The sequence below is a fragment of the Oryctolagus cuniculus genome, chromosome 11 (assembly GCF_964237555.1).
Source record: "Oryctolagus cuniculus chromosome 11, mOryCun1.1, whole genome shotgun sequence".
NCBI lineage: Eukaryota > Metazoa > Chordata > Mammalia > Lagomorpha > Leporidae > Oryctolagus > Oryctolagus cuniculus.
The window spans coordinates 66,564,272-66,707,904 of NC_091442.1; the positions used below are offsets into that span (position 1 = coordinate 66,564,272).

The 143,633-nt window shown below is 42.8% G+C and overlaps 2 protein-coding genes across 7 annotated transcripts; both read left to right on the forward strand.

Annotated features, from left to right (window-relative positions):
* Nucleotides 1-952: 952 nt before the first annotated feature.
* Nucleotides 953-43,036, forward strand: XPOT (exportin for tRNA). 2 transcript variants are annotated; one of them, XM_051845640.2, is made up of 25 exons: nucleotides 953-1,092; nucleotides 4,240-4,373; nucleotides 7,183-7,265; nucleotides 11,435-11,491; nucleotides 12,142-12,211; nucleotides 12,919-13,137; nucleotides 15,093-15,277; nucleotides 15,376-15,544; nucleotides 17,891-18,127; nucleotides 19,121-19,159; nucleotides 19,288-19,350; nucleotides 20,297-20,421; nucleotides 21,053-21,197; nucleotides 21,358-21,477; nucleotides 22,127-22,221; nucleotides 22,683-22,752; nucleotides 25,205-25,443; nucleotides 26,369-26,654; nucleotides 27,476-27,665; nucleotides 28,593-28,709; nucleotides 28,875-28,990; nucleotides 29,626-29,673; nucleotides 34,043-34,114; nucleotides 38,607-38,663; nucleotides 42,448-43,036. In XM_051845640.2, the coding sequence occupies exons 2-25, from the start codon at nucleotides 4,314-4,316 to the stop codon at nucleotides 42,472-42,474; spliced, it is 2,889 nt and encodes a 962-aa protein (XP_051701600.1). In that variant the 5' UTR covers nucleotides 953-1,092; nucleotides 4,240-4,313; the 3' UTR covers nucleotides 42,475-43,036. The 2 variants fall into 2 exon arrangements, with proteins under 2 accessions (XP_051701600.1, XP_051701599.1); XM_051845639.2 differs by lacking the exon at nucleotides 953-1,092 and adding an exon at nucleotides 1,143-1,277.
* Nucleotides 43,037-45,483: 2,447 nt separating this feature from the next.
* TBK1 (TANK binding kinase 1) lies at nucleotides 45,484-95,107 on the forward strand. Of its 5 annotated transcripts, none has more exons than XM_008256737.4 (21): nucleotides 45,484-45,616; nucleotides 48,305-48,422; nucleotides 53,208-53,348; nucleotides 56,623-56,752; nucleotides 59,879-60,060; nucleotides 65,994-66,154; nucleotides 72,064-72,174; nucleotides 76,338-76,517; nucleotides 78,127-78,323; nucleotides 79,342-79,400; nucleotides 79,791-79,882; nucleotides 83,227-83,328; nucleotides 85,087-85,165; nucleotides 88,669-88,790; nucleotides 88,885-88,961; nucleotides 89,836-89,875; nucleotides 90,692-90,793; nucleotides 90,899-90,995; nucleotides 91,369-91,475; nucleotides 92,029-92,100; nucleotides 94,319-95,107. In XM_008256737.4, exons 2-21 carry the CDS (start codon nucleotides 48,336-48,338, stop codon nucleotides 94,368-94,370), a joined length of 2,190 nt encoding a protein of 729 aa, XP_008254959.1. In that variant the 5' UTR covers nucleotides 45,484-45,616; nucleotides 48,305-48,335; the 3' UTR covers nucleotides 94,371-95,107. The 5 variants fall into 5 exon arrangements, with proteins under 5 accessions (XP_008254959.1, XP_069908674.1, XP_017197440.2 ...); XM_070052573.1 differs by lacking the exon at nucleotides 59,879-60,060 and adding an exon at nucleotides 64,311-64,375; XM_017341951.3 differs by lacking the exons at nucleotides 45,484-45,616; nucleotides 59,879-60,060 and adding exons at nucleotides 46,056-46,258; nucleotides 64,311-64,375.
* Nucleotides 95,108-143,633: the final 48,526 nt, after the last annotated feature.

A 143,633-nucleotide genomic window follows, 5' to 3' on the forward strand; every position in this document is an offset into this window, starting at 1 on the left:
CCAACATTTTAAACAGTAAGTTAGACATGTGATGCAAAAGTGATTAAAAATATTTTATATATGAGTTGCCTAATGCAGTATCATGCACACGGGATGACTAAATAAATGTAGTTGTAACATTAGTTTTATTCCATTTCTCTCCCTTCCAATTCATACTGTATAGTCAACAATGAGACCTAGAGACTGAGCATTACAGTGTGCCAAACACGTGCATTAGCTCAATTCTCACAGCTCTTGGAACCTGGAACTGAGAAGACCTCAAAAGGTTTGTGTAAAACAGAAGGTTTATTTTGGTGCAAAAGTTTTTTGAAATCCACGCATACTCCCTTCACTAGTACCCCCATTTTAGATATGCAAGTTAAGGAATGCGCCTAAGGGCAACTATGAGGCGGGGCCTGGGACTCAATTCCGTGGAGCTGGAGACTCAGTACCTCTGCGCTGCACTAACATATTAAAAAACTGGACATTTGGTGCCACCAAGAGAACTTAGGAGTCGGGCTTCCTAGGAGTACTCTGCTCCCTTCCCCGTACAATTTAAAACGACGTGCAAAACTTGTCAGCACTCAGCGGATGCTCACACCCCTGAACTCGGGTCACGTGGGACCACACGAAAGGAATTAAACTTCTGCCTCACACGTGATTTGAACCACGTCGCCGACGTTTCCGAAACTCTGTTCTCTAACCTACCAACTGCTGCACGAAGCCTTCACCGAACGCTCGGAGACAACCGGACCGCACGGCTCAAAGGCCTGCCAGGACCCGGGAAGAGCCCTGAGCGTCTCGGGGCCAGATGCTTCGTCCCGGCATGCACCACACAGGCCCGGGCGACCACGCCGCCCGGAAGCGCCGCCTGCCCGTTGCATGCTGGGAGTTGTAGGCCCCCGGCCGCAGCCCGCGGGCGGCCGTCTGTACTCTCCATGAGGCTGCTGGCGCTAGCCCGCGCGGCACCGACGCGGGGAGCGCGCCTCGCGCTGACTCAGCGGCAGCGGCGGCGTTAGCCGGCCCTCGCGCTCTTTCCTTTCCTGGGGCGCCGACCCCGCCCGCCTGCTCGCTGGCTTGCCTGCCCCGCGCCACGCAGGAGAAGGCGACAGGGTACGCGACGCGGTGAGAGGCGCGCGGCCGGCTCGGTCCCCGGCGTTGGCTCTGCTGTCGTGGCGGAGGACTACGGCGACAAGGACGAGGGCCGCTTTCCCTGCGCCCTGCGTGCAGCGCCGCTCCGCTCGGCTCACCGGCCCTGGGCAGTGCAGGCGGACTGGCGAGATGGAGTGATAGGGAAGGTGACTTGGGGCTCGGGGGGCAGTGGGACATGGCTCCGACTGGGTCCGCGCGTGGCTGCGAGGAAGTTGGCCAGGGCGGCCCGGCCCGGGGGAGCCCCGACGCCTGGGAGGGGTGCAGGCCGGGGACCCTCCATGGCGGTGCTGCTTGGGGCCGGGCGGACCAGGTGGGGGCGGGTACGAGCCGTGGCCGCCCGAGGCCGGCTGTTTCATCACCCGAGTTGCCACGAGGCTTCCTTTTGGGGAGAGATCCAGGGAACGGATGAAGACCAGGCCTGCCGACGAGGGTCGGCATCGCCTGTGGCCCCCACCCCAATCATGGTAGTTGGAGCCTGTCCCGCCCATTTCAACGCAAAGACCTCAAACTTGATAAGGTCCTCCCGCCCGCTCTGGGGGAAAGGAGGTAAAGGGTTTTTTCTGCGTAGTAATTTGCCAGCAGGACGCTCCATATCTTCTGCTCCCTTCCTCCCAGTCCTGCAAGAGGAGAGAAGCGTGATGCTTCCCCGTAACCAGAAAAACGAGTACTTTTTGAGAGCGCTAATTAGTGGTTACTGGGGGAAGTTGCGTTTTATGAAAGCGACTTGGCATGGTGTTAAAAGGCTGGAACGATGAACGCCTGGCTTTTGAACCGGTCTTCGGTGGGTGTGGAGGAATTTTCCCGAACTGTTGGATGCCCAGTAGCCGTCCAGAAAAAAAAAAAAAAAAAGTTAGGGTTTAGTAGTTGTGTTGCTGGCCTGCACCTCGGAGAGGTGCCCGATTGAGACCACGCTGTTAACCGGTGTTAGCGGCTGCACAGCCAGGTGTGGCGGTCGAGGGTAGGTGCTCCTGCATAGCCTTGTCTGGGAAGCTTGTCGCTCCTTCTCGCCAAGTGCAGCTTGGCGGTTGTTGGCGCACATGTAGGTGATTGACCACGTTCCGTTGCCTGTGGTTATCCAGGTGCCTTTCCTGTGGCGATTGCTGTGGAACGGACAACTGTAACGAGTTTGTTTCCTTACTTTGTTTATTGGCTGAGTTTTCCTTAGCACCACTGTTAAGTTTCGGGGTGCTTGGATCAAGTCCAGCAGTTTTCCCTAAAGCCTTGGCAAATGCAAGGAAGCTCTTCCAGGAATTTTCAATCTGGTGCTCATGGAAGCTCTGAAATTGTCGTCTTGTCGTTTTTGGACAAGAGAACTTGCCTTTTCCCCTCCTACGTCCCCCCCCCCCCCCAATCAAAATGCTCATCTAGAATGTCTGAGTACTTCCTGTCCCCCTTGTGCCTACCTTGGGTTATAAATCACCTACTGAGGTTCCACTGTGTACTAGGCCTGCTGTGCATACCTTATCTCATTGAAGCATTTACCAGATGACCAGATGGTCTGTTTCCCATTTCATAGTAAGGGCTGTCTCTCTCACATTTTGTTAAGTTGTCCACATGGCCTCAGTTTAAACATGACAAGACTGGAATACAAGCCCGGGTCTTTCCAAGTCCAAAACTAGTGTTCTGCTTCCCAGGGACAGTGATGAATATTCAAGGCAGTCATTGTCCTTAAAGTTAATGAGAGAAAACTGGTAAACCGGCAGTGACCACGCAGAGGTGCTTAGGAGGGGGTATCTAATCCAATTAGGGAGGCTTGGACAATACGGGTCAAAGTAGTATTCTTGAAAGTGGTGACCTTTAAGTTGAATTTTGAAGGACAAGCAGGGGTTAACCAAGTAACAAAAAGAGCAGTGAGTGTGTGCAAAGATGAAAGGCAGAATACCCCTGGAGAAGGGCCATGTGGTTGGGCATCACTGGCCGTCCTGATTTGGGCTGCAGAATGTCGAGTTTCTCTGAAGTGTCCCGAGGTCAGTGGGGAGTTACACTGCCTTGCTGTGGTCTGCAGGTATGCTGTAAACCCTAAGGGGCTGAGCTTCCTGATCCAAGGGGCTCAGCCCACACCCTGATTTACCATTTTTCTAGCAGGCTCAGGGGAAGCAAGAAGAGCACATTGTGAGACAGGCCATGTTGTGTAGATCTAATCCTGGCCTCACCATTCCTAAAAGACCCTCTCCCCACTACCTCCCACTCAGGCTCTTGGCTTCTTGAGGTTCTCTTTGGGTAATTTACAGAACCGCCCCCCAGCCTTATTGGGAATAGTAAGGCCTGGTCTCTTGTACCTTATAGGAATTAATGCAATTTTCACATCATTTAGGGTTTTCTCAAATTAATATACATTCTTTGAAACCATAAACTGCCTTTGGGGGCCTTATCATGTTCTGTTAGACCCTATATTGTGAAGAAGTAAATTATTTCTCAGAGTTTAAAAAAAGTTTTTAAAAGTAGTAACAAGTCATTTTTGAATTTTTGCATCTACTATTAAAAAAGAATGTTTAAAAGGCATTTCTAGAATTGCTGGCAAGAGCAGAGATCTGTAAAAGGCAGAACTAGTCCATTGTTCATAAGCCAAATGACTGATTTTTCACTCTCCTACTCCTTTTATTTGACTTCTGTTGTATTTTGTAAACACTCCAGTACAGATATTGAACTCTGAGGTCAGTCATTCTCATTTAAAAAAAAAAAAAAGATTTGTGATGTTGGCATCTGGAAATAACTACAATAAGATAATCTGGGCTTGTCATTTCTCTACTTAATACAGTTGCACTTAAGAAGTAACAACAGTGCATAAATTAGATGCCTCTGTTATTTAAAGTAGAAAATAGTTACTTTCTGTACTTTATTGAAGATTTTGAAGAAAAAGAAAACTTGAACACCTGAATTGCACACCACTTTAGATTTTTATAACTTTCTTTTTTGTGGAGTACTTAACAGGACCCATTCTTCTGAGACTTAAAGTGTCTTTCAGTTGTTATTTGGATAAGTTTCCAAAGAAGTCTTTTAAACACTTAAGCCTTGTTATACAATTTCATCCACTTGTTACAGTATTCTAGATAAGCACTTATTTTTTTATCAAGTATTGTTTACTGTCAACTTTGTTTTCGTGTGCAGATGTTTATGGATTCTTCTCTGGGATCAGAGGGCACGCCTGTTGTAATCAGGAAACTCCAAGTATAGCAGCAGGGATGGATGAACAGGCTCTGTTAGGGCTAAATCCAAATGCTGATTCAGACTTCAGACAAAGGGTAAGTCGCTTTGCTTAATGATTTTTGAAAGCATGCTTCTACCGATTTGCGCTAGGGGACTTGAATAAAAACTACATCTGATGACGAAGATCTAATTTAGGGAGAAGTGGCTTGAAACAAATTAGAGGTGAGTATAACCTGAAAGTTTGTGATTTTCTATTTAGTTGGTTGAACAGAAGTATTAAAATCTCATGTGCTTAAAGGTAGATCTTTATGCAACATTAATCGTTATTTCTAATTATTTAAAAGTAGTAATGCAGAGGATTGTTCAAAGGAATTTCCATCTGGTACACATGCATATTTATTTTCATGTTGCTTGACTTGCTCTGTAGAAGTTGTTTAACCCCTGTGTTAGTGTTAATTAACATCTGTGTTGTTTAGTCCAGACAGACATACAGATAAGCAGTTAGGACGAGGCATGTCTTAAACTATACAGAATGATTATGTGACAGGGATTCTATTATGTGGTACTAGGATATGTGGGTAAATGTAAACAATTAACTATAATGTATCCTACAACTATTATCATAACTATAGCTGAACTATAAAAAGAATCTAAAGAACAAACCTATAATTAATTTTCTGAAAGACATGGATGTTCTGAAGTGTGGAAGTGGAAAAAGAGGCATTTTCTATTTCTCATAGCAAAAATTTTTTTTAAATGAGCTAAACAAGGTTAACAATCTAACTTCATACAGAATCACAAGTCCAGAACCTTTCATATTCCTGATGGCTATAAAATTAAGGGCTCTTGGTACTCCTTCCTCATGGTTGATAATTTGCTAGTATGGCCAACAGAACTCAGGAGAAGTTTACTTACTATTTCCAGTTTGTTATGAAGGATACAACTCTGGAACAGCTGATTGGAAAAGGCACAAGGTAGGGCAGTATAGGAAGGGACACAGAGCTTTTCTTGCCCACTCCTTTTTTTTAAAGATTTATTTATTTATTTGAAAGGCAAAGAGAGAGATCTTCCATCTGCTGGTTTACTTCCCAAATGACTACAACGGCCAGGGTTGGTCTGAAGCCAGGAGCTTCGAGCTTCTTTCAGGTCTACAACATGGGTTTAGGGGCCCAAACACTTGGATCATCCTCAGCTGCTTTCCCAGGCATGTTAGCAGGAAGCTGGATTGGAAGTGGAGCAGCCAGGACTCAAACTGGCACCCATCTGTGATTCTAGCATCTCAGGCTGTGGCTTTTTACCCAGTATACCACAGTGCTGGCCCCCCTGCCAGCTCTGAGACACCACCTTCCCAGCAACCAGAAAGTTGAAGAGTTCTTATAGAGCTCAGTCTCCAGGCCCCTCTTGCTAGAGGTTGGTGGTTGGGACTGGAAGTTCAGCCCTCTTGATTACTTGGTCCTTGTAATAAATGGCTTTCTAAAAGCCCCATAAGTTATCACATTTACTTATTAAGCTTTGGTGTAATCCAAAGGGCTCATTGTAAATAACAAAAGACAGTCCTGTCACTCAGAGGATTCTGTACTTGATGGGACTGTGCAAACCTTAAATATATTTCTTATGCCACATTTATACTTAAAATAATGTTTGATGATCTTCATACATAAGATCCCCTTTATTTACCTAGTTCTCTATCAGTGGGAACAACCATTGAGAAAACATTTCAAAACGCATTCCCTCATTCATACAACTGCATGATACAAGAAACTATCACCCAAGTATAAAATGTGGTGACTGTTACCTCAAAGAGAAGAATAATTTTACACCTTGACCTGATTTATACGTCTTTATATACATACATAACTACAGCATGTTAAATAAGTTATTATTGCTAGATGAATTTTGCTCTGATACCCTCTATTCTGTTCATTGGTTAAATTACCGATTAAGACCACTAAATGGATTACATCACTCACTAATGGGACCCACCACAGTTTAAGAATATTCACTCTTTGAAATTAGGTTCTTCTACCTTGTGTCGAGATTTATATAAGCACATGATGGTTTTAAGTAATCTAGTAGTGTTTCTAACGGTTGTATAGTTTTCTTGGCTGTTTGTGATGCTTCTCACAAGTTGTTGAGGTCGTTTTGCCATTTGTACATTGTCACATGTGAAGCTTGCATGTGGTGTAACATGCTGGTGGAAAAGGGTGGCAGAAGCAACTCCCTTCATCACAACAGTGTGGTGGAGGGTGTGTGGACTCCTGCAGCATCCTTTTGAGAGTACACTTGCTGTTTGTTGGCATATAGTCTTCTGATTACAAGGCCCTGAATTCATGAACAGGGGGTGAGAAATGTTTCCTAAACTTTTATCGCTCTTTGATAACTTTCCCAGAACTCATATTGTGGAATTTACTCCAATGTTAATTTGTTTTTTTCAGGGAACTAATATGATACACTTTAAGAATTGAAATACTCTTTTATGTATTAGTAGATCGCATAATGTGCACAATGTTTATCTCTTATAATGATCCTCTTTAATAGCAAATTTGCAATTGGAGAAGCATTCTTCATAATATAATTTTATAATGCATATATCTCAGTAGTGAGGCACTTGACACAGCACTTGTACATTTTCTCTGTCTTCATAACCCAGTGAAGTCTGCAGGGTATTTTTGTGTTTTTTCCTTTGCAGTAAGGAAATGGAAGTTTGAGTTATGATATAATTTGCCTTTCATACCTGTTTTTTGGAGTGATCCCTAAATTGCACATTTTTAGAAGCCTGAATTTTGTGTTTTAACTATTTTTCTGTTAAACTCACTGATTTGCTACTCCCAGAATATTTTGTTTAGTATTAGCCGGGTATTGCAGTTGACTGTTCAAGTAATTTTTTTTCCTTAATTCTTTCAGGCTCTGGCCTATTTTGAGCAGTTAAAGATTTCCCCAGATGCCTGGCAGGCGTGTGCAGAAGCTCTAGCCCAGAGGACCTACAGGTAATTGAAATAAAATTTGTATGATTGTTAGAAGAATTTAAATTTCTGTGAACATGGCAGGACTATTAAGTTTACCTGTATTTGGGAAGTGTTTTCATAAAAAAATTTTTATGACTTGCCTTTTGGAAAGTTATTCACTCAGTATAGAAATGAGGAAAGTAGTGAACCAATAATTTTACCATTCTGGAATTGACTTTAAAACCAGCTGTTGCCAGCGTTCTTTAGTTGTCAGCAGATTGGAATAGAGTATAGTAAAAACTCCTCCTCCTGCTAAGGAGCAAGATGTGTATCCATTTTTAGTTTTAACTTAAAAGAGCATTCAGTTATGTCTGTCAAGATTGGACCAATGCTTTTTCTCTATCTGTACCACAAGCATTCTCTAACTTCTTGTGCTGATCACATTCATGATCCGTCCCCTACAGTTTCCAACTGGATCATTATAGTAGGAAGAATGAGGAAGAATGAGTAGTCTTAGATTTTTTTAGATACTTGTCCCTGTCTGTAAAGTCTTACACTCATATCATGTGTATCAGATATGTATAAGTTTTTTCCTCTACAGTGTAGCTTTCTGTGAATTCTTTCTAAAATATTTGGTTTAGACATAAATAGGAACTATTTTATAGTCATTTAATATCAGGTTTATATAATATAACACGGTTTTCTTTTTTAAAGATTTTATTTATTTGAGAGGTAGAGTTACAGAGAATGAGAGGTAGAGATAGAAATGTCTTCTATCTGCTGGTTCACTCCCCAGATGGTCAATTCAAAGCCAGGAGCCAGGTGCTTCTTCCTGGTCTCCTGTGCGGGTGCAGGGGCTCAAGCACTTGGGCCATCTTCCACTGCTTTCCCAGGCCATAGCAGAGAACTGGAAGAGGGGAAGAGGGGAAGCCAGGTCTAGACCCAGCGTCCGTATAGGATGCTGGTGCCACAGGAGGAGGATTAACCTACTGTGCCACAGAGCGGGCCCCATAACATGGTTTTTTTTAAAGATTTATTTATTCATTTTTGAAAGGAAGAAATAGGAGAGAGAGAGAGATCTTCCACCCGCTGGTTCACTCCCCAAATGACCACAATGACCAGGGCTGGGTCAAGCCAAAGCCAGAAGCCAGGAGCCTATTCCTAGTCTCCAACATGGGTGCAGGGACCCAAGTGCTTGGGCCATCTTCCGCCACTTCTCAAGGTGCATTAACAGGAAGATGGATTGGAAGTGGAGCAGCCAGGACTTGAACTGCTGCCCATATGCGATGCCTATACTGCAGGCAGAGACTTAGCCTTCTAACCACAGCACAGGTCCAATATAATATTTCTTTCTTCTTTTTTTTTTAAGATTTACTTATTTATTTGAGAAGCAGAGGCAGAGAGAATGAGAGGTCTTCCATCTGCTGGTTAACTCCCCAGATGGTCACAATGGCCAGAGCTGCACCAATTCAAAGCCAGGAGTCTGAAACTTCTTCCGGGTCTCCCACACAGGTGCAGAGGCCCAAGGACTTGGGCCATCTTCTGCTGCTTTCCCCAGCCAAAGCAGAGAGCTGGATCACAACAGGACTCAAACCAGTGCCCACATGGATGCTGGCACTGCAGGCGGCAGCCCTACCCTCTAAGCCACAGCACCAGTCCCCCAACATAGTATTTCTAAGTAACACGAATGGCTTAGTCTTCTATACCACAGTGCTGGCCCAACATAGTATTTATAAATAACACATATTTATAAGTAATGATATATTTCTTTTTTTTTTTTTTTTTTTTTTTTTGACAGGCAGAGTGGACAGTGAGAGAGAGAGACAGAGAGAAAGGTCTTCCTTTGCCGTTGGTTCACCCTCCAATGGCCGCCGCGGTCGGCGCACTGCGGCCGGCGCACCGCGCTGATCCGATGGCAGGAGCCAGGAGCCAGGTGCTTTTCCTGGTCTCCCATGGGGTGCAGGGCCCAAGCACCTGGGCCATCCTCCACTGCACTCCCTGGCCACAGCAGAGGGCTGGCCTGGAAGAGGGGCAACCGGGACAGAATCCGGCGCCCCGACCGGGACTAGAACCCGGTGTGCCGGCGCCGCTAGGCGGAGGATTAGCCTAGTGAGCCGCGGCGCCGGCCAGTAATAATATATTTCTACATAATATTAAATTGTTTTCTTATAAAGTAGAAGTGTCAAAGTGAGGGTTGGGGAAAACCGACATGCAGTAAACAACATGGGGTTAGCCATGCCCTCCTGACTGGAATTCTCCATGCACATATTATTGGTCAGTGTTTTATACATGAAACAGCTGCTGGAGTTTAGTGAGAGTTGGTTTTGAGAACATCTGCTGTATGTTGTTAGAGTAAATAAGAGCTGGCTTTTAATTAAAGCATCCTATAGTCATTTTTTTTATGTTTATTTTCATCTACTTAAGAGGCAGAGCAACAGAGAGGGAGACAGAGATTGTCACCAACTGGTTCACTCTTCAGATGCCCACAATAGCCAGGGATGAGCCAAAGCCAAGAGCCAGGACTCATCTCAGTCTCCCACATGGGTGACAGGGGCCTGAGCACTTGAGCCATCATCTGCTGCCTCCCAGGATGCATTAGCATCAACCTGCAACGGAAGCTAGGTAGCCCAAACTCAAACCAGCACTCCAAAGAGGGATGCAGACCTCTGAAGTAATAGCTAACTTGCCATACCATAGCACCTGCCCCTACTTTATTTTTTGAGTTGAAAATCGAAGTCAGGATGGCCCAAGGGTCCCTGCACCCTCATGGGAGACCAGGAGGAAGTGCCTGGCTCCTGACTTCAGATCGGTGCAACACTGGCCGTAGTGGCCATTAGGGGAGTGAACCAACAGAAGGAAGACCTTTCTCTCTGTCTCTCTCTCACTGTCTAACTCTGCGTGGCAAAAAAAAAAAAAAAAAAAAAAAAAAAAAAAAAAAAACGAAGTCATGTTAAGCCTTTGGTGTCAACCATAATAAAAATGGAAATCCTTATGTTTCTGAAGATATGCTAATTAAACCTAACTTTAGAAGTTCTAAAAATTAATATCCATATTATGTATGAAATTGTTTGTTTAATTTATCTAAATTAAGATGAGGTCCCCAAGGCTGGTGCTGTGGGACAGTGGGTTAAAGCCTCGGCCTGCATCACTGGCATCTCGTGTGGGTGCCTATTTGAGTCCTGGCTGCTCCACTTCACATACAGCTCTCTGCTATGGCCTGGGAAAGCAGTAGAAGATGGCCCCCAAGTCCTTGCACCTATGCACCCACATGGGCAGACCCAGAGGAAGCTCCTGGCTCTTGACTTCAGATCTGCGCAGCCAGCTGGGGAGTGAGCCAGAGGATGGAAGACCTCTCTCTCTCTCTCTCTCTCTCTGCCTCTGCCTCTGCCTCTCCTATTCTCTCTGTATAACTCTGACTTTCAAATAAATCTTTAAAAAAAAAATAAAAGATGAGGTCTCCATTCTTATATGGACCAGTTACCTCTGCATTGGAAAATATGTTCCATGACTGAGCCTGGCCCTATCCGGTTGTCTTGGATGAGCAGATTATCGGCCTGTGAAGGGACTTTGTCATTTATAGCTAGTTAACTGCAAGCCTTCACCGCCTCTCTGGAGACAGCTGGAAGTAGATAATTGGTAGCCTTTAATTTTTGCTCCTGTTCTATATAAAGTCAATGTCATTGTAATTTAGTTTTTTTATATGAGCTGATGTCCTCAGGGTGGGAGTGGCAGTCCATGTAGCTCTGCTTAATTTTTTATTTGACTGCCATAGAATTGACTAGGGTTGAATTTTAAGTAGAACTGGGATGACCATCTCTAATTTGACTTCAGCTGACTCTTCTACCGTTTGTCATTTTATACGTAACCTTTCTGTTGTGAAATACAGGCATTGGCCTAGGAATCCTAACATCTAGGTTTTAGGGGCAGTGCCTTCTGTTTACAAAGCTCTGTATTTAAGGTGCATACTAATTTATTTATTTTTTTGGTTATTTTGCTTGGCATATTTCATGGAAATATTGCATATTCAATAATATATTTTTCTTAGCTTTTTAAACAAGAATTTTAATATTATAAAATGAGATTGCTTAGCAGAAAGCAAGACAGACTCTAATTTGTGAAACTTCAGTTATATTATTCATTAATATTTTGCCTTTGATATGTTTCCCCAAATTCATATTCTACCTACCTAATTTTCTTGTTTTGTTTTTTAGTGATGATCACATAAAGTTTTTCTGCTTCCAAGTACTAGAACATCAAGTTAAATACAAGTAAGGCTTTCTCATTATTTTGACTCAGATTTGTGGGGAGAAGCTTTTCTTTAATTTTTCATTCTTTGAAGAAACCATAACACCAAGGTATAAATTCACCTTGCACATGTCAGTTCCATCCAGGTTGCACGGATGTGTTTTGATTGATCCCAAAGTGTGTAAAAAACAATGAGTTAGTTGATTACATATTAAAAATCCAGACATTTCTGTTTTTGAAAAATCAGAAGGTCCAGCAACACCAGGCCTAAAACTCTACCTACCAGCTTCTAACAGAGCTGAGCGGAGCATGGGCACTTGTTTTCAGACGACTGCTTTAATCAAGGACAAACAGTGAAATGCTGCTGTGAGGACCCTCGGTTTTTCACTATTCTGTAGACCACAGACCTTAGGACGTGGATCTATCCCTGTTGGAAACATTATGTAGCTGTCGTTTCAACATGAACTGAACCATGAAACAAGGGAAGCTTGGTGTTGATTCCCTTCCTGCTGCTCCTGTCCCTGATGAGAGGCACTAGCAGTTTATTTTAGGAAACTATAGATAATTGATTGCTATACAAATTTTTCCTTTCAAATCTGTAAAAAAGCTGTTAATTTTCAAAATACAGATACCACTTATAGCCATTATTATTTTTCTTCTCTATTTTGAACAGATATTCAGAACTAACCACTGTTCAACAACAACTAATTAGGGAGACGCTCATATCTTGGCTTCAAACTCAGGTAAAATAGTAATTTTATGCAGTACATCAAATTACCAGATACTTACACTTTTATATTTGCACTAGAGTTTACAACATTACCTCAGAGATTTTTGTCATTTTTTCTCAATTTGATCCTATAGCTTTTTTTTTTCTGAAGTGCTAATTTTGAAGATAGGTGGAAACAGTAGTTTAAAATTATATTGATAACCAAAGCTGTCATAGTTTCCATAACACATTGTGGAAAAACTGGTTTTAAAATATAATTTTCTTTTTCACTCCTTGACAAAAGCTCATTTGCTGTTCACCTCTCTAAGGTGAGCTCTGTTAGCATCACGGGAGCCTTTTTGAAAGGACAGTAGAATTCTTTATTTCACAGTACGTTCTTTTAGAAAATTTTAACTAATATAAACCTATAAAACAATTGCTAGAAATTTTATTTTCCTTGAAGATCAAACTTACAATTTTTCTTCTTAGAAGAAATTATAAAAACTATCAAAATGCTACACAACTTTAAGAATGAGAAGTAACCATCAGAACCTTAGTTCCTTTGATTGTTCCTAGGCAGTCACTTAAATACTTAGATAGTTTTGAAATAATCTACTGCATAGTAATCTGGACCATACTGAAGTTTGGTGGGGTTTTGCCTATCAATGATAAATAGGAAAATAAAATGTGTTTCGAGTCTTTGCAATTTACATTTAATTTCATGGAATATTTCTTTGTCAGATGCTGAATCCCCAACCAGAGAAGACCTTTATACGAAATAAAGCAGCCCAAGTCTTCGCCTTGCTTTTCGTTACAGAGTATCTTACTAAATGGCCCAAGTTTTTTTTTGACATTCTCTCTGTTGTGGACCTAAATCCAAGAGGAGTCGATCTGTACCTCCGAATCCTCATGGCTATTGACTCAGAGTTGGTGGATCGTGACGTGGTACATACATCTGAGGCAAGTAGTCTCCCATTAATGTTCAGTTTTTAGTATAGATTTTGTAGGAAATACAATGAAAGAAGGAAAGAATTTTTTGCCTTTGGAGACAGACTTTTTTTTTTTAGATTTATTTATTTAGTTGAAAGGCAGAATTACTTAGAGAGTCAGAGACAGAGATCTTCCATCCGCTGGTTCACTCCCCAAATGGTCACAATGGCTGAAGCCAGGCCATTCCAAAGCCAGGAGAAGAAGTTTCTTCCAGGTCTCCAGTGCAGATGCAGGGGCCCAAGTACTTGGACCATACTCTGCTGCTTTCTCAGGCACATTAGCAGGGAGCTGAATCGGAAGTGGAGTGGCTGGAACTCAAACCAGTGTCCAAATGGAATGCCAGCATTGCAGACATGGGCTTTACTTGCTGTGCCACAGCACCAGGCCCTGGAGACAGACTTTGTTAAAAAATAATTATGGGGGCTAATGCTGTGGTGTAGTGGGTAAAGCCGGCACCTGCAGTGCTGGCATTCCATAAGTGCTCCGGTTCGAGTCCCGGCTGCTCCACTTCCAATCCAGTTCTCTGCTATGTCCTGGGAAAACAACAGAAGATGGCCCAAGTTCTTGGGCCCCTGCACCCATGTGGGAGACCCAGAAAAAGGTCCTGGCTCCTGGCTTTGAATCATCACATCTCTGGCCATTGTAGCCATTAGAGGAGTGAACCAGCGGTTGGAAGACCTTTATCTCTGTCTCTACCCTGCCTTTCAAATAAATAAACAAATCTTAAAAAAAATAAAAAAGAATAATTATGGGCTGTGTTGTATGTGAGGCTATTGCCTGCAGTACTGGCATCCCATATGGGTGCTGGTTTGAGTCCTGGCTGCTCTGTCTACTTCCAATCCAGCTCCCTACTAATGTGCCTGGAAAAGCATCAGAAAGATGGCCCAAGTCCCTGAGCCTCTGCACTCACAGAGGAGACTAAGATGCTCCTGGTTTCTGGCTTCAGTCTAGCCCAGCCCTGGCCATTGCTGCCATCTGGGGAGTGAACCAGTGGATGAAAGGAAGGTTGTTTTCTCGGTCTCTCCCCCTCTCTCTGTCACTCGTAACTCTGCCTTTCAAATCTTTTTTTTTTTTTTTAAGGAATAATTATGAATATACCCAGTGTTCTGATTTTTGTTTTACAAAGGGACTTGTATTTCATTTTTTTTAAAGTAGGTAAATTTTTTTCAGTGAAGTACAGATTAATTTTCTCCTATGAATTTGTTGGAAAATATGGCCTGTGTAATTAATACTCCTGGCTACACAGTCTTAAAGAAGTTCATAGAAAATGAATATTATGAAAACACTAAACATGGATTTCAGCATTTTCGCCCCCAAATACAAACATCTTCAAGCTTTCCACTGACTTTCAGAAGTGTCCTCATATTGTTCCTAAGCAAGGAAGAAGCATTTCTTCTGTCAAACAGTAACCACTGCTGTCTGCTTCTGAATTCTCAGCCCTGTAGTCCGTCACCCTGGGATTTTTCTAGTTGTTCATTAATGTGTATACCTTTCTCCTTATTCTTAAAGGATACAATAGGAAAGGCTTCAAATGTGTATAATAATTTCAAGTTGTTATAATGAAGCTGTATCTGTAATATTTAGTATATTTATAAATGTAACTTTAAAGGGTACTATGCATTTAAGTTATTGCCATTTTCTAAATTGTTTGGGTACCATGTTTATATAATATTGAGAAATAATTTATACATGCTTAAGATTTCTAAGCAATGCTTACTTATGGTTTGTATTTAGTAAGAAATTAAGTCTGGCACCAAAGTAGAAACTGAAAGAGGAAGCACAAAGAATCACAGGATGTGATTTTAGAGCTGATAAATAGGAAATAGTGGCAAGGAATGTGTTAACAATCTGGGAGTTTTAATGTCAAGGAAATTACTGTGTGCAACTCTATTCAGATGACATTTATTTGGTATTTTGTTTTTTAGGAGGCTCGTAGGAATACTCTAATAAAAGATACCATGAGGGAACAGTGCATTCCAAACCTAGTGGAATCATGGTACCAAATCTTACAAAATTATCAGTATACTAATTCAGAAGTGACATGTCAGTGCCTTGAAGTAGTTGGGGCTTATGTCTCTTGGATAGACTTATCCCTTATAGCCAATGATAGGTAAGTGTGTCTATAATGTGTTTCAGTATAAACCTCTATAACATAGTATCTAAAACTTCATGAATTTAAAAATAACAGTTGTATTTGCCCATTACCAGGTTTATAAATATGCTGCTAGGTCATATGTCAATAGAAGTTCTACGGGAAGAAGCATGTGACTGTTTATTTGAAATTGTAAATAAAGGAATGGACCCTGTTGATAAAATGAAACTAGTAGAATCTTTGTGTCAAGTATTACAGTCTGCTGGGTTTTTCAGCATTGACCAGGTTAGTAAATTGTTACATAAAGTTTTTAAAGTTTTAGGAAACATTAGGTTAGGTAGTAAGTTAAATATAGTCACTTTTGATTTTTCTTCTACATGTTGGAAACTCTCAAGATTATAATAACAAGCCACTGTTCCCAGAAAACTGTAATGTTATCTGTAATATTTGCCTTAAACAATAGATTATGCCAGTTCTTAACTTGCAGGTCTGGAACTTTGCTTATAATTCTGCATTTCCTACAAACTTCTAGGTGAGACTGACACTACTAATCCCTGACAGTAAATTTAGTAGCAAAGGACTGTACTATTTACATGATCGTGCATTTTGACCAACATTAGACTTGGTAATAGTTTAATATTGCAATTGCATCATTCTTTAGAATGTGAATTTGTTTGTGCTGCTAGAGTTTAGCTAACCCCAATAGAGTACTGCCTTTAACTGTGGTTAAGTTAGTAATTTAGAAAGATAATTTGAAGATTTTTATTTTACTTCCAGCCATGACAGATGAAGAATTCCTAAGATATCTTTGTATTGCTGATGTGTCAATAATACGGCTTTAGTGTTTGTCTTGTTCACAGACCAATAGTGTCTTCTTACATTCCTATTTACTCCAAAAAAGGGGGACATTGGGGCCGGCGCCTTGGCTCACTTGGTTAATCCTCCGCCTGCCGTGCTGGCATCCCATGTGGGCGCCGGTTGTAGTCCCGGTTGCTCCTCTTCCAGTCCAGTTCTCTGCTGTGGCCCAGGAGGGCAGTGGAGGATGGCCCAAGTGCTTGGGCCCCTGCACCCGCGTGGGAGATGAGGAGAGGCACCTGGCTCCTGGCTTCAGATCAGCGCAGTTTGCCGGCCGTGGTAGCCATTTGGGGATTCAGCCAGCGGAGGGAAGACCTTTTTTTCTCTCTCTCTCTCTCTCTCTCACTCACTCACTGTCTATAACTCTGCCTGTCAAATAAAAAAAAAAAAAAAGGTGGGGGGAACATGCATTTGACACAGTTGGTTAAAACACCACTTGGGTCACCCGAATCCCAAATTGGAGTGCCTGCAATTGAGTTCCAGCTCCACTTCTAATTCCAGCTTCCTAATAATACACAACCTGAAAGGCAGCAGGTGATGGCTCAAGTATTGGGTCTCTACCACCAATGTGGTAGTTGAAAAGTCAAATTCTTAAACTTCGCCAGTCAGATTCAGATTGAGTTGCAGGTTCCTGGCTTCAGCCTGGCCCAGCTCCAGTTGTTGTAGGCATTCGGATATTGAACCAGGTGGATGGAAGATCCTGTCTTTCAAATAAAATAATAATAAAAACAACAAAATTTGTCCAGTTAAAATGGTAGAATTGTTAAATATCTAATGTCATTGTAAAGTTGAACCTTTTTTTTTTAATTAACTTATTTATTTGAAAGAGTTACACAGAATGAGAGGCAGAGAGAGAGAGAGGTCTTCCATCTGCCAGTTCTCTCCCCAATTGGCCGCAATGGCCAGAGCTGAGCTGATCCGAGTGCCAGGAGTGTCTTCCGGGTCTCCCATGCAGGTGCAGGGGCCCAAGGACTTGGATAATCTTCCACTGCTTTCTCAGGCCATATCAGAGAGCTGGATTGGAAGTGGAGCATCTGGGACTCGAACCAGCGCCCATATGGGATGCCTGCACTGCAGGTGGCAGCTTTACCTGCTATGCTACAGTGCTAGCCCTGTAAAATTAAATCTTAAAGTTGGCACTGAATTCATACTAAAGTTTAAGTGATTTCCCTCTTACTTTTAGGGTAGGTGTTTTTTTTTTGTTTGTTTGTTTTTTTTAATGTTCTTCTGAACAAGCATGATTATTTTAACACATTTGAGAATAGGTAGCTACCTTTTAGTATTTGATGCTTAGTCATTATTATGAATTGTCATTAGAATAGGAATAGCTAATAATGGTTGTTGAGTGTTTGTCCAAGTGCCACCTACTATCCTTTTTTTTTTTTTTTTTTTTATTTTTTATTTTTGACAGGCAGAGTGGACAGTGAGAGAGAGAGACAGAGAGAGAAAGGTCTTCCTTTGCCGTTGGTTCACCCTCCAATGGCCGCCGCTGCAGCCGGCGCACCGCGCTGATCCGATGGCAGGAGCCAGGAGCCAGGTGCTTTTCCTGGTCTCCCATGGGGTGCAGGGCCCAAGCACCTGGGCCATCCTCCACTGCACTCCCTGGCCATAGCAGAGAGCTGGCCTGGAAGAGGGGCAACCGGGACAGAATCCGGCGCCCCAACCGGGACTAGAACCCGGTGTGCCGGCGCCGCAAGGTGGAGGATTAGCCTATTGAGCCACGGCGCCGGCTAGGGTAGGTGTTTTTAATTTGACATCTGTCTTGACTGCTTATAGGAAGAAGATGTTGATTTCCTGGCCAGGTTTTCTAAGCTGGTGAATGGAATGGGACAGTCATTGATCGTTAGCTGGACTAAATTAATTAAGAGTGGGGATATCAAGAATGCTCAGGAGGCACTGCAAGCTATTGAAACGAAAGTGGCGCTGATGTTACAACTGCTAATTCATGAGGATGATGACATCTCCTCCAATATTATTGGGTTTTGTTATGATTATCTTCATATTTTGAAACAGGTAAATCTTTGTTTTCTTCTTTTTATCCAGTAGATATAAAGGAGTCATGCAGAATTGGAAAATGCAGGAAAAGTAAAAATAAGAGAACACCCAAAGTTCTGTTAACTATAAAGTTATTTATAGTTGAATATTAATGTATTTGTGTCTCTTTAATAAAAGAAGTTCTTAGGCAAAAAATGGGAGTGGCTAAGTTTGGAAATTTGCTAAACTAGCAATTATTAATTAGTTATTATCCAAGCTTTAGTTATTAGTCTACAGATTGAGGTTAGTAAGTTATTTTTTCATTTTGGACCTGTATTCTGAATACAGTATAAATTTTTCTAAGCACGGTTTGTTTCAATTGCATATGTATAATTTCTTAAAAATAATATAGTACAGCTAAAATTTTCCCTAGGAATTTATTTTCCAAAAATAATTTGAAATGTAGGTGGTATTAGTCTGCATATTATAGCATGTAGTACTTTAAACAATTAGTAACTTTTCATTGTGGCATTAGACAAGAGAGCCATTTCTATCCTGTTTGCATTTGATTAATTGAATCAAGTTAGATTTGCTATTTTTCCAAAATGAAGTTAGCTTCTATTTTATTGTTACAAATAACATATCCCTTTGTGATTACTTTATGAAATTTTAGGCAATGTGGGAAGGTATGATTACTATTGGTAATCCCACTATGTATGTGTTAATTGATTTCTAGACTTTAAAAACATCTTGTTTAAAAACAAGATGAACTCATCCTTTTACTGCCCTGTAACCTGCTTTGCTGAATGCAATATGGGTATCTTTGCAAATCAAATTCATCTCTGTGTCAGGTTATTTACTACAAGTGAAATTTCTAGATCTTAGGTACATTTTAGAAAGAGGTGTTTTTAGAACTATTTTTGGAAAGTAACTATGTATGTTTTAGATGATATTTTAATTGCTTAGAGAAATATCTTTAAAACGAAGTGTAACTTTAGGAAACCTATTAAATTATTGCTTATTTCTTAACAGCTTACAGTGCTCTCGGATCAGCAAAAAGCAAATGTAGAGGTAATGATCATCTTTATGCTTCTTTCAAACCAGTGACAGATTCTTTGTAAGGAATCTACCTTGAAGTGTAGCTTAATGTGAAATTAAAGGAGATTGATTGACAAGAACTATTTTATTCTTAACCTTAGGCAATCATGTTGGCGGTTGTGAAAAAATTGACTTATGATGAAGAATATAACTTTGAAAATGAGGTAAGAATTTTTGCATTGAAGAGAAATGTTTCAATTTTTTTGATTACTTAGATCAATTAATATTATAAGTTTTTATTGTTTGGGGGCCCTTGAAAGCAAGAACTAGAATTCAAAAAATTAGTCGTTTTTCTATTGACATGAACTTTGGGTAAAATTAATGAAAGCCCCATAATCCTTCATTTTTGTTATTTTGTTCATTAGCAACCTTTTTAAAAATACTGTAGCATGGCAGTTAGTAAAATTACTGTTGACAGTATTATTGGAAATAATATCCGACTTTGTATTTAATAAAAGGGATGAGTTGAGGCCTAGTCAGTGGGTCTCAGGTCCTAAGTCTTTATGGGAGAGTGAGCATTTAGCAGATGTCTGGACATGTTCTAGTTAAACGAGTGGTCCACAATCGTGAGTGGGTTGTCTTCTAAAGCACAGGAGCCACCAGGAGCTGTCTAGGGATTCCAGATGCGTGTGCTGTTCAGTTGTATGCTCAGGTATTCTGTTCCCCACTTCAGGTCCTCAGAAACTTTGGACTGTAAGGGAATAATGGTGGGGATGGACCAGCATGCTGCACTCAGGATATACCAGGCTCCTAATTAATATCTCCAGTCATACAATATGACCATTTTTTACAGTGGACACTGAGATGCAAGGAAAATGAGGGGCTGAAGGTTCCAAAACTGTGTGAACCCATTCTGGGTCTCCTCTCTTGCCCTTAAACTCCTTCTTACACTGCTTCTGGCTCTATGCTTTTGAGCTTTAAGGCTGTTATTCAAAAAGTATTCATTGTGAGCAGGAAGGGAAAAGCTACTAAGCATAGTAAATTTTCTGTATAAATAATATTGGTGAAAAAAGTATACAAGCTGTAAATGCAGAAAACCAAAGTGCTAAAAATGTATATGAATTTTAAGGTATTTAAGGTTTTTAAAGAGGATTTTGACTTGTATAACAGGGTGAAGATGAAGCCATGTTTGTAGAGTATAGGAAGCAGCTGAAGTTATTGTTGGACAGGCTTGCTCAAGTTTCACCAGAGTTACTGCTGGCTTCTGTTCGCAGAGTTTTTAGTTCTACACTGCAGTAAGTTTCTTACTATTTTTGTAATAAGCCCACCCTTCCTTTGTCCCTGCTGATAGTCTGAATTAAGTGATTCATATGAGTTATCCTATCCGTGTTACTTGTTAAGATCTTATGTGTGGGGTGGGCTTTTGGCACAGCAGTTAAGCTGCTAATCAGAATATCCACTCTCCTGGGTTCTAGTCCCACCTCTGCTCTCAATTCCAGCTTCCAGTCAGTATATACCAGGAGAGACAGCAGACTCTGGCTCAAATAGTCATCCACATGGGAGACCTGGATTGAGTTCCTGGCTCTTGGCTTTGACCTCACTCAGCCCCAGCTGTTGTGGGCATTTGGGGAGTGAACCATGGAATGGGAGATCTGTTTTCCGTCTCCATTTGTGTGCCTTTCAGATAAATAAAATTAAAAAAAAGATCTTATGAAGAATCTTTGGAAACAGTGCACTTTTCTTGTCTCTGGTTTATCTTGATCCTTTCTGCTTTGGTGTTATAAATTATGTTGCCTGACAGCATTAACAATTGCTGTGGCTTTTCAGTAATTGCAGAGACTTTTGTTGGTGTCTTGTTACCCTGTGTATCACCAGTTGTGTAGAAAGTTTATGTTCAGATCTCACTGATATATTATACCTTGGTAGGAATTGGCAGACTACACGGTTTATGGAAGTTGAAGTAGCAATAAGATTGCTGTATATGTTGGCAGAAGCTCTCCCAGTATCTCATGGTGCTCACTTCTCAGGTGATGTTTCAAAAGCTAGTGCTTTGCAGGATATGATGCGAACTGTAAGTATACTGAAGATAATTTATTTTGAACACAATTTTCTGTTTTCAGTATAAGCTATTAGGAGTTCCTTAATTGTTAGAGTTTAGTATATATTAATAATGGGGCATTTTGATACTGCAATTAAGTAAGAATGAATTTTTTAACTTTTTCTTGTTCCAGTTGGTAACATCAGGAGTCAGTTCCTATCAGCATACATCTGTAACATTGGAGTTCTTCGAAACTGTTGTTAGATATGAAAAGTTTTTCACAGTTGAACCTCAACACATTCCATGTGTACTGGTAAGTATATGTCTTACAGTGGATTTTTGTTATTCAGAAACTCTTGAAGTACACTGAAACTAGCCCCTCCTCCATTTCTTTTAAATGGACAACCTGGTTTCTAATCAGTCATTTACAGCAAAGTCCTCGAGGGCCCATTTGTATGTAGTATGGAATTATTTGTATAGTCCTTATCCTGCCTCTGAGGAACCTAAGAAGTAAAAAATTTTTTTTTTATTTTTTTATTTGTTGACAGGCAGAGTGGACAGTGAGAGAGAGAGACAGAGAGAAAGGTCTTCCTTTTTACTATTGGTTCACCCTCCAATGGCCGCCGTGGCTGGCACACCGCGCTGATCCAAAGCCAGGAGCCAGGTGCTTCTCCTGGTCTCCCATGCGGGTGCAGGGCCCAAGCACTTGGGCCATCCTCCACTGCACTCCCGGGCCATAGCAGAGAGCTGGCCTGGAAAAGGGGCAACCAGGACAGAATCTGGCACCCCGACCAGGACTAGAACCTGGTGTGCCGGCGCCGCAAGGCGGAGGATTAGCCTATTGAGCCGCGGCGCTTGCTAAAGAAGTAAAATTTTATGTGAAGAAAATGTAGCATGACAGTAGCAATAAAAACCTTGAAGCAATGCAGAAATCATTAAAAGTATCTTTTTTTTCTTTTCAGATGGCTTTCTTAGATCACAGAGGTCTGCGGCATTCTAGTGCAAAAGTACGGAGCAGAACTGCTTACCTGTTTTCCAGATTTGTCAAATCTCTCAAGTAAGTATAAAATTTTAGCTATTAACTAGCTTTTTAAAAGGCACAGGACATACTTTCCAAGAGCCTAACACGTCATCACTAATGACATTGGTTAGTTATTTACCCAACAGTTTTACTGCCTGGATCATGCATGTGGAAGAACTTAAAATATTGTACACTAAAACATCTTTCAGTTCCATTTTTCCATGAAACTTTTTGAAGTACCCTATGCCTTCCTTGAAATTCTAGAATCTATTGTACCATTTTTTGGCATGAAAACTTAGTGTTAAACTTGTAAGATTCTTAAGTCTAGCCTTGGCAGTCTGTCACTATGGAGCATACAGATAATTTTGAAAAACTAGTAGTCTGAATGAGAGGTGACTAGCTTAGAACTGAACATTTTTAGTTGTCTGGAAGGGAGATTTCGTATTCTAGTAATTTTTGAGCATTGTTTAATTTTTACTTTCTCTCTTTTTATTTAGTAAACAAATGAATCCTTTCATTGAGGATATTTTGAATAGAATACAAGATTTACTAGAACTTTCTCCACCTGTAAGTATCCTTCCAAAGTATTTTCCCCAAATTGCATTGAGGCCACATATACCATTAGCCTTTACCTTTGTGAGCAACTTAAAAAAAAAAAAAAAAAAAAACCTTGTTGAGGGGGGAGGCATGTGTGCTAGTTAGTTCTATTTGCCAAACTTCTGTTGATACAGTAAATGAAAATAGTAATAGGCATAAAGAGCTTTCTGATTAATTTGGCAGCATGAGTTATGGTCTGCTGTCTGTACGTTAAATGTTAGGTATTTTATGGAGGAGAAATTCAGTGTTTAAATTATTCTTAATTAGTACTACAAGGGTAGTCACCATTTTTGGGAACAGCTACTATTAGACTGAAGTTTTTCTGTGTAACTTTAGACTGAAGGTAAAAAAACTTTACTGCTGGTTGATTTGAATAGTCTGCTATCCATTTCACAAGGAAGATTTACGTTATAAGTACATTTTTGATGTAGACATGTTTTGTTTCACTCATTTAGTGAAAGTTACTACTATAGTGGCCAGTTTAAAATGCTAAACATAAAATGATACTTTGATTTTTAAAATACTGGTGACTACTGGGTTTAAAGAAGCCATATTTTACAGATAGAAAGCTTTCATGTTTTTCATACAGTGCATAAAAATAAGGATTTGTCCTTGTAATCCTTTTTCAATATATAAAAAGATTGTTTCAAATTGTTTTCTTGAAAGCTTACCACTTACTTGGGTTATGATTACACGTTTTTTTTAAAAAGATTTATTTATCTGAAAGCAGAATTAAGATTTTCCATCTATGGATTCCTCCCCAAATACCTATAACAGTCAGGGCTGGGCCAAGCCAAGGTCAGGAGCTTCTTCCAGGTCTTCCACATGGGTGGCAGGGGCCCAAGCAGTAGGGCCATCTGCTGCTGCTTTCCCAGGCACATTAGTAAGGAGCTTGATTGGAAGTGGAGCAGTTGCTACACGAACCAGTGCCCATATGGTATGCCTGCAACACAGGTGACAGCTTAACCGACCTTGCCATGACACCAGCCACTTGACAGCACATTTTTAGAGTGTCTTATAATTAGGCAATTACTTCATCTTTGTATTTTCAACTTCTAGAGCAGTGAAAACTTCTAGCAGGTATTTAATAAATGCTTTAGTTATTTTTAAATAGGAACATTACTTTTCAGGGGTAGAGAATTCTTTTATAATAAAACTGTCACATAATATAACTTTTTTTTTTTTTTTTTTTTTTTTTTTTTGACAGGCAGAGTGGACAGTGAGAGAGAGAGACAGAGAAAAAGGTCTTCCTTTGCCGTTGGTTCACCCTCCAATGGCTGCCGTGGCCGGTGCGCTGTGGCTGGCGCACCGCGCTGATCCGATGGCAGGAGCCAGGAGCCAGGTGCTTTTCCTGGTCTCCCATGGGGTGCAGGGCCCAAGCACCTGGGCCATCCTCCACTGCACTCCCTGGCCACAGCAGAGAGCTGGCCTGGAAGAGGGGCAACCGGGACAGAATCCGGTGCTCCGACCAGGACTAGAACCCGGTGTGCCGGCGCCGCAAGGCGGAGGATTAGCCTAGTGAGCCGCGGCGCCGGCCACATAATATAACTTTTAAGACTAGGTTTTTATATATAATTTCTATTTTTTTATTTTTTTTTTTTTTATTTTTGACAGCCAGAGTGGACAGTGAGAGAGAGACAGAGAGAAAGGTCTTCCTTTACCATTGGTTCACCCTCCAATGGCCGCTGCGGCCGGCACACTGCGCTGATCCGAAGGCAGGAGCCAGGTGCTTCTCCTGGTCTCCCATGCGGGTGCAGGGCTCAAGGACTTGGGCCATCCTCCACTGCACTCCCGGTCCATAGCAAGAGGGGCAACCGGGACAGAATCTGGCGCCCCGAGCAGGACTAGAACCCGGTGTGCTGGCGCCACAAGGCGGAGGATTAGCCTATTGAGCTGCGGCGCCGGCCTATATGTAATTTCTTAATAGGGATTTTTAGTGTTGAAAACTTGATGGCTAATGATTTTTTTCTCCTTTTGGCCTGAGTGCATAAAGGTAAAAATAACAATAGCTGTTAATAAAAATTGACCTGTATATGGAATATTTGTGTGAACGACATTTCATTTTCATTCACAATCTTTAAAGTGTCGAAAATGCTAATTCTTGTAGCCTTTGTACTAATAAGCAATTTTTTGTACCCTTCATGTTTACCCTCATAAGTTTTATAAATAAGACTTTTCCAAAAAATATTAGAAAGCCAATATTTATCATAAGTAAACATTTGCAAAGTGTTGTAGGACTAGACTTCAAACCATGATCTTTTGACCGTTAATTCAGTTTTCATTGTATAGTTGTGAGAAAAAAAATTACATTAATTATAAATTAATGTAATAGATGACTTATCCTATCCCTCTTGCACTTATTCTGCCTAAGTGAGAGGAAGTCAAAAAGGAGAAACTTCACTAAGACCAAATTTTCTTCTAGGAGAATGGTTACCAGTCCTTGTTGAGCAGCGACGATCAGCTGTTTATTTATGAGACAGCTGGAGTGCTGGTTGTGAATAGTGAATACCCAGCAGAAAGGAAGCAAGCGCTGATGAGGAACCTGTTGACTCCACTGATGGAGAAGTTTAAAATTCTGTTAGAAAAACTGATGCTGGCACAGGATGAAGAAAGGCAGGCATGTCTAGCAGATTGTCTTAACCATGCTGTTGGATTTGCCAGGTAAGTGTGATTACAGTTAGAATTCTCAGGTTTGTAACTCTGCTCAGACAGAACCACTTATTAGGATCATTTAGGATGGGAGCACTTGTCTGTGTTTTCAAAAGCTGAACAGTCCAGAGAATTGTCTAAACCTTTTTCTTCTAAATCCAGTGATTTAGAAGATTTAGCTGAAGAAAGGAGTAGATTGCATACCAGTCTGCATTTTTGCTTTGACAACTGTCTGAATCCTTAATTGCTCAGAATTCTTTAGTATAAGCTAATTGTGTATTTGGGGGGGGGGGGGGTAACTAAAGTGTTTGTACCACAATGGTGTATTGGAACATTTTTGGCTAGGCTTGGTACCTTAAAGAGTAGGTGATGAGGCTTCTCTTGCCATTGCAATGTGTCCTGAACACCACTGAAGCAGCCATTTTTCCCTTTCTACCCATACTTTCCTTGGTAAACAGTGACAGCATGAAAGTTGTAGTGACTGGTAATTAGGAGTTACATAGAGAATTTGTACTACAGAATCCTTCAGAGCAAGAGCTAAGTATTAGAGGTTGCATAACTAACTCGATTCTAAAGATTGTTTTCTGAATTGAATTTTAGTTTGAAGTTTTAGTATAGCCTTGTCATAGTAAATGAATTTGTTTTTCTCTGTTTATATACGTTCTCAGCGGGAGCAGTAAAACAAACATTCAGGTAGACATGCATTAGAGGAATTAGATTAATTGTATCTGTTTCATTGAATCTAACTGTAGCCCTTTGTTATGGAACAGTAACTGGAGGCAGTTACAGATTATCGTGTTAGCTAAAAATGGAAGTAATTGTGACATAAAAAACAAGCAGTTCATTTCTTTTATGAATTTTATAATTTGTTGTACATTATTTTTGAATACTTCATTTAAAGAATAAAGTTAACATTAGCTGCCTATTTTGCTTATAGCCGAACTAGCAAGGCTTTCAGCAACAAGCAGACTGTGAAACAATGTGGCTGTTCTGAAGTTTATCTGGACTGTTTACAAACATTCTTGCCAGCCCTCAGTTGCCCCTTACAAAAGGATATTCTTAGAAGTGGAGTTCGCACTTTCCTTCATCGAATGATTATTTGTTTAGAGGAAGAAGTTCTTCCATTCATCCCATCTGCCTCGGAACATATGCTCAAAGACTGTGAAGCAAAAGACTTGCAGGAGTTCATTCCTCTCATCAACCAGATCACAGCCAAGTTTAAGGTAGCACAAATCTTCAGAGCTCCGAGAGTCTCCTGACTTAAAGATCATCAAAATTCATGACATGTTTTGGTTTTTGTCCTTGGTTTTTTTAAAGAAACATGAGTTATTTGAGTGCCTGGGTCATTGCATTTTTATTGTCCTCAATGTCTTGCACACTGCCTGACACAAAGGTTGTACCTTCTGGATGGTTTAATAAAATAGGCCTCACCTGCTCTGTGTAGCAGATGACTAGTCTGCTTTTTCAGAAAAGCAAATAAGAATAGTACTGAGTACCAAATAGCTAAGAGGTGAATAAGAAGCACTTAATTTGGGTGCACAGCAGGAGTTAAAAGATTTAGCATATGCAGTTAAGTTTTATGTTCAAGGAAATTTATGCCAAGTGTAAGCTGGGTAATAAAAATGGCCAACACATACACAGTGCTTTCTAAGTTAAGAATCTCAGCATTTTTTAATACATTTATTTGATCCTTAAATAATCCTAGGGTCCTAGGTGGATGTCATAGATGAAGAAATTGAGGTAAAGAGAAGGACACATAAAACCTGAGAGTTGATATAAAAATTTAAAGGAGAAAATATTCTGTGGCAATATTTATTAGTGAAATGTATCACCACCTGTTACCATAAGCTATAGGCAATGGGTTGAATAATGATTTTAAGACTTTCGGTGGTTTACATATGTTACATATAATATGGCTGGCTGAATTAGGTAAATATATATCCTAAATAAACTTAGAGGAAAGACTTTATGTAAAATTTCTTTTCTGAGTTTCATAGTAATTTTCTTGCTCGTTTCTGAAGAAGTGTTTGCTTCTTGTCTTCAGATACAGGTGTCCCCATTCTTACAGCAGATGTTCATGCCCCTGCTCCATGCGATTTTTGAAGTGCTGCTCCGACCAGCAGAAGAGAACGACCAGTCTGCTGCTTTAGAGAAGCAGATGTTGCGGAGGAGTTACTTTGCTTTCCTGCAAACAGTCACAGGCAGTGGAATGAGCGAAGTTATAGCCAATCAAGGTGGGGATGCATGCATATCTAGGTTGCCTGTGTAAGTCCCAGTCACAGTGGTACCTGTGAATGAACAAGAGTGAACTGATGTGAACGGGAAACTTGAAAATCATTGTTACGCTGACCCTTAGGGTAATAGCTCATTATTTTGGAATAAGAGTCACTTCCATGTAGAACACCTTAAAATTAATTTGGATTTAGATCCTTTTTGTCCTAAGACAGTATTCTTTCATTAGTTCTTAGTAGTATTAGTAGTAGTTTTAAGAACTTTGATGAGGCGGCGCCGCGGCTCACTAGGCTAATCCTCCACCTTGCGGCGCCGGCACACCGGGTTCTAGTCCCGGTCGGGGTGCCGGATTCTGTCCCGGTTGCCCCTCTTCCAGACCAGCTCTCTGCTGTGGCTCGGGAGTGCAGTGGAGGATGGCCCAGGTCCTTGGGCCCTGCACCCCATGGGAGACCAGGAAAAGCACCTGGCTCCTGCCATCGGATCAGTGCGGTGCGCCAGCCACAGCGCGCCGGCTGCGGTGGCCATTGGAGGGTGAACCAACGGCAAAGGAAGACCTTTCTCTCTGTCTCTCTCTCTCACTGTCCACTCTGCCTGTTAAAAAATAAAAAAAAATAAATAAAAAATAAATAAATAAAAAAAAGAACTTTGATGAGTCTTACTAGCTAGTTTACCATTTTGAGATTAAAAATAAGTGGGACTTTGTAAATCAGTATCCAGGATTCTGGTGTATAAGAAATCCAATGAGTAAGATATCAAGGGAATACTGATTTTTCAATGTTTCTTGGAATTTTAGGTGCCCAGTTAAGAAAAATGGAGAGGGACCATATCAAGTCTGTAAATGCTTTTTGACTTGTTACTGTGTGTAAAACAAGAACTTCAGGTTGTTTTTCTGGTTCTGTTAGAAAATAAACACAAGATTTTCTCTTCAGGTGCAGAAAATGTAGAACGAGTGTTAATAACTGTTATCCAAGGAGCAGTTGAATATCCAGATCCAATTGCCCAGAAAACCTGTTTTATCATCCTTTCAAAGTTGGTAGAACTCTGGGGTAAGATCATTTTTTTTTTAAACTGTAATTCTTAAGATTCGTAGAGATGAAATGGAACCCTATCCCTACATAGAACATAGACAGGAACTGGGAATTGATTTTTCCCAAGTGATGAATTAATTGACTTTCTTTTTATAAAGATGAAAATTTGAATTCTCTTGACAGGAGGTAAAGATGGACCAGTGGGATTTGCTGATTTTGTTTATAAGCACATTGTCCCTGCATGTTTCCTAGCACCTTTAAAACAAACCTTTGACCTGGCAGATGCACAAACAGTGTTGGTAAGCACCTAGGAATCTTTGTTTACCTTGTGTAGCTCTCTTACACTCACCGTCTCTTCTTTAATGCCAGGTTATGTTTTAGTTTTTACTATTTTTTTAATTTAATGATTTCAAATTAGGATTCACTTTTTTAAAGTTTGGTGATACCTTGTGACCTTTTGTGGATTCTTAAATTCTGATACTAAATTTTATGTGTAAAACTCCAGTTCTTTCAGCTGCAACAACCAAAGTTTTTTCTAGGGCCACATGATACAGTCTTTGAAGCTTAACTGAGTTATTAATTTATTCCTACTATTTGAGTTCTAAAACTTGTGCTTAGTGGTTTTATCTGACCTTTAACAGCATAAAATGGCAACTTTGTCCTCTTTGTATGAATTGTTTCCCCAAACCTAGTCTCCTGGACACTTTACTATCAGTTGTCCTCTTCTCACTTTCACACAGCACAGTAAACGCCAGGCTTCATAACTGTAACTTGCTACCTGAAGATAGCATATTCTGCTTTTGTTATTTTTCTATTCAACCTACTTCCTCCACTCTCCTATTACCTTTCCTTTCTCTGTCCCTTCTTTGGAGGTAAATTTGGATCAGTAACCAAGAACTGGCCATACTAAAATTCTTAAACTTGTTTTTTGCAGGCCTTATCTGAATGTGCAGTGACACTGAAAACCATTCATCTCAAACGGGTAAGCCTTGTGCATCCCTCACCTGCAGTGTTGTCTCATGTGGAAGACTGGTGATAGTTTTAATCATGTTTGATTCATCTCATTCTTGAGAGCAGTACCTTTTATCAAAGGCAGTTAACTTCAATTCTGACTTCCCCTGGTGAGGGGCTGAATGACAGCAGTAGTACCTGCTATTATCTCATATTTTGGGCAACAGGTTTAAAATACATGTTTTTTGACAAAGGGTATGAAAAATCTTAACCAGAATTACGAGGTCCAGATTTCACAATCTGGCAGGCTTCATCAGTTTGAGTCCTCCAGCTTCTGAGTATTTGGACTGTGTGAAGCACTTAACTATCTTACAGTACCCTCCTCTTTGTCAGCCTCATCATGTGTATTAGTCATAAGTGACACTGGGATATTTTTTTCTTTTAAGATTTATGTATTTATTTGAGAGGCAGAGTTAGAGAGAGAGGTATTCCACCTGCTGATTCTCTCCCCAAATGACCACAACAGCTGGAGCTGGGCCCATCCAGAGACAGGATCCAGGAGCTTTTTCCAAGTCTCCCACGTGGGTGCAGGGGCCCAAGCACTTGGGCCATCTTCCATTGAATTCCCAGGTCATTAGCAGAGAGCTGGACCAAAAGAGGAGCAGTTGGTACATGAACCAGAACTCATATGGGATGCTGGCGCTGCAGGCAGAGGCTTAACCTAAACAACAGTGCCAGCCCCAACACTGGGATATTTTTAAATAACTTGAATTGGTTGTCAGCAATTCAGGTACTCCTTTTCTTTTTCATTTTTGTGAACAACAATTCTTGATCTCTACCTCCTTTCAAAGCCACAATCCCACCACAGAACCTGCATTTCCACATAGCTGCAGGTGGCTGAGGAGCAGCAGTTCCTCCAACCCTAAAAAACCATGAGTCTGTCACCACTCTCTTTTCTGCCCACTCACTTATTTGAACTTGAGTTTTTGGTTCTGATACAGATTTGAGGGTTTTCCTCTCAGCAGCACTTTCTCTATACCTGCTGTTTGCTAGGGTAAAGAGTGTATATTTAGAGGCAGTAGGGATGCTGTGTAAGGATGAATAAAAAGTCCCTCAATATTTATGGAGCTCAGGATTCAGGGAGACCAGCACATAAATAATTCCCAGTGGGCTAAATCAGTACTTCAATAGACGCTTAAAATTATAAAGCGCAGAGCTGGTGCTGTGGCATAGTAGGCTAAGCTTCCACCTGTAGCACCGGTATCCCATATTGGCACCAGTTCGAGTCCTAGCTGCTCTACTTCTGATTCAGCTCTCTGCTAATTGCCTGGGAAAGCAGTAGAAGATGGCCCAAGTGCTTGGGCCCCTGCACCCACATGGGAGACCTGGAAGAAGCTTTCAGCTCCTGGCTTCAGATCAGCCCAGCTCAGGCCATTGCAGCCATTTGGGGAGTGAACCAGCAGATGAAATATTCTCTCTCTCTGCCTCTCAAATAAATAAGTTTATTTTATTTTATTTTATTTTTGACAGGCAGAGTTAAGACAGTGAGAGAGAGAGAGAGAAAGGTCTTCCTTTTCTGTTGTTTCACCCCCCAAATGGCCGCTATGGCTGGCGCACTGCACTGATCCAAAGCAAGGAGCCAGGTGCTTCCTCCTGGTCTCCCATGCGGGTGCAGGGCCCAAGCACTTGGGTCATCCTCCACTGCCTTCCCAGGCCACAGAAGAGAGCTGGACTGGAAGAGGAGCAACTGGGACAGAATCCGGCGCCCCAACCGTTACTAGAACCCGGGGTACTAGTGCTGCAGGCGTAGGATTATCCAAGTGAGCCGTGGCATCGGCCACAAATAAGTTTTAAAAAATAAAGTAAAATAAAATCATAAGGTGCTAAAGTGTAATGTACCATTTTGCCTAAGGGACAGTCTAAAGAAGCTGTAGGAAAGAGGTTTTTTTGTTTATCTTTTAAGAATTTACATTTTTTTAAGATTTATTTCTCTTTTTTTAAGATTTATTTATTTTATTTGAAAGAGTTACACAGAGAGAGGAGAGGCAGAGAGAGACAAAGAGAGAGAGAGAGAGGTCTTCCATCCTTTGGTTCACTCCCCAATTGGCCGCAACAGCCAGAGCTGCACCGATCTGACCAGGAGCCAGGAGCTTCTTCTGGATCTCCCACGCGGGTGCAGGGACCCAAGGACTTGGGCCATATTCCATTGCTTTCCCAGGCCATAGCAGAGAGCTGGATCGGAAGAGGAGCAGCTGGGACTAGAACCGGCGCCCATATGGGATGCCAGCGCCTCAGGCCAAGGCGTTAACCCGCTTCGCCACAATGCTGGCCCCTGTTTATCTTTTAAATAGGCCAAGATAGGTCACATGTTATCTGGTGGGATTGGTGAGAACAGATTTTCCTGTAAATTACACAGGTAGAAGTAACTGCTAAAAAGTACAGTGGAACTAGTTGGTTGAATAGCATTACATATGAAGAGTTAGGGAGTCATTAGGCAGTAGCGTTGTAATTGAGGATAGTGGGGTGAGAAAAACTGTTTAGAGAGCAGGTTGGAGTAAGAATCTGAAGCAGAACTAAAAAATTGATGGGAATTGGAGCATATTTGGTATAGCAGTTAAAACACTGCTTGGGACTCCCACTCACAGAACACGATGCCTGGATTTGAGTCCTCTACTTCCCATTCCTTCTTCCTGCTAGTGTACCCTGGGAGGCAGCAGGTGATGGCTCAAGTATTTGGGTTTCTGCCACCCACAAGGGAGAACCAGAATGAGTTCCAGAATCCTGGTTTCTTCTTGTCTCAGCCTAGCTAATGAGGGCATTTGGGGAGTGAAATCAGCAGATGGAAAATCTCTGTTCTGCACTCTTTCTCAGCTTTTTAAATAAATAAAAATAAATCACTAAAAATTTTACAAATGTATTGATTGGAAAGTCTTCACTATATACAGTTAAGCAAAATGATACAAGTAAATTAAACTTAGTAAGACAGGATGGAGAGAACCTTGGCCAATGCAGGTATCGAGAAAGCTAGGAGTAGAACCAAAGGTAAGAGTATTATGAAAACTAAAGGAAGAGAGAGTCTCAATAGAGAAGATTGGGTGACACAGTTACTACAGAGACAAGGAAGGTGAGGAATGAAAAGGGACAGTAAGAATGGTATTTATAGTTCACAAGTATTTGTTTTGTCCATGGAAACCCTAATTTCAGGGCACTCAGAATTGAGCTAAACGATACTAAATTAGAGGCCAGCGTTCAGCTTTCTATACCAGCATCTCATATCAGAGCACCAGTTCTAGTCCCAGCTGCTCTGCTTTCAATCCAGCTAATGCTCCTGGGAAAGCAGCAGAAGATGGCCCATTTGTTTTGGCCTCTGACACCCACATGGGAGACTTGGATGTAGTTCCAGGCTCCTGGGTAGGTCATTGTATTGCAGCCATTTGAGGAGTGAACAAACAGATGGAAGATCTCAATCCCTCTCTCAACACTGCCTTTCAAATAAGTACTTTTTTTTTTTTTTTTTTTTTTTTTTTTTGACAGGCAGAGTGGACAGAGACAGAGAGAATGGTCTTCCTTTTGCCGTTGGTTCACCCTCCAATGGCCGCCGCGGCTGGTGCGCTGCGGCCAGCGCACTGCGCTGATCCAATGGCAGGAGCCAGGTACTTCTCCTGGTCTCCCATGGGGTGCAGGGCCCAAGCACTTGGGCCATCCTCCACTGCACTCCCGGGCCACAGCAGAGAGCTGGCCTGGAAGAGGGGCAACCGGGACAGAATCCGGCGCCCCGACTGGACTAGAACCCGGGGTGCTGGCGCCGCAAGGTGGAGGATTAGCCTAGTGAGCCGCGGCGCCGGCCATAAGTACACCTTTTTAAAAAATACTAAATTTGAAAATGTTTTGCTTCATTTTTCTATTTACTCACTTTTAACTGACTTGAGATGCAAATTTACTTCTCTTGATTTCAAAAAAAAATTTTCTATTAAGTAATATCAGTGGGGTTTCAAAACAGTGATGAGCTGTGCATAGAAAGTAAGCATAGAGGGGACAGCTTAAAGACATGATGAGAAGGAAAGCAGAAGGGATGTAGAAAACTTCCAAAGACACCATAGTGTTATCTCCTCTCACTTAGGAGCAAGTTTTCTTTGAAGGGTTGTTAAATTGTGATCTAGCTCTATTGGTTTAGAGGGATGGGAGTCAGTTGTTCTGATTTAGGAACAATTATAAGTCATTGGGAAATCCAGCTGTTAATGCAGGGACAGCACTCTGAAGAGAGTATGGCCCTGAAGTCTGTGTTCGTAATCACAATACTGTATTGCTGTTAAAGTATCCATGTGTTGTTCACGTTTCTTTTTAAGCAATATAAATGTCAAGAAAGAAAACAATTAATTTTTTAATCTTTTAATCTTCAGGGCCCAGAATGTGTTCAGTATCTTCAACAAGAATACCTGCCCTCTTTGCAGGTAGCTCCAGAAATAATTCAGGTAAGAGCTGCCCAGCAGATTCTGCTTTTAGAGAAATGTGGCTATGGTATGTATCATTCAGTGTAAATTTTTATTTAAGAAAGTCCGACCACATTCAGCTTGGTGTTTTGCTGTGTATAGGATAGCAAGAATTCTTAGCCTGGAGTCCAGACTTCTAAGGATGCAGGAAATTGAATGGGGAAAAATTTAGATTTCTGTTTTTACTAACTTCTAACAGAAATTTACTTTCCTGCCATTGTGTAGGCAACACAATGGTCATAGCAATAGCTTTGCCTGTGACTTGGTCCAGTTGAATTCACAGATAATTTCATATCACATAAGTTGTTGCAAGTATCTTAAAATATTTTCATGCTTGTCCCTTTTGAAATTAGGAGTTACTAGGTAATGCCTCTCTACCTTGTTCCCTAGTAAGTTGTTTTATTCTGTTTCACTTTTTTAATTACAATAATTATAATTTCCTTTGTAACTCAATGGGTTACTTTTCTAAAAAAAACATTCTAAAAGTCTAATCCTAATTGCTTCCCCAGACTAAGGGGACCAGCACATAAAGAAACAATGTTCTGAAGGTAGTTCATTATACATTTGCCATGCTTATCAGTGCTTAATATGTAAAGTTGAAACTGTATGTAAGGTAAATGGCTGGAAAGTTACCTTATATTTTGTGTTTTTACAACGGTATTTGTACAGTGGCATTCAGGTATTTTCTTGGCATGTAACTTTCCAGACTTCCGTCCAATGGCATACGGAGCTAATGAGGTATCAAACCTTTGATTAGAAGTAGAATTACACTCTCTTGTATAGATTCTAAGATTTGTTTCTTCATTACTTTTTTTTAATATGGTAGGAAGAGTTAACATGAAATATACCTTCTCAATGAATTTTTTGTGTACAGGTACAGTGTTGTACCTATACAACATTAGAAAGTGTATACAATAGAGTTGTATACCTTTATAATGTTCATCTCACATAATTGAGGCTTTGTGCCTATTGATTAGCAACTCCCTGGCAACCACTATTCTATGATGCTGAGTTTGCCCATTTTTGTTATCTCATAGATATAAATCATATAGTGTTTATCTTTTGTGATATTATGTTTTACTTAGCATAATGTCCTCTAGGTTCGTTCATATTGTTGCATCTAGCAGGATTTCCCTTTCTTAAGGCTAATACTCCATTTTATTTATATACCATAGTTTCCTTATCTTAACTATAATGAATAGGACTGCAATGACATGAGAGTGCTAATGTCTGCTTGAGATCTGATTTTAATCCTTTTGGATAAATACCCAGAAGTAGGATTGCTGAACCTTATAGAAGTTCTCTTTTTAATTTTTTGAAGAATTTTTATACCACTTTCCATAGCAACTGCACCATTTTGCATTCTCACAATGTATATCAATAGTTCTCCATTTCTCAGCAACACTTGCTGCCTTTTGTTTTTTTCAGTAGTGGCCATCTTAGTAGGTATAAGGTAAATCACCCTGTGGTTTTGATTTGTATTTCCCTGGTGATTGATCATCTTTTCATATACCTGTTGGCCATTTGTATGTCTGCGGACAAAAGTCTATTTTTTTTTTTTTTTTAACAGACAGAGTGAGACCATGAGAGAGAGAGAGAGACAGAGAGAGACAGAGAGAAAGGTCTTCCTTCTGTTGGTTCACCTCCCAAATGACTGCGACGGCCGGCGAGCTGTGCCGATCCAGGAGCCAGGTGCTTCCTCCTGGTCTCCCATGCAGGTGCAGGGCCCAAGCACTTGGGCCATCCTCCACTGCACTCTCGGGCCACAGTAGAGAGCTGGACTGGAAAAGGAGCAACTGGGACTAGAACCTGGGGTGCCGACACCGCAGGCGGAGGATTAGCCAAGTGAGCCGCGGCGTCGGCCTTTAAGCCTATTTTCTAATTAGGTTATTTAAAAGGCAGAGTTACAGAGAGAGGGAGGGAGAGCATAATTTATGATTGCACTTGTTTTAAAGATTTATTTATGTGAAGTCTATGTTATTTCTCAATTTTCAGTGCCTCTTAAAAACACTGCTAAAGGCCGGTGCCGCAGCTCACTTGGCTAATCCTCCACCTGCGGCACCGGCACCCCGGGTTCTAGTCCCAGTTGGGGCACCAGATTCTGTCCCAGTTGCTCCTCTTCCAGTCCAGCTCTCTGCTGTGGCCCGGGAAGGCAGTGGAGGATGGCCCAAGTGCTTGGGCCCTGCACCCACATGGGAGACCAGGAGGAAGCACCTGGCTCCTGGCTTCAAATCGGCACAGCTCCCCAGCTGTAGCAGCCATTTGGGAGGTGAACCAACAGAAGGAAGTCCTTTCTCTGTGTCTCCCTCTCTCTCACTGTCTAAAAAAAAAAAGACTGCTAAAAGACATCTGGTGTTTGTGAATATTGTCAAAAATGTCCATACTATTCAAAGTGATTCAAAAATGGAAGCCAGTGTTGAAGAAAAGTGGCGTGAGGGCTGCTCAGGGAGGTGGTGGTACCTGATGCTCTTTTTAAAAATTTTTTTAAAGATTCTTTTATTTATTTGAAAGTCAGTTACAGGGAGAAATCTTCCATCTGCTGGTTCACTCCCCAAATGGCCCCAACGGTCAGGGGTTGAGCCATTCTGAGGCCACGAGCTTCTTCTGGGTCTCCCATGTGGATGCCTGGGCCCAAGCACTTGGGCCAACTTCCACTTCTTTCCCAGGTACATTAGCAGAGAGCTGGATCAGAAGTGCAGCAGCTGGGGCTTGAACTAATGCCCATATGGTATGCCAGCATCACAGAGGTGGCACTTTACTTGCTATGCCACAATGCCAGCCCAATTACTGTGTTAAAATGATTTTAACTCACTTTTACTGATTCATGAATCTTTTTATGTTATGACCTACCTCTAACCACTGAGATATTAATGACTTTCTAGGTTATCAGTTGTAACATAAATAAGCTTATTTTAATGGAACCGTTGTTAATTACTCATGTGGTCTCAGTACCTATCCTAAAAATATACCATTCCATTTGCAGCTATTAGTGTTCCAGGCTGCTAAATGATCTAATTATAAAAGACGCTCTAAGGAACCTCAGTTTTCGCTTTTTCATATGCTTATGTTCTGACAACACTTTTTGTGGAATTCTTTTTTTTTTTTCAACTTTTTACTTATTTTTAATTGACAAAAAATACATTTTTATGGCATGCAATATTATATTTTTTTGTAGAATTCTAGAGAACTGCCTCTCTTTTTTGTCTAGCTCTGTTCAGTGACACTTTTACTAGATGAGAACAGCTAGTGCAGAGTACTTTTTGTCCCACTCACTCTTCTTAGGCACAAGTTCACCTTGTCCAGCAGGGCCATGTTCTCAAAACTGAAGGTAGCCTCACATGCATTATATTTGAAAATGCCATATAGTCTTTTGTGGTAAGGATCTGTTTGGGTTGATTTTGATAAGTTATAATAAGAATACTATGGATTTAAAGCAACTTGAATGGGCACTGGCAGATGAGTAGTAAATAAACAAAATATGGTACATCTGAGAATACTATAAAAAGTGGAATTAAAATTAATTTAAATTAAAAGAAATACAAAAAGTGTAAAAATTTTCGAACTATGCACAGTTCTTTCATAGCATACATCTTCCATGAACTTTTTAAGACCATGTGTGTGCAAAGATCTCAAGTTTTTGCACCAAAATAAAATTAAACTTTGAATTTCCTTTTCCATGAACTTTTTAAAAGTACATTATTGGGCCAGTGCCGTGGCTCAACAGGCTAATCCTCCGCCTTGTGGTGCCGGCACACCAGGTTCTAGTCCCGGTCGGGGTGCAGGATTCTGTCCCGGTTGCCCCTCTTCCAGGCCAGCCCTCTGCTGTGGCCCGGGAGTGCAGTGGAGGATGGCCCAAGTCCTTGAGCCCTGCACCCACACATGGGAGACCAGGATAAGCACTTGGCTCCTGGCTTCGGATCAGCGCGGTGCACCGGCCGCGGCGGCCACTGGAGGGTGAACTAACGGCAAAAAGGACGACCTTTCTCTCTCTCTCTCTCTCTCTCTCTCTCTCTCTCACTCTCTCACTCTCTCTCACTATCCACTCTGCCTGTCCAAAAAAAAAAAAAAAAAAGTACATTATCAGTCTTCAGTAAAGAAGAAAATGTCATCTTATGCAACAATAGGGATGAACCTTGGACATTACACTAAGCGAAAAAAGTCACAAAGAGACAAATACCACATGATTCCACTTGTAAGGGATATCTAAAGTAGTCAGACTCATTGGAGCTGAAAGTATGCACCTTTGGTGATTGCTGGGCAGGAGTGTAGGGGGTGTTCAATAGACAGAGTTTCGGTTTTGCGAGATCAGTTTCAGACTACTGTGAAGCAGTGTGCATGTAGTTGACATTACATGTAGAAGTGGTTAAGATGATAAATGTTCTGTGTTTTAGAGATTTTTTAAAAAATACTGTTGATTTGAATTAAGATGGATTTAAAAACATTGGTTCTCTTTCTCCTTGCCCTCACCCCGCAGGAGTTTTGTCAAGCACTTCAGCAGCCTGATGCTAAAGTTTTTAAAAATTACCTAAAGGTAGGTATTTGGGAAACTTACATATCTTCATATAAATAGGACCAAGAGAGAATACATATACTATCTCTTTGCTCTAAAATCTGCTTCTAAAAATCTTCCAATACAGAAGTTTCCATGAAGCCCCATTCAACTGAGCTCTCAGAAAAGACATGAAAAATTTGGACAGAGACATGCATTTGGCACAGTGGTTAAAATGTCACATCCTGTTTCAAGGGTGCCTGGGTTATATTCCCACTCTGGCTCCTGATTCCAGCTCCCTGCCCCCCACATGAAAGACCTAGATTACCCAGTTCCCACCTTCAGCCTGGCCAAGTCCTGGCCATTGTGGACATTTTGGGAGTGAACCAACAGGTGTGACCTCTGTCTCCCTCCCTCTCTCCCTCCCCCTCCCCCTCTGAATGTAACTAAATGTACCTCTTGAGTGTATTGGTATGAAAATGCCAATTTTCTTTTACAAAACTGTTTCTGATTTTTACTTTCTTCATTTTCACAAATTTCAGGGCATAGCACTACACTGCATTTCTTAGTAGCAAATAACTTAGTGAATGGCTACCTGATTCTCTTGCCCAAGACATATGCTGGAATGCATGAGTCAAAGGGCTTTGCTGGAAAAGGGCATTTAGTCTAATAAGTAAGACACATCCCACGTTGAAGTGCCTAGATTCAGTTTGTGGCTCTGGCTGACTCCAGCTCCTAACTGTGGCTTCCTGTTCCATCACAACTGTGATGGCTCAAGTAGATTTCTGCCACTCATAAGGAAGACCTGGATTGAGTCCCTATTTCTTAGCTCCACTGCCAGCTTTTGGGGAGTAACCAGTACATGGAAGCGGGGGTGCTGTTTTTCTCTGTCTCTCCTTCCCAAATAAATCACATTTTAAAAGGCAGGGGCTTTGCTGAGTAATAATTCAGAGTGCCATCCTGTGACTGTATTTCTGATACCTTCTCTTGTCAGTTACTTTCCTAGTTGGGGTTCATCAACTTAAACATCTCTCAGTTTATGTAGAAGAATATTGAGAATTATTTTGTATCATTGGGAACCTTCCCCTTCTCTGTTTCCCCATAAAAAAGTAAAGTGCGTATGGAGGTAATTTCTGTTAAATAACTAATCAAACTGCATTAAAGAAGTAAAAAAAAAAATCTTTGCTCTGTAACACAGGTCAAGGTACACTGTAGAAGGCTAGAGCTCCTTATATGTTCATTTATGCTCTTACATTTATAAAAAGCGTTCCTAAGCCCAACTTCTCTGTTGATGGGATTATTTTATTTTTTAAGGATGTATTTATTTATTCGAAAGAGTTACAGAAAGGCAGAGGCAGAGAGAAGTTTTCCATATGCTGGTTCACTCCCCAAGTTGCTGCAACAGCTGGAGCTGGGCCAGTCAGGAGCCAGGAGCTTCTTCTGGGTCTCCTACGTGGGTACAGGGGCCCAAGAACTTGGGCCATCTTTTAGTGCTTTCCCAGGCCATAGCAGAAAGCTGGATCAGAAGCAGAGCAGCTGGGATTTGAACCAGCACCCATAAAGGATGCCAGCACTGTAGGCGGCAGGTTTACCTGCTACACACAGCACCAGCCCCAGGATTATTTTAGGAGTAGCATTATCCAGGGTTAGCATCATTCTTCTAGTTATAATAAGTGAAGTTCATTCCTTCTGCCCCTTCCTCCCTCTGTACCTAGTTGATTCTTAGATCTTGCTTATTCTTTCCTCCTCATCTGGGCAGGCTTATTAGTCTCCTTTGATTATTCTAGCAAAGCTGATCCTGTTGAAGACTTTAAACAGTCATTTTACATTCATTCTCCTTTCTCATAATTTCTCAAACCTATTGTTTACTAAAAGCAAGTTCATGTTTCTTAGTTTGGCATTTAATTTTATTTTCATAGGCTTTCAGACTACCTTTTTGGTTTCTCTTGCAGTAACAGTCTTTGCTGTTCAAAATTCCTGCTTTATTAGCAGCCCTCCTTTATGAAGTCTATATCTATTATTATGCTGGGCTTTTAAAAAAGTTCTTATTTGTTTTTATTTTTATTTGAAAGGCAGAGAGCTGGAGCAAGGCCACATCAGAGCTCAGAGCTGAAACCAATCCAGGTTTCCCAGATAGGTGACAGGAACCCAAGCTCTTGAACCATTATCTGCTGCCCTCCCAAGGTGCATTAGCAGGAACCTAGAATCAGAAGTGGAGCTAGGACACAAACCCAGGCACTCTGACATGGATGCAGACATTCCAAGTAATGTGTCCCTTTTTTTGTTTTTAAGATTGATTTATTTTACTGGAAAGATGAAGTTAGAGGGAGAGATCTTCCCATCTGCTGGTTCACTCTTCAAATGGCCACAATGGCCAGGGCTAGGCTAGCCTAAAGCCAGTAGCTTCACATGGTGGCAGAGGCCCAAGGACTTGGGCTATCCTATGTTGCTTTCCCAGACCATTAACAGGGAGCCTGATCAGAAGTGGAACAGCTGGGATTGGCACCCATACAGGATGCCAGCATCACAGGTAGCAGCTTAACCTACACTGCCTGCCCCTTCAACAGTGTCTTAACCACACCACTGCACCAAACGCCTGCCCCCTAGGTTTGCTTTAAACATAGCCTGCTGGTAATGCTCTCTTCAGTTCATGAAGTGATTAATTTTTTTCTCTGTACATAATCAAGAGATCGTTAGGTGAATCAGATCCGTTAGATTCCACAGACAGAATGATAAATACAGGGGCCTACCATTTCCTGTTTCTAGAGCTCACTTAATATCTACCTAATTGTGGATTGTTAAGTGTACAACAGTATGGCCAGCGCCGCGGCTCACTAGGCTAATCCTCTGCCTGCCGGGCCGGCACCCCGGGTTCTAGTCCCAGTCTGGGCGCCAGATTCTGTCCTGGTTGACCCTCTTCCAGGCCAGCTCTCTGCTGTGGCCCGGGAGTGCAGTGGAGGATGGCCCAGGTCCTTGGGCCCTGCACCCGCATGGGAGACCAGGAGGAAGCACCTGGCTCCTGGCTTTGGATCGGCGCAGTGTGCCAGCCGCGGCAGCCATTGGAGGGTGAACCAACAGTAAAGGAAGACCTTTCTCTCTGTCTCTCTCACTGTCCACTCTGCCTGACAAAAAAAAAAAAAAAAAAAGTACAACAGTAGATCAGTCACTTGCCTGATTTATAGGCTGAAATATTGAATTGGAAATTTTTTTTTTTTAGATTTTATATTTTATTTGAGAGAGCGAGTTACAGGTGGAGGCAGGTGGAGGGAGAGACAAAAAGGTCTTCTATCCATGTGTTCATTCCCCAAATGGCCGCAACTGCCAGAGCTGAGCTGAACCAAAGCCAGGAGCCTCCTCCAGGCTCAATCACTTGGGTCATCTCCCACTGATTCCCAGGCCACAAGTAGAAAACTGGAATGGAAGAAAAGCAGCCAGGACCTGAACCAGCTCACCTGTGGGATGCCCGCGCCACAGGCAGAAGCTTAACCTACTATGCCACAGCACTGGTTCCCTAGAAATACTTTTATTCATGAAATTCCTTAAGGGATTAGAACTGCTGTCTTTAAATGTTACAGCATTAGAAGTTATACCATATTTTCACTATTTTCCCAGGTAGGTGATGTCAGTATAAGTTTTATCTATACTAACAAATTCCCCTGAAGAGAAGAAAGTTCTTAGATTATGGATTTATGAAATACGTGAAATGTGTTTCATACCTGTTGAACGTTGTAAAAGAATGGCATTCAGAAACTTGGGGCAGTTCTTCATGTGAAAGAGGTTATATCTTCTGACATTGGTATTAACTTTACTAAAACTATATTTACAGGTGTTCTTCCAGAGAGCAAAGCCCTAAGGATTGGATTTCCCTGTGCCTACTTCCTGATAAGAAATTCCAGTTATTTATAAAAAAGCAGTTTTTGTGTGCCATTCATACTCATCTTTTTAACATTGTTTTGAGCTAATTGCAGTATATGTATTGGGATTTTTCTGTAAAATGGGTGTAATTTTCCCTAAATAACAGGTATGTGACAACAAGAAGTTGCATGCCAGCTGAAGATGTTAAATGTAAAATGCTGTTAAAAGACAAAACACTTATCCTAGTACCTTAATTTTTTTATTTGAAACTTTATGTCAAGACCTTTATAAAAACCATAGCAGTGGAAAACAGTACTTTTTAAAAATTGCTGAATATAAAATGTTCAAAATATTTAGTTTCTTTTTTGTGAGAAGACACTTAAAGTATGGAGGAAATATAACAATCAGAACTAATTTGTAGATAGCCATTACATTTAAACTGTTTCAATGCCAATGTGTATTCTACAAGAGAATGGTTTCATAAATTAATCAATTAAAAGTAGGTGATGGTATACACTTTTTTAATAAAATAGTAAATAAATTTTATGTAGTGAAATCTACGAAGTCTTTTCTGGAATTATTATACATACTTCAGCCTTAATTTCTCATCTTGATCTCTCCCTGATTTCCCACTTAAAGATATGTAAATCTGAGTGTGAATGTCTTCATTTAATTATGTGTCTAAAAAGTTACAGGCAGCTTAGTTCTGTCAAATAGGAGTCTTAAAAGTGGACTAGAAAAAGCCAATGTGAATTTGATGATAAAATTCCCAATTTTGTCTTCTAGCACTTTCATTGGATGTGCATTAAAGTACAGTACACTTGTGTGTTTATGATATTTGTGAACAGTAGCTGGCCATTTAAGTACTAGAAGTGCTTTCCCCAACTTTTCCCCATTTTTATTCATTTATACCTCAGAAAGCAAGAGAAAATATAATACTAGTGGTAGTAGCATTGGGTAATTGAGAGGTGAAGCAACAGAGTACCTACAGATGTTGAAGTCCTCTGATTAAGGTTTCCAGGGAGAGTCGGTTTGTACCTTTGGCCAGTGTGTCCCCCAGGGGTTTCATGGATGGGCTTCTGTGGCCTACAAACTCCTTAAAATTGTGTTCTACAATGTGCACAGGAATCTCTTTCTGGTTTTAATTCCAGAAGAGATATGAAACATATTCTTTATATCATGAAATAGAGTAAACTGAGTTAATTGTAAAAATAGATCAGTGAAATAAATGTGTACTATACCTCAATAAAAATGTTTTTAAAAATAGATAAGTGAAAGCTGGGTGTTTCTTTGCTAGGTTCCTGTATACTGAGGGAGAGTTGGTTGGTTCTACTGCAGTCACAATAATTGTTCGAAGTATACTAACAAGTGCCCTCTCAACACTTGTTAGCATAGGCTCCAAACCCAGACTAGTTAAGTAGATTCAAGTACCAGTTCTGCTAGTAACAGTTTAGAACACTGAGCAGGTTAAATAACTTCTTTCTGCCTCTGTAAAATGGGGGAAATAATACTAGCTACCTCGTAAGTCATCAATCAGTAACATGAACTCATTTCAGTAGCTAGCGCAGAAAGGCTTATAGTACTGTACTGTCGATTTCTAACATGGAAAGGTGGCACCCCTAATTTTCCCTTAGCTCTTTAAAGCCCTTTTGGAAGAATCACGTGTGTTTAGAGATCATCCGGACATGGAAATTAGAGTGTGTTAACAAATAAAACTTTGTGTTATATAATCCTGTATATGAATTCCCATCTTCATTCCTTGAAGTTGCCAAGAGCACCATCACAATCATTAATTACCTTACTAATAAAAGCAAGCTGCGCTCAAGGGTGACTCTTAACCCGTCACCGGCGAGATAATTGAGGTGAGAGGGATCTGTGTGACTTGGCATGAATACCACCAAGTTTTATGACGCCTGATCTAGTCCTGTACCCAGCAGTTCATTTAAACCTTAACGCTGACATGAACTGGTTCCCACGTGGCTTTTAGGGAAACACTGTGTGCTGTTTTAGTGTGTGTCACTTACGTGGTAATCATGTAACCAAGACCTTTGGCCTAGTTAGTCCCATTTCTCTCCCACAACCTTGAACAGTGGGTTTCACTGTTGTCATCAGACTATCAGAGAACGGAAATCGATTGTAATTGTAAGCAGTGGACAGTTTTTATTAGAATGACTTCATCACTTAAACGCTGTTTTAAAATCTAATAAAATAACCTGCTAAGAAAACAGGCTTAGGTAAGAAACTCGCTTCAAGTCAGCGACTGGCGGGGAGAGCTGGGACTGCAGCCACAGGACTATTCCATTAAAGCCTCTGCTGACCACTCCGCCCGGTTTCCCATTCGTTGGTGTTTGCTGCAGCTCTCCCGTGGGAAGCACACCCTCCTCTTGCGTCCACTCGGAAACAGTCCTGCATTCACGGATCTGCCCCACACCGTGTGTTGGGGAGGGCCGCGGTGCTGTGGGCGGGCAGAGCGACCCCTTTCTGGAGGAACAGCAGCTGGAGACCATGGCTGCACAAGCACTGCAGGGCCTGGCTTCAGTGCCTGAGTTCTGAAATTCTTCATACTTTAAGTTCTCTAGTACTGCCACTTCCAAAGAGGGAGTTCAGGGAACATGTTTACACTAAGGATGGCGTCTAAGACGATAACGTGGCTTCGCCACCGCCAGAGTGGGCTTTCACCAGGGAACTCAATCCCGCATTCCCGCACTACGCCCGCCTCGGGTTACTTGCGTGGTCGCGATCACCAGTTCAGCCCTTGGCTTCCCCGTCAATGCTGCACGCACACTCTGCAGGCGCTCGGGCAGGGGGCGGGATCGCAGCTGCGGGAACCCGAGTTACCGCGTTCACTGCGCAGCGCTGCTCGTCTGCGACCCTGAGCCAGGGAGGCGGAGAGGAACGGCCAGACGGTGTAGACCGCGTTCCGGTCCAGGGTACCGCGGCTCGGGAGCACGCGGCAGCAGCGGCGGCGGCGACCGGACGGACCAGCAAGCGTGCGCACGCGCACCCGCTCCCGCACCCGCGCGCGCGCGCCGGCCGTCGGTCACGTGCCCCGCGGCCAGGGCTCGCGAAGCCGGAAGTGGCCCGGGGCGCGAGAAGGCCTCGGGAGCCCGCTGGCGGTGGCGTGGTGGAGACCCGGCTGGGTAAGCTGGGCGGGCGCGGGCGGAGGGGGCTGAGGCGGCGCGGGGCACGGGTGGCCGGACCTGGCGCGGCGCGGCGCCGAGCGCTCCCGCCCCCCGGGGGAGGGGGTGGCTGGGATGCTGAGTCAGAGCGGGGGCGGGGCGGGCGAACTGAGGAGCCCCGCACGACCCGAGGCCGCGCCCTCTCCGAACCCGCATCGCGCGGACGCTGCCTCCCGGTGTGCGGGGCGTCGGAAGCCGGGTAGAATGGGCGCGCGTGGGCCCTGTTCCTTCCGCCTGGACCCCTTGCCCCGCAGCTGGCCCTGGGACCCGCAGCCCGGGCCCTGCGCGGTCTGGCGGCGTTGGGCGCGCAGAGGGCGAGTCTGTTGGGTTCGGGTCCGGGCCCCGGTCGCCGGGGGACAAAAGAGGGTACCGCGTTCCACCCGCTCCCGAGCGTCGCCACGATCAGCAGTTTGAACATGGATTAGTGTTTCAGATGATTACAGACAGACGTGTCGTTGGGGCTTCAAGCGGTGTTAGCCGGGCTTGACTCACACCGGAAGCCCGAAGCGGGAGACGTTTTTTAATATAAGCGGGTGAAATGCAGGTTCCCAGTGACTCCTCGCTGACATGGAGTGTGGGTTTGTTATCCAGCCCCGTTCCCAGGTATTTGTCATAAAGGGCCTTAAAACAGCTCCGCTCCAGGAATTGCCAAGCGAATAACCAAAGCTGCTGCGGCTTCTGCTTAGAACCCGAACAGCGTTATCTGTTGAATAAAAGTGTTTCACAGCCAGGTAGAGCGTGAAGATCCTGGAACTCTGTCCACAGGCTGTGTCGCCAAACCTGTTTGCGTTCTTGGGCAGATGGTAACTTTCCTTTTGGACAGTGTAAAGAAGCAGGCTTAAGACAGCAGCGCGGGTGACTTGGATCTACTTGTTGAGTTAACCTCAGTGTTGCCAGCAGCCTGGGATTTATATATAGCAAGCACCTTGTGGCTGTGCTGAGTCATGTTTCAGCATGAGTTGTTGTGGGGTTCGTGGAAGATCATTTCAAAAGACATTTCCCCCGACCACTGTGGTGAAACGATTTTTCTAACTGCCTATGGAGAGCAGGTGCCTTAGCTGACAAACCTGTTTTGTGTGATCCACCAGGTACATAGAGGTTCCGGAGGATTTCTGAAAAGTTACATTGATTAGGGAAGCTTTTTCATTAGGTACTGGGGAAGCTTGTTACCTCTTGAATAAAATTCCTGACAAATGTGTATTCCCTGTATGTGAAAAGGGAATCTTTTTATCACTTATTTCCAGTAAATTGCTGTTTGTATAAATCCTTATCTGAATTAGGTGGTTGGTAAAATTATATAACTATGTAGCCAGGATGCCAGAGGCCCATTCGTTACTTCATCACTGGAATGCCTAGGGCAGCATACTCCTGCTGCTCTTTGTTCTAACTTACTGTGAAGAGGTGGTAATCCAAGTTCCCAAACTTTTTTGTTGTGACGTTTCTGCAGGTTTAAGGGGGTATGTTGAGACTAGTGTTTATGCTGTGTTGGCATTCTTCACTTTTATTCTAACGTAGAACTGAAATATTTATAATATCTTCATAGTTCCATAGCTTTTCAGTATTGAAGTACAAAGCTAGAGATGACGCCTGTTTTTTTAAGACCTTGTAATGCATACTTGATTTATATGCTTTTATATACTTATAAGTTGGAAAAACCATCCTTAGTTTCAAGAGAGTTAGAAAGTTTTCAGGAATAGTTATTTTTGCACCTTGGCGTTATGATTGTCAGGTTGGGTGTAGATAGAAATTTGGGGTTATGTTGTGTAGTGGAAACAGTTGTTTTCATCAATGTTGCCTTGCCCTTGAGGGAAACAAAGTAATTTTCCTATATGAGTTATATTTTTACATTATTACTTAAAACTTAAAATGTAATTTATCATTAATTAACCTTTCAAAACATTTGAAAGAGGTAAGTAGCCAGTATCACTTTCATAACTAAAAACAAAATTAGAAAGGAAATAAATACGTGCTTACATTGAATATGTAAGATGCCATTGGGTAATGGTTTTTCTAAGAGGACACTTAGCGTATTAGCCTTTAATTTGCTAGAAACTCAGATTTTTACTTTGTCCTGTTTATATATTTAGCAATAAGTGACAGTGGTCTTACTTGAGACTGAAAAGCAGCTAGGGGCCGGTGTCATGGTGTAGCAGGTAAACCCACCACCAGCATGCCATAAGGGTACGGTTCATGTCCCGGCTGCTCCACTTCCAGTCCAGCTCCCTGCTATTGTGGCTTTCTGGAGAGTGAAGCAGCTAGCTTTTGTTTCCTAACTGTATTTTTTTTTAAATATTTGTTTATTTGAAAGGCAGATTTACAGAGAGGCATAGGCAGAGAGAGAGAGAGGTCTTCCTTCTTCTAGTTCACTCCCCAAATAGCCGCAACAGCCAAAGCTCCGCACATCAGGAGCCAGGAGCTTCCTCCAGGTCTCCCACAGGAGTGCAGTGGCCCAAGGACTTGGGCCATCTTCTGCTTTCCCAGACCACAGCCGAGAGCTGGATCGGAAGTCAAGCAGCTGGGACTCAAACCGGTGCCCATATGGGATGCCGGCACTGCAGGTGGCGGCTTCACCCGCTATGCCACAGCGCCAGCCCCTTAATTGTGTTATTAATATGAAAACATGCTGACAGATATTTTCTTATCTCTTAGTGTAACAAGAGAATCACCTGACCAAGCCGAGATGCAGAGCACTTCTAATCATCTGTGGCTCTTATCTGATATTTTAGGCCAAGGAGCAACTGCAAATGTCTTTCGTGGAAGACATAAGGTTGGTACAGAGAAAGCTTTGCAGGCTTTTGTGATTCCCGCTGTACATACTCTTTTCTGAGAAGCACACTTACACTAAAATGTGTGACTTAATGATTTAGATTCTTTTATCTAAGTGTGGTTTATGGTTTGATTCCTGTTTCTAAAGAAATGCTTTGTGTGTGATTTTTGTGGTTTTTGAAAGTAGCCTGTGTTAGAGGCAGTGAACATGTCTATCCATTGGAGGTGGAGATTATATGTCACAGAGTAGAAAAAAACAGGAAGTTGTTTGAAAAGAGACAGGGGAAGATAAATATAACGTTCCTTTAGATCCTTTAGATTAATGGACGAAAAATCCTTTTATAATTTTCCAGCATTATCAATTTACTTTTTTTTTTTTTTTAACTTTATTGGTTGGTTGGTTGATTGCTTTGAAAGGTAGAGCAACAAAGAGAGAGGATGATCTTCCATCAGCAGGTCTACTCCCCAGATGCCACAACAGCCAATTCTAGGCCAGGCCAAAGCCAGGAACCAGATACTCCATCCAGGTCTCCCATGTGGGTGGCAGGGACCCAAGTACTTGGGCCATCTTCTGCTGCCTTCCCAGGCACGTTAAGCTGGTAGGTGGATAGGAAGTAGAACAGGTGGGAAAGCCAGGACTTGTTAAGGGCACTCCCATATGGGATGCCAGCATTGCGTACAGTGATTTAAATCACTGCCAGCTCCCCAGCAGTGTTAGTTTTTCTGAGATAAATGATGTTTGGAGTCTCCTAAATCCTACAAATCTTAGTAGAGAGGAATTTCTTCCTATTTTCCTGTAACCTTGAGAGTACTGGTCAGTTTTGCCTGTGATAATGAAGGTAAGCATACAATGGGGCTGTTTTCTCTAGGGAGAAAATATGAGTATAAAGAGCCTCTGTGGCTCATAGAGTATGATTCAGGAGTGACATACAGACAGCTTTTAAATTTTTTCCTGCTCTTACAGCATCAGAGGCCAGTTCACAGGGTCCGGATCCTTGTTCAAGTTCCTTGTGTTTAACCTGGGGCATTCCTGTCCTCAAACGTGTTTATGTTTTGTGTCAAGAAGAAAATGGGTAGATGACACAGGATTTAGCACTGAAAACACATCTGACCATCTGTCTTCTTGTGCTCCAAACTGACCTAATAAACATTAATAGTCACTTGATATGTGCTCGGCACTGGCAGCTGATGTGTGGTCTTTCTACACAAAGAATTTGGAGTTTTATAGCAAGGTGACATTCAGAAGGACATAATTTAGAAACTGATGGGATGACAGTCAACAGTGACAGAGCTTGGATGAGATATATATGAAGTGCCTAGCATTAGTAGAAACTTCATGTGTTCCTTACTTAGTGTCCTTCATATGAGTGCCTGTACAGTTGGTAGTCTGCATTTGTCAAATGATAGACTAAATGAATGTATAGGACAGATTAGACTAACAGTAAGCCAACCTGAAGTTCTTTAAAGGAAACAAAGATATATTTTAGCCTATGTAGTATGGAATTCTTTTTTTTTTTTTTTAAGATTTATTTATTTATTTGAAAGAATTACAGAGAGAAGTAGAGCCAGAGAGAGGGGTCTTCCATTCCACTGGTTTACTCCCTAATTGACCGCAATGGTCCAGTTGAGCTGATCCAAAGCCAGGAGCCTGGAGCTTCTTCCAGGTCTCCCATGTGGGTGCAGGGGCCCAAGGAGTTGGGCCATCTTCAGCTGCTTTCCCAGGCCATAGCAAAGAATTGGATCAGAAGTGGAGCAGCTGGAATTCGAAGTGGTGCCCATGTGGGATGCCAGCACTGCAGGCGGCAGCTTTAACCACTACACCACAGCACCAATCCCAGTATGGAATTCTAAAATAAGAATTGACTTAGAGGATTGCTAAGATCCAGTTTAGTATTTGGTCCCTAATAGTCTTCCCGTGGTTGTGTTTTGAGAAACCATGTTTGTTCTTAGTGACTTCACCTTCAAGTGTTTCAGACTTTATCAGTAATATCCTGCTTCCCCTTAACTATATGAAGGATTTTAAACCATGATATTAGTCTTTTGATATTTTGCTTAGAATGATCACATTCTGGATGTATATGTACATGGTAACCACAATGAAACTGAAGGCAAGAGAGTTGTCAGGAGGCTGTTGCTGTGTACGTATGTGTATACATGTGAAAGCAGTCCTCTAGATATTCTTGGATGCTTTGACTTAGTGACAGGGAATGGTAGATGACACTGCAGGTGGATAAAGGGAAAGTGGTCCATGTTCACAAGTATCCTAGTGGTCTCAGATGATGTAGACTATAAAAACTTGGAAAATTCTGGCCTTGACCACAGTGGGCACATTCCAACATTATATTATTTTTCCCTACTTGCTGTCCTTTAAGGATTCTCCTAATTTTAGACTGAGTTTCAGACAAGTGTTCTTGAGAAAAATTCCTGTTGAGCGATTATATGGACTTGACAGTGTCTTTATCGTGAACAAATAGAAAAAATGTAATTGAACTGTGCTTATGTTGTTCTCTTTTCATATTACCTGAAAATGATAAGTGGTCCTTTTGCTATGGAAAGGATCATATTTGTGTGCTTAGCATGACCAGGATCAAGGGGGAACCCCGTAAACAGTGGCCTTCACATAATGTTCTTAAGCAGTGAGGTTATGGAGCAGTTAATTTTTGTCTTAAGAAAAGGATCATGCAGTTCTGGGGTAAGAGGAGCATGGTGGCCCTAAGTGGTGAATCAGTGTAAAGCTGTGGAGATGGTCCCAGGGCAGGAAGAGTGCAGAGATCCTGGTAGAACCATGAAGTACGTGTTCAGATCCCAGGCACAAAGAGAAGATAATCTCTGCGTGGCTCCGGGAGGTTCAGCCTTAGACAAACGGGGGGAAAAGTCAGTCTGAACTCCAAAGGGAGAGGCTTGCTGGTCAGAACAATTGGAAGGAAGAGGAGGGTCTGGTAGAGAGCCTAAAGGAAGAGTAATTCAGACTGTGTGAGTGTGCTGAATACCCAGAACGTGAGCATGTGTTCTGTACTATTGAGATTCCCTCCCAGCTACAGCTGTGAGTTCTAATTCTGTGTCTGATCAAATTCATTCGACCAGGAGACAGGGGAGTGGGTGCTGCAGGTACACAGTAATCAGTGGGGAACAGGAGGAAATGCCTTTGAAGCTTCAGAGATAGTCTGTGAAGGAGCAGCCTACCCTGGTTGCCTAGGTGGACCTGTGGAAATTCTCCTTTAACCTCACTGCAGCTCCTGCTCAATACACACACGTTGTTGTAGTTAGGAAGTATTTCTGAAAAGTTAATGATGTTTCTTTGGTACTATTAATAAAAATCTCATAGGTTGAATATAGTTTTCTAGGCTGGTGCTGTGGCACAGTGGGTTAAAGCCCTGGCCTGAAGCGCCACCATCCCATAAGGGTGCTGGTTCTAGTCCTGGCTGCTCCTCTTCTGATCCAGCTCTCTGCTATGGCCTGGGATAGCAGTAGAAGATGGCCCAAGTCCTTGGGTCCCTGGGAGACTCAGAGGAAGCTCCTGGCTGCTGGCTTTGTATCGGCACAGCTCCAGCCATTGTGGCCAATTGCAGAGTGAACCAACAGATGGAGGACCTCTCTTTCTGTCTCTACCTCTCTCTGTCTGTAACTCTTTTTTTTTTTTTTTTTTTTTTTTGACAGGCAAAGTGGACAGTGAGAGAGAGAGAGACAGAGAGAAACGTCTTCCTTTGCAGTTGGTTCACCCTCCAATGGCTGCCACAGCCGGTGCACTGCGGCCAGCACACCGCGCTGATCCGATGGCAGGAGCCAGGTGCTTCTCCTGGTCTCCCATGGGGTGTAGGGCCCAAGCACTTGGGCCATCCTCCACTGCACTCCCTGGCCACAGCAGAGAGCTGGCCTGGAAGAGGGGCAACCGGGACAGAATCTGGCGCCCCAACCGGGACTAGAACCTGGTGTGCCGGCGCCGCAAGGTGGAGGATTAGCCTAGTGAGCCATGGCACTGGCCCAAATCTTTCTTTCAAATAAGTAAAATAAATCTTTAAAATACACATACACACACACACATACACACATATATATAGTTTTCCATCACTCTGATGCAATTATTCAGCCCTGGAGTAACTCTCATGAGTTTCACTTTCTATTTCTTATCCAAAAGATCGTTTCCGTTTTATTGCTATTATACCTTTTATCTACTGAAGTGTAGATAAGTGTTTAATAATGAAAGCTTTAGGGGCCGGCACTGTGGTGCAACAGGTTAACACCCTGGCCTGAAGTGCTGGCATCCCATATGGACGCCAGTTCAAGACCCGGCTGCTCCACTTCCAATCCAGCTCTACTATGGCCTGGGAAAGCAGTAGAAGATGGCCCAAGTCCTTGGGCCCCTGCACCCGTGCAGGAGACCCGGAAGAAGCTCCTGGCTCCTGGCTTCGGATTGGCGCAGCTACGGCCACTGCAGCCAATTAGGGAGTGAACCGTCAGATGGAGGACCTCTCTCTCTATCTCTTTTCTCTCTGTGTCACTCTTTCAAATAAATAAAAATAAAAAATATTTAAAAAAATAATGAAAGCTTTATAATTTGAAAGAAAATAGCTTTTCTTTACTTTAAAAAGTACCATATTAAGGAAATATTGAGCAATTGATTGATTTTAACTTTTAGAAAAAGTCAAGGGTCTTCATATAAATTACCTATGCCTAGAAGATGCTTGATGTTCTATAAAAAATTGCTATCATGAGTTTAAATGGTACCTTTTTATCTTCTTTACAATATTATAAATAATATATTTGCCTCTTTTTTTTTTTTTTTTAGAAAACTGGTGATTTATTTGCTATCAAAGTATTTAATAACATAAGCTTTCTTCGCCCAGTGGATGTTCAGATGCGAGAATTTGAAGTGTTAAAAAAGCTCAATCACAAAAATATCGTCAAATTATTTGCTATTGAAGAGGAGGTAAGTCATCAACCTTTAGTTAATCATGTCATCATGTAGCCGTTGTGGTTCAGGAGACAGAACCTAATATAAAAATGGGTTAAAATGGTGAAAATTAGGGTTCATACAACCAAATAGTCTATCCCAAGTATACTTAAATAGGTATAGTAGTGAGAATAATGTATCATAAAAATGGAATCAGAGGGGCTGACCCTGTAGTGTAGTAAGTTAAGTATCTGCCTGCTGTGCTAGTATCCCATATGGGTGCTAGTTCAAGTCCCAGCCACTACACTTCTGATCTAGCTGATGGCCTGGGAACGCAGTAGAAGATGTCCAAAGTCCTTGTGCCCCTGCACCCATGTGGGAGACCTGGAAGAAGCTCCTGGCTTAGGATCAGCCCAGCTCCAGCTGTTGCAGCCATTTGGGGAGTAAACCAGTGGATGGAAGACCTTTCTCTGTAACTCTGCTTCTCAAGTAAATAAATACATCTTAAAAATAAAAAAAAGAATGGAGTCAGAAAAAAGTATAGATTGTGACTACCGGTCTAGGAATCCAGAGATTAATACATGAAGTTCATTCCTAAAAGATAGAATTGATTTTAGAGGGAAATAGCAAAAGTAAGTATGTCATCAGGAAAAGTAATCTAAAAATAATGGAAAAAGAAATCTACTTAAAAATGAGTAATCAGTGAAATAATCTTTAGAAAAATACTTTAGAAATTTTTACCCCTTGTCCTAGTGATTTCATTTTTAATGCTTATTTCTTAGGAAGTAATCAGAAATGTAAATTGCATGCATAAATATGTTAATTGGTACCTTGTTTATAATAAGGAATAGTTAAGTAAGTCAAATAAATTAGAATGTGTTATAGTTGCCCAAAGTTAGTCAGACTCAAGGTTGTAAAGCACAGCCTTTCAGAGCGCCAACTCTGCCCAAGACTTCCCACACCAGCTACAAAGGATTTGGGAAACTGCAGTCAGGACAGTACCCACAAAACTGTCCTCACTTCAGACACCAGCCTCAAGTTTAGGAGAACCCAAGACTACTCTACTTCAGACTTGCCAGCTACAGATTTGTGGGTTCCCTGACACTCAGTTTTGATGACTTGCTAGAATGTAAAATGACTCACAGAACGCAGGGAAGTGTTACCATTGTATTATAGCAAAAGTGTACATGTTAGAACTAGCCAAAGGAAGAAACACTTAGAGTAAAATATGAGAGGGCTCCAGCTGTGAAGCTTGCTGGTCCTCAGTGACACGGTACCCTTTTGGCATGTATCTGACAATATGAATAGGGTATTGGCAGCCTGGGCAGCCTTCTGGGGCTTGATCTTTTATGAAGCACATGGTTGACCATTCGTCTTCAGGCCCTTCCTGAGGTTCAGGCCAGTTCCTTTAGTTCCTGTTTCCTTTGGAGATCGGAACTGATAGGATGTGTCCTAAAGCCCACGTCATAAATCGCATTGTTATAGACTGTCCAGCAAACAAAAACACTCCTCTCCAGAGATTACTTCCCCGTGTCCAAGGGCAAACCCCAGGCTTCTCTATGGATAAAGTGAATTCTTCATGACACAATAGTGAAATATTAATAGATACTTATCAAACTTTTATTCACTGGAAATATGGTTGTATTTACTGTTATGTAAGAAAATCAGGATTAAAACTGTATGTGCAGGGGCAAATACTAATATAGCAGTAAAGATGCTTTGGAATGCTTGTATCTTGTATCATAATGCCTGGGTTCAGTTTGTTGCTCCACTCCTGATTCCAGCTTCTTTCTAAAGTACATTCTGCCTCAAATGGTTGGATTCCTGCCACCTGCATGGGAATCCCAGATTGGGTTCCTGACAGCAGGTGTCAGCCTGCCCAACCCAGGCTTTTGGGGGCATAGCATTTGGGGAGTAAACTAGCAGATGGGAGATCTCTGCCTTTATGTGTTTGTGTGTGTGTGTGTGTGTGTGTGTGTGTGTGTCTGCTTATCAAATAATCGTATTTCAAAAATATGCAGTGTGATCCTGATATATAGTATAATACAAACAGTGTTAGATATATATAATATGATTTGACCCATAGGGAGGAAACTGAAAGGAAATACACCTAAACAGTAACATGATTATCTTTGTGATGGAATTGTGGGTATTTTTTAAAGGTCAACATATTTGATCATTTTAAAACAACTTCTTTTTTCTTTTACAGTTACTTCCTTTTTTATAAATGCTGAACAGCAGAAAATTCAAAGTATTTTGTGAAAGTATTTTGGGGCTGTGTAGGAAAAAAATAGAGAAGCAAGAGAAGATATAGATGTGGAGATGAATACTGGATTTTAAGACTCATTCAAATTTTCAAATTTCTAAAATAGGCATACACCTGCTAATCATTGTGTATATGTAATTTGATAGTATTTCTTCTTCTCTGTAAAACTATTGTTATATTGACAATGTATCTTACAGTAGATGGTACATTAAAATCAAAGTTTAAAATAAATCAGCAGCTCAGATGCAAATGAACAGACCAGAACTTGGCTGCTACTCTGCCACCCTTTGTTTTTGAGAATGAGGCTCCATTCCTGGAAGTGAAAGTACTCATGAGAAGAATCTCAAATGTTTTAAGAGATTTGTTAGAAGAGCTTTTGGCCTAAGTGTACTGTTATGCATAGGAAATTAAAAATAATTTTAACAAGAATGATATAACATGGTAGCAGCGATTTTGTAGGTCAAATTTAGCCACTTTTCACTGGTTTGTCCTCAAAAGTAAATCTCAACTTAAAAAAAAAAAAAGATTTATTTATTTATTTGAAAAGCAGAGTTGCAGAGAGGCAGAGGCAAAGAGAGCAGGACATCTTCCATCTGCTGGTTCACTCCCCAAAATGACCGTGGAGCAGGGCCGATCCAAAGCCAGGAGCCAGGAGTTTCTTCGAGGTCTCCTACGGGAGTGCAGGGGCCCAAGGACTTGGACCATCTTCTGCTGCTTTCTCAGGCACATTAGCAGGGTGCTGGTCCGGAAGGGGAGCAACCAAGACTCAAGCTGGCACCTATATGTGATGCTGGTGCTGCAAGTGGTAGCTTTACCTGCTACGCCACAGCACAGGCCCCAGATCCAACTTTCTTAATAGGAATTTCAAAGATGTTAAGTGTTATATTTGTACAGTCAGTAGGATTTAATGAATCCCAGGTGAAGTAGTTCCAAGTGCCTTCGCCATTATAGCAGATTTAACATTTAAATAAAATTAGATAAGTACTTGCATATGATCAAAACATAGTTTTGTATGGATTCCTAATCAGTGATTTTTTTTTTCAGACAACAACAAGACATAAAGTGCTTATTATGGAGTTTTGTCCCTGTGGGAGTTTATATACTGTTTTAGAAGAGCCATCTAATGCCTATGGACTACCAGAATCTGAATTTTTAATTGTTTTGCGAGATGTGGGTATGTTTGTTTGTTTACCTAATTATAGATATATATGATTTAGTCACTTAGAATTAAAAAGTAAATTTCTTACATTTAAAACTGAAGACCTTAATATAATGCTTTCTTAGATATGACACCAAAAACACAAGTGATAAAAAAATAGATAAATTGAACTTTGTCAACCTTAAAAACTTATGTAGTTCAAAGGATAACATGAAGGAAATGAAAAGACAACTCACAGAATGAGAGAAAATGTTTGCAAATCTTATGTCTAATAGTGAATTTTTATCTGGTAAAAAGACAAATAGGCAATGCAATTTTTATAAAATTTATTTATTTATTTTAAAGTCAGAGTTACACAGAGAAGGAAGAGAGAGAGTGAGAGAGGTCTTCTATCCACTGATTCACTCCTCAATTGGCTGCAACAGCCAGTGCTGCACCAAACCGAAGCCAGGAGCCAGGTGCTTCTTCCGGGTCTTCCACGTGCTCGTGCAGGGGCCCAAGGACTTGGGCCATCTTTAACTGCTTTCCCAGGCCAAGGAGAGAGCTGGATCAGAAGAGGAGTATCTGGGACTCGAACCAGCGCCCATATGGAATGCTGGCACTGCGGGCAGCAGCTTTACCCGCTACACCACAGTGCCAGACCCGACAATGCAATTTAAAGATGGGCTGAGGGTTTGAACAGACATTTTTACAAAGAAGATACTGTGCATAAAAAGATATTGTGCATAAAAAGTACATAAAAAGATATTCAACATCTTGACTATACTAAAAAACTTGTACACTAAAAAACATGAATGCCATATGTGAATCGCATTTTGGTAATCCTGTTGTTTTTCAATGCAAATCAAACCACAGTAAAATATACCACTTCATATCCACCAGAATGGTTAAAATAAAAAAAGACAAACAAAAATAAGCATTGGCAAGGATTTGGAGAAACTGGAACTCTCCAGCGTTACTGGTAGGATTGTAAAGTGATAGTCACTTTGGAAAACAGAATGACAGTATCTTGAAAGTTACATTGGGGCAGGTGTTTGCAGTAGTTAAGGTGTCAGCTGGGATGCCTACATCCCATATCAGACTGCCAGTTTAAGTCCTGCCTCCACTTTCAATTTCAGATACCTGCTAATGCATACCCTAAGGGATAGCTCAAATACTTGGTTCCGACCACCCTTATGAGAAACCTGGCATAGGTTGCCAGCTCCTGGCATAGCCTTACATGTTGTGGACATTTGGGGAATGAGTCAGCAAATATAAAGTCTCAATATCTCCCCCTCTGTCTCCCCCCGTCAAATAAAATGAAAATAATATGTTGAAAAAAAATTTAAATACAGGGACCTGCACTGTGGTACAGCAGGTCAAACTGCTGCCTGCCAGCATCCCAGTGCTGGTTTGAGTCCTTGCTGCTTCACTTCTGATCCAGCTCCCTGATTTTGTACCTGGGAAAGTAGCTGAAGGTGGCCCACGTGCTTGGACCCCTGTCACCGAGGTGGCAGACCTGGATGGAGTTCCAGGCTCTTGGGTTTAGCCTGGCTCATCCCCAGTGGTTGTGGACATTTGGGAAGGATACTAGCAGATGAAAGATCTCTCTGTCTCTTCCTGTCTATCTAACTCTGACTTTCAAATAAACAAACCTTTTGGGAAAAAATTACAGTGTCAGAAACCAGACCCAAGAGGCCACAGTAATACTATATCATTCCATTTATATGAAATAACCAGAACAAACCTATAGAAACAGAAAGGTTCTTGGTTGTTGAGGGCTTATGCGAGGAGCAGTTCGAGGAGTGACTGCTAATGTATACAGGTTTTTTAAAGGCATGATGAAAATGCTCTGAAGTTAGTTGTGATAGTTTTACGATTCTGTGACTATACTAAAAAACTTGTACACTAAAAAACATGAATGCCATATGTGAATCACATTTTGGTAATCCTGTTGTTTTTCAAAAAGTGTGTCAGCTAAAGAAATAATGCTGTCTGAGAAGTATTTGGGCCGTGAGAAAAGCCCAATGATAAGGTCTAAGGTTAACGGGAATTCTTGAGATTGACGCCGGAAGCTTAATGGAAACTGTTTAACCAAGGATAAAGTGAAAGAGAAACACAATAGTATGCTACACTTTATTTAATCAAATAGAAATTATAGACAATTGGTTTTAGTATTTATACAGCGATACTCTTCAATTTATCTTCATATCTTGAATGTGTACATTCACCTATCAGCTGTCAGACACGTATTTCAGGTTCTCAGTCAGTGACACTGCGTGTTAGCTAAAGCAGTGTAATTTCACCTTGCCCTTTGTAAAGAAAACACTTTATGGCATAGTAATAAGCATATGAGAAATTTATCTTTATGGAAACAAGTCTGATACTTTGCCCTTTCTTATGCTTTTTTACTATTTTATGTATTGAATCCAGTTTATCTTTTTATGGAAATTTTTTCCCAAGGTAAAGAAATGTGAAACTGGTGAGAGATTGGTGTCTTTCTTAGGACTCATAGTTCTTGGATTTAGAGATATATATCTAGAACTAATTCAGAAAATCATGTGCTTTACACCATTTTGTTACATTTTCTTAGTATTTAAGAACAATCTCTTTCTTAGACCAGATTGATTTTTACCATTCTAAAACCCATTATAACTGAAACATGAGGTATAAAATATATACTGGGGCCAGCACTGTGGCATAGCAGGTTAAGCCACTGCCTGTAACTCTGGCATTCCTTATGGGTGCCAGTTCAAGTCCCTGGCTGCTCCTCTTCCAATCTAGCTCCCTGCTAATGTGCCTGGGGAAGCAGCAGCAGATGGTCCAGGTTCTTGGAACCCTGCATCCATGTGGGAGACCCTGAAGAAGCTCTTGGCTTTTGGTTTTGGCCTGGCCCAGCCCTGACTATTGCAGCCATCTGGGAGTGAACTAGCAGATGGAAACTGTCTGTTTCTCCCTCTGTCTCTGTAACTCAGCCTTTCAAGTAAATAAATCTTTTTTTTTTTAAAGATACATGTATATAAATATACCATCTGTTACTTCTTTGAATAAAATAACTTTGAACCAACTTACAGGAAAACTTAGACCAATTTTGAGTGAGGATGAATTTGAGACAATAGATACCTATTTATGGTTCCCTTTGTTTTGCACTTACTGTTGAAGTGGGTGGAATGAATCATCTCCGAGAGAATGGCATCGTGCACCGTGATATCAAACCAGGAAATATCATGCGAGTTATAGGGGAGGATGGACAGTCGGTATACAAACTCACAGATTTTGGTGCAGCTAGAGAATTAGAAGATGATGAGCAGTTTGTTTCTCTGTATGGCACAGAAGAATATTTGGTAAGTAATGTGTCACTGATTTCATTTTTAAAAGCCAGATACATTATTATATATGCATATATAAATATTTAAAAAGCAAATGTAATCGGGTAATTGATCAACCCACTCACTATAAAATATCAGGTAATTCTTGTGACAAAAATGAACCTAATGAGTAGGGTGTGTAAGTAAAGAATTAGGTGTTGGTATCTATGGATGCTATTATTTTATTGTTTAAAATTCTTAGATGTTTTATAGCACCCATGAATCTTTTAATTTTGCTAATACATAGCTATATATTGAAAGAAAAGGCTATCTGTATACTCATGAAGTATATAGCTCTTTTTGGATAAGAGCAGCTAGTGTATTATGAACTTGTTATAATACTGTCACATGTAGAACATAATTAATTACATTTCTTTTTTTTTCTTTTAAAGATGGATTTATTTATTTGGAAGTCAGTGTTTAACAGAGAGAAGGAGAGATAGAGAAAGATCTCCCATCCTCTGGTTCACTCCCCAGGTGACCCCAAAGGCCAGGGCTGGACCAGGCCAAAGCCAGGAGCCAAGAGCTTCATCCATGTTTCCCATATAGGTGGCAGGAGCCCAAACACTTGGGCCATCTTCTGCTGTTTTTCCCAAGCCATTAGCAGGTAGCTGGATCAGAAGTGGAGCAGGTGGGACAGAAACTGGTACCATATGGGATGCCAGCATTGTAGGTGGTGGCTTTTTGCTATGCCACATGCCAGCCCAGTTAATTATATTTCTAAAACAGAAAATTGTATTGAGAGGCATTAGCTATTGAAAGATCAAAAGGACTACTGTTAAAAATATACACAAAATGTTTCATTATAGATCTAACTTTAAATGCAAAAAATGTAGGAAAGTTCTGTGGTTGATAAGGTTTATATAGGTGTGTTTAAAGTCAGTAAGATTGGAAACACTTTAGAAAATATATTTAAAAGTAAATGTGGTGAATATGTAATCAGGAAGTTTATAATATTAAGCTATCATTAATGATTCATGCCTGTGGATTTTGTCTTAAAAATCTTTAATTCTGTGATTTTTTTTTCCAATTGAAATCTGCTGTTATGGTTTTTTTTATTATTTTGTTAAATTTTTTTCATTTATTTGAAAGGCAGAGAGACTGAGCTTGTGTCCTCTGGTTTGCTTTCCAAATGCCCATAGTGGCCTGAACTGGACCAGACCAAAGCTGAGAGCTCAATCTTAAGTTTCCCATGTGGGTGTCAGGGACCCAAACACTTGAGCCAACACCTGCTGTCTCCCAGGATGTGCATTAGTAGGAAGCTAGAATTAGGACTCAAGTCAGGACTCAAATCCAGGCATTGGAATGGAGGCATCCCTGTGGGTGTCATTACTGCTAGGCCAAATGCTCGCCCCTGCTGTTGTAAATCTTGTGAGACGAAAGATAAAGTCCAGCCACTTTGTAGCTTTATTCAACATATTCTAAATCTCTTATAATTAAAGGTGTCTTAAATTGTTCTGCTAACAATAAATAAGTGGCTCTAAACTTATCTGTAAGTGTACAGGTTTTTGATCTTTTAGATGAGAATACCTAAAAGTGGATTTCGTTCATTTCACAAATATTTATGAAGTGCCTACTATTTGTACCAGGCACTGTTGCAGCCTCCTGGGCTTCTGTGGTAAACCAGATACACACCATTCCTACTTTTACGGAGCCCCCATTCTAGAAGAAAAAATAACCAGTTAACAAGTAAACAACATAATTCAGATCACTGAAGTTTTGCAAAGACAAAAGATTAAGGTAATAAGATAAAAAAAATGGGGCCGTTGTGGTACAGTGGGTTAGACCGCTGCCTGTAATACTGGCATCCGATATGGGCGCCAGTTCAAGTCCCAGCTACTCTACTTCTGATCTAGCTCTCTGCTAATTCTCCTGGGAAAGTCAGCAGAAAATGGCCCAAGTACTTGGGCCCCTGGCACCATGTGGGAGATTTGGATAGAGTTCCAGGCTTCTGGATTTGGCCATTTGAAGGGTGAACCAGTGGATAGAAGATATCTCTGTCTTCTGTCTCTTTCTCTCCTTGGCTCTGTCTTTCCTCCTCTCTGTGTAACTCTCCTTTTCAAATAAATCTTAAAAGAAAAAAGGTATAGAATGACTAGCAGGAGAAAGATAGCCAGGGAAAGCCTCCATTGAGACTAAAGTGAAGCAGAAGTGATAAAAAGAAGCAAGCCTTGAGCCTTACAAGTAGAGGAAAGAACAGTTGCAAAGAGCTAGAGACAAGAATGATCTAGGGGAAAAAAAAAATGACCTGGATTGTTTGCGAAACAGAAGGATGGCAGTTTGGGTGGGATTTAGTGAGTGAAGGGGCAAATGGTAGGAATTTAAATGGAGAGGTAATTGGGGGAGTCTTATCATATAGACTAGTAGTCTCCACCCTATAAACTAGTACCTTCTTTTTGTATAATAAATATTTTGCAGTGTTCCTTTCAGTATTTTGGTTTTTTTTTTTTTAAGGTTTACTTATTTATTTGAAAGAATTACAAAGAGGCAGAGGCAGATAGAGAAGTCTTCCATCCACTGATTTACTCCCCAAATGGCCTCAGTGGCTGGAGCTGGGCTGATCTGAAGCCAGGAGTGTCTCCCAGGTCTCTTACACAGTTACAGGGGCCCAAGGACTTGGGCTGTCTTCTGCTGCTTTCCCTGGCCATAGCAGAGAGCTGGATCGGAAGTGGAGCAGGGGCTGGTGCTGTGTTGTAGCAGGTAAAACCACCACCTGCAGTGCCAGCATCCCATATGGGCACCGGTTTGAGTCCTGGCTGCTCCACTTCTGATCCAGCTCTCTGCTATGGCCTGAGAAAGCAGTAGAAGATGGCCCAAGTCCTTGGGCCTCTGCACCCACGTGGGAGACCTTAAGAAGCTCCTGGCTTGTGCCTTTGGATCAACACAGCTACAGCTGTTGTGGTCAGTTGGGTAGTGAACCAGCGGATGGAAGGCCTCTCTCTCTCTGCCTCTCCCTCTCTCTCTTTGTAACTCTGACTTTCAAGTAAATAAATTAAAAAAAAAAAAAAAAAGTGAAGCAGCCAGGAATTGAACCAGTGCGCATATCGGATGCCAGCACTACAGGCAGTTGCTTTACCCACTAAGCCACAGTGCCAACCCCTTCCCTTCAGTTTTTTGAAATGAAAAGTTCAGCTAAGGCAATCAGCCTGCAAATCTAATTAAAAGATTAGCAGAATATCTTAATGTAATGGAAATTATTTCATGATAAAATAATAGATATTTGTGCATAAAAGCTTAGGAACAGCTTCACTGGCAAGCTATATGTAGTCTTGTATGCTTACATCTATGTAATACCACTTTGAATACAAGTGCAACATAACTTAGATGTTGTATTAGTGAATCACTTGTCACAAGTGGTGGTGGCATCATTGACATGATTTTCCAACATAGTGAACAATTCTTGTTAAAATTTCTAACTAAACAAAGTAGATTGAAATGTAGCCACATTCTTGGAAAAAAACTATAGAAATACTTGACGTTCTTTATAAAATGAAATCAGAAATATTTCTGACCTACACTGATATCTGGCAGGATAGCAGAAGGTATTTCAGGATATGGGAAGATTATTTTTCTGAACTCTCCCATACACTGCAGGATGTCTCTCTGTCTCTGGTCTGTACCCGCTGCCTTACTCGAAGCCTTTGCCAGTTATCATGATCATAACAAAGAGCCTTTGAGGCTGCTCCCCCAATACCAACTATCAATCTTTCATGTAACCTCCTAGGGCTACAGTTTAGTTTGCCTCTAATAGCCTGTTAAATTGGGAAGACTAAAACATAAATAAGTGAACTGCAAGTCCACTAGTCTGAAGCTCAACAATCTAGAAATAATCCATGTTTAAGTGAAACACCTTTTATTTTGAAATTCCTAGGAACTCCCAATCCAGATGTTAAATCCTCTCTCTTTTTTGTGTTAAAGTACATAGAAAAAGTCTCTCTTCCTCCACTGTTAGTATGTTTCTTCAAATAATTTATCCAGAAAACTTGGGCATTGCTTTATTCTTACATTGTTATTCCAGATACAGTAGCATACCCCCGGTAATATCAAGCCCTGCGCAAGCACATGTGGCACATTCAGTAGAGAGGCAGTGGGTACAGATATGTCAGACTAGTGTGCACCAGGCCAGTACCCATCAGTCCAGCCCTAGGGAATAGCTTCCAACTCTACCAGTTAGGTGGTGTATTATTGCACCCTTTTGAGGAGGTCCCTCCTTTGTCTCCTTCTAGAATCGCTGTATCTCCTCTTCCCAGGTTGGCGGCCTCATGTTCCAGAAGATATCAGGCACATCCAGGTACTCTTAGCCTGTTCACAGCTCTGTTTATACCCTAAGTATCAGCTGCTAGGTCAGAGGTCTAGTTTTTGCTTCTTTGAACAATAATCCCTTTTCATGCTATACCACAGAACCAGCAAAGCCTCCAGGCCCCATGTATCTGGTAGGCATATGATTGAACACTTACCTTAAAGCCCAAGTCCCATGCTCATCTCCTCCACTCCTGATTTCTCATTAAAATAGATTTCCCAAAAGAATCTTTTTTCCTCACCCATACACATACCACACAACCAAAATCCAGAGACTGACCCTTTGAGAATTCATAGACTGCAGCATTTAGAAGCCTCTCCTAGGAGTATTATCTGCATTGGTTCCCATTCCTCTAAGCCATAGACAAATCCCACAATGTTGTAAGGGATTGTTTGGGGTGGGATCATTTGAATGGTGACTCTACTTTGGTCTGTAGTAGTACACTCTTCAGACTATCTTACAAGAATCTTCAAGTTGCCAATATATGACTTCTATAAAGGCAGATGTTGGGAGGCCAGGCCTGTGTGACCAATGGTTCTTTGCAGAGCTAAATGTCCCATCAGAATCTGTCTGGATCTGTAAGCTCCCAAACCTGTTCTTAGAAAATCCATGTATTCTCAGCAACTCTGATAATAATGTCCCCTGTGCTTAAGGACTTGTGTTTAACACCAGCTACTTATCTGGGTCACTACATCCACTAGTTAACTCAATCAAGCTAGTTCTCCGAATTCATTCAGAGAATTCAGTTTTCATTTCAGAGCCCATATGACTTGCTTTGATGGATTGTGTGTGAGAGATGAAGCAGAGAATTTGAGGCTGCCTGGTATTGAGCGTGAGCAACTAGGTAGATGGTACTATTATTTACTTAAAGGATTAGGAGGAAAGAGGTTTGAGTGAGAAGTTTGAGAGTCTGTTTTGGATATGTTAAGTTTGAGTTGCCTTTTAGACATTTGTGAATCTGGAACTTAAGGCAGGAGATATTTTTAGACATTAAAGCATATAGAAGATATTTATTGTAATAGGCCATAGATTAGGAGGTAACAGTTATAAGCATAGGCAACTACTTTGAGTTGGGAAGCAGAGGATTTTATGTTTACTGAAAGAGGAATGTGGGGTCAATTTTGGCTTTTTTTAGCGCAGGAGATACTCAAACATGTTCACAAATGAAAAAGCACGATCCAGTAGAGAGGGGAAATTGATGCATTATATGAAAGGGATGATTTTAAGAATAGATTTCTGGAATTGATGTGATGATATGTTGGGCTCCACAGCACAGATGGAAATGTTGGCCTTTGATAGGAGCATTGGGGTGGGAAAGTAGGCTTGGGGAAAGGGCACAGATTCAGGTAGGTTGGTATTTTAAGGACATAAAGAAGAGTTGATTTGATTTCCTAGTTGAAATTGATTGAGGTCATCAAAATTGAGAGTCATAGGAACTGAGCTTGTTTTGGAAGTTTGAGGTGAGAAGAGAAGATGTGAAATAGTCTTCAGATTAGGAAAGTGAAATTATGATAGAATTTCTAGGCATTGTTGAATACCGGTTTTTTGTTTTAATATATTCCTGTAGGTCAGGACTTCATAGTTTTATCATCCTTTTTTTTCCCTTCAGCATCCTGATATGTATGAGAGAGCAGTGCTAAGAAAAGATCACCAGAAGAAATATGGAGCAACCGTTGACCTTTGGAGCATTGGGGTAACATTTTACCATGCAGCTACAGGATCACTGCCATTTAGACCTTTTGAAGGGCCTCGTAGGAATAAAGAAGTGATGTAAGTTATTTCTCCATATAAAATTAAAAATAGTTCTTAAAGTGTACATCTTACTATGTTGCATCATATCTTAGAGTTGATTATGCTAATAAAAAATTAGTTTAGCAGTCATTTCTGGTTTGTTTGTTTTTTTTGTTTTGTTTTTTTGTTTTTTTAGATTTATTTATTTATTTGAAAGTCAGAGTTACAGAGTGAGTAAGGGAGGGACAGATAGAGTAAGACCTTCCATCTTCTGATTCACTTCCCACATGGCCACAATAGCCAGGGTTGGGCTAGGCAAAAGATGGGAGCTAGGAGCTTCATTCAGGTCTCCTACATGGGTGCAGGGGCCATCATCTGCTGTTTTTCCCAGGCCATTAGCAGGGAGCAGGGTGGGAAGGAGAGCAGCCAGGTCTTTAACTGGCACCATACAAGTGGTGGGTTTACCCACTAAGCCACAGCACTGACCCCATTTCTGATATTTTTAAGCTATCTGGTTTTTAATAACAATTCAGTCCCTTATGGCATGCTGACACTGCAGGTGGTGGTTTCACCCACTGTGCCACACTGCCAGCCCCATCGACTCTTTGGTCCATTATTAAAAATGCACTTCTTTCTGAAATTTATTTCAATTTGTGTGCTTATCACCAGTTTTCCTCCATGCAGCTGGAAGACAGACACACGGTTTGTGGAGTGCTAGGACCAATACCAGAGATAAATATAATTCTTATTCTGAACTACCGATTTCTCTTACCATCTAAAAATAACATTTTTGGGCCGACAATGTGGTGCGGCTGGTAAAGCTGGTGCCTACAGTGCCAGCATCCCTTATGGGCACCAGTCTGAGTCATGGCTGCTCCACTTTTCATGCACCTCTCTGCTGTGGCCTGGGAAAGCAGTAGAAGGTGGCCCAAGTCCTTGGGCTCCTGCACCAGTCTGGGAGATCTGGAAGAAGTTCCTGGCTCCTGGATTTGGATCAGCACCATTCCAGCAGGGGTGGCCAACTGGATTGGAAGTAGAACCAGGAGTAGGATGCAGGTGTCTAAACCACTAGGCTAAACACCCATCCCACCATGAACTTGTATCTCTCACACCTTTAACACTTAACTTTACCTTGTATAAGCACACAATTAAAAGAGCCAGCATTGTGACACAGCAGGTTAAGCTGGCATCCTATATAAAAAGGTTGATTCGATTTCCTGCAGGTCCATTTTGTATCCAACTCCCTGCTGATGTGAAAGCTGCAGAGAATGGCCCAAGTGCTTGGGCCCCTGCCACCAACATGGGAGATCTTTTTGGAGTTCCGGGCTCCTGGCTTTGGCCTGGCCCAGTCCTGGCTGTTGCTGCCATTTGGGGAGTGAACCAGTGCGTGGAGGATTCTCTGTCTCTCCCCTTTCTCTTTGTGTCTTTCAAATAAGCAAATCTTTAAAAGCACAACCACAGGGGCCTGGTGTTGTGGCATAGAAGGTTAAGCCTCCACTCACAGTGCTGGCTCCCATATGGGTGCCAGTTTGTTTCCCGTCTGCTCCACTTCCAGTCCAGCTCTCAGCTAATGCTTTTGGAAAAGCAACGGAAGATGGCCCAAGTCCTTGGGCCCCTGTACCCACATGGGAGACCCCAGAAAAGCTCCAGGTGCCTGGCTTTGGCCTGGTCTAGCTCCAGCTATTACAACCATTTGGGGAGTAAACCAGCAGATGGGAGATTGATATCTCTCCCTCCCTCCCTCCCTCCCTCCCTCCCTCTCTCCCTCCCTCCCTCCCTCCCTCCCTCCCTCCCTCCCTCCCTCTCTCCCTCCCTCCCTCCCTCCCTCCCTCTCCGCCCCCCCCACTCCCCCTCCCCCTCTCTCCTCCCTCTCCCTCTCTGCCTTTCTAATAAATCTTTAAAAATACACACACAACCATAAAAACATCTCAGAAAATTGAGGAAGAAGCATATTTTTCCTTTGGCAGTTTGAGGAAGTAAAACAAATTCAGATGACACAGCGACTTCTGCAAAAACTAAATATTTTCCATAAGGGACAGTTTTCATAGTCATGGGAGAGGACATCCATTAACTGTACTGATGATTTTGGTATAGCATCGTCCAGAACTCTATAGAGTGCCCATTTTGTAAAATATTTCCACTGGGCCGGCGCCGCGGCTCACTAGGCTAATCCTCCACCTAGCGGCGCCGGCACACCGGGTTCTAGTCCCGGTCGGGGCGCCGGATTCTGTCCCGGTTGCCCCTCTTCCAGGCCAGTCCTCTGCTGTGGCCAGGGAGTGCAGTGGAGGATGGCCCAGGTGCTTGGGCCCTGCACCCCATGGGAGACCAGGAGAAGTACCTGGCTCCTGCCATCGGATCAGCGCGGTGCGCCGGCCGCAGCGTGCCGGCCGCGGCGGCCATTGGAGGGTGAACCAACGGCAAAGGAAGACCTTTCTCTCTGTCTCTCTCTCTCACTGTCCACTCTGCCTGTCAAAAAAAAAAAAAAATTTTTTTTCACTAACAAAGGCAATAATCAATTTGTATTTTCCTAGTTGAACATAAATTGTTCTTAGCTGTAAAGCATGTTTTTATCTTCATAGGTCTTAAATCAGTGTCGGCATTTTTGCTGCTCAGAAAATGGGTAAAAAAAAAAAAAAGTACAATCCTTACTACTAAAGGAAACATGAGACTTATAAGCACCTAAGAATCTCACATGATTGTGTCTCACCCCTGTGTGGCCAGGCATACCATTAAAAGAATTCTTCTTTACTTGAACAGAAACTCAACTGTTTATGAACACTGTTAATGAATGTTGAGAAATAATTGTAGTAATCAGTACTGTTTACTAATGAGTGATTCAGTCATCTCACGTTATAGCAGTGTTGATCCCTCAGAATCTCTTTTTTTTTTTTTTTTTTAACAGGCAGAGTGGACAGTGAGAGAGAGACAGAGAAAAAGGTCTTCCTTTGCCATTGGTTCACCCTCCAATGGCCGCCGAGGCCGGCGCACCGCGCTGATCCGATGGCAGGAGCCAGGAGCCAGGTGCTTTTCCTGGTCTCCCATGGGGTGGAGGGCCCAAGCACCTGGGCCATCCTCCACTGCACTCCCTGGCCACAGCAGAGAGCTGGCCTGGAAGAGGGGCAACTGGGACAGAATCCGGCGCCCCGACCGGGACTAGAACCAGTGTGCCGGCGCCGCAAGGCGGAGGATTAGCCTAGTGAGCCGCGGCGCCGGCCCAGAATCTCTTTTCATGTTAAAACATGACCTTTCCACTTGTTGAACTGTTTAAGAATTTGTGTCTCCTGGCCGGCGCTGCGGCTCAATAGGCTAATCCTCCACCTTGCGGCGCCGGCACACCGGGTTCTAGTCCCGGTCAGGGCGCCAGATTCTGTCCCGGTTGCCCCTTTTCCAGGCCAGCTCTCTGCTATGGCCCGGGAGTGCAGTGGAGGATGGTCCAGGTGCTTGGGCCCTGCACCCCATGGGAGACCAGGATAAGCACCTGGCTCCTGCCTTCGGATCTGGCCGCAGCGCGCCGGCCGCGGCGGCCATTGGAGGGTGAACCAACAGCAAAGGAAGACGTTTCTCTCTGTCTCTCTCTCTCTCACTGTCCACTCTGCCTGTAAAAAAAAAAAAAAAAAAGATTTTGTGTCTCCTTAAGAATTCTTCCATTCATTCCAATCAGTTTTCTTTTGCATTAATCTTCACATATCACTGCAGTCAAATTCTTCTCACATAAATGCCCTTTGCTTTTCATATTAATTTCCTTCTTCTCTGAAAAATTTCTTTTTTTTTAAGATTTATTTATTTATTTGAAAGAGTTACATGGAGAGAAAAGGAGAGGCAGAGAGAGAGAGAGTGAGAAAGAGGTCTTCCATCTACTGGTTCACTCCCCAATTGGCCGCAACGGCTGGAGCTGCGCCGATCCAAGACCAGGAACCAGAAGCTTCTTCCAGGACTCCCGTGTGGGTGCAGGGGCCCAAGGACTTGGGCCATCTTGTACTGCCTTCCCAGGCCATAGCAGAGAGCTGGATCAGAGCAGGAGCAGCCAGGACTAGAACAGCGCCCATATGGGATGCTGGTGCTTCAGGCCAGGGCGTTAACCCGCTGTGCCGCAGCACCGGCCCCTTCTTTTTTTTTTTTAATTTTATTTATTTATTTGAGAGGTAGAGTTACAGACAGTGAGAGAGAGAGAGAGACAGAGAGAAGGGTCTTCTGTCCACTGGTTCACTCCTCAAATGACTGCAATGGCCTGAGCTGCGCTGATCTAAAGCCAGAAGCCAGGTGATTCTTCCCGGTCTCCCATGTGGGTGCAGGGGCCCAACAATTTGGGCCATCTTTAACTGCTTTCCCAGGCCACAGCAGAGAGCTGGATTGGAAGAGGAGCAGCCAGGACTTGAACCAGCACCCATTTGGGATGCCGGCCGCAGGTAGAGGATTAACCTAAACCACAGCGCTGGCCCCTGACAAATTTCTTAAGGCAGAGTTCCTGGCTGTTTCTGTTGTCCTTTTGTTTTTTCTTTTTTTTTTTTTTTTTTTTTTTTTTTTTATTTTTTGACAGGCAGAGTGGACAGTGAGAGAGAGAGACAGAGAGAAAGGTCTTCCTTTGCTGTTGGTTCACCCTCCAATGGCCGCCGCGGCCGGCGCACCACGCTGATCCGATGGCAGGAGCCAGGAGCCAGGTGCTTTTCCTGGTCTCCCATGGGGTGCAGGGCCCAAGCACCTGGGCCATCCTCCACTGCACTCCCGGGCCACAGCAGAGAGCTGGCCTGGAAGAGGGGAACCGGGACAGAATCCGGCGCCCCGACCGGGACTAGAACCCGGTGTGCCGGCGCCGCTAGGCGGAGGATTAGCCTAGTGAGCCGCAGCGCCGGCCTGTCCTTTTGTTTTTTGAGAGATAGGTTCCATCTGCTGGTTCATGCCCCAGATGCCTGCAATGGCTGAGACTGGGCCTGAGCTGGGGCTAAAGTCAGGAAGCAGGAACTGCAATCCTGGTCTCCCCTGCGTGGCAGGAACCCAATTATTTGAGTCATCACTGCTGCTTTCCAGGATCTGTATTAGCAGGGAGCTGGAGTCAGGAACCAGGCCACTGTGATGTGGGCTGCAGGTGCACTAGATGCCCACCATCGGTCTACTTTGTTAGAGATCACATTGACTTACTTAGAGCACATTCATTTAACCTTAATCCGAAAGAAATGATCTCTGTATGCTAATGTAAGATTGCTGTTTCGCTTCACATTTTCAAGTGGGTATAATACTTTTACCTACTTGAAGTCGTGAAGCTCTCTGATATTTCTTTCTTCCTTTTAGATTTTTGTCTTAGAAAATAGTAAAGTTTAAAAGGCTGCTTTCGTTGACTTGCTGTATCATTACAGCCTTCTTTTGCTCCCTGTCCCTCTCTGTCTTCAGTTCACCTTTATTTTTATTGTCTTCATTGGAAATCAGATGAAATTTGGTCCATACATCTATTCCTATGTATCTATTCCTGTGTATCTTTTCAATATGTAAAGAATATTTCTGGTACTCTGCCGTGTGTAGTTTATCTTTTTTAAAAGAGCTACCGTTCATTCCCTAGTAATTTTAGAATCCAATTGATTGTGTCTTTGCATAGTATGGATTAGAGGGTTTAGGAGCTTTTTTCATGGTCTATTCTGTGCTTTAACTGTTTGGGGGCAGTTTTTTCAGATTGAAATGTAGATTTTTATTGTGAACATCAGGCTACTATTACATGACATTCTGAGATCCTAAATGAAAATTAATTATGACATTTATAAAATAATCATACAGCCACTATTGTACTTCAGTCATATTCAGAGTATTTTGGTGTTGTATTGATCCTGTAGACATCAATCACAATGTTTGGTTTAATAGATAATTGTAGCAACAGTTGAGGAAATACTTTTGCAAAGCCCCTTAAAAGAGACCATGCAGTAATGGACTACCTATTTTATTCTGCATTTATTCTTCCCAAGGTATAAAATAATTACTGGGAAGCCTTCTGGTGCAATATCTGGAGTACAGAAAGCAGAAAACGGACCAATCGACTGGAGCGCAGACATGCCTGTTTCTTGTAGTCTTTCTCGGTAAGTATAGCATATGTAATTTCATCTTTCTCACTTTAGTGTTTGAAATCTTTGTTGAGAGCGTGAGTGCCTGGCACAGTGGTTGAGATGCATTTGAGATGCTCACATCCTGTACTGAAGTACTTTTGGGTTCAGGCCCCAGCTTCATATCCAGTTCCAACTTTGTACTGATGTATGCTCTGGGGAGGCAGCAGGTAATGACTCAAGAACTTGGGTCCCTGCTGCCATAAGAGAGACCTGGATTGAGTTTCCAGCCCCCAGCATCAGCCAGGCCTAACTTTGGCTGTTGCAGGCATTTGGGGAAGAGAACCAGAAGATGGAAGCTCTCTCTCCCTCTATCTCTGTGCTGTTCAAATTAGTTAAATAAATAAGAAATTTTTTAAAAAAGATGTTTCCTTCTATTAAAAAAAAAAAAAGGAAAGACGTCTTATCTGAAATCACTCAAATACATAAATGTAGTTTGGTTTTATTTTAATTGACGTTGTTAAAGTATAAGGTGACTTTTGCCTTTCTGGTGATGTAAAGGTTTATTCTGAGCTATACAAATAATTTTTTAAATCCGTATTGGGACATAGACCATACATTTTTGAGATTGCTAATTACTGGTCTGGAAGTTCTTCCCAATGTAGAGGTTCCACTCAGGGACTTAGTATCTTTCAGATTGACCTCCATCTTGTATTGATGGACCACAAGTATTAACGTAGCTATGAGTGAACTTGTTAGCTGGAGTTGTAAAAAACAACAAAGTTTAATGTTATCCACATTTTCAGAAATATTCAAATTATTTCAGGCCGGCGCCGCGGCTCACTAGGCTAATCCTCCGCCTAGCGGCGCCGGCACACCGGGTTCTAGTCCCGGTCGGGGCGCCGGATTCTGTCCCGGTTGCCCCTCTTCCAGGCCAGCCCTCTGCTGTGGCCCGGGAGTGCAGTGGAGGATGGCCCAGGTGCTTGGGCCCTGCACCCCATGGGAGACCAGGAAAAGCACCTGGCTCCTGGCTCCTGCCATCGGATCGGTGCGGTGCGCCGGCCGCAGCGCGCCGGCCGCGGCGGCCATTGGAGGGTGAACCAACGGCAAAGGAAGACCTTTCTCTCTGTCTCTCTCTCTCACTGTCCACTCTGCCTGTCAAAAAAAAATTTAAAAAAAAAAAAAAAAATTATTTCAGAATCCTAAAAGAAGTAATTTAAAAATAGAAGGTAAAATATTTTAGGTTTTGCTTTGGAAACAAACCAAGACACTCATCAATATTTAGTATTTGTGATTACTGAATTGACTTCCCATTTTCCTGAATGCAATATTTATATACTCCACAAATGGATACACACCCAGGTTCTGATTTACTGGCTGAACACCTCTTAAAAGTTGTGGGTACTTCTTACATGACTTTTTGCCATTTAAAAAGTAAACATGTGAGGCAAGCTAATAAAATAACACTTTTTGTTTTATATATTGGGTTCTGTAAAAATTCATTTAAAACAAGAGTTCCACAGAAAAAATCATTTTCAAAAGCCACAGTTGTAGCCAGAAGTTCTGCATTTTTTTTTTTATTATTTAAAAAAGCTTCCCAAATTAAAATGTGTCATGGAACTAGATTACCAGGAGAAATTCATGGTGTCGTACAGCACAAATTTAATATTATAATAGTGATTTGTGCTGAACTTTTACTTCTGAAATACTCATTTGAGGGACCTCAGACAAAAATGTAAAGAACTCAGGAAATAAACACTTGTTGATTCTAGTTACTGGAACTTACAGTTGATGTTCTGAGCTACAGATGGCATTTCTGGAGGGTGACAGGCCTTATCTACCTAATCTGTCATAACAAATTTACACCAAGTTATAAATTCTATGATAAAATTTCTATATATTACTAGTAAATATATTTTATGATATTTTCGTTTTAAATAGTACAGACTTAACATACTACAAATCATGAATGAAAACAGCTGTCAAAAATGTAATGGACTGCAAGAAAAAGATAACCACCGGCTTTTTAATGTGTTAGTCAAGCCTGCATAGTCAGGAAGAGAAAATCTAACCTACCAGTTCCAGTGAGAAGGAAATGGATGACTCTCTAACTAAACATCCTTCTGTGTGTATGAGCCAGATTGCAGCTGAAGCTTTGTACTCAGACTGTGTGGTCTGGACTTGGTCTCTTTCTTTGTTCAGATGTGCTTTTTTCCCTGCTTTTTCTTCTCACAGACAGGCTCTTTCCTGACAGCTGTAAGACATTCCCAGGGCAATAGTCTCACAGCCTTGAAAGCCCAGTTTCTTTCGGTTTTTTGGGTTGATTCTCACTGAACTAACTTATGCTACCCAGTGGCCATCTCCAGTCAGTTGTCATTACCACTTCTGACTCTCTTGTCCATGTGTGCACAGGGAGTGCTATTAGAGAATAGAAAGGTTGGAATCTCTCTCAAAAGAAAGGAGAATGGACACATGTTCAGCAAAAATAAAATGTCAACTTTATACTTAGAAAATAGTTACCAGAAAGGAATTGCTATTCTAGAATCTGTCACATGATCAAATATATATTTTATTTTGAGTTTTTGCTTTTGTTTTTGAAAGGCATTTAAAGTGACAACGAGGGAGAGACAGGGTTGGGGGAGAGGGATAGACCTTTCATCTGCTGGTTCACTCCCACCACATCTAGAGCTAAGCCAGGAGACAGAAGCTCCCAACTGGATCTCCACATGAGTGGCAGGAACTCAAGTAGTTAATCCATTTTCTGCTGCTTCCCAGGCCCCTTAGCAAGGAGCTGGATTGGAAACAGAGGAACGGGGACTTGAACAACCAGGACTCAAACCATTGAGCATTCCAATGTGGGATGCAGGCATCCCAAATGACAACTTAACCTGCTGTACTTCCAAATACATGTTTTGAAGACTATTTGAAATTTTGTAACTGGGAGTCTATTTGAACATGCTTTATAATCTGGTGAAAGCGTGAGAAGAAATAAAGGTTCTTTCAGTTATTTATTACAAAGTATATGAACTTTCATTTACTTTCAGTAAATGATTATTTATTGTTGAATTGACACTAACTGCTGGATTACTGCATTAGTTTTACTTTCTAAAGAAATATATTACTACAAAAGCCTGTAAATTAACATAAAATTATATTCTAGAGTGCCATATTACAAGGACATTAAAGATCTTTTGATTGTTGGCCGGCACTGTGGTAAAGTGGGTTAGGCCTCCACCTGCAGCGCTGGTTCATGTCCCAGCACTCCTCTTCTGATCCAGCTCTATGTATGGCCTGGGAAAACAGTAAAAGATAGCCCCAGTGCTTGGGCCTCTGCACCCAAACTAGGAGACCCAGAAGAAGCTCCTGGCTCCTGGCTTTGGATCAGCCTGGCTCCGGCCATTGCAGCCATTTGTGGAGTGTACCAGTGGATAGAAGACCTTTCTCTCCATCTCTTCCTCTCTCTCTAACTCTGCCTCTCAAATAAATACATAAAATCTTTTTAAAAAATTTAAAAAAGGTATTTTGATTGCTGGAAAATAGGTTATTATCTTATCCTTATGAACTTGTGGTTCCAGTCTCACGTGAATAGCCATGTATATTCGAAATTATAATGTGTTTGGAAAAGTGAGGAAACGTGGGAAAGAGAATCAAAAAAAAAAAATCAGTAAAAGATAAGTTAACTTTAAAATATGTTGTATGTAATCCATGATTCATTGACAAATGATACCAAACAAAGATTTCCTGGTTTTCTGAAAAGTTGGCAGATATTTATTAATCTAATTTTGTAATCCAAAAATCCTATATCCGAACTGCTCCAAAATCGGAAACTTTTTGAGCACTGACATCATGTCAAGTAGAAAATTCTACACCCCATTTCATGTGATAAGTCTCAGTCAGAACACAGGCACACTAAAAAATAGTGTATAAAATTACCTTCAGACTACGTGTAAAAGATACATGTGAAACATAAATGAATTTTGTGTTTAGATTTGGGTTCCATCATCAAGATATCTCCTAAGTGTTTGCCAGCATTCCAAAATCAAAGAAAAATCCAAAACACTTCTAGTCCCAGGCATTTCAAATAAGGGTTATACTCAATGAGTTCCCTGAATTTGTTGGTAAGTGTTAGAATTTTGTACCTTGAGAAAATATGATATATTCCCTCTTCAGGTTACCTTTTTTTTTCAATACCATTCTAGGGGTCTTCAGGTTCTACTTACCCCTGTTCTTGCAAACATCCTTGAAGCAGATCAGGAAAAGTGTTGGGGTTTTGACCAGTTTTTTGCAGAAACTAGTGATATACTCCACAGAATGATAATTCATGTCTTCTCACTACAACAAATGACAGCTCATAAAATTTATATTCATAGCTATAATACGTAAGTACCTCTTTGTATTTTCTTCTTGTATATTATTTAATAAATATTTTCCTAAATTAGGAGAGGGCTTTTTGAAAAGATGCCTCAGCTTCATCAATGGCACCTACTTCCCACTTGGAAAATTCTGTTTCATGCTTTAGTAAATTCCTTTTTGCTTATCTTTGAGAAAAGGGATTAATTTTCTAAAATTCACAGGTAAATTCATTGTCCTCTCATTTTAAAAATAGTAAGTCAAAGACTTAAATACTGTAGTTATTTTCATATATGGCATATAAAGCACTTAGTAAATGCTGGAGAAATAATCTATTTATATAAACAAAAAATATACTCATGATAAAGAAATCTACCCATGTGGTAAAACTTCATGTAACTAAATATACACACACCTACCAATAGTGTTTATGAAAGCAAAACACATTCATGTTTAAAAATATCTACCTATGTGATAAAACTGAATATTACTAAACACACACACACGCACACACACACACTCTCTGACAGCCTCAGCCTGTAAAAATTGGGGGAATTTGAGTAAATTAGGTGGATTGTATCAGTGTTTAGATCCTAGTTGTGATGTTTACCATATGCAAGATCTTCCCCTTGGGGAAAACTGGGTGAAGGGTATATGGCATCTCTCCATGTTATTTCTTAGAATTGTGTATGAATCTACAGTGATCTCAGAATGAAGTGTTTTTAAAAGGAAAGCACATTATATGTACTTTAGTTTCTATGTTGGCAAAATTCAAATAGCAGTTTTCTTGCCTCATAAAACTCATTAAAAAGAGACTTTTACTTGTATTTAAGGATAAAATAAGTTGGATAAAGTAGAATTTTAGATATTTGCATATAATATATTTAATTTATAAACAAATATATCAAGAATACAATAATATTAGGTTATATGTAACATATTGTGTGTCTTTATTTTGGTACTTAGTAGTCTGAATAAATATATATTCTAGACGTTAGCCACGATTCTCATTTTGATAGTATATTTGAACCTAGAAAGTTTACTTAAGCCAGAACCAGATCAAAACAGAAGCTTGTGGCAGAGCCACATCACAACATCACTGTTGAAAATTTTTTTTGATTTTATAGATGTATTCCAGGGAATTCTACCTTTCTTCCCAAAACATTCTTTTGAAAATACTTGGTTTTATTCATTTATGTAACAAATATAGTCATATTGCAAGTGCTGTTCTCAGTTCTTTTAAGTCATTTAATGCTCATAGGAGTTCTGTGGGTGCTGTTGTTCCCATTTTCCTGGTGAGGTTAGACAACAAGTGAGGTGGAAGAGCTGGGATTTCACTCAAAGTCAGAGTACTTAACCTCTCTGTTTCAGTTCCTCACTTTTAAATGTCAGGAATTCTGCATCACAGAGGAATCCAAATATAAAAATATTTTAGAATTGATTACTGTTTGGACAGGTTATGTGGAATTTTCAGCTTAAGGAACTTTAGATAGTATTCATATTAGCAAAGCAGTGTTTTATGTACTCATTGAGAAATATCTCTTGGAATGGACATCGTTGCACTCATCATGTAAACAAAAGGATTTACCTCTTGTTTTATTCCCAATCATATTGTCCTTTTGAATTTTTATCAAACAGTGCTACTGTATTTCATGAACTGGTATATAAACAAACCAAAATTATTTCTTCAAATCAAGAACTTATCTATGAAGGACGACGCTTAGTCCTCGAACCTGGAAGACTGGCACAGCATTTCCCTAAAACTACCGAGGAAAATCCCATTTTTGTAGTAAGCCGGGAACCACTGAGTACCATAGGGTTAATATATGAAAAAAGTAAGTTGGGATTTTGCTTGTTCTTACTAACCATGAAGAAAAAAAAAAAAAGCCTATTGTAAAAATGATTGTGCTGTTGACATTAATGTAGAACTTCCTTAAATATTAAAGTTTTATAAACTAACTGTGAGTAGGAGTGAAAGGCCTCATAAAAATAGTTTGATTACAAATACTTTGCTTCCTAAAGTGGAATGATTGTGTCATGGCTGTTTTACCATAACTCTGCTTTTAGTGTTTTGCTAACATTCAAAATAACCTTTTGTATCACAAAAGTCAGCCAATATTTATTGTGTCCAGTGTGTATAAGACATTGTGCTCAACACTAAAGTCCAAGAAAAATAAAGCATTTTTGGAATCTTTTCAGTTCCCCATTCTACTGGTGGCAAAAAAAAATGAATTGCCCAGATTTTTATTTTCCTGCAATTTGGGGATTTGATGTAGATCAAAAAGAAACATTGAGCACATTGTGTTGGAATACTGTTAAAAAAAATTAAAAATTAGAAACATTGGAGGTAATTTGTTAGGTAATGAGCATTATTCTTTCAAGTACTTTTTTTTAAAGGTTTATTTTATTTGAAAGGCACAGTTACAGAGAAAGAGAGAGAGACAGAGTTTTCCATCTGCTGGTTCACTCCCCACATGGCCCCAAATAGCCGGGGCTGGGCTAGGCAGAAGCCAGGAGCCAGGAACTTCCTCTGGGTCTCCCACATGGTTGGCAGGGGTCCAAGCATTTGGTATTTGGGCTATCTTGCACTGCCCTCCCAGGCACATTAGCAGGGAGCTGGATTGGAAGTAGAGCAGCTCAGATTCAAACCAGCGTGCATATGAGATGCCCTCTACTCCAGCTCCCAGTAGTTTTTTGTTTGTTTTGTTTTGTTTTGTTTTTTAGCCAGAAAAAAATGAACTGAAAGAGTTTTGCCACTAATGTTTAACTTGTTTATGCTCTATTTGAGTATTAAAGAAGAAAGTAGTTTATTCAGAATATTTCTGATCTTAAGTATTTTACTTCATATTTCAGTTTCCCTCCCTAAAGTACATCCACGTTATGATTTAGACGGGGATGCTAGCATGGCTAAGGTTAGTATGTAATTAGATTAGTATGTAAACACCTGAATTTTAAATTTTCTCATCAATAGTAGAAGCAGTAAAATGTATTGGTCATCTTCGTATCTATGCTTGAATAACTGCTATTGTTACCCATTTAAATTGTTATCCATTACAAGTTATTTTATATTCTCTCTTCTTTATGTTCTGTCCTTTCTTGAGCTCATTATAAGAAAATTTTGTTCATTGAAATCTATGTAAAGATCATGTTAAAGATGAAGTACTTATGTCTTTTAGAAATTGATAGCTTATTGCATTTTCAATTAACCTGATAGTAATCTAAAGCTTGAGAAATCTTGTGTAAAAATTGTTATTACCTGAACCATAGCACCAAATGCTAACTTTTTTTTATTTCTTCATTAGACAATCACAGGAGTTGTGTGTTATGCCTGTAGAATTGCTGGTACCTTGCTGCTTTATCAGGAATTAATGCGAAAGGGAATCCGATGGTTGATGTAAGTAATAGATTGAAATCTGAAAATTGATCTTTATGTAGACCTCACTAAATGGTAATCACCCATTATTCATACTTCTTCAAACTAGCTAGGAAAAGGTACTTGATCTTTATCATAATACATTTGTTCCACTTCAACTAAACATGTAGCATTTTTCATTTGAATTATATTTGAGTCAATTATAAGACAAATAGGACAAATAGTATCTTATTTTGAAATTTTGTCCACATGGGAAGGTGTGATAGTATATTAGTTTCTATACCAAGACCTTGACTTCTTGACATTTCACTATATGGGATGGCTTTGGCATTGTTAGAATACAATACAATCTATTTTCTTGGGGTTAAATCCTCAGAAGTTTCCTCCATTTGCTACCTTTTTTCCAAATGAAGTACACGTTTACTTTTTTTTTAACCATATTGTTAAGATACAGTTCACCCACTTTATGACTCACTCACTCAGAGTATACTGTTCAGTGGTTTTAAATATATTCCCAGAGTTGTGCAAGCCATCACCATTAGTTTTAGAACATTTTCATTACCCCAAAAAGAAACTCTATACACATTAAAATTTCTTCCGTATTTTTCACTAAACCTCTCAAGATCTAGGCTACCACTGATTTACTTTGTGTAGAATTGCCTATTCCAAACATTTTATATCAGTGGGATCATACAACATTACTATACTTTCACCTTGACAAATAATTTCAAAGCCAATTTAAGGAGAAAAAAAGTATTTATTGTATTTATTTGAAAGGTAGAGTTAGAGAGGGAGAGATCCTCCATCTACTGGTTCACTCCCCAAATGGCTAAAACAACCAGGAGTGGACCAGGCAGAAACTAGGAGCCAGGAACTCCATCTTGGTCTCCCACATGAGTGGTAGGGGCCCAAGCACTTGGGCCATCTTCTTCTTTCCCAGGTGCATTAGCAGGGAGCAGCCAGAACTCAAACCAGAGCCCATATGGGATGCTAGTGTTGCAGGCAGACGCTTAACTCACTGTATACCACAATGCTGGTTCCATCAAAGCCGATGTTTTAAATTAATCATTTAAAACATTCTGAGGGGCCCCTGCTTTGGCTTAGTGGGCTAAGCCTCTGCCTGTGGCACTGACATCCTATATGTGTGCTGGTTCAAGTCCCAGCTGCTCTTCCAATCCAGCTCTCTACTGTGGCCTAGGAAAGCAGTAGAAGGTGGCCCAACTGCTTGGAACCCTGCACCTGAGTAGGAGACCCAGAAGAATCTCCTGGCTCAGGATCGGCTCAGCTCTGGCCATTGCAGCCATTTGGGGAGTGAACCAGTGGATAGAAGACCTTTCTCTCTGTCTCTCCCTCTGTCTGTAACACTACCTCTCAAATAAATGAATAAAATATTTTTTAAAAAAATTATGAAACAAAGTATTGAACATTTGGCTGAATATTCTCTTCCTGAGAATGACACTAAGGAAATATAAGATGGATATGATTTTGACCATTTTTTCTTTTTGAAATTTTCATGATTTATAGATGTTATCTTTCTGATCAAAGTGGAAAATAAATGGATTTCTTTTGGGAATTAACACAGCTCTACATACCATTTGAAGTCTCTTTTTTTTAAATCAATTAATTTATTTGAAAGGCAGGGCTACAAGTGGAGAGAGAGCCAGAGAAAGATAAGAGAGGAGGAACGAAAGAAAGACACCCTCCATCCTTTGATCCACTCCCCAAATGGCTGTTCTGAAGCCATGAGGCAGGAGCTTCATCCAGGTCTCCCACGAGGTCCAAGCACTTGGACCATCCTCCACTGTTTTCACAGGTGCATTAGTAAGGAGCTAGATTGGAAGTAGAGCAGCCGGGACTTGAACCAACACCTATAAGGGATGCTGGCACTGCAGGCAGCAGCTTCACCTGCTGTGCCACAGCGCTGGCCCTGATTGAGGCTTTTTAGTTTTGTGTGTACATGTATGAGGGCCTTTTGTCCAAAAGATGCTAAGAAAAGTGTTTTCTGGGCTCAGCTTGCTGTATAATGCCCTTGAGCTTTAATGCTCATGGCAGGTTATGTATCCTCACCTCATACCATATTTTCTTACACAGTTACATCTGAAGTACTTCATCCTTCTTGTTTTTATCTTTTTTAGGCCCTGTTAGCATTGTGTAAAACCATAAATTTGGCCGGTGCCACGGTTCACTAGGCTAATCCTCCACCTTGTGGCGCCGGCACACCAGGTTCTAGTCCCGGTCGGGGTGCCAGATTCTGTCCCGGTTGCCCCTCTTCCAGGCCAGCTCTCTGCTGTGGCCCGGGAAGGCAGTGGAGGATGGCCCAAGTCCTTGGGCCCTGCACCCCATGGGAGACCAGGAGAAGCACCTGGCTCCTGCCATCGGATCAGCACGGTGCGCCGGCCACAGCGCGCCAGCCGCGGCGGCCATTGGAGGGTGAACCAACAGCAAAGGAAGACCTTTCTCTCTCTCTCTCACTGTCCACTCTGCCTGTCTAAATAAATAAATAAAATAAAATAAAATAAAATAAAATAAAATAAAATAAAATAAAAATAAAATAAAAATTTTTAAAAAACCATAAATTTGCTTATGATGTTTTTCAGTTTGTTCCCATAACCAATTTTTCTTTTCTGTTTCCATTAAAAAATTCAGTTTTTACTAAATAATTTCTGGAAAAATCTCATTGTACTAATAGCTTTGTTTTCTTTTGCTGTTATGTACCCAAGTCATTGATCCAGGAAGATTCTATTCCTTTTGCTGTTTCTTTATACTATTTGTATTAGTATATTTTCATGACATTAATCAGGCATGAAAAATAGTTTTTAGTGGAGATCAAACTTTTACTTTAAAGGGTCCATTAGTAAATATTTTAAACTTCGTGGGCCTTCTCTTTGTTTTTATAACTTTTAAAGAAATTAAACATTAGCTCATGAGGCCTTGTTTTATTGATCTCCAAGGTAGATCAAAAGCCCATCATTAACAAGTATCATGTACTGTGTTGTTAGTCTTCTACTTCTGTTGTCACATTGATTGGTTTAAAGTATAAAGCAGAAAGCGATCTATGAGTAGTAAAAATTAATTCTGGTGGTGGTATAAAATGTAATATAGTACAACTTATTTGTGAATTATCTTTTATTCCTTGATATAATTAATGGTTTAGGTTTCTAAACTGTTAACCTTCTAAGTAGTATCAGTTTGTGAGAATACAAGTGCCCTAGTGTGTCAAAAAGTCAGATATGTTTTTGATAGCATCCCCAAAAATGTGATTGACTTTTATAATGTATCAAGAATATTCTTATGAAATGCAGTCAACAGTGGAATGAGTGATAGACCAAAAAATAGGTACACTAATGGAAAATTTTTTTTTTTAGTGAATTAGTTAAAGATGATTACAATGAAGCTGTTCACAAAAAGACAGAAGTTGTGATCACATTGGATTTCTGCATCAGAAACATTGAAAAAACTGTGAAAGTGTGAGTAGATTCTTTCTTTGCTTGAAGTTGTTAAAAGTTTAAATGTTGCTCCATTCCAGTTTATTTCATTATTCTTGGCAAGCTATAACATGCTATGCAAGTGTTTGTATGAAGGAGCAGCCTTAGGCTAGTGGGAACTTCATCATCACAAATGGAAAAATACCAGCTTTCTCAATAAAAAATAGACACCATCTCCTTCTTTTTGTGAATGAAAAGGGAGAAGAGATAGAAACAATTTTTTTTTCAAGATTTATATATTTATTTGAAAGGTAGAGTCACAGAGACAGGGGAAGAGAGACAAAATTAGCTCTTCCACCTGCTGGTTCACTCCCCAAATGGCTGAAGCCAAGAGCTTGGACCCCGGTCTGGGTCTCCCATGTTGGTGGCAGGGGCCCAGGCACCTGGGCAGTCTTTTGCCTTCCCAGGTGCATTAGCAGTGGGCTGGATCGGAAGTAGAGCATGTGGGACCGGAACCGGACTCATGGGATGCTGGAGTCACAGGTGGTGGCTTCCCCACTGTGCCTCAATGCTGGCCCCAGAAAAATCTTATTTCTATCTGATAAAGTAGAAAATGTCAGTAAGAAAATATAAAAGAAGCGGCTGGCGCCGTAGCTCACTAGGCTAATCCCCCGCCTTGCGGCGTCGGCACACCGGGTTCTAGTCCCGGTCGGGGCGCCGGATTCTGTCCCGGTTGCCCCTCCTCCAGGCCAGCTCTCTGCTGTGGCCAGGGAGTGCAGTGGAGGATGGCCCAGGTGCTTGGGCCCTGCACCCCATGGGAGACCAGGATAAGTACCTGGCTCCTGCCATCGGATCAGTGCGGTGCGCCGGCTGCAGCGCGCCGGCCGCGGCGGCCATTGGAGGGTGAACCAACGGCAAAGGAAGACCTTTCTCTGTCTCTCTCTCTCACTGTCCACTCTGCCTGTCAAAAACAAACAAACAAACAAACAAACAAAAAAAGAAAATATAAAAGAAGGAAGAGATTTTCTAACATAGCCTTTTGGTAGTATTTTTAGAATTTTAGGAATTGTTCATCACTGAGAATGTCTTTTGAAATAGAATATTTTAAATTAACCTCTTTCAAGGCTCTAGGCTCTACTGTTTATACTGCAGAGGAAATACAATAAATTAAGTCAGTAGTTACTATTAACCTTTAATTATGAAATCTAGTATTTTTGTTATTTTGTCCAATGATTATTTGAAATTAATTTGGCTTTTCTATTTTATTCCTCAGTCTACAAATTTATAAGCAGAACTATGGTAGTTCTCCTGTACGCTTAGGGGATATATTCCAAGACCCCCAGTAGATGCCTGAAACCACAAATAGCACCAACTCATAAATATAAACACTACAGTACTGGAACAGTAGATCCAATAACTGAGACATCGACCAGGTGATTAGTGGGCAGGTGATGTATACAGGGTAGATATGTTGAACAGAGGAATAATTCCTGTCCCAGGCAGAGAGGAGCAAGATAGCGTTTAATTTATAATTTATGAATTGCTTATTTCTGAAAATTTCCAACTAACATATTGAGTCCACAGCAGAACACTGGTAACTAAAACCACAGAAAGAAAGCCACATTTAAGAGGGGACTACTGTACGATGCTTTAGGAAAGCATCAAGTGTTCTTAGAATCATTGGTTTATAGACTTTGAATCAATTTTTGATTAAATGGTTGTAATAAAAATAATTTATAGTTTCTAAAAAATCTGTATTCATTGTACTCATTACTTTTTCTCCTATGACTTCTCATGCAGATATGAAAAGTTGATGAAGATCAATCTAGAAGCAGCAGAGTTAGGTGAAATTTCAGACATTCACACAAAATTGTTGAGAGTAAGTATTTATAAAATTTTAAAAAATTGTAGGTTCATAATTGCTGGCAAGATTACATTTAAACTTTCTTAGATTTATGGTATTTCTAAGGATCTCCATAGAAAGAGTAGCCTTTTCCCATCATTAGGAAGTTCTTTATAACATTTCCAAATGTCTGCTACACTTTAAATCCATTGCTTCTCCTCTGTTTCTGAAATTCGTAATACTCTTGTGTTGTGGCTGTGGCAATTAAAGCATATTCCTGTATGTGATTTAGCATGCAGTTTTATGCAGAGTATAAGCTTGTTTAGAAATAGTTGGAAAGTAGAAAAACATTGTCAAATCTTTCCTAAAGTAAAAACCATGGAACAAAAAACTTGGGCTCCTTAAAACTGAGAGTTATTTCTGTAACTAGAAAAATGAATCAGGGTGCATGTCCGTACTCTGCCAAGAAATGCAACAGCATTCCAGAGAGTCTCCAAATCTCATCATTAAAATGTATTGTAGAAGTACGTAGAATTAGACATTGTGAGAGCTGATTAATAATCCAAGATCTGCCCCTATTTATCTAGTTACTGCTGCCTGGCTACTTAAGTGGGGCCTTTATTTCTTTACATCCTTTGTTTCTTTTTCTCTAAAACGGGCAGTTTCACACCCTTTTCATCTCAGGTGAGGTTAATTGGTTATTGTACCAATTAAATGAGAAAAAAAATACTGTACTCTTGTAAGCTTTTATTATTGAAAGTAGTCTTTAATAAAACAGATGGTAAGGTAAAAGAGAAAAGGAACGTGATACGATATCCTTTTTCTCTGCATCTTAGGCTGGCCTTTAGTTTATTTCCCTTCATTTTAGATTTAAAACAGTGGTTTTCAAAATACAAGTTTGAGTCATGAACAACTTGTAGGTTATGCAATTTAATGCATTACAGTCACCAGGCCAAAGCCAGGAGCTTCATTCAGGTCTCCCACAAGGGTGGCAGGGGCCCAAACACTTGGGCCATTTTCTGCTGCTTTCCCAGGTGCATTAGCAGGGAACTGGAGCGGAAGTGGAGCAGCTGGGACTCAAACCAGTGCCCATATGGGATGCCAGCGTCGCATGACATGACTTAACCCACTGTGCCACAATGGCAATCCCCTCAGCAGTGTTTTTAAATGGAATAAAAAAGATCAGCATACATCACATAATAAGGCAGTCACTATTCCATAAAACTTTTGGTGTGTGTGTATATTTTTATATATATATATAAAAAAACTTGAAATGTTGCTGGGTTAAATCAATGGATTTCTTACTATGAGTCATAGTCAGACAAGTTTGAAAGACATTGCTGTAGAATAAAGCAATTAAAAGTCAGAGAAGCAAGAAATCGCCTTTCCCATTATTTGCCTGTATTTGAATATAGGCAGCCTTCTAATTGTAATGTTTTTTATTCTTTTCCTACAGTTGCCCTAAAACCTCAGTAGCTCATGGGCCCGGTGGACACTTCTTTCATTGCCAGCATCATTTCAGTGCTTTCAATCAAACTTACATTTTACTTTGGGGACTCCAAAGTGTGTCTCGTTTTTGTAACATTTTTGTGAGACTTAGACTTTAGAGTCAAAGTACAGATTCCAAGTAGCTGGAAGCTCAGGGCTATAACATCAGGACTTGAACTCTCAAGCCAGCTACTGTCTAACTGGTTTCATTTTTTCTTCTCATAAACTGTTGACTTGCTGTGGCTTCTTTCCTTATGGAGACCTTAAAAAAAAATTCCAACCATGGAAGTAAAATTACTAAGTAGAAATAATACCATATATATTCGCCACCCAAAAATATTATTTAAAGTCTTGTTTAGTGTTCTGTAGTTTCTCAGAGTGGTTCCTGGACCGATAGAAGCAGCCTCACCTGGAGATTTGCTGGAAATGCAACTTTTTGAACCCCACTGTGATCAGAAACTGATGGTTGGGCCTAATAAGGGCCCTCTTAACAGACCCCTCAGCTGGTTCTGATGCTGCTAAAACTTTGACAGCTGTTTTCACTTTCTTAAATGCGTATTTAAAAATTGTTACTCTATAAACATGGAGGTGTGTTTCTGTTTTGTTTTTTGTATAACATGGTATATGCATTTTTCAAGATTTTTTGTTAACACTGTTTTTTTTATTAATATAATAGTACAGCCAATAGATTAATTTTAGTCTTAATTATAATTCCCCTGTTAGTGCTTCAGGAGGTTTGCTCTTTTTCACTCTCGTATGCAATGCTATGAAAAATACCTTTTACCACACACTATTTTCCATATATTGGGCATAACATTAATGTTAAAAAACAAAAACCAAGATATGTATTTGCCTAAATAAAAACGTAAGTCTATATGTTGAAAAAATAATGTTGAAGAGCAGTAAGTTATAATGTGACACAGCTTGTTTTTATAAAATTACTCCAAAAGTGTATAAGATAACATTAAGTAAATTGATAAGGAAAATATTGTCTGCAGTAAAATTGGGCAAAAAATTTAGATAATTTACAAATGTAGAAAACACATGTAGTAGCAAAATTCTTGAAAAATTGTTGAAATCCAATAGAAAAGAGTACCTTGCAATAACAGTAATACAACAATCTTTTCATTCAAATTATCAAAACTTAAAAAATTATAATACCAAGTCTAACAAGAATCACACTGTTGCTAGCAGCAGTTTGAACTGCTACTTAGGAAGGTCTTCCTTTTTCCGTTGGTTCACCCCCAAAATGGCCGCTGTGGCCAGCGCGCTGCACCAATCCAAAGCCAGGAGCCAGGTCCCTCTCCCTGGTCTCCCATGCGGGTTCAGGGCCCAAGCACTTGGGCCATCCTCCCCTGCCTTCTGGGGCCACAGCAGAGAGTTGGACTGGAAGAGGAGCAACCAGTACAGAATCTGGCGCCCCGACCGGGACTAGAACCTGGGGTGCCAGCGCCGCAGGTGGAGAATTAGCCTAGTGAGCCGCAGTACTGGCCTAAACATTTTTGTTCTTTAAGTCTAACCTTTATCCATTTTCGTAAGTTTTACAAATACTCAGTTTTGTGGTGGATAAGTGATAAACTTTGTAATCTTATAATGAAATATCTTAGATGAGGTTTCTTTTCCATTATTAAGATGAATTATTAGGCCTCTAAACAGAGAGCACAGATGTTGTATGCTACACTTTATACTTGGCTTAATGCTATTTAATTTTCACAACTCTATGAAGTAGAGTAGTAGTAGCCATTTTTTATGGATAAGAAAACAGAAGATAATTGAATGATATGTTTTACATGTTTTTTAAAAGGATATTCACTGTATGAAGTATTTTATAAAATGTATTGCCTAGTAGTTGGTCTCATGTTTTAGTATCATACCTTATTCTTGGTGGAAATCAGCCTAAGAAACTACTCTTAAAGATGGAAATAATTACTGTGTTTTGAGTTGGAGTAATCCACAAAAGAAATGTAATCCAAGCTTTAGTCTCCATTAGCATTGTGTTTACTGTCTCTGACTTGTGGCAATCTGGAGCTCAACCCATTGGTTTTATGTAGCTTTCCAGTTCTCAGGGAACAATAGAAACCAGTCTTCAGGATGTGGACAGCAGGTTATCTCCAGGTGGATTGCTGGCAGATGCATGGGCACATCAAGAAGGCACACATCCAAAAGACAGAAAGTAGGTTCTAGTTCTGTGGTTAGTTTCTGCTCTTATTATTAAATGTCCTCTTTTACATCAACTCAATTTATTTGGATTTTTCTTCCTTTAACAGTGTAGAAAAACTACAGGTCCTGTTAAATTGCATCACAGAGATTTACTACCAGTTCAAAAAAGACAAAGCAGAACGAAGTAAGTACAGTTTGCTACTTGTTAATCTAGTGAATCAGCTTTTGTAGTTGTAAATCAACTGAATCAGTTTGATTTACTTGCAAGAGTGGCTACTTACATTACTTGTTTTAGATGTGTCAGGAAAAAAGTGGAATGTACTAAAAATTATTCTGAAACCAGCCTTTTGGATATTTTAAATCATAGTCCTATATTCTAAAATGTTTAGAGGCCAGGTAGTTAAGAGAAAGGAATGAGTTTGGCCAGTGGAGCCTGAGATGGATTCCAGCGTAGATTCCCCACCTAGAAGGAGGTCAGTGCTAAGACTTACCTGATGTTCACCTAATGCTGTTTCTCAAAAAAAGGTAAAAATACAGATTTTGTTAGAAATACCCAAATTTTTGCATGTTGGCATGATAATTTTTTTAAGTTATTTCACTTTTTATGTGAAGGAGACATACAGAGATTTTCAATCAGCTGTTCACTCCCCAGATGACCACAACAGCAGGACAAGGCCAGGCAAAGGCCAAGAGCCCAGAACTCCATTCTGGTGCCCTGCTTGGTGTCAGGGACACAGGTTCTTGAGCTTTCACCTTCTGCCTCTCAGGGTGTGTTACACATTAGGATGAAACAAATCCAGCACTCAGATACGGGATGCAGGTGTCCCAGGCAGCATTGTAACCACTGCTAAACGCATGCCCAAGTTAATTATTTTTTTCTAATGTTAACACTATATAGATCAAAGCAAAAAGCATATGTGAGTCATATGTAGCCCATGGCCCCACGAGTCTACGACGTGCTTTAATCTCTTAGCCTTTTTGAAGGAATTATCTCAAAAGAAAAAAAGGACATGACATAATTCTGCAATAACAAAGGTAATATATTTTCTTATTTCTAGGACTAGCTTATAACGAAGAACAAATCCACAAATTTGATAAGTAAGTATCTAGATTATACTTAATAATTAGTTATTTTTGGTGCTATTTGAATTATCTTTATTAATATTAAAGTTGTAATTAATTACAACAAAAATGCATTTTAATCCTGACTTTAAAGGCCTTTTTGTTTTTTGAAGAATTTATTTACCTATTTGAAAGAGTTAGGGAGAGACAGAAATCTTCCATCCGCAGGTTCACTCCCTAGATGGCACAACAGCCAGGGCTGGACTAGGCCAAAGCTGGGAGCCAAGAGTTTCATCCTGGTCTCCCACATGGGTACAGAGGCACAAGCACTTGGGCCATCTTCCATTGCTTTCCCAGGCACACCAGCAGAGAACTGGATGGAAAGTAGAGTAGCCAGGACTCAAACCCACATCCATATTGGATGGCGGCATTTCAGGTGGCAGTTTTACCCGCTAGGCCACAACACCAGCCCCTAAGCATTGCTCTATGTGTGTTTATTTTTGAGGCTGTAATTGGGAGGTTACAAGGGTGAGATGGTGGAGAAAGGTCCTCATTCCGCTCAGTCATCTTGTGGCTCATGTGGCTCTTGACTGCCGGACAGTTGTAGAGAACAGAGGGAAGGGTGGACTTAGCCACCTTCCCAACTTTAACCCCAGGCAACAAGTACTTTTGGAACATCTGCATTCTGGTCTTGGTGCTTCAGTATTGTCTTAGGAACCTTTGCTTTTTACTATAAATATTCTAAAGCCACAGGAATCACTGCAGGAAGCAGATAAATTTCATATATTTGAAAGTGTTTATTAGAAGTAAGGTTGCTTTAAGCTTCTTTGATTGGTTATCTCTAAATTACAGGCAAAAATTATATTACCATGCAACAAAAGCTATGACCCACTTTTCAGATGAATGTGTTAAAAAGTACGAAGCATTTTTGGATAAGTCAGAAGAGTGGATGAGGTAAGCAAACTTGTTTTGGGTGATTAGTGACTGTGATACAATGTGTATTTTAAGTAGGAATATTTCACTAGATTGCTTCATTAACTGCTGCTTTTTGGTTTTCAGAAAGATGCTTCATCTTAGGAAACAGTTGTTATCTCTAACTAACCAGTGTTTCGATATTGAAGAAGAAGTATCAAAGTATCAAGACTATACTAATGAGGTACAGCTATCAAAAGTATCTAGAAAAAAGCCTTTATCCCATTAGGAAAAATTAAAATTCTTCCCAGTTTATATCTGATAGTGATTGAGAATGGAGAAGAAGGACATATTGTTCCTGTATTCACTTCTACCCACCAATTTTTGATAGCCATTTTGAGCAAATTTTTAAGAATTTAGATGGTTTATAAGCAAAAATATCTGTTAAACCATTCTTATCATCTATAAGAAAAAAATATAAGGGCATTTATTTAATGTTGTCTCATTGATGTTTTGAAGTAAAAAAAGCTATAAAGGACTTACTGAAAGCTATAATAGTTGATCTAAGATCTCTAGTACTTTTCTTCTGTAACTGATGTGGGTTTTTATCGTTTTAGTTACAAGAAACTCTGCCTCAGAAAATGTTTGCAGCCTCCAGTGGAATCAAACATACCATGACCCCAGTTTATCCAAGTTCTAACACATTAGTGGAAATGACTCTTGGGTAAGAAACTTATCATTTGGTGACTGTGATCTTTCCATTATTTTTTGTTTTGTTTTGTTTTGTTTTGCTTTTTTGACAGGCAGAGTGGACAGTGAGAGAGAGAGAGACAGAGAGAAAGGTCTTCCTTTGCCGTTGGTTCACCCTCCAGTGGCCGCCACGGCCGGCACACCGCGCTGATCTGAAGCCAGGAGCCAGGTGCTTCTGGTCTCCCATGCGGGTGTAGGGCCCAAGCACTTGGGCCATCCTCCTCTGCACTCCTGGGCCATAGCAGAGAGCTGGCCTGGAAGAGGGGCAACCGGGACAGAATCCGGTGCCCCAACCGGGACTAGAACCTGGTGTGCCGGCGCCGCAAGGTGGAGGATTAGCCTATTGAGCCACGGTGCCGGCCCATTATTTTTATTTTAGTTTGTAATCTTGCTATTGTATTGTTTGTTTATTGTGAATACAGTCTCTGATAATGTTATTTAATGATGACTAGATCTAGAAAATTAAAACAAATATAATTCTAAAACATTTGTATATTTTTGAGGTTTTTTTTTTTTTGTATGTATAGTATGAAGAAATTAAAGGAAGAAATGGAAGGAGTGGTTAAAGAACTTGCTGAAAATAATCATATTTTGGAAAGGTGAGTAATGCAAAAGTCATCCTGTATAGTGATTTATACATAGTGCATATCCATCTACAAAGGTTCTTCAAAAAGTTCATGAAAAATTAAACTGTAAGATAAGTTTATTTTGGTACAGAGCTACTTTGTAATCCATGCCTGGTTTTTGTATGGTACACATTTTCTATGAACATTTGAAAAATATTTCAATGTTTTTTCCACCAAAAATAAACTTACCTTTTAGTTCTGTTTTCCATAACTTTTTTTGGTAAGGTTTTTATTTAATAAATACAAATTTCATATGTACAGCTTTTAGGAATATAGTGTTTCTTCCCCCCTGTTCCCACCCTCCCACCCCCACTCCCATCCCACCTCCTACTCCCTCTCCCATTCCATTTTCCATTAAGATTTGTTTTTAATTAAACAGAAGACCAACTCTATACTAAGTAGAGATTTCTACTATTTGCACCCACACAGACACACAAAGTATAAAGTACTGTTTGAAGACAGGTTTTACCATTAATTCTCATAGTACAGCACATTAAGGACAGCCTCCCATTTCCTCACCTAACCTGTTCCCCACTATAAGCTATCGAACCCTTTTCTGTTTGTTGGACACTGAAGCTGTTTCTCATTTTGCACAAGTAGAAACCGTATTTCAGTTTGTGTAGACATTTGTGTGTGTTGTGTGTGTATATGTGTGTATACATCTTCAGGTACTTATGTAAAAATGTTTGAGGGATCAATTTCTAGATAACCAAATTTCTAGGTCATAGATAGTTATGTGTGTTTAAATTTTGAAGGATGATAATAAATGTGTTCTTTAAATGGGTTCTATCTTATAATCTTAAACAGACAAAACATATGCCTTTGGCAACACTGAATATCACCAGTGTTAAGTATTTTTCAGTTTTTGCCAACTTGTTTTAATTTGTATTTCTTTGATTAATAGTGATGTCAATTCTCTTTCTTCATGGTTATTCAGTTTTTGTGTTTTCTGGGAATTTCCTGCTAGTATGTTTGTTTGTTGTTTGTTTTAATTTTTCCTACTTGTTATTAGAAACAACATAGTGATTATCTAACTTTTTATAGTATCCACTTAGTTTTCCTCACAACTTTAGCTACATCCTGTATTCATCCTATAAAGGTAAAGATCAGTAAGTAGAAGAGACTGTTAGAATACGATTTAACAAACTTCTATAGTGAACAACTTACGCCTTGTGGAATAAAAATCCCTACTTGTGTAGAGCACATCCAGCCAGCCACCTCCTTCTGTGTTTTATTTGTAGGTTTATTTGACAGTATATGGATGATAGAACAAGGCAGAGTCTTAACTTAAATATTAATAATCCTTAAATATTAAGGATTTGGGACAGAACTAATAATGGAAGCGAGGTCTTGTGCAGAATATTATAGTACCCTGCCTCTGTGTAGATACCGCAACACTTCACATTTTTTTTGCTACCTAAAATCATTTTTCCCAACTCAGTGTCCCGTCTAATTTCCTCATTCTCTTCAGTAAGACCATCTTTCTCTGGCTTTATTAACTGTAAATTGTTTTAGACACTTTTACTCCCTATTAACACATTTGGTGGTCTTCCTTCACACTGCCTCTGTGTCTCCTTGTCATCCGCGAACAGCTCTTCTTTCCCCTTCGTGTAGGAGCCATAGTAATTACCTCCTGACCTATTTCCTTAACCCCAGACTCGTCCCATCTGTCGTGGGCCTTATGGCCAAGATAATCTTCCAACATACTGAAGTAATCATGCCACTCCCTCAGCTTAAAAGTTTCTAAACTCATATTACCTTAAAAAAAAAAAGTTACATCCATATACCCAAGAATACAATGGTATGGACCCATCCTATTCAATCAGTTTTGTTTCTCCAGCATGCCCCCAAATAGCATGCTGTTGCAGCAGGGTTTCTGAGTCTATCTTACCCTCAACTCCACACCTTGCCCTACAGATCCCACCCTACCAAAAAGAATTATCCATTTGTTTCTTTTTCAGTGACATCACTTTTCATTTTCTCTTAAATGGTCTTCCCCAACCACTGAATTGTATTTTTTCATCTATTTATGATAATACTACTCTGTTTTAATAAGAAATAGAACAAATCACAGTTGTATAAACTTGTAGAGTAATTATCCCTCTGAAAAGTATTTTGTATTCTTTAAAATATTGGGCCCAAATAAATGAGTATTTTGAGATTACCTTATTTCTTTTCTCTTGTGTTTTAGATTTGGCTCTTTAACCATGGATGGTGGCCTTCGCAATGTTGACTGTCTTTAGCTTTGTATGAAGTTTGAGAAGTTTGTTTGCACAAGAAAATAATGCTAGGGCATTAACTGAATGCCTTTATAGATGGTCTCCTATTTCTACAATTCAGTATTTGATGTGGTCATGTAAATATGTAAAAAATGTAAATACATAAAAAACATATAAATTTTTGGCTGCTGTTGAGATGTAATTTTACCTTTTAACATTTATAAGTATATGAGGCAGTTTGACCTCAGTGAGCACTAGAAGAAAGCCATGACCCACCAATATGTTTGAGATTTTAAGCCTCTTCTCTCTGAGAAAGGCTGAGTAAGTCACATTTCTCTTACTGACTACTGGAAGTATTTTAACGTGGAACCAAAATGAGCCTCCTTACACATCAGAAGAGTCAGGTAGATTGTTCACACGTTTGCAGATGATAGCGTGGAGAGGGAGCCTCTGTGAGGGGGGAGCAGAACCGAACCACTGTTTTACTAGGATCACAGTTTTTTTGAGAAGGATGAAGTGGCATTATTTCATTTACAGGGTGCCCAGATCCCAGTCACCATTGTGTCTGTTTAATTTCAGGTGAATTATTGAGCAAAATTTTTGAAGTGAATTAATTATTTAAAAGTATTCATTTTTCCTCTGGCCTATAATGTACAATTGTCATTAAAATTTTAGTGTCATTTCAACTGTTTTAAGCTGTATATTTCTTTAATTCTGCTTACTATTTCATGGAAAAATAAATTTCTCAATTTTAATGTAAAGAGTTCATGTGTTTTGGTTTCTGGCTTATCAGACTGTGGCAAAGTGATCACACAGAACCTGTGTGTCAGAAAGACACCATATCCTATGGAGTACATAAATTTCATTACCACCAGATGGGCAGCCAGATCATCTTAAAAACTGAAAATGAGTGAGGATTTTGAGATTATTAATTCATTGTTGCAATGGAGTGCTTTCACTGTCATGTGTACACATTAGAGAAATGCAAGATTGAATGCCTTTATTTTTATAAATACAGTTTTGCACTGTCAGATCCCTGTTCAGTGTGAGCATTTGGGAGGCAAAGAAGTACTTAATCCCGCTTCATTTTAATTTTCATTTCCCATTTCACCATCTGACTTGCATAACTTTAATTGTATAATTTCAGTGTTTTTTAATCACTGAACATGAGGTCCAGCTTTCCCATAGCGTATGATCAGTTGGTATATTTAATTTCCTTTAAAAAAAAATGGGGTATTTATTTGAAAGGCAGAGTGATGGGGGAGAGAGGGTGAGCATTTCCAGTGATTGGTTCACTCCTACAACAGCCAGAGTTGGACCAGGCCAAAGCCAGAGCCAGAAACATCCCATATATGCACAGGTTCGAATCCTGGCTGCTCCTCTTCCTATCCCACTCTCTGCTATGGCCTAGGAAAGCAGTGGAAGACAGCCCAAATCCTTGGGCCCCTGTACCTGCGTGGGAGACCTGGAAGAAGCTCCTGGCTCCTGGCTTTGTATCAGTTCAGCTCCAGCTGTTGTGGCTGTTTGGGGAGTGACTCGGTAGATGGAAGACTCTGTCTCACCCTCTCTACCTCTGCCTCTCTGTAACTCTGCCTTTCAAATAAATAAATAAATCTTAAAAAAAAAAAAAAAAAAAAAAACCATGTATCCTACATTAGTACTTTTTAAGAATTATTGTTTTATTCCCCATTACAGTGACATGGAAACAAAGCATTTTTGCTTTCATATTTTACCCTCAAATACAACACCCTCATTCAAAATATTTTAAGTCAATAAGTGCATGGTAATGTCAGTCTACTAATTTCTAGTGACTATTTAAGTGAAATTAACTTGAAAATAATTAGATCTCCACTTTAGTATATGGGTACTTTGAAAAGTTCATGGAAAATGAGATTAGAGATAAAGGTTTATTCTTGGTGCAGAAAAATTTTGAAAACTGTGCATGATTTTTTTCATGACACATGTTCTCCAGAATTTTTTTGAAGATACAGCTTTTTTCCAGTAATAGTATCTGTTATCTAATGAATTAATTAATTGAATAAAAATGCAACAAATACAAGTTAGATTTATCTCAATATAAGAGGTATAGTTCTGTTAGTCAGCAGAAGAAATAGTCAAATATGAAATGAATGAATGTAAAGTCTGAAAATAAGGGATAGCTTCGTGAAAAGGAATTTAGAGGCTGGCATTGTGGCACAGCAGGTTAAGCTGCCACCTTGGATGCCAGTATCCCATATCAAAATACATGTTCGAGTCCTGGCTACTCCACCTCACATCCAGCTTCCTGCATGGGGAGGCTGTGGAGGATAACCCAGTTTCCTGTGTCCTTGCCATCCCATTTGGGAGATCCAGATGGAGTTCCTAGCTCCTGACTTTGGCCTGACCCAGACCTGGCTGTTGTGGCCATCTAGGTAATGAAGCACCAGATGGAAGATTTCTCTTTCTCTCTCCACTCTTCCCCCACCCCTGGCCTTTCAAATAAATTATTTTTAAAGGAATTTGAGGGATGGGTGTTTGACACAGTGGTTAAGATACTACTTGGACAACCTACATCGCATATCTGAGTGCCTGAGTTCAAATCCTGGCTCCACTTGCCATTCTAGCTTCCCACTAATACCCTCAAGGGCAGCAAGTGGTGGCTCAAGTCCTTGATTCCCTGCTACCCACATGGGAGACCTGGATGGAGTTCCTGGCTCCTGGGTTCAGCCTGGCCCAGCCGTGGCCATTGCAGGCTTTTGGAGAGTGAACCAGTGAATGGAAAATCTCTCTTCTCCCAGTCTCTGCCTTTCAAATAAAAAATAGAACTTAAATTTTTTTTGAGATTAGGGAAGAAATGAAAACTTACCTCATTCCATCTAATATTCCAGCTTTGAATATTTTTGAAGATAACAAATATTGTGTTAGTGGCTTGTAGGCCTCATTACATAATTCAGAGTATCTCTTATTAGATATAAAAGATTTTCTCCACTAAACCTTTCTTTAAAAATGCAATGGTTTGGTGCCAGCACTGTGGTGTAGTAGGTTAAACCTCTGCCTGCAATGCCAGCATCCCATATGGGCACTGGTTCGAGTCCCAGCTGTTCCACTTCTGATCTAGCTGTCTGCTAATGGCCTGGAAAAGCAGTAGAGGATGGCCCAAGTGATTGAGCCCCTGCACGCACATGGGAAACCTGGAAGAAGCTCCTGGCTCCTGGCTTCAGATTGGCCTAGCCTGGCTCAGTCCTGGCTGTTGCAGCCATTTGGTGAGTTAACCAGCAGATGAAAGACCTCTCTCCATCCCCCCAGCCCCCAAGTCTGCCTCTCAAGTAAATAAATCTTTTTTTAAAAATGCAATGGTTTGGGGGTGGACATTGTGGCACAGTGAGTTTAGCCTCTGCCTTTGATACCAGTATCCCACATTGAAGTACTGGTTTGAATCTTGGCAGTTCCATTTAGAATCCAGCTCCCTGCTAATGTGCTTGGGAAACCAGTGGTACTTGGGTCCCAGCCACCCATATGGGAAAACTAAATTGGGTTTCTGGCTCCTGGCTTTGTCCTGGCCATTGAAGCCATTTGGGGAGTAGATAGAAGGTCTCTGTCACTGTGTCTTTCAAATAAAGGATTACATCTTTAAAGGAAAATAATAATACAATGTCTTCAGTAAAATAGAAAAAAATCATAATCAAATTATCTAGATTTTTTTTTTTAGCAATAATGTTCATCTTTTGTGATACTCTTAAAATATGCTTAAAATAAAAGACTCAGTATTTGGAATTAAGGGTCTTTTAGCAGGAATAAGCATTCTCCACTGAAATGTCAGGAGTTTATTCTGTCTTCAGAGTTACAGCCAGGACCATGTCTGATTTCTCTCCACTCCAGTGCATTTTACATGTTGTGCCTTTGTTTCAGGAAGCACTGCAGAAAGTTTGCCATTACTTAGCCAACTTTCTAAGACTGAGAAGTGCTGGAGCAAACACTGGTAAGGAAGTCTTTCCAGTTTTGTTGTAGCTGAATTCCTCACCCATGTCCTATTTGTAAGAAGTCTGAAGTGTCTGAGAAAGTCTGTATCATTGGATTTGCTCCCCACTTGTCACTTTTAACAACTCAGATTCCTAAGAAATGATGAAGACAAAATAGAAAACAATGATGTATCTGGAAATAAGAACTGGCAATGTAGTAAGATCCTTTTGGACAGGTGTTTGCCCTAGTTACGTCCCAAATCAGAGTGCGTGGGTGTTATAACAAGCTCCAGCTCCTGATTGCGGCTTCCTGCTGATGCAGACCCTGGAGATGGCAGTTGAGGCCTCCAGTGACTGGGTTTCTGCCAATCACCTGGGAAACCTGGGTTGCATTCCCACTCCCCGGTTTTGGCCCTTGGCCTGGCCCAGCCTGGCCCAGAGCCACTGTAGGCATTTGAAAAGTGAACTAGCAAATGGGAGTTTTCTCAGTCTCTATCTGTTTCTCAAATAAATAAACACAGACTTTAGTAATAATACCCTTTGTTTCTCTAGAGCATGAATCAGCTTCAAAAATTTACTGTGGTATATAGAGGCTCAGCCCAACTGTTACACCAGGCTATTTTAGGGACTACAGAAGTCCGTGTGTGAATCAGTTTATTTCATTTGATATAAACACAATGTACAAGAACCAACTGTTAGATCTAGTTTTAAAAGTGATGATGAGAGCCTGGGAATGAGTTGCACTGTAGCCGATTAGAGATTGGTGTCTGCTGAAATAACCTTTGATGATGTTAAAGAAAGGTTTAGGAGCCAGAGTTGTGGCGCAGTGGGTTAAGCTACCGCCTGCAACACCAGCATCCCATATTGGCGCCAGCTGGAATGTCCACTTCCCACCCAGCTTCCTGTGAATGTACCTCAGATGACCTGAGTACCTGTGCCGCTGCCACCCAGGTGGGAGAACTGGATAGCTGGCTTCAGCCTGGCCCAGCCATTGCAACCATATGGAGAGTGAACCAGTGGATGAAAGATGACTCCCTCTCTGTAACTGGAGATTTGTCAACCGAGGGTAAATGACAAAAACAAGATCCTAAGGGGGAACAAATCATGTTCGTTTACACATTTAACTCATAAGAATCAGCCACATCATCGTTTTCTGGAATAAACTCCTGCCACAAGTTAGAGATATGATTCTTCCAGTGGAAAAGTGCACAGACTGGGCCACATCAAGGCTGTGACGTTAGGAGATGGCTTGTCAGTCACCACAAAGTCTAATGAATTGCCTGTGATGATTCTCTTGGATGCTCCTCTCTGAAGATAAATGTGTTTTTGTGAAGGAATAAAGGTGTGTGCTTTAAAACGATCAGGAGGGGCCGGCGCCATGGCGCAGTAGGTTAATCCTCCACCTATGGTGCCGGCATCCTATATGGGCATCAGTTCTAGTCCCAACTGCTCCTCTTCCAATCCAGCTCTCTGCTATGGCCTGGAAAAGCAGTAGAAGATGGCCCAAGTCCTTGGGCCCCTGCACCCACACGGGAAGAAGCTCCTGGCTTCAGATTGGCGCAGCTCCGACCATTGCGGCCATGTGAGGAGTGAACCAATGGATGGAAGACCTCTCTCTCTGTCTCTCCCTTTCACTGTCTGTAACTCTAACTCTCAAATAAATAAATAAAATCTTTAAATAAAATAAAATAAAAATGACCAGGAGTTTCTCTTAGGAAAGTTTAAGACTTTCTTTAGAAAGAACATCTGTTAATACAGTTTATACTTACAGGTTTGAGGTCTAAAGGACCAGCCAAAGGAATGGCAGAGGAAGGGGATTTAGGACTGACAGGTGGTCCCCAGACAGACTGACAGAAAGGAAATGCACCATAAAGTGTCACAGTGTTGCTGTTGCTATGTTCCTCATCCATGCTGTGCGAGAAGCATTCTGGGAACTCTTGGTACTAGCTATGGCTGTAGGGCGTAACATTAGCAGGATTGTCCGAAAAGTAGCCTGGCTTTTTTTTTTTTTTTTAAAGATTTATTTAGAGAGAGGCAGAGAGAGAGAGGTCTTCCATCTGCTGGATCACTCCCCAAATGGCTGCAACAGCCGGAGCTGGACTGATCCAAAGCCAGCAGCCAGGAGCTTCTTACAGGTCTCCCACATGGGTTCAGGGCCCAACGACTTGGGCCATCTTCTGCTTTCCCAGGCCATAGCAGGGAGCTGGATTGGAAGTGGAGCAGCTGGGACTCAAACCAGTGCCCATATGGGATGCCAGCACTGTAGGCAGCAGCTGTTACCCGCTACGCCACAGCACCAGCCCGAGTAGCCTGGCTCTTGTACGTTCCCCATGTCACTGATCTGCTGGAAGAATGGGACAGCCAAGGTGCTGTGTAGCCTAGGAGGAGGGGGTTACCTCGGCCTCACGCTTCCTCTCCAGCACCTTTCTGTTGTCTTACTGAAGTGAAGCGTCTCTCAGAGGAAACACACAAAGATCTTAGAGCTTTTCAGAAGAGTGATTTCACTTGGGCATAGAGGTGAAGTAGAACATGAAATAAAGCAATTAGAGGATAAGGAATGAAAATTCATGGACATTTTTATAATCCCAAGTTTATGCTTTTTTAAAAGTCTTTTTAAATTATTTGCTTGAGAGCTAGAGTTATAGACAGTGAGAAGGAGAGACAGAAAGGTCTTTCCACTGATTTACTCCCTAAGTGGCCACAAGTGCTGGAGCTGTGCCAATCCAAAGCCAGGAGTCAGAAGCTTCTTCTGGGTCTCCCATGTGGGTACAGAAGCCCAAGCATTTGGGCCATCTTCCACTGCTTTCCCAGGCCATAGCAGAGCTGGATTGGAAGAGGAGCAGGTGGGACTAGAACCAGCGCGCATATGGAATGCCAGGGCTGCAGGCGGAAGATTAACCTACTAACCTTCTGTGCCACAGCGCTGGCCCCCAGTTTATACCTTTTTATGCATTTAGATTCAGAAAAGTTTACTAGAAAGAGATGGAGAATATTTCTTTTTTAAAAGCAGCAAGAAACATGAAATTTGTTCATCTTATAAAAAGAAATCACTAAAGGCCAGCACAGTGGCTCACTTGGCTAATCCTCCACCTGTGGTGCAGGCATCCCATATGGGCACCAGGTTCTGTCCCAGTTGTACCTCTTCCAGTCCAGCTCTCTGCTGTGGCCCAGGAGTGCAGTGGAGGATGGCCCAAGTGCCTGGGCCCTGCACCCACATGGGAGACCAGGAGGAAACACCTGGCTCCTGGCTTCAGATCGGTGCAGGGCGTCGGCCGTGGCGGCCATTTGGGGGGTGAACCAATGGAAGAAAGACCTTTCTCTCTGTCTCTCTCTCTTTGTCCAACTCTGCCTGTCAAAAAGAAAGAAAGAAAGAAATCACTAAAAATACAAACAACAAAAACAGCTCTTTTTTTTTTAAGATTATTTATTTGATAGGCAGACTTACAGAGAGGCAGAGAGAGAAGAGAAGTCCTCCATCTGCTGGTTCATTCCCCAAATGGTTGCAATGGCCAGAGCTTGAGCTGGTTTGAAGCCAGGAGCCTCCCCTGAGTCCCCCACATGGGCTCAGGAGTCCAAGCACCTGGGTCATCCTCTACTGCTCTCCCAAGACTGTAGCAGAGAGCTGGATTGGAAATGGAGCAGCTGGGACTTGAACCAGCACCCATATGGGATCCTAGCACTGCAGGCGATGGCTTCACCCACTACATCACAGCGCTGGCCCCCAAAAACAGCTCTTATTTTCAGTGAATCTTAACTTGTCTTCCAGTACTAAAATATCTTAGGAAAACAGGAAAAAAATAAATGCCATTGAATTCCCCGCCTTTCTCTAAAAAACCCAAAGTGTCGATGAGCTTACAGATCTTTTGTTTGGGTCAGTTGCTGTTGTGTGCTGAGCCAGGTAACTATGGATGTGAGGCTTAAAAGCACCTCACATATACTGCTGCAGACGGGTTAGTTTTCTGTCCTGCCCAAGGGCTGCAGGAGAGGGGTGGAGGGAATTGGTGCTCCCTCTCCTAGAACCTCTGCAGGGGCTTTTCACTTGAATTTTCCATTTTACCATCTATCAGGTGTTTTTAATGTCATAGTTTAAATGTTTTCATCTCTGAACATGAGGTCAAACATTTTTTAATTAGTATATGTACAGATCGTGTTTTTCTTTCAACACCTCTAGGAAAAAGAAAACCAGTTAACAAGCTGTGGCAGGGTAGGGGTTGGGGTTTGGCAGGGTAGTGGTACAGATGTCATCTAAGGCACCCAAGTCCCAAATGAGAGTCCTGCATTTGTGTCCTGCCTCCACTTCTGATTCCAGCATCCTGGGAACAAGCAGGAGATGGCTCAAGTCACGGAGTTCCTGCCGCCATGTGTGACACCTGGATTGGGCAGCTGGCTACTGACTTCAGCCCCAGCCTCGCGGGTAGTTGCGTGAACCAGCAGATGGGAGCTCTCTGTCTTTCTGTCTTCCTGCTTCACAAATAATTGTTATGTTGTTTATTTGAAAGATGAACAGAAAGGGAGAGTCAGAGAGAGAGAAAGAGAGAGAGAGATCATTCAATTGTTGGTTTGCTTCCCAAATGGCCACAACAGCAAAGGGTGGGCCAGGCCAAAGCCAGGAGCCAGGAATTCCGTCCAGGTCTCCCATGTAAGTGGCAAGGCCCCAAGCACTTGGGCCATCCTTGGCTGCTTTCACAGGCATATTAGCTGGGATCTAGCTGGCAGAGCAGCCAGCACTAGAACCATCATTCCCATGTGGGATGCTGGCATCGTAAGTGGCAGCTTAACCCACTGTACCACGACACGGGCCCCAATAATTTAATTTAGAAAATTTGAAAAAGAAATGTCCTCAGAAACAACATAGAACACACTGGTTGGGTGTTTGGCCTAGCAGTTAAGACACCAGTTAGGATGTCCACAATCCGTATCCGAGTGCCTGGGTTCAGTGTATAGCTCTAGCTCTTGACTCCAGCTTCCAGCTAATGTAGACCCTGGGAGGCAGCAGGTAGTGGCTCAAGTGATTGGGTCTCTGTCACCCAAGTGGGAGACCTGGAGTGAGCTCTGGCTCTGGGCTTTGACCTGGTCCAGTACCAGTCGTTTTGGGTCCTTTGGGAAGTGAACCAATGGTTGGAACTGCTCTTTCTCTCTCCCTGTCAAATAAGTAAAAAATAAAATTTCTAATATATTATATAAAAAATACCTACTGCATTGGACAAGAAATAAGAAAGAAGGTCAAGAGCCAAATTCCACCAGAAGATACCAGAATGTGATTAGAACCCCAGACCTCAGGAGACAAAGGGTAAACTAGCACTGAAGGGCAAGAGAGGTGGAACCAGAGTCCGATGCAGCACAATCTCTGTGCAGCTGGAGACAGAGACCTCAGGCAGGTGAGACTCAAAGGGTCTCAGGTCTGGACATTTTTACTGGGATGGAGGGGTGTGTGGAATCAGAGTTGTTACCAGGTTGCTGGAAAGGATGGAGTGCAGGTGAAATGTAAACGAAGCAAAGTTTGGAGAGGTGCAAAGCAGGGCTGTGTAGAAAGCAGCTGACCTCGGGTCTGGACTGCACAGGGGGCCCACGATCCTGTAACCTTTGAAACCATAAAGTTAAATGAATGTGGAATGTCAAGTTCAGAAAATCCTTTTCTGGCCTTTTGGCCAGGATACTGCCTTCCAGTCATCTGCAGAAATGCCAAACACGAAGGGGCAGAGGAGCAGCACCCGATCCAGGTTCTCCAGGACTTTCAGGAAACAATGAGTTGGGACTTAGCAGGTTAAGCCGCCACTTGGGATGCCTGCATTCCATATTGGAGTGCTAGTTCAAGTCCCGGCTACTGCATGTCTGATTCAGCTTCCTGTTTATGCACCTGAAAAGGCAGAGGAGAATGGCCTAGGTACTCGGGCCTCTGCCACCCACATGGGAGACCTAGATGGAGTTCCTGGCTCCTGGTTTCAGCCTGGCCCAGCCCTGGCTTTTGTGGCAGTTTGGAGAATGAACCAGTAAATGGAATATCTTAACCTCTCTCTTTCTCAGAAAATTAAGTAACTTTTAAGTTCTGAGGGAAGGCATTGTGGTGTAGCGGGTTAAGCTGCCACTTGGGGCACCTACATCCCATATCAGAGTGCTGCTTCAAGTCCAGGCTCCTCTACTTCTGCTTCCTCTACTTCTCCATCTTCCTGCCAATACATGCTGAGAGGCAGCAGGTGGTGGCTCAAGTACTTGGGTCCCTGCCACCCATGTGGGAGACCCAGTCGGAGTTCTGAGCTCCTGATGTCAGCCTGATCCAGCTCTGGCTGTGGTGGGCATTTAGGGAGTAAACCCATGGGTAAAAGAATTCCCTCTCTCTCTTTCTCACTCTGCCTTTCAAATAAATAAAAAATAAATATTAAAAAATAAGACTTATAAGAAAAATGTATTGTGTGAAGTTAATGAAAACTGAGTAGGAAGTCAGACCCTTTCCCAGGATGGATTTCAGTTCAGCACAGTGCATGGTGGGCAGAACCCGCTGGTCTCTGACCACTCCAGTCACAGATGCTGGTCAGCTGGGTGAGCTTCACTGCGCACCTCGTCTCCTTGTCAGGGACATGCAGTGTGAGTGAGCACATTGCAGCTCTGCAGTGAAGCCTGTCTAACTTTGTTGAGCCATCGTTTCTAGACTTAGTAGAATCGATTCTGGCCTCAGGATATTTACCTACTTTTATTACCTTTGTCTCTTTAGTGCACATCCTAGACACCAGGGAGATGTTCAAAGGGAGAGGTGGTCCTGAGGGAGAGGCTCATCTACGATAAAAAACATGCCGTCCTATCTTTTTGTGCAATCTTTATTTATTTACTTTGACTTTATTTGAAAGAGAGACAGATGGAGAGAGATCTTCCCCTTGCTGGTTCACTCCTCAAATGCTCATAATAGCAGAGCCTGGATCAGGCCAAAACCCAGGACCCCAGAACTCCATCTGGGTCTCTCACTTGGGTGGCAGGGTCCCAAGTACTTGAGCCATCACTGCTGCCTCACGAAGTGTGCATTAGCAGGAAGCTGGAATCCCAAGTAGAGCCAAGACTCGAACCCACACACTTCCATGTAGGGTGCAGGTGTCCCAGGCAGTGGCTCAGCCACTGTGCCAGATGCCCCCTCCCAGAAATGGGGATACTAATATGACCTCCCTTGTAAGACTGTGAAGGTTGAGTAAGTTGATAGAGAGCCTGTATTTGATCAGAACTTGGCACATGATGAGTATTCAATCAGTATTCACAAAATATCTAACCATAATGGTACATTCAGGAGAGCTGCTGATGTTTGATCCTTTAAAACCAAAAAAAAAAAAAAAAAAAAAAATGCTGTATGTTCCTAGATAGGGAGCCTAGAAATGTCTGTTAAATATGAATTGGGGGCAGTTGTGACTCAGCAAGTTAAGCTGCTACTTAGGATGCCCACCTCCTTTATCAGAGAGCACTGGTTCAAGTCCTGACTCAGTTTCCAGTTCAGCTCCCTGCTAATGCTCCTGGGAAGCAGGGGATGGTGCTTAGGCCCCTGCCACCACCTGGCTTCAGCCAGTCCCAGTCCCAGCCCCACTTATGGCCATTTGAGGAGTGAATGAGTGGTTCAAAGATCCTCCCGCCCTCTCTCTCTCTCTCTCCCTCTGTGTGTGTGTGTGTCTCTGCCCCTCTGCCTTTCAAATAAATTTTAAAAAATGTGAACTGGGTATTTCAGTTCTCTGCATTTCTATTACTTTTCCTGCTAACTAAAAAAAGTATTGAGGTCATAATTGAAAAGCTGACTTTGAAAGAAAGAGGAAAAAAAATCCAGGAGGACCCATTCAAATCAGAGGTGCTGCTACAGCCCTGGGGAGTCTACATTCAAATCTTAGAATAGATGGACCTTTAATGTCTATGAGGGCAAGGAAGTGGAGGGGCCATCCTTTAGAACAAGTGAAAGTGATGTTGAGTGACTATGCTAACCCTGAGAGCCCCAGCGTAGCCTTCTGATGGCAGAGGGCTGTGCAGAGAGGGAGAAGGGGAGTGGGCTCAGCCACGTTTGCCTTTGCTGGAAGCAACGTGCAGATCATCTGTAGAAGGGTATGGAGCACCTCAACCAGTGTACAACTCCCAGGTCACAGCCTGAGAAGGGCAGAGACTTACACCCCTACCTCCCCCAAGAACTGGCCCAGTGCCTCCCCACTGCTGCCAATGTGTGGAACCCATCCCCGTCATCCCTTTCCTATGGTGTTGCCAATTGCACCCCATGCCAGGTATGACACTAAAACAAACAAGTAGTGATTGGAAGCTGAGAAATGTCTCAGCTGCTGCATTTGTTTGTTTACTTATTTGAAACACAGAGAGACAGCGAGAGCTCTCCTGTCCACTGGTCTACTCCCCAGATGCCTGCAACAGCAAGGGCTGGGAATGCAGTCCACGTTTCCCACATGGGTAGCAGGGACCCACCTACTGGAACCATCACCTGCTGCTTCCCAGGGTGCACATTAGCAGGATGCTGGAATCCAGGAGCTCCGACATGGGATGCAGGCATTCCAAATGGCATCTTAACTACTGCACCAAAGTCTGCCCCCTGAAGAGTGCTCTTTGATTGAAAAAGAAAAAAATTGTCCCTGCATCTTGGGAAGTGGCAGGAGAAAGAGGCCCCAGACCCCTCCTGTGAGGCTGAGATTGGGATCCCCATGAGGTCACAGCATCTCGTTCTTTTATCACTTCCCCCTCTGGATCACCTAGCCCTGGAGCATGTCCTTGGTGTCAGGTAGGTGTACTCACGTGACACCGGCTCTAAAAGTGGGCAAATCTGCCCAGCCAACACTGAAGCCAGAGAAATCTGTCTTTTAATTTTGAAAGCCTTCACCTGAGAATCTGATCCTGAAAAATGACCTATGGGTCATCTGCCATGAGTACAAAGGAAGGAAGAGGAGTTGTGTGGGTATCAGAGCTGTGGAGAGTGCTCTTCCTTTTGTGAACTTCCTAACGAAGTTCCTTCATGGCCGTCACTAGCATTTATTGGATGGCTGCTGTGTCTGCAGCCTAAACTGAAACACTGCAAGTGTTACTATCTCCCACCCCACTTTGTTAAACAAAGGGTTTCAGAGATGCAAGGGGCTAAGTAACTTGTCCAGGTCACACAGCTAAAAACTGGCATAGGCAGGGGTCCATGTTGTGGTGTAGCAGGTAAAGCAGCTGCCTGCAGTCCCAGCATCCCATATGGGCACTGGTTCAAGTCCCAGCAGCTCTTCTTCCAATCCAGCTCTTTGCTATGACCTGGGAAAGCAGTGGAAGATGGCCTAAGTCTTTGGGCCCCTGCACCCACATGTGAGACCCAGAAGAAGCTCCTGGCTCCTGGCTTTGGATTGGCCCAGTTCCAGCCATTGCAGCCATTTGGGGAGTGAACCAGCAGATGGAAGACCACCGTCTCTCTCTTTCTGCCTCTGCCTCTCTGTAACACTGCCTTTCAAATAAATAAATCCTTAAAAAAGAAAAACTGGCATAGGCAGGGACGTAAATTATAGTGTCAGCTCTGCCTGGGTTTGAGCTGTCCACTCACCTTCCAAACCCACTTGAAGTTCTTCCTCCAGGTACTCGCCGTGCACACAGACCTTCTGCTGACGTGGTTGAGTCATCAAAATAGAAGGGAGAGCCTATGAAATTATTCAAGCTCCACTTGTGAAGCCTCAACATTTTAGTGCTATACTTAAAAAAAACTTTATTTGAGAGGTAGAATTACAGTCAGAGAGAAGGAGAGACAGAGAGAAAGGTCTTCCATCTGCTGGTCCACTGCCCAAAGCCAGAGCTGAGCCAATCCGAAGCCAAGAGCCAGGAGCTTCCTCCAGGTCTCCCATGTGGGTGCAAGGGCCCAGATACTTGGGACATCTTCCATTGCTTTCTCAGGCCATAAGCAGAGAGTTAGATTGGAAGAGGAGCAGCTGGGACACAAACCAGAGCCCATTTGGGCGGAGGCTTAACCTACTATGCCAGAGCACCAGCCCCTAGTGCCATACTTTTAAGTCCTATAGACACAGCAAATGCCTTTGGAAATCAACTATTTCTATGACGTGGTTTCCCAGACAGTTCTGGAAAGTTTGGTCAAAGTAGAAAATATCAACAAGTCTGTTTCAGGATGAATCTTCTCCTTGCTCCAAACTAATATTTCCTCCCTCCTGCTTTCTTTTCCCCTTCCTTGCCTCCCCCCCCCCCCTTCCTTCTTTCTCTCTGTATTTGTCTTTTGCTCTCTCTCTGTTTCTGAGGGCATGTAAAACAAAAACACAGAAATTGCAGCAGGACTTCTGTTCTCCAGATGTCAATCTGTCATCTTCGCTCCCACTGGTGAGACACGTGGAGAAGTCCGCAGTCTCTCCTCTCCTCTGTCCACCAGGCACTAGCACGTTGGTGGCCCATGGAGGACCTGCTCAGTGCTGATGTTGAAATATGTGGGTCAAGTAATGCATTCGTCTTGTCCTCCCTTCCTCCTGCCCTGATCTGGCCCAGCATGTGCACAAGAACATGAAAATGTTACTAAGTCTCATCTGAAGACCTTTTAGAACTAGCAGCTCTCAGATGTTTGGATGATCTGTGTTCTTGGGTTGTTTTTGTCAAGAGGAATGAGAACTTTGTTGAGCCCAGGACCATGAAAGCTGTGTATCGGGAGTGCCAGCCCAACTGGCTGTCTCCCTCGCCTAGCCCCCAGAATTGTCCCCTGGGCTCTGAGTTCCACTGCCGCCCATCCAGATGGCTTCAGCCAGAGAAGCCAGGAGCATAGAAGTTTCTCTGTCCCAGAAGGAAGATGCAACAAAACATATGTAGGACTAATCCTGATCATCTGGCTCCCATACTCTGGGCTGCTGAGGCCCTCAGGGATTCCAGAAAAAGAGTGTTGCTTCTGAGACCCACCAGACCCCTGACTCCAGAGTGCCCATCCCTGCTCTGGAATTCCTTCGTTTGCTGGAAAGAAGGCCCTTCCTTGCCTAGTGGATAGAGATGTCCCCTGAGATCCCAAAAGGCTCCCTCCTTGCCCCACAGGTCCATCAGCCTTCTACAGGAGCCCCCTGTGAAGACCAGCTCCTGAATTTGCAAACATGTCCAGAGCCCTTGTACATGAAGAGCAGACTGAACCCCGGGATGACACGGGGTAGGGGGATATGCAACAGGGAGCCATGTCTTCAACAAAGTGGTCCCCACCCTCTCTCTCTCTCTCATCTCCTGCCCCACACATTCCCAGTTCCTGAGCTCATCTGGGTGGCCAGTGCAGGGGGGAATCAAGGAAGCTGCTGGCAGGGTGGGGGGACCTCCAAGCCCCAGCCTGGGTGTCATTGTCCACACTAGCTGATCTTGCTCTCCGTCATCCATCCTTCCTTCCTACCTCCGAGCTTCCCCCAGACAGATGTTTCTAAAATACAGGAATCCTAAGTCACACGCTGTTGTGTGGCTCCATGTTGCTTGCAGCTTTGATTCTCATCTGTTCTACCTCCATGCCATGCTCACGTCCAACACTTCTGAAACTCAGTGACAGCAAGGTGCTGAGAACCAGTGACTTCCACCAGGCAAATCCCTTTGCATGGCATTCAGGACCAATCCAGCCCCCTGACAAGTCTTAGCACACACTTCTGGCATCACACCCTCAGCAACAATTGCATCAGCATCCATATCACACTGTAAGCCAGGGATTGCAAAAATCTGCCTACAGAACTCCAGGCATCACTGAGATCGATGAAAGGGATTGAGTAGAAGAACAGGAGATGGTGGAAACTTGACAAGAGCTCATCTTCCAGCTTTATCCTCTTCATCCAGTTGTTGGGTGTCAGGTCCTTGAGTTTAAAAATATTTTCATTCATTTGCTCATCAAGCTTGCTCCACACCTGTTGGAAAATATTTGTACATCTCTTCCAGTGTGTGTTGCCAGTTTGTACTCTGACTTGTAGGTATCTCTGTATATATCCTATCTTCTTTCTTTCTTTTTAAATATTTATTTGAAAGGCAGACTTACAGAGAGGCAGAGGCAGAGAGAAAGAGATCTTCCATCCACTGGATCACTCCCCAGATGGCTGCAATGGCCAGAGCTAGGCTGATCCAAAGCCAGGAGCCAGGAGCTTCTTCCGGGTCTCCCACATGGGTGCAGGGGCCCAAGGACTTAGGCCATTTTCTACTGCTTTCCCAGGCCACAGCAGAGAGCTGAATCAGAAGTGGAGCAGCCAGGACTTGAACCAGCACCCATATGGGATGCCAGCATTGCAGGCGGCAGCTTTACCAGCTATGCCACACCACCAGCCCCCTGATCTATTTTCAAGACCTGGGCTTGGAAGACTAGAACCACAAGATCACTTCCTTTTCTTTTTTTTTTTTTTCATTTTCAATTATCTTTATATACAGAAGATTGATTCAGTATATATTAAGTAAAGATTTCATCAGTTTGCACCCACACAAAAACACAAAGTGTAAAAATATTGTTTCAATACTAGTTATAGCATTACTTCACATTGGACAACACATTAAGGACAGATCCCACATGAGAAGTAAGTACACAGTGACTCCTGTTTTGACTTAACAATTTGACACTCTTGTTTATGGTGTCAGTAATCTCCCTAGGCTCTAGTCATGAGTTGCCAAGGCTATGGAAGCCTTTTGGGTTCACCGACTTCGATTTTATTCTGACAAGGTCATAGTCAAAGTGGAAGTACCTCCTTTGATGGCCCCATTCTTTCCACTGGGATCTCACTCACAGAGATCTTTCATTTAGGTCGTCGTCTTTTTTTTTTCCCAGAGTGTCTTGCCTTTCCATGCCTAAAATACTCTCGTGGGCCCTTCAGCCAGATCCGAATGCCTTAAGGGCTGATTCTGAGGCCAGAGTGCTATTTAGGACATCTGCCATTCTATGAGTCTGCTGTGTATCCCGCTTCCCATGTTGGATGGTTCTCTCCCTTTTTGATTTTATCAGTTAGTATTAGCAGACACTAGTCTTGTTTGTGTGATCCCTTTGACTCTTAGACCTATCAGTGTGATCAATTGTGAACTGAAGTTGATCACTTGGACTAGTGAGATGGCATTGGTACATGCCACCTTGATGGAATTGTATTGGAATCCCCTGGCACGTTTCTAACTCTACCATTTGGGGCAAGTCCGATTGAGCATGTCCCAAATTGTACATCTCCTCCCTCTCTTATTCCCTCTCAGATTTAACAGGGATCACTTTTCAGTTAAAATTTAAACACCTAAGAATAATTGTGTGTTAATTACAGAATTCAACCAATAGTATTAGAACAAAAAAATACTAAAATGGATAAAGTATTACATTGTACATCAACAGTCAGGACAAGAGCTGATCAAGTCACTGTTTGTCATAGTGTCCATTTCACTTCAACAAGTTTCCCCTTTGGTGCTCAGTTGTTGCCGATCAGGGAGAATATATGATATTTGTCCCTTTGGGACTGGCTTAATTCACAACAGCATGATGTTTTCCAGATTCCTCCATTTTGTTGCAAATGACCGGGTTTCATTGTTTTTGACTGCTGTATAGTATTCTATAGAGTACATGTCCCATAATTTCTTTATCCAGTCTTCTGTTGATGGGCATTTAGGTTGATTCCAGGTTTAGCTACTGTGAATTGAGCTGCAATAAACATTAAGGTGCAGACTGCTTTTTTGTTTGCCAATTTAATTTCCTTTGGGTAAATTCCAAGGAGTGGTATGGCTGGGTTGTATGGTAGGGTTATATTCAGGTTTCTGAGGAATCTCCAGACTGACTTCCATAGTGGCTTAACCAGTTTGCATTCCCACCAACAGTGGGTTAGTGTCCCTTTTTCCCCACATCCTCACCAGCATCTGTTGTTGGTAGGTTTCTGTATGTGAGCCATTCTAACTGGGGTGAGGTGAAACCTCATTGTGGTTTTGATTTGCATTTCCCTGATTGCTAGTGATCTTGAACATTTTTTCATGTGTCTGTTGGCCATTTGGATTTCCTCTTTTGAAAAGTGTCTATTGAGGTCCTTGGCCCATCTCTTAAGTGGGTTGTTTGTTTTGATGTTGTGGAGTTTCTTGATCTCATTGTAGATTCTGGTTATCAGCCCTTTATCTGTTGCATAGTTTGCAAATATTTTTTCCCATTCTGTCAGTTGCCTCTTCACTTTCCTGACTGTTTCTTTTGCAGTACAGAAACTTCTCAATTTGATGCAATCCCAAATGTTAATTTTGGCTTTGATTGCCTGTGCTTCTGGGGTCTTTTCCAAGAAGTCTTTGCCAATACCTATATCTTGCAGGATTTCTCCAATGCTCTCTAATAATTTGATGGTGTCGGGTTGTATATTTAAGTCTTTAATCCATGTTGAGTGAATTTTTGAGTAAGGTGAAAGGTAGGGGTCTTGCTTCATGATTCTGCATGTGGAAATCCAATTTTCCCGGCACCATTTATTGAATAGACTGTCCTTACTCCAGGGATTGGTTTTGGATCCTTGATCAAATATAAGTTGGCTGTACATGCTTGGATTGATTTCTGGTGTTTCTATTCTGTTCCATTGGTCTATCCATCTGTTTCTGTACCAGTACCGTGCTGTTTTGATAACAACTGCCCTGTAGTATGTCCTGAAATCTGGTATTGTGATGCCTCCGGCTTTGTTTTTGTTGTACAAGATTGCTTTAGCTATTCGAGGTCTCCTGTGTTTCCATATGAATTTCAGCATCATTTTTTCCAGATCTGAGAAGAAGGTCTTCGGTATCTTGATTGGTATTGCATTGAATCTATAAATTGCTTTGGGGAGAATGGACATTTTATTTATTTATTTATTTTTTATTTTTTATTTTTTTATTTTTGACAGGCAGAGTGGACAGTGAGAGAGAGAGACAGAGAGAAAGGTCTTCCTTTGCCGTTGGTTCACCCTCCAATGGCCGCCGCTGCAGCCGGCGCACCGCGCTGATCCGATGGCAGGAGCCAGGATCCAGGTGCTTTTCCTGGTCTCCCATGGGGTACAGGGCCCAAGCACCTGGGCCATCCTCCACTGTACTCCCTGGCCATAGCAGAGAGCTGGCCTGGAAGAGGGGCAACCGGGACAGAATCCGGCACCCTGACCGGGACTAGAACCCGGTGTGCCGGCGCCGCAAGGTGGAGGATTAGCCTATTGAGCCACGGCGCTGGCTGAGAATGGACATTTTGATGATATTGATTCTTCCAGTGCATGATCATGGAAGATTTTTCCATTTTTTGGTATCCACTTCTATTTCTTTCTTTAAGGTTTTGTAATTTTCATCGTAGAGATCTTCAACGTCCTTGGTTAAGTTTATTCTAAGGTATTTGATTGTTTTTGTAGCTATTGTGAATGGGATTGATCTTAGAAGTTCTTCCTCAGCCATGGCATTGCCTGTGAATACAAAGGCTGTTGATTTTTGTGCATTGATTTTATATCCTATTACTTTGCCAAACTCTTCTAGGAGTTCCAATAGTCTCTTAGTAGAGTTCTTTGGGTCCCCTATATAAAGAATCATATCATCTGCAAAGAGGGATAGTTTGAGTTCTTCCTTCCCAATTTGTATCCCTTTAATTTCTTTTTCTTGCCTAATAGCTCTGGCTAGAACTTCCAGAACTATATTGAATAGCAGTGGTGAGCGTGGGCATCCCTGTCTGGTACCAGATCTCAGTGGAAATGCTTCCAACTTTTCCCCATTCAATAGGATGTTGGCCGTGGGTTTTTCATAAATTGCTTTGATTGTATTGAGGAATGTTCCTTCCATACCCAGTTTGCTTAGAGTTTTCATCATGAAAGGGTGTTGTATTTTATCAAATGCTTTCTCTGTGGCTATTGAGATAATCTTATGGTTTTTCTTCTGCAGTCTGTTAATGTGGTGTATCACATTGATTGTGTTGCGCACATTGAACCATCCCTGCATACCAGGGATAAATCCCACTTGGTCTGGGTGGATGATCTTTCTGATGTGTTGTTGCATTCTATTGGCCAGAATTTTATTGAGGATTTTTGCATCTATGTTCATCAGGGATATTGGTCTGTAATTCTCTTTCAATGCTGCATCTTTTGCTGGCTTAGGAATTAAGGTGATGCTGGCTTCATAGAAAGAATTTGGGAGGATTCCCTCTTCTTCGATTGTTCTGAATAGTTTGAGAAGAATTGGAGTTAGTTCTTCTTTAAATGTCTGGTAGAATTCAGCAGTGAATCCATCTGGTCCTGGGCTTTTTTTGTTGGGAGGGCCTTTATTACTGTTTCAATTTCTGTCTCAGTTATGGGTCTGTTTAGGTTTTCTATGTCTTCCTGGTTCAATTTAGGTAGGTTGCATGTGTCCAGGAATCTATCCATTTCTGATAGGTTTCCATGTTTGCTGGCATACAAGTCCTTGTAGTAATTTCTGATGATTCTTTTTATTTCTGTGGTGTCTGTTGTTGCATTTCCTTTTTCATCTCTGATTTTATTGATTTGGGTCTTTTTTTTTTTTAGTTAGTTGGGCCAATGGGTGTCAATTTTGTTTATTTTTTCAAAAAACCAGCTCCTCGTTTGGCTGATTTTTTGTAATGTTTTTTTTTTTTTAATTCAATCCTGTTGATTTCTTCTCTGATTTTAATTATTTCTCTTCTTCTACTAGATTTGGGTCTGGTTTGCTGCAGATTTTCTAGATCCTTGAGAAGAATTGAAAGCTCATCTGTTTGGTGCCTTTCCAATTTCTTGATGCTAATTTATAATTATAATAATATAATTTATAATTTATAGCTATTGCTATAAACTTTCCTCTTAACACTGCTTTTGCTGTATCCCATAAGTTTTGGTATATTGTGCTGTTATCCTCATTTACTTCCAGAAAATTTTTGATTTCTCTTTTAATTTCTTCTATGACCAGTTGTTCATTCAGGAGCATGTTGTTCAATCTCCATGTGTTTGCATATGCTCTAGGGATTCCTGAGTTGCTAATTTCCAACTTCATTCCTTTATGGTCTGAGAAGCTGCATCGTATGATTTTAATTCTTTTGCAGTTGCTGAGACTTGCTTTATGGCCTAGTATGTGGTCAATCCTAGAGAAGGTTCCATGTACTGCTGAGAAGAATGTAAATGCTTTATGTGTAGGATTAAAAAGTTCTGTAGATATCTGTTAGATCCATTTGGGCTATAGTGTCATTTAAATCTACTGTCTCCTTGTTGATCTTCTGTCCTGTTGATCTGTCTATTTCTGAGAGTGGAGTATTGAAGTCCCCCAGTACTATTGTATTGGGGTCTAAGTCTCCCTTTAAGTCCCTTAACAAATCTTTTGAATAAACTGGTGCCCTGTAATTAGGTGTATATACATTGATAATCGTTATATCATCCTGTTGAATTGATCCCTTAATCATTATATAGTACCCCTCTTTCTCTCTCTTAACAATTTCTGTGGTAAAGTTTATGTTGTCCGATATTAAGATGGCTACGCCCGCTCTTTTTTCATTTCTGTTGGCATGGTATATCTTTTTCCAGCCTTTCACTTTCAGTCTGTATGGATCTTTGTTGGAAAGATGTGTTTCTTGTAAGCAGCCAATAGATGGGTTTTGTTCCTTAACCCAATCAGCCAATCTGTGTCTTTTAATTGGACAGTTCAGGCCATTAACGTTCAATGTGACTATTGATAAGTAGTAACTTTGCCCTGCCATTTGCCAAAGATATTTTCTAATATATGTTTTGAACTTCCTGTGATCTTTTGCTGTGAGGTTTCCTTCCTTTACCTTCTTTCATATTGATGACCGTGTTTCTGTGTTTCTGTGTGTAACACATCTTTAAGCATCTTTTGCAGGGCTGGATGAGTGGTGACAAATTCCTTCAATTTCTGTTTGCTGTGAAAGGTCTTTATTTAACCTTCATTCACAAATGAGAGCTTTGCAGGATACAATATTCTGGGCTGGCAGTTTTTCTCTTAGTACCTGGGCTATATCTTGCCATTCCCTCCTAGCTTGTAGGGTTTCTGATGAGAAGTCAGCTGTGAGTCTAATTGGAGATCCTCTGAGATTAATCTGACGTTTCTCTCTTGCACATTTTAGGATCTTTTCTTTATGTTTCACTGTGGTGAGTTTAATTACAACGTGTCATGGTGAGGATCTCTTTTGGTCATGTTTATTAGGGGTTCTTTTTTTTTTTTTTTTTTTTACAGGCAGAGTGGACAGTGAGAGAGACAGAGAGAATGGTCTTCCTTTGCCGTTGGTTCACCCTCCAATGGCCGCCGCAGCCGGCGCACTGTGGCCGGCACACCGTGCTGATCCGAAGGCAGGAGCCAGGTGCTTATCCTGGTCTCCCATGCGGGTGTAGGACCCAAGCACTTGGGCCATCCTCCACTGCACTCCCTGGCCACAGCAGAGAGCTGGCCTGGAAGAGGGACAACCGGGAAAGAATCCGGCACCCCGACCGGAACTAGAACCCGGTGTGCCAGCGCCGCTAGGCAGAGGATTAGCCTATTGAGCCACGGTGCTGGCCTATTAGGGGTTCTATGAGCTTCCTGTACTAGGATGTCTCTGTCCTTCTCCAAACCTGGGAAATTTTCTGCTAGTATCTCACTAAAAAGGCCTTATAATCCTTTCTACCTCTCCATGCCTTCAGGAACTCCTAGAACCCGAATGTTGGGTTTTTTAATAGTATCCTGTAGATTCCCGACAATATTTTTTAGATTTCTAATTTCCTCTTCTTTTCTTTGGTCTGACTGTATCCTTTCCTGTTCTCTGTCTTCTAAGTCCGATATTCTCTCTTCTGCTTCACCCATTCTTTTTTTAAGGCTCTCTAATGTGTTTGTCATTTGATCTGTTGAATTCTTCATTTCATTATGATTTCTCGTCACTATCACAGTTTCCTGTTCTACTAGTTGTTTCATTTCATTTTGATTCCTCCTTAATATTTCATTTTCACGCGAGAGATTTTCTATCCTGTCCATTAAGGATTTCTGTAGTTCAAGAATTTGTTTTTGAGAACTTTTTAATGTTCTTATCAATTTTTTAAGATCCACTTCTTCCATTTCTATCTCATCATCTTCATAATCTTGAATTGGGGTGTCTTTTTCATTTAGGGGCATCATAGTGTCTTCCTTGTTCTTGTTACCTCAGTTTCTGCGTTTGTTTGGCATTGTGGAGATATTCTTTGGTTTATTCACTGTGGTGCTTTTTCTCATTATACTATGAGTCTAGATTAAGTGGACTGTCTACTTTTGATGGATCCTTAGAGCCTGTGATGGGTGTGGCCAGAGAGCTCTGTTTGGTTCTTCAGGGTTAAGGGTGTGCCAAAGGTGTCTCACCCAGATTGTCCTCTCGCTCGCTCGCTCACTCTTTTTTTTTTTTTTTGACTCAGTTGGCAAGTAATTCTGCACAACTGAGTGGAATTGAGGGTAGTTGATGTATGAAATCTGGCCCCTGTGGGTATTAGTCTGCTCTACCCCTAGGACCACACAAAGAGTTTATGCAGCCCTCAGTGTGGTCTCAAATTTCTCCGCAGTCTCTCACCAGGTTGCCAGGGTTACCGAGTTTGTGTACTCGGTGAGTTCTCCCCCCCCCCTTCAGATTTTCTCAGTTCGTTAGCTCCACACTTTCACCAGGTCCTAACCTCCTGTTATTTCTCCCCACCAGAGTCAGGCTTTTCTGCTTGGCTAATGGTGGGCACCACTTTACATAATTAAAATGGCGCCTGCTCTTTGTCTTGCTCGGCTTTGTAAGGTGAGTGGAGAGAGAGGCTAGTGTCCGTGCCGGTTCCCCTTATTTATTCGTTTATTTCTCTCCTCCAGTCAGCCTGGTGAACTTTCCCCAGTGGGGCTTCAGGCCTCGTTCCCTCTAGGCTCTTTCTGCCTTTCCCCGCCAATGTCTCAGGTTACCGAGGATTTTGTCTCACCTCCCCTTCCAGCCCTGGCACGCAGACTCTGCGGCTGGGCTTCCACACGGTGGGCGACCTTGCTCTCCCCGTAGGTCCTCCGTGTCACATCCATTAAATCCAGAAGAGTTTCCTCTGCAATTTTTTCCTGAGCCTTTTCCTGAGGCTACAGTAACTCCACTTTTATTAAACTATCTTTTCCCGGACTATCGGTGCGTGCCCTCACTATTCCGCCATCTTGCCTCCCACTTCCTTCTTTTCAGAGGCTCTAAAAGTGTCCTCACTTCTATTTTTTTTAACTTAATGTATTTATTTGAAAGTCAGAATTAAAGAGAGAGATGGAGTTCCAGAGAGAGAGGGATGGGGGAGAGAGAGAACTTCCATCTCTTGGTTCATTCCTCAGGTGGCACCAAGCACCTGGGCCATCCTCAGTTGCTTTCCCAGGCTTATTAGCAGGGAGCTGGATCAGTAGAGGAGCAGCTGGGACTCGCACTGGTGCCCTTATGGAATGCCTGCATTGTAGGCAGTGGTTTTACCCACTATGCCACAATGCTGGCCCCCTCACTTTTTTGCTCTTCTTCCCTGCACCCCCCTCATTTTGCAGCAGACCTGACTGGCACAGCCATGCCTGGCACAGCAGCCACCTCGCTCCCTGCTCGTGTGAGCAGTCATTCGCATCCTCCTGCTTCTCGTCAGCCTTTTCCTGCCCCGGCCCTTTGGCCTATATAAGATCAGAGTGAGCCTTCACCGCAGCAGGGGAAATGGGGCTGGCAGGGGGCTAGTGTGGATGAACTTCCTGCCCACCCAGAATTTGGCTCTGCATTAATTTTTCAAAGTCTGCTTCCCTCCTGAACTCTTCTGTGAAGTTTCCTGTGTGCCTGCTGGGGTGACCAGAAGCGTGTAGAGGCCATGTGAGCCCTCGCTGCCACTGTGACGTGTGCACAAGGGAAGGTCGGAAGAGGCTCACTGGCTGCAAAGTGCCTTAAGAGCAAGTGGCCGGCACAGCTAACCACGGGAGAAACACCCACGGTGAGCACGTCTCCCAGTCAGAGCTCGTGACTCTGGTGATTGCTCTTGGACTAGCCTCACCTCTCAGAGCCCTGAGACTGTAGGACCATCTGCTTTGGGGCTATGTGATGTCATGGTCAAGCCTCGGCAACCCCTCAGCCCTCCAACCTAAGGACCAGGATTTCTGGAGGCTGGGCTCTGCCTCTGCATTTTTTCAGGCTTCGCAGGTGCTGCTCATTTGCCCTCTGCGAGACCTGCTGAATTAGACTCATATCATTGGGTTACCAAGAGTCCTGCAGCTCCACCCAGGTTTTCAGCAGAGTACAAGGATTAAGAACGTGATCAAAGCATGGCCATGTGCTGCTGCACCATCAAAAGAAAGTAGCTTAGCCAGGTGGGTGTTCGGTGCAGCAGTTAACACGCTGCGTGGGACCCTCGTATCCCATATTGGAGGGCCTGAGTTTGAGTCCCAGTTCCTCTGCTTCCAATCCAGCTTCCTCCTAATGTACACCATGGGAGACAGCAAATGATGACTCAGGTACTTGGGCCTCTGCCACTCACGTGGGAGACCTGAATTGAGTTCTGGTCTCCTGGTTTCAACTTGGCCCAGCCACGGCTGTTGCAGGCATTTGGGAAGTGAACCTGTATATAGATCAGAGATATTCATTCTTTCTCTCTCTCTCTCTCTCTCTCTCTCTCTCTCTCTCTCTCTCTCTCTCTCCCCCTCTCCCCCTCTCCCCCTCTTCCCCTTTCTCTCTATTTCCCTCCCTCCCTCCCTCCCTCCATTTCAAGTAAGATGAAAAATTTAAAAAGCAGTTTAGGAAGGTGGGCATTTAGACTCCACTTAAGACACCCACATCCCACCTTGATTCCTGGCTCCTCTCCTGACTCCAGCTTCCTGGAATCCAGACCCTTGGACGCAGCAGTGATGTCTCAAGTGACTGAGTTTCTGCCACCAACATGGGAAATCTGGATTGAGTTCCTGGTTCCTGGTTTCAGCCCCAGCAGTTGCAAGCATTTGGAGAGTCAATCAGCGGACGGGAGCACACTTTCATCTCTTTCTCCCCCAAACCCCTCACTGTACCTCTCAAATAAAAATAAGTTAATACATCCTTTAAAAAAAGGAAACAACTGGGCTGGCACTGTGGCTTTGTGGGCAAAGCCACCACCTGCTATGCCGGCATCCCATATGGGTGGCCAGTGCTAGGCCAGGCTGAAGTCAGGAGCTTCTTCCTAATTATCCCACATGGGTGCAGGGGCCCAAGGAGTTGGACCATCTTCTGCTTTTTCAGGCCATTAGCAGGGAGCTGTGTTGAAAGTGGAGCACCTGGGACACAAACTGGTGCCCATATGGGATGCTGGCATCACAGGCAGCAGCTTAACTCGCTGTATCACAGTGCCGCACGGTAACCTGCCATTTTTATTTAGCATCATCCTATGAAGTGATACCTCGGAAGTAACCTGATATACTCTCATATTTTTATACATTAAAATTGATACATAATTACTGAGATTCTTAAATTTAGGTACTGCCTTGGAAACTTTAGGAAACACGGATCTAATCCAGCTTCAGTTCAAGCAGCCGAGGCTCAGCGCGGTTAAGTAGGTTTTCCAAGGTCACACGGGGAGTTGTTGGAAAAGCCATAAATAGAGATATTTGTGTCTCCTAACCAGGCTAGTGTTCTGTATTCCACAGAAACCTACTGGGTTTACAGTGTTCTTAAAAGGCAGATTGAAATGTACTGAGAGGGGGGCATCCTTTGTTAGCCTGACGTTAGGAAACGGAAATAAAGCTTCTATGTGAAATTGGATATAAAGGAAAGCTGCCTGTGTCACAAAGCAGAGTGGGTTGAAAGTATAGCCTCACCTTCTCTGACCCCTCCCAGTGGGTGCTGGGTAACAGAATGGGGCAGGCAAGGCTGAAGACACGGAGCTCTGGCAGAGCCCTGGTGCAGACCCCCACAGCCGGGACCCCCATGGTGGGTGATGCTGTGGACAAGTGAGGAGCACACGGCTTAGCATCAGATGGGCCTGGGTTTAATTTTTTTGAACTAATTTCTTCTATTTATTTGAAAGGTAGAGAGAGAAACAGAGACAGACAGAAATCTCCCATCCACTGGTTCATTCCCCAGATTTCCATACAGCCTGGGCGGGGCCAGGCTACAGCCTGGAGCTTGGTATTCAACCCAGGTCCCCCACATGGGTGGCAAGGACCTAACAACTTATGCTATCACCACTGCTTCCAGGGTGCACATTAACAGGAAGCTGGAAGCAGGAGCAAAGCCCGGATTTAAACCCACATGCTCTGATACGCGATGCAGGCGTCCCAAGCGGCATCGTAACCACTGTGCCAGATGCCCGCCCGTAACCTGGACTTTAGTCTCCCTCATTACTCACAGGCTTGACCTGGGACAAGGTACTCAGCCTTCCTGAGCCTCCATTCCCTCATCTGTAACACTTCTGTACGATTGCTGGGAAAACTAAGTACAATCTTAAGAAATGCTTAGAAGAGCAGGGCTAGCTTTTATACCTTACTGTGCGTATTCCTAGACTGAATGACCATATACAGTGAAATACCTTTAACTTCTTTTTTAAGATTTATTTGAAAGGGTTACAGAGAGGCAGAGGCAGAGAGAGAGAGAGAGAGAGAGAGAGGTCTTCTATATATTGGTTCACTCCACAGATGGCCACAGTAGCCAGAGCTGTGATGATCTGAAGCCAGGAGCTTCTTCCAGGTCTCCCACATGGGTGCAGGGGCCCAAGGACTTGGACCATCTTCTGCTGCTTTCTCCGGCCATAGCAGAGCACTGGGACTTGAAACAGCACCCATATGGGATGCCAGCACTGCAGGCTTTACCTGCTATGTCACAGCCCCGTCCCCCTATATTTAATTTTTAAGCCACAGCCTAAAAGGAATAGGGATTAAGGGCCAGCACTGTGGTGTAGCAGATAGAGGCAGTGCAGGCATCCCATATAGATGCTGGTTTGAGTCCCGATTGCTCCATCTCCAATCCAGCTCGCTGCTAATGTGCCTGGGAAACCAATGAAGATGGCCCAAGGGCTTGGGCCCCTGCGCCCACGTGAGAGACCCAAAAGAAGCTCCTGGCTCCTGGCTTCAGACCAGCCCAACTCTGGCCATTGCAGCCATTTGGGGAGTGAACCAGCAGATGAAAGATCCCTCTGTCTCTCTCCCTCTCTCTGTCTCTAACTCTGCCTCTTGAATAAATAAATAAATCTTTAAAAAATAGTTGTATGCTTTCTAGTTAAATGTTGAGATTCATTACATATTTCTTTATGGAATATGTGATTACAGGTATTCACATCTAGCCTGTGGCTTCTCTTTGCACTCTCCTATCAGTGTCTTTGAAGAGAATTTCTTAGTCCATCTTATCAGTTTTTTTCTATTATCACTTGTGCCTTTGCCTAACTTAATTTCATGTTTTCTTCTAGAAATTTTTAAAAATCACTTTACTCATATAAAGGGAACAGGTTTCATGCATTTCATATGTACAGTTGTTAAGAACATAATGATATTTCCCATCCTCCCTCATCCTTTCTTATTTTTCTCTTAACTTTTGCGATGAAATACTTTGTTTACTTTATAATCACAAGCTTAAGCCTCCACTTAATAAATAGCTTAACAGGTAGTAAGTAGAAAGACCACTGTTCCTCAGGAACTATAAACAATAATCAAATCTCAAGATGTCAATTTTAGTCATATACATTCCTTTTTTTTTTTTTTTTGTACTTTGTGTATTAGTTACCACAAATCAGAAAAAATACTTGATGCCTGTCTTTTGGAGACTGGCTTATTTCACTAAGCATAGTGATCTCCAGTTGCATCCCTTTTGTTGCAAACAACAGCTTTTCATTCTTTCTTAAGGCTGAGTAGTATTCCATAGTGCATTTGTACCAAATTTTCTTTATCCAGGCCTCAGTTGATGGACATCTGGGTTGATTCCATTTCTTACCTGTTATGAACTGAGCTGCTATAAACATGGGATACAGATAACTCTTTGATATGCTGATTTCATGGCTGGGTCATCTGTTAGATCTATTTTCAGATTTCTGAAGTATCTTCATACTGTCCAGAAATTTTTTAATTTTATATTTACATTTAGACCTATGATCCATTTTGAATTAATCCTTGTACATAGTATGAATTAGGAATTAAAGTCTGATAGTAATACGAAAATTAAAATAGCTAAGAAGAGAGAATTTTAAATATTATTAAAAGAAATTAAGCCGGCGCCGTGGCTCAATAGGCTAATCCTCCACCTTGCGGCGCCGGCACACCGGGTTCTAGTCCCGGTTGGGGCGCCGGATTCTGTCCCGGTTGCCCCTCTTCCAGGCCAGCTCTCTGCTATGGCCAGGGAGTGCAGTGGAGGATGGCCCAGGTGCTTGGGCCCTGCACCCCATGGGAGACCAGGAAAAGCACCTGGCTCCTGGCTCCTGCCAGGATCAGCACGGTGCGCCGGCTGCAGCGGCGGCCATTGGAGGGTGAACCAACGGCAAAAGGAAGACCTTTCTCTCTCTCTCTCTCTCTCTCACTGTCCACTCTGCCTGTAAAAAAAAAAAAAAAAAAAAAAAAAAAAAAAAAAAAAAAAAAAAAAAAAAAAAAAAAATAAAAGAAATTAAAGGGGCTGGCGCTGTGGTGCAGCAGGTTAAGGCCTCAACCTCAACCTTATCCCATATGGGCACCAGTTCTAGTCCCGGCTGCTCCTCTTCTGATCCAGCTCTCTGCTATGGCCTGGGAAAGCAGTGGAAGATGGCCCAAGTCCTTAGGCCCCTGCACCCACATGAGAGACCTGGAAGAAGCTCCTGGCTCCTGGCTGCAGATCAGCTCAGCTCTGGCCATTGCAGTCGTTTGGGGAGTGAACCAATGGAATGGAAGACCGCTCTCTCTCTCTCTCTGGCTCTACTTCTCTCTGTAACTCTGTCTTTCAAATAAATAAAATAATTCTTTAAAAAAAAAAAGTAATTGTAAATGTAGGAGGTGATCAATGTGCTCAATACCCTGGCTTGATCACTATGCAATGTGTACCTCTGTTCCTATTAACATGTGCAATCATTGTGCCAATTAAAGCTAAAATTTTCTTGGGCTCCCGGTGCTGTGGTGTAGTAGGGCTAGGCCTCCCCTTGTGGCAACGGCATCCCATATGGGCGCCACTTTGTGTCCCGGCTGCTTCTCTTCTGATCCAGCTCTCTGCTATGGCTGGGGAAAGCAGTGGAAGATGGCCCAAGCCATTGGACCCCTGCACCCACATGGGAAACCCAGAAGCAGCTCCTATCTCCTGGCTTCAGATTGGCCCAGCTCCAGCCATTTGGGGAGTGAACCAGCAGAGGGAAGACCTTTCTCTCTGTCTCTCCCTCTGTCTATAACTCTACCTCTCAAATAAATAAATAAAATCTTTTTACCAAAATTTTTTTTCTTTAAATGTAGAAAAGATTTGTATATTTAATTGTCCCAGCACGATTGTTAAAATAATCATACATTCTTCACTGAAAGAGCTTCATAGCTTTGTTGAAAGCCAATTGTATGGGTTTATTTCTGGACTCTCTAGTTTATCTGAACATTGTTTTTAAACTTTTTATTGTGGAAAATACATATGTAACATAAAATTTGCCATTTTAAAATATACAGTTCATAGTCATTAATAATAATATTGGGAAACCATTATTATTTTTTCAAAAGTGAACATTTTTTCAAATCTCACAGTTTTCACTTTAAAAACTTGGGAATTTTGAATTACATTCCACAGAACTCCCAGTTTTAATTTACTGTAAAAGTTAATGATGGGGGCAGGCATTGTGGCACAGTGCATTAAATTTCCCACGTTGATAGAGATGCCCATATCTCACATTGTAATGCTGGGTCCCTGCTATTCTGTCTCCAACCCAGCTTCCTGCTAATTCATCTGGGGAGTCAGCAGATGGGGGCTCAAGTACTTGAGTCCCTATCAACCATGTTGGAGGCCCAGATGGATTTCCAGGCTCCTGGCTTTGGCCTGGCCTAGCCCTGGCTACTGTGGGCATTTGGAAAATGAACTAGTGGCTGGAAGATTTACCTGTTTATCTGCTTCTGATTCTCTCTATTTCTGTCTCTCTGCCTTTCAGGTTAGATGAAAATAAACATTTTTTTTTAATTTGTGTTTTTGTTCCCTAAAGATGACCCATCTTTAGCCTATGGCTTTGCTTGGATTTCACAGCATCCTCCCCTCTTTGCTAGGCAGTCACCAACTTTAGAATCTCAAAGGAAATCTGAGAATGTACAGGAATCTTGGAGGCCCTGAAAAAGCACCCGTTTTTTTTATAGTCATGAAAACTGAGAACATGGGTCACACAGCTGGTAAGTGACAGAGCCAGCTGAGAAACAAGAAATGCTATTTTTGTGCTGCTTAGAGGTTTGCATCAAATCCTGACCCCCTCCCTGTGTGAGATCAGCCTCAGGACTCGGTGATGCAATGCAACCTTGCCCCAAGTACCAACTGGAGGGTTGCTTCCAAGGCCACAAACTGGGTGTCCAGGGACAGAAGAGCCCTGGTGTTGTTTCTCACTTCAGGGGCCACAGCCACCGGGAGAGAATGTTTGGGAAGAGCTTGAGCACAGGGCAAGGGCAACCAGGCAGCCCTTCCCTCTCCTGGGATAGGTCACTGATCCCAAGGACAAGCGGAGAACCGGCCACATCCAGACCTCATGGGAGAGTGCCAGTGAGCACAGAGTGCTGCCTCTTCCCTTAGATCTTTAAAAAACATTTTTTAAACATTTATTCATTTGAAAGGCAGAGCATCAGAGAGAGTGAGAGAGAGGGAGGGAGGGAAAGAAACAGATCTTCCATCCCCTGATCCACTCCCCAAATGGCTGCAACAAAGGGGCTGGGCCAGGCTGAAGGCAGGAGCCTGGAACTCCACCTGGGGCCCCCCATCGACATCTGCCTTCTCAGGTGTATTAGCAGGGAGCTGGATTGCCAGGACTCAAACCCACACTCAGGAGCTGCTGGCGTCCCAAGCAGAGGCTTAACCCACTGCACCATAATACCAGCCCGTCCTTAGTTCGTGAAGGTCACAACAGTGACCTTTTGCATCCCAACCCTGGGAATTCTGATCAAATCTGTCACAGCAAGTGGGGTTCCCAGTGTTCTTGGAAATCATTAGGAACCAGTACCCCCATCAAGCAGCAGCCCTGCTCATGAAGGCAAATTTCTTAACAAGAAACACCCAGGCTCATCTCATGTAACATAATGCTCTCCAGTTCATGATTGATGGGGGCTGGGGAGGGTGGGAGAAGGGGAGAGGCAGATGGGATAACAGGCACCAACACACAGTCAGATAGAAGTAACAAGTTCAAGTTAGCACAATGGAGCAACGGTAATTCACGAGAGTGTGTAACACGTAGTTCACAAGAGTGGGTAAGGTGAGGAACTGGAAGAGCAGAGCCGGCAGGCTCCCAAATCAAAGAACAGGAAATGAAAAGGTTGACTGCCTGCATTGATCGGTTTATGCTGTATGTATGTGTTGAAATAGATGTTTCAGTCTGTTCGTTTATTCATGTGAAAAGCAGAGTGGCAGAAAGGGAAAGACAGAAGACAGACTTGCCATCTGCTGGTTCGCTCCCCAACTACCTGCAACAGCACGGGCTGGGCCAGGCTGAGTGCAGGAGCTGAGAGTCAGTCTGGACTCCCACAAGGGTGGCAGGGCTGGTTGAGCATCAGCTTTGCCTTCCGGAGCGTGCATTAGCAGTGAGCTGGCACCTGCGCCAGAACTGGAACTCAGACTGGGGCTCTCCAATATGGGATGCCCAGGCAGTGTCTGTCTGCATTTTTTAAGACTTACTTTATTTGTTTGAAAGGCATAATTTGCAAGAGGAAAAGATAGGGAGAGGTCTTCCGTCCACCAGTTCACTCCCTAAATGGCCACAACTGCTAGAGCTGTGTCAGGCCAAAGCCAGGAGCTTCTTCTGGGTCTCCCGCATCAGTGCAGGGCCCCAAGCTCTTGAGCCATCCTCTGCTGCTTTACCAAGCACGTTAGCAGGGAGCTGGATTGAAAGTGGAGCAGCCAAGACATGAGCCCATTGGTGATGCTGACACTGCAAGCAGCAGCTGCACCTGCTAAGCCAGCCCCCAAGGCAGTGTCTTAACCACTGCACCAAATGCCCGCGCCTTTGAGTTGAAATATTGTAATACACCATGTAAAGGTGTGCATATAGTGCATGTCAGTCAAATATTTTAACTAACCAAAAAATACCCATTTTTTTAAAATGCCCAGTTTGCCTCCCAGTGGCTCATGCTTGCAAAACACCTACTACTACGCTATTTGGAGCACTTTTCATATTGATCAAAACTCAGGGCGATGGGAACTGTTATTTTCCTCATTTGGCATCAGAGGAAGTGGAGGGCAGAGAACTTAAATAAGTTGCCAAGGGCGCACCGCTCGCCCAAGATGGGTGGGTCCAGAGGCCTTAAACACAGTATCACAGGTGCCGCCTGTCAACCCCATGGCCAGGAAGGGGCTCCCTCGACCTCTTCCAGTGTGACTTATGACCCTGGCTACGAGCGTCTGCCAACGGAATTGCTGATGGCCAGTTGGAAAAATACATGGAGCCTGGGAGTGGAGGGAGGCCGGGCCTGCTGCCTGGGGGGCTCTGAGTCACACAGGTCAGCCGGGCTGGCCTGCTCAGCCTGTCACCATCAGCTGTCTCTCCGTGCGGCAAGGAGGGCCAGGCTCGCAAATGGGAACCGCGATGTATAAGCTGTCGGGCAAAATCAACTTTCAGGTGAAGAAAACCCACATACCTGGTAGGTTCCTGTTGCCTCGGACAATCAGAGGGCCCCTGGGGCTGCTAGGAGAGAGGAGAGTCTGTCTCCAGGTTGGTTCCATTGTTTGTGCCTTTGATGTTACTGAGAGACCCAGCTGCTTTTGGCTTTCGGGATTCAGGATGGAGGCTCTAGCCAGGCCTGCTGTTTCGGTTTCTTGTCATCTGAGTTTATTTATGAGCCATTTCACATGGAAGCTATATTTCTTGTAGGCAAATGTGCTTTCAGACTTTGCATGAGTTAAACAAAGGATGGGGACAACAGACCCCTGCAGCCTCTTTCTATTACGGGACAGCTCTGAAGGTTGGATTTTCCATAACAGATGGAACATTCACTCCAGCATTATTTTCACCAGTTATAAATACCAAGGACATGTGTTCTGCAGTTCAGATTCTTCCTCAAAGGGCTCAAGAACTGCCAGGCTTTAGTCCACAGCTCCCAAGACTTGCTTGGGAAGTGATGGAAGATGCATTCTGGCTGGCAGTCCTGGAAGGGGAATGGGGTGGGGTGCGGGGAGAGGAGAGGCCCAGGTGCAGCTGCACAAAGTGAAATGAATGCGAGAACCCGTGATCTCCTATGGCTTTGCAAAGTGGGTAGGTCTTTTCTTTAAGAAAAGATTTACTTATTTTATTTGAAAGGCAGAGTGATGGGGGCAGGGAGAGAGAGAGAGGTCTTGCTGGTTCACTCCCCAAATGGCCACAACAGCCGGGGCTGAGCCAGACTAAAGCCAGGAGGCTGGAACTCCATCCAGGTCTCCTGTGTGGGTGGCAGGGGCCCAAACCCTCAGGCCAGCCTCTGCTGCCTTCCTAGGCCATTAGCAGGGAGCTGGATTGGGAAGTGGAACAGCCTGACTCAAACAGGTGTTCACATGGGATGACTGCATGGCAGGCAGCAGCTCAATTCACTGCAGCACAGCGCCGGCCCCAGTGGAAGATAACCCAAGTGTTTGAGCCCCTGCCACCCACATGGGAGACCCAGATGAAACTCCTGGCTTCAGCCTGGCCCAGCGCTGGCCCTTGTGGCCATCTGAGGAGTGAACCAGCATATAGAAAATCTCTCTCCCTCTGTCTCTGTAATTCTGACTTTTCAACAGAAATATAATAAAATATTTTATAAAAACTAAATGAAGCTTTAACAGAAATTAAATATTAAGTAAGGGGATTTTTTTACATTCTCTTGCCAGTGGCCAATGGATGCCTTAGCCCCAGGCTAGTGAATACCTCAGTAAGGTTGGGAGTGGAAAGAAGGTGATTCTTATAAGTTGTTTGTGAGTGTGTGTGTGAGTCTGTGTGTGTGTGTTTAGTGTGAGAAGGGGTGGGATGGCCTCAGAGAGGAATTTTGCCTGATCTCAAGCCATGACCTTCTGCTTTCTTAGTGTGTGACAAGACCCCCGCCTGTACACCACACTGTGGAGAGGATCAGAGCTGTGTTGGCCGAGTGACCACCTTACTGCTGGTATCTAGATGGGCCCTTCCAACACCAGCCAGCAGTTGTTTTTCTAGAATAGCTTGTCTGGTCGTAAGGCACAGCATCGCTGTACTCTGGCGTGTCTAAGGCACCATGGATTGTGATGCACGCTGTTATTCTGCGCACCATTAAGAAAGGCAAATGTTGTTAATGACAAGGGAATAAAACTTTCCCAATGCCTGGGTTTGGTTCTTTTTTTTTTTTTTCCAAGCAGGCTGTTTAGAGGAAATAGTGGGCATGCTGTAGGCTTCACACTGCAGAGACAGAGATTAAAATTAATTATGAATGAGAATCAGAATGCATCAGAAGAGCAAATGTTTCCTAATGTCATTAGTGAATCCCCTCTCAGGATCACGTTGGCCAGCACACAGTTCTGTAACTCAGTTTGTCTGCGCTGGCTTCATTGCCACTTAGGCACACAAATAATAAAGTAATAGCTTCAGTGTAGCTCCTGGATGAGAAAGGAGAGCCTTGGGACTAGAGAACAGTGATGGTGCGCAGTCTTGGGCGGGGAAGCACAAGGAATGAGGAGTTGGGATGCATCAGCTTTCCTTTCTGTGTTGAACTCAGACGAGGACGTCTACAGGTTTCAGTTCCAGTTCCGACTTGGAACCCAAGAACAGAAGGTGAGCAGGTGGATGAGAGAGGCAGTGCCTTTCCTTTCAGTAGCTTTCCAGTGCGTACTGGAGAAGGAAGGTTGTAGCTGGTGTGCACATCTTGGCTCTCCATAGGCCGATGCAGGCTGACCTCCTCTGCCTCCCGCAGTGCCTGGAGAAAGGATCCATACCGATGTCCCCACTCCCTTGTCTCTCATGTACTTAAGATGCTGTCCCTTTGCTCCTAGACTTTAACACCCAAGTCCGTGTTCTGGGCTTATCTTACCTGTCTCCTCTCTTACACACCACACTGCTGACCCTGTTGTTTTCACAAAACCTGACCTCCCTCCCACTCTTGCTTATTTCCCTCTAACCGCTCTGCCTTGTCTTTCTCAGCCTCCTTCGATTGCTCACCTTCTTCTGAGCAGGGCTTCAATATCAGTCTTCTGTCCTTGCCTGGTCCTCACTAAAATGGAAATAGTGCCACTTTGTTTAGCTCCTGTGCTAGAACATTCTAGAACTTTACAAAGTTCACCACTGAAGGCTCACAAGAACCCTGTGAGGCCCTCTCATCCCCTCTTTGCCACAAATGCTACTTTGAGGTTCTGCATGGGCCAGTAATCAGTAGTAAAAGGTGGCGGCAGACTTGAAGGCCACGCCCATCCAGGTGGTGCCCCTCCCAGCCGTCCGCTCTCAGCTGCCCTCTCTTCCACACACACAACCCAGTTAACTTCTCCCAAGCTCCTGCCTTGCCCCAGCTCCCCCTCCTGAACGTCAGACCCTCATACCCCTCCTGGCTGTACATCTGCCCTCCTCACGCGCTGAGTCTCATACTGCGATTTGATGGTTTCCTGTAACAGTTTCTCATGCTGTTTAGTCTTATTCTCCACCATTGTTTGTGGATTATTTCACGGGATTCTGCAACAGGAGTGTACCACAGTAACCACTCCCCACAGCTGCATACTTGGCCAAGTTCTCCCTGTCACAGTGGAGATCCCTGCTCATCAGCCTTTCCTCACATCTGTGATTATTTCCTTCACACACATTCTTAGAGGTGAAAATACTGAGTCACGATGTTGGGAAAGTTTTTAGGCTTTTTATTGAATTTATACTTCTGACAATGGTGCTTAAAGGTGCTTTAAAAAAAAGAGAGATTGATTTGAAAGACTGAGCTACAGAGGGAGAAGGAGAGAGAGAGACAGAGAGAGATCTCCCATCTGCTGATTCCCTCCTCCAAATACCTTCCACAGCCAGCTCTGGGCCAAACCAAAGCCAGGAGCATGGAACTCCGTCCAGGCCTCTCATATGGGAGACAGGGCCCTAAGCACTAGAGCCATCATCTGCTGCTTCCCAGGCCCATTAACAGGGAGCTGGATCAGAAGTAGACTAGCCAGGATTCTAAACCAGGCATTCTGATATGGGATGCACACATCCCAGGCAGCAGCTTAACCCTCTGTACCACAACATCCACCCTGCCAATGATGCTTTCAAACTACTAAAGTCTCAGCGTTGTCACCAGACCTGTGTATCTGCCAGTTTTCCAGGTGAAAAATGCAGTCTGGCTTTTATCAGATGATTACAGTACTGGCTGTGTTAAGTGAATTTCTGTCTGCAGCACACACAGCAGTCTGTGGAATGAAGGGCACACATAGGTCCACTCACATGGCCAGGGCCTGGTGCCTCAGCCTACAGCCTACAATCTCTCCTCTTCGTCAAGCCCTCAGCTCTGGCCTTTTGCCCACAGGGCCTTGCACAATTTCACTCTCTCCTGTGACACTCTGGCCCACATAAGTACAATGCTCGATCTGCCTACATTGGAAGCACACATTCAACATTTTGTTCTTTTTGTACTGACAGCAGTGCAGGTTCATAAATGTTTTTAAATATTTATTTTATTTATTTGAAAGGCAGAGTTACAGAGAGAGGTAGAACCAGAGAGAGAGTTTTCCATCCACTGGTTCACTCCCCAAATGACTGCAATGGCCAGAGCTGTGCCAATCTGAAGCCAGAAGCCAGGAGCTTCTTCCAGGTCTCCCATGTGGGTGCAGGAGCCCAAGGACCTGGGCCATCTTCTACTGCTTTCCCAGACCATAGAAGAGAGCTGGATGGGAAGTGGAGCAGCCGGGTCTCGAACTGGTGCCCATATGGGATGCCAGCACTGCAGGCGACAGCTTCACCTGTTACACCACAGTGCTGGCCCCTCATAAATGTTTGAGACTTTGTTGTAGAAATGTTTTTAGTGATGCTAACAACATCAGGGTTTTTAAAAATGTATTTATTTATTTGAGAGTCAAATGAGAGAAACAGAGAGAACCACTATCCTCTGGTTCATTCCTCAAATACTGGCAACAGCCTCCAGCCACAAACTCAATCAATCCAGGTCTCCCTCATGGGAGGCAGGAATCCAGCTACAATGCCAGCATCCCATATGAGTGCCAGTTCAAGTCCCGGCTGCCCCACTTCTGATCCAGCTCCCTGCTAATGCAAATGGGAAAGCGATGGAAGATGGCCCAAATGCTTGGACCTCTATACCCACATGGGAAACCTAGATAAAGCCCCTGGCTCCTGGCTTAGTCCTGGTCCAGCCAGCCCTGGCCATGTAGCCATCTTTCCCTCTCCCTCTGTAACTCTGCCTTTCAAATAAATAAAATAAATATTTCTTTTTTGAGAAAAAAAAAAGGTAAGGTTTTTTTTTTTCTCTTTTGAGCCATCACTATTGACTTCCAGGATCCGCATTAGCAAGAAGCTGGAGTCAGAACCGCAAATGGAACCCAGTCACTCTGATATGGGGCAGGGGCACCCGAACTGCGTCTTCACGACCAGACCAAATGCCTGCTCCAGTGTGAGTGCCTGATTCACTGCCTTCCTTTAATCTGTACCACAGCACCCCTATCTGGTCCCACTCTGCACTAGCAGGAGTTTTTACAGTGTAGATTTATCATACTTCCCATTGGCCTTGGTACACTTGATCTAATCAACCCCACCAGGAGCCACCTGAGGTCAGCCCCGAGCCTGCAGCCCTCTCTGTCCGTCCTGCAGGACGTCCTGCTTCCTCTGCGCAGCTGTCTTCCCCACCTCCCTGACCCCATCCGGCTGATTCCTAGGCCACTTTACTTCAAGTGTAACCTCAGTGGAGCCAAGCTTTCCTTGGCCCTCCTGGGCTGACTTAGATGTCTGTTCTGTGTCCCTGCTGAACCCAGGCACTTGCCACACGGGACAGTGAGTGTTGCCTCTCCTGTCCATTTCCCCGTGAGGGCAGAGTCTCCTATGGTTGCACACTTCATTGTCTACACGAGCCAGGCCTGAAGTAGGCGCTAGCTCTTTTTGCATGGAGTGGATCCATGCATGAAGAGTAAATCTCTGCTAGTTAGTTGAGTTTGGTTCTAAAGAGTGAGGCCTCTAGGTTACTTCTACGTTGTAAGCCAGGTCCCGATTACTCTTCTAGAAATTTAGTCCTGGCATCAGCACACATTTTTTTTTAAAAGATTTATTTACTTGAAAGTCAGAGTTACACAGAGAGAAAAGGAGAGGCAGAGAGAGAGAGAGAGAGAGAGAGAGAGAGAGAGAGGTCTTCCATCCACTGGTTCACTCCCCAGTTGGCCACAACAGCCAGAGCTGCACCAATCTAAAGCCAGGAGCCAGGAGCTTCTTCTGGGTCTCCCGCGTGAGTGCAGGGGCCCAAGGACTTGGGCCATCTTCTACTGCCTTCCCAGGCCATAGCAGAGAGTTGGATCAGAAGTGGAGCAGCCAGGAATCAAACCAGCGCCCATATGGGATGGGCCTGCAGTGCTGGCTTATCCACTATGCCCAGCACACATTTTTATAATGATCGTGATTATGTAGATTGCTTTATTCAGGGCTGGGATAAGAACTTCATGTAGAGCCCCCCACTCTAAACTTTCCTCCAGGGTTCTTCTCACCCTGACATCACTTCAGTATATGAAGTTCTTTCTTAGGGCCAGCGCTGTGGCATAGTGGGTAAAGCCACTACCATATGGGTGCTGGTTCAATCCCAGCTGCTCCACTTCCAATACAGCTCCCTTTTAACAGCTTGGGAAAGCAGCAGAAGATGGCCCAAGAGATTGGGCCACTGTGCCCACTTGGGAAACCTGGATAAAGCTGTTGTGGCCATCTGGGGAGTGAACCAGCAGATGGAAGATCTTTCTCTGTCTCTCCTGCTCTTTCTGTAATTCTTACTTTCTTTTCTTTCTTTCTTTTTTTTAAGATTTGTTTGTTTATTTGAGAAGCAGAGTTAGAAGGAGAGACAGAGAGAGAGGTCTTCATCTCTGTCTGGTTCACTCCCCCAAAAGGCCACAACAGCTGGAATTGAGTCTATCAGAAGCCAGAGTCAGGAGTTTCTTCTGGGTCTCCCACGCGGGTGCAAGGGCCCAAGTCCTTGAGCTGTCTTCACTGTTTTCCCTGGCTCTCAGCAGGGAGCTGAATCAGAAGTGGAGCAGCTAGGACTCGAACTGGTGTCCATATGTGAGGCTGCCACCGCAGGCAAAGTCCTTTTTTTTTATTGGTCAGTTCAAAAAAAAAAGAGAGATTTATTTATTTATTTGAAAGTCAGAGTTACACAGAGAGAGAAGGAAAGGCGGGGGTGGGGGGGAGCGGTCTTCCATCCACTGGTTCACTCCCCAGTTGGTCACAATGGCTAGGGCTGCACCAATCCAAATCCAGGAGCCAGGAGCTTCCTCCAGATCTTCCCATGTGGGTGCAAAGGCCCAAAGACTTGGGCCATCTTCTACTGCTTTCCCAGGCCACAGCAAAGAGCTGGATCAGAAGTGGAGCAACCAGGACTCGAACCAGCGCCCATACAGGATGCTGGCACTGCAGGCAGCAGCTTTACCTGCTACACCACAGCGCTGGCCCCACAGGCAGAGTCTTAACCTACTATGCCACAGCGCTGGTCTCCATAATTCTGACTTTCAAATAAATAAATCTTTAGGAAAAAAAATTCTCTCCCAAGAAGGCCTTGAAATATCCCTAAACATGAGGGGACCTCAAAAATTCATGGAAAAATGGGATTTAAAAAATTAGGTTTTAGGGGCCAGAATATTGGTGTAAGGGGTTAAGTTGCCACCTACAATGCCAGCATCCCATATGGGCACCAGTTTGAATCCTGGTACTCCACTTTTGATCCAGCTTCTGCTAATGCACCTAGAAAAGCAACGGAAGATGGCGCAAGTTCTTGGGACCCTGCACCCAGGTGGGAAACCTAGATAAAGCTCCTGGCTCCTGGCTTAGGACTTGTCCAGGCCTGGCCATTGTGGCCATCTTCCCCTCTCCCTCTGTAACTCTGCCTTTCAAATAAATAAAAAAGAAAGGTTTTTTTTGGTGTAAAAAATTTTTGAAACCTATGCATAGGTTTTTCATGTTATTTTTTCATGAATTTTTGAAGGCATCATGTGCATATACTACAAACATTTTGCATCAAAATAAATTTATCTTTTTTTTTTTTTTTTGACAGGCAGATTTAGAGAGAGAGAGAGAGAAAGGTCTTCCCTTCTGTTGGTTCACCCCCCAAATGGCTGCTACGGCTGGCGCGCTGTGCCGATCCGAAGCCAGGAGCCAGGTGCTTCCTCCTGGTCTCCCATGCGGGTGAAGGGCCCAAGCACTTGGGCCATTCTCCACTGCCCTCCTGGGCCATAGCAGAGAGCTGGACTGGAAGAGAAGCAACCGGGACAGAATCCAGCGCCCCAACTGGGACTAGAACCCGGGGTGCTCGTTCCGCAGGCAGAGGATTAGCCAAGTGAGCCGCAGCGCCGGCCCATAAATTTATCTTTTTAAAAAGATTTATTTATTTATTTGAAAGGCAGAATGGGAAAGAATGGGAGAGAAAGAAAGACAGGGATTGTCCATCCACTGCTTCACTCCCTAAATGGCCACAACAACCAGAGCTGGTCCATGTAGAAGCCAGGAGCCCAGAACTCAGAATGCAGAACCCAGAGTTGCAATCGCAAGTGCGTTAGCAGGGAGCTGGATTGGACGCAGAGGAGCCTGGACTCGAACTAGCTCTGATATGTGATGCTAGCATTGCAGTCTGCAGCTTAGCTCACTGTGCCACAAGGCTGGGCCTATAAGTTTACTTTTAGTTCCATTTTCCATGAACTTTCTGAGATGTCCTCATATTTGAGGACCTTAGTTATTAAGGTTTTGGGAAATAAGCTGAAGAAGGACTTCACATGTGTCGCTCCCCGTCTTCGTGGGGGAACGACACAGGACCCTGCGCTGTTCTTTTGTCTGCTCGGCCCTCCCCGGGTTTGCTGCTGGTTCTTCCCGGGTTGGCTACCATCCCTTCCACCTCTGTGGAAGGGCGGTTCCCCCTGGCCACTTTCCCCACTTCCGCGGGGGAGCGGCACACCGCCGGCCGGCTCTCTCGGGGGCTGCACAGGTGTTCCTTCAGATAGATGTTCCCCTTAGATGTTCCTGGTGCATGTTGTCTCTCTCCTTCTTTATAGTCCTCTTCCGCCAATCCCAACTCTGCTACCCACACGCCGAGTACGCTGCTCTCCTCCAATCAGGAGCAGGATCAGCTCCTGCAGCTCAGTCAATCAAATTGGCGAGAGGCAGCTGTGTAGAAGTTTACTCCTCTCCCAGCGCCATATTGTGGGAAAGCAGATGCATAGAATAAGTCTTAATTCCAGTAACTTAGTCTAGTCCGAGTTGCTCCCAGTTGCTTCCCACACACATGGTTGTAGACCCAAGGCCAGAAAGAGGAGGGGCAAAGGAGATGAGGCCAGCCAGGAGGAAAAGCCTAGGAGTTCAAGTCTGAGCAGCACTGTGAGCTTTCACACTGCTGTCATACAGCCGCAGGTCAGCAGTCTCCAAACAATTGTATTGCTTATGCCTGCCGATCAAAGCTATTGAACATATAACCCAAGTATATTTGTTTTACATGTAAAATATATGCACATACTATTCTTCTGGTGCATTATGTGCATTACAAAGCATATATCTAAATAGAACTTAGATACAAGGAAAAAGTAAACAATACTTAATCTTTATTTAAATGACATTAAAAAAGGATTTGGGGGGTAGGTGCTGTGACTCAGCCAGTTAAGCTGCAACTTGGGGTGCCCATGTCTCATATCCCAGTGCCTGGGATCAAGACCCACCTCTACCTCCTATTTAGCTTCCTGCTATTAAGCACCCTAGAAGGTAGCAGGTGATGGCTCAAGTACTTGAGCTCCAGGCCAGCGTTGGGGCATAATGGGTTAAGCTGCAGCCTGCAGCACCAGCATCCCATATAGATGCCAGTTCCAGTCTTGACTGCTCCACTTCCAATCCAGCTCCCTGCTAATGTGCCTGGGAAAGCAGCGGAGGATGGCCTAAGTCCTTCAGCCCCTGCACCTGATGTGGGAGACTTGGATTGAGATCAGCTCAGCTCTAGCCATTGCAGCCATTTGGGGAGTGAACCAGCACATAGGAGCTGATTCTAAATACTCAGTTTTTAAAAATCTTACTGATAACATGTAAGTCATGATATGAGAATTTACGTTCAAGGAACAGTGGTATTCTGAGTGAAATGCAACATTCGCATTCATGGGTAGAAATCTCTATTCCATATAGTGTTCTTGTTAATTGTGGAAACAAACAACTCTTCCTTGGTAGGGGGAAATAAAAGCTTAAAGATCGTTGCTGACAGTCCTGTGTGGTTTTCACTGCAAAACTCGTTCTGTGCAGGGCAGGTTAAGAATCCACCTCCTAGGTACCAATAGCCCCTACCTCCCTCACATAAGCATTCCCAGAAAGAATCTCAATTTTTCTTCTCTTGTTCCACAACCAACCTACAAATCCCAGAACTCCAAGCACCCAGAAGCTCTGCCTACAAGAAGGACCTTGTCGCTCCCCGTCTTCGTGGAGGAGCAACACAGGACCCTGCGCTGTTCTTTTGTCTGCTCGGCCCTCCCCGGGTTTGCTGCTGGTTCTTCCCGGGTTGGCTGCTGGTCCTTCCCGGGTTGGCTGCTGGTCCTTCCCGGGTTGGCTACCGTCCCTTCCACCTCTGTGGAAGGGCGGTTCCCCCTGCCACTTTCCCCACTTCCGCGGGGGAGCGGCACACCGCCAGCCGGCTCTCTCAGGGGCTGCTCAGGTGTTCCTTCAGATAGATGTTCCCCTTAGATGTTCCTGGTGCATGCTGTCTCTCTCCTCCTTTATAGTCCTCCTCCACCAATCCCAACTCAGCTGCCCACACGCCGAGTACGCTGCTCTCCTCCAATCAGGAGCGGCTCTTGCAGCTTGTCAAGTTGGTGAGAGGCAGCTGGGTAGAAGCTGTACGCTCCTCTCCCAGCGCCACATTGTGGGAGAGCAGATGCATAGAATAAGTCTTAATTCCAGTAACTCAGTCCAGTCCGGGTTGCTCCCCACAGATCCCCCTTTCTTTTTATTTTTGGCGTTGATACGCGCCTGTCTTCGGTGCCCCGCGGCACACACTCTGCTCTGCTTGCTAGAGTTGCCCACAGGTTCTTACAAGCCTACCAATCAGGCAAACCGAATCCGGGTCCTCTCTTCGCCATGTTGTGAGGAGGTTTTTAGGCGCTGATGCGTGCCTGTGTTCGGTGCCCTGCAGCGCATACTCTACTCTGCTAGAACTGCCTGCAGGTGCTTATAAGTCCTATCAGGCAAACCGAACCCAAGCCTTCTCATTGCCATATTGTGGGGAGACTTATTGGTGTTGATAACGTGCCTGTCTTCGGTGACCTGCGGTGCATAAGCTGCTAGCCGCCCACAGGTGCTCATCGCCTCACTAATCAGGCAGACCGAATCCAAGCTCTCTCATTGCCATGTTGTGGGGAGGCCTTTCTATTTCTCTATTTCTCTATCTCCGGGCATTCCTATCTCTCCCATTTTACTTCTATCTGCCAGCATTCCTATTTCTCTCATTTTACTTCTAAATTTCTGTTTCTCTTATCCCTGCGGCTTTCCGGCGCCCGCCCCGAGGCTACTTCTTGGCGACTTCCCGGCTCTGAGCTGCTTCAGCCCGCGCCTCTCTCATCTGCGCGGCTTCCCGGCTTTGCGCGGCTTGGTTTCACACGCTCCGCGGTCTCCACGCCCTTCGCGTCCGCACCACGGCCTCACGCCAGCCCCGCGTTCCCTATCTATTCACGCCCCATGCTCTCTCTGCACGCGGCGGCTTCTGCGAGTCACACAGCGTAGCTTACGTCTCCGCCACTAGCATTCAATCCAAGTTCCCCGGACTAACCTGGCGAATTCCAACCTGGCGGCCCACGTCTCTGCCTCTGGTTCCAGATCTTCGCCTCTTGCTCCCCGGGGTGACTTGAAGAATTCCAAGGTGGCTTACGTCTCTGCCTCGGCCTGCACTCGCGGCTTCATCCTCCCTAACATTTTTCTCTACCCAGTGTGTTTCCTTAAGTTTTCTTCCAACAATATTCCTCTCATTTCTCCTGGCTTCTCCCCACAGTCCGTATCCGAGTCCAAGCCTCCTCCAGGTTTCACTTTCACTTTCAATCTCCTAGCTTCCCCGCCATAGTCTGCATCCGAGTCTATGAAAGCTTTCACTTTCGCTTTAAATCCTAACTTCTTTCCCACAGTCCATATCCGAGTCTATGCCTAGGCTTTCAATAGCTTCTTCCGGCACCTTTTCCATCCAGCTTTCCCCTAGGCTCTTTGCTAGTCTCTCTCTCCGGTATTTTCCACTTCTTCCCTCCTAGGTTTCCTATCCCTCCTAGGTTTCCGATCCGAGTCACGGCACCATTATGTCGCTCCCCGTCTTCGTGGAGGAGCAACACAGGACCCTGCGCTGTTCTTTTGTCTGCTCGGCCCTCCCCGGGTTTGCTGCTGGTTCTTCCCGGGTTGGCTGCTGGTCCTTCCCGGGTTGGCTGCTGGTCCTTCCCGGGTTGGCTGTACGCTCCTCTCCCAGCGCCACATTGTGGGAGAGCAGATGCATAGAATAAGTCTTAATTCCAGTAACTCAGTCCAGTCCGGGTTGCTCCCCACAGACCTAAGGTATTTTGCTGTGTAAGAGCTGTCCTGAATGGCTTCCATTACTGAACTGGTGCTTAGACAATTCTGTTTGCTGGTGAATAGGCTTAAGGCAGTTCTAATCCGTGTGCCACAACATGTCTGAAAAGAGTTCACTACCGCCTGCAATGCTGGCATCTCATATGGGTGCCAGGTAGAGTCTCAGCGGCTTCACTTCCAATCCAGCTCCCTGCTAATGAGCCTGGGAAAACAGCAGAGGACAGCCCAAATGTTTGGGCCCCTGCACCCAAGAGGGAGACCCAGAAGAAGCTCCAGGCTCCTGGTTTGGCCTGACACAACTCTGGCTATTGCAGCCATTTGACGAGTGAACCAGTAGATGAAAGATTTCTCTCTGTCTTTTCCTCTGTCTGTAACTGTGCCTTTCAAATAAATAAATAAACCTTTTAAATAATTTTACATTGGAAATAGTTTGGCAGTTTCTCCAAAAGTTAAACTTAGAATTACTGTATGACTCAGCACTTCCATTCCAAGTTATATATAAACCCAAGAGAACGGAAAACCTTATGTTCACACAAAAATTTGCACATGAATCTTTGATTATTATTCATAATAGCAAAAAAGAGAAAACAGCCCACATGATCACCAACAGATGAGTGAATAAACAAAATGTGGTACATTCATATAATGATGTGTTATGCGGCCATTAAAAAGAAATGAAATACGGGGTAGGTGTTTGGTGCCATGGCTAAGGTACTGCTTAAAACACTCCTTTTCTCATATTGAACAATGTCTGGGTTTGAGCCCTGGCTCTGCTTCCCATTCCATCTTTCTATTAATGTATGCCCTGGGAGGCAGCAGGTGATGGTTCAAGTGCTAGGGTCCCTGCACCCATGTGGGAGACCCAGATCAAATTTGAGGCTCCTGGCTTTGGCCTAGACCAGCCCCAGCTGGCATTTGGGGAGTGAACCAGCAGATGTAAGAACTCTCTCTGTGATTCTCAATTTGTCTCTGTTTACCCATCTATCTGCCTTTCAAGTAAATAAAAATAATTGGCCGGCACTGTGGCTCAATAGGCTAATCCTCTGCCTGCGGCGCCAGCACACTAGGTTCGAGTCCTGGTCAGGGGGCCAGATTCTGTCCCAGCTGCTCCTCTTCCAGGCCAGCTCTCTGCTGTGGCCCGAGAGTGCAGTGGAGGATGGCCCAAGCGCTTGGGCCCTGCACCCACATGGGAGACCAGGAGAAGCACCTGGCTCCTGGCTTCAGATCAGCGCGGTGCGTCAGCCGCAGCGGCCATTGGAGGGTGAACCAACAGCAAAGGAAGACCTTTCTCTCTGTCTCTCTCTCTTTCTCACTGTCTACTCTTCCTGTCAAAAAAGAAAAAAAAAAGAAAAAAGAAAATAAATAAATGAAGGAAATTAAATACTCATATGTACTACAACATGGGTGAACCTTGAAGATATTATGCTGAGTGAAAGAAGCTAGACCCAAAAGGCAACATCTTGTATGATCTCACTTATATGGAATTCCAGAATAGGTAGATCCGTAAAAGCATAAAATAGGTTGGTGGTTGCCAGGGAAATGGGGAGTGCCTGCTAAGAGATGTGGTTTTCTTTTGGGAATGATTAGAAAGATTCTGTAATCGGATAGTGGTAAGCATTATGCAACATTATGGATATACTAAAACCATTGACTTTTACTCTTTAAAATGGTGAACTTTGTGTTCTGTGAATTTTGTCTCAAAAATTGCTAAAAAAAATGTATGGTTGCCAAATTTTTATGAAGGATACTAGTGATCCGGTGGTATGACTGGGTTTCAGGGAAGGACAATATAATCAGCATTTAAATGGCTCGGCATTGTGTTTTTGAATAGATGGGTCCTAAACCAACTCATTTTTACCACTCAAGGTCAGATGCTAGCTTTTCAGGGGGAAAAGGGAAGGGGTTTGAAGTTCCTTCTGCTGTTGGATCGGTAGAGACCCATTACATCTACCGGGAACGGTGCTTTCTCTTGCAGAGGGTAAATACATATGTCACTCTCACTGCCAAGACCTGGTGCACCTGGATTATCCGCATAATGGGAAATTGCCAAGCTGCATGACCACTTCTGAAGTAAGACACTCCCGCAAGAAGAACACTCAGGTAGGCACTGTTGCTGCTGGCAGCATTCTGGGTTTCCAGCAGTCCCGTAGCTCAGAGCAGAAGACTGGTCTTTGTGCCTCCATGGCTTGCCTGTGTGTCTTCAGTAGATCGAACTCATGCTCAGTCTTTGACGTTCCTTCTTTTTTCTTTTTTAACTTTCTTGTTGTTGTTGTTTGTTTAAGAGGCAGACAGAGAGAGCTTGTTAGGAAAAGAGTTGCAGATTGGTCCCTCCTCACACGGGGCACCAAAATGTTAGGAAAAGAGTTGCAGAATAAAGAGGAGGCAGTGTACAAATTTACAGCCAGACCAAATTTATTCAGAGAAAATAAATCCATAGAGGTGGGTGACCAACTGCCTGGGTGCCCATGGTGGAACACATGGCAGATGGCTGGACACCCAGGGCAGGGCCTTTATATGTTTTAGGAGGGCTGGGGATGGGGTTGGGGTAGGGGGCAGCAGGCAGAGGGGAATTCCTGGAACTGGTCTTTCAAGTGTTCTGAGCAATTGGTCTCTCAGGTGGCTGTGGAGGCTGGGGTATGAAGGCTGTAGGGTATGAGACCCAGTTGAGTTTCAAGGGCAAGGAATACGTTCCAGTGTTTATCTCCTCTGGGCAATGAGGGAGAATGGCTGAGGCTCATGTCCTTGTTCCATCAGAGCTCCTGTCTACTGGTTCATTCCCCAAATGCCTCTCAACAGCCAGAGCTGGGTCAGTGCTGAAGCTGGGAGCTGGGAACTCAATGCAAGTTCCCCAAGTGGGCGGCAGAAATCCACTCACTGGAGCCAACACTGCTGTATCCCAGGACTGCACTAGCAGGAAGCTAGAGTCAGGAGCCAGAGCCAGGCATCCAACCCAGGCATTCCAATATGGGATGCAGTGTTGGGGTCTTAAGCTTGAGGTTAGCCCCTGACCAGCAGGGGCAGTGCAAGCACTCCTCGACAAGGCTAATGGGAAAGGTAAGGTCGCGGGTCAAGCACACAGCAGCAAGCACCGTGAGTTCTGTCAAAGCAGGAACTACTTTATTGAGGAAGTGTACAGGCTTATAAAGCTTATGAAAGACATGCACAGTAGGGGAGCCAATCAGAGAAAAGGTCATGCAGGCATGGGTGGACCACGCACAGGGGCATCTTAAGCAAAGAATAGGGATCACGCACTGTCCACGTGTCTGGAACTAAAGCAAACCAATCCCTGCAAGTGGTCTGATCTTACGTAGCTTAACCGCAGCAGCCGCAGACACGCCCCTCGAACATCCGCCAGGCGCCATATTGTAATGGAGGCTTCAGGCAATGCCCAACAATGCAGACGTCATAACTGGTGTCTTAATCACTTGGCCAAATGCCCACATCTTGGCATTGCTTCTTTCTTTTTTTTTTAATTTTTTAAATTTTTAAATTTTTTTTTTTTGACAGGCAGAGTGGACAGTGAGAGAGAGAGACAGAGAGAAAGGTCTTCCTTTGCCGTTGGTTCACCCTCCAATGGCCGCCGCGGCTGGTGCACTGCGGCCAGCGCACCGCACTGATCCAAAGCCAGGAGCCAGGCGCTTCTCCTGGTCTCCCATGCGGGTGCAGGGCCCAAGCACCTGGGCCATCCTCCACTGCACTCCCTG

Coding starts and splice junctions, on each gene's coding strand:
- XPOT (XM_051845640.2), top strand. CDS start 4,314: ATGGATGAACAGGCTCTGTTAGGGCTAAATCCAAATGCTGATTCAGAC. Junction 22,753..25,204: donor TACTAGAACTTTCTCCACCT/GTAAGTATCCTT, acceptor ATTTTCTTCTAG/GAGAATGGTTACCAGTCCTT. Junction 26,655..27,475: donor AGATCACAGCCAAGTTTAAG/GTAGCACAAATC, acceptor TCTTGTCTTCAG/ATACAGGTGTCCCCATTCTT.
- TBK1 (XM_002711311.5), top strand. CDS start 46,194: ATGCAGGTTCCCAGTGACTCCTCGCTGACATGGAGTGTGGGTTTGTTA. Junction 89,876..90,691: donor CAAATCCACAAATTTGATAA/GTAAGTATCTAG, acceptor TCTAAATTACAG/GCAAAAATTATATTACCATG. Junction 90,996..91,368: donor ATCAAGACTATACTAATGAG/GTACAGCTATCA, acceptor TTATCGTTTTAG/TTACAAGAAACTCTGCCTCA.